The sequence below is a fragment of the Stegodyphus dumicola genome, chromosome 1, assembly GCF_044657685.1.
Source record: "Stegodyphus dumicola isolate Sdum_Otavi_A_Nest chromosome 1, ASM4465768v1".
Lineage (NCBI taxonomy): Eukaryota > Metazoa > Arthropoda > Arachnida > Araneae > Eresidae > Stegodyphus > Stegodyphus dumicola.
Window position 1 is genome coordinate 144,561,535 of NC_140768.1, and position 144,179 is coordinate 144,705,713.

The window sequence follows — 144,179 nt, forward strand, 5'->3', positions numbered from 1 at the left end:
TATTAGTCCGACGCAAAATGCCAAAACGAAACTAATAGTCCTTCGGGATTCAAATGCCTTTGGATTAAAAAAAAAAGTTATCTCTAGCGCACGAGACTGTGTATTGGAAATTCTAAAGATATGCTCTTTTAAAATTATTTCGTGATATTGCTGTTGAATTGAATTTTATGGTTTAAGTACGAAGAACATGATATTAAATAAATAAAGGTAACACACAAAACGTAAAAAAAAAAAAAAAAAAAAAAAAAAAAAAAAGGCACCTTTGGGCGCAATATAAAATCTGGAAACTTTCAGATTTATTTATTTTATTTGTTTACTTATTTTTGAAAGTACCGTCTGACTACTAACGGCCACAGTTCCCAACAATGATTCGTTATTTCTAACTTCGTTAATAAAAATTTAACAGTAATTTTAACTGTGACTGTAATATTCCGACATTAGCTTTTTCGTGTATGTGTGTAGCTTTTTTATTTACACACCACTGAAAGATTTAACAGAATTTTTTTGAAAATTCTTTTCTACGCAGTCATTCAAAATAATATTAGACTTGCACACGCACGCTCACTTTACGATCTAGGATAGAATAAGAGAAAAAAGAAGAAAATAATAATGATATGCGATAACAACGCTTTATTCGAGCCATTCATGGGACACTTTCATTGATCAGCAGCGGGTGGATGCGTAGGATGAGATTTCATCCTTCAGAAGCGCTTGCGCAAAACAGAGAGGAATGGCTGCCATTATTAGTTACTTATTCGCCTCAATTGGCGACTTATATGGAAACAAATCTGCAGTAAACGGAATGCATTACAGATGATTTCTATCAGAAAATTTCGTTAATTATTTGCCCACACATGTTCCCGATTCACCATTTTTCAGATCTATTTAATAAATAATTTATATCAATTTTTGAATGAATGGAATTGGACTTTTAAAGTAATTTTTGTTTTTATATGTTATTATTATTATTATTATTATTATTATTATTATTATTATTTGTAAATGCAGTGCTACGTCTATAAAACGCAAACGGTGATGAAAGAATTATATTGTGATATATATATATATATAAAATAAATAGAAACAAAAATTAAAGTCCGAGTGCTTACATAGAATATTTGTTTGCTTTATCAAAGCGCACGAATTTTACCTGTTTAATGAATGGAATTGTCTTCTTTGAGGCAATGGCATCAAAGAATTAGAGATTCTTTGGTGGCATGGCTAGAACTTATACTGTGGGGGGGGGGCAGTTTGCAGCCTCAGGCAGTTCCTGAATTTGCCTCACCTCTACATATATAAACAGAAAACTAAAAGAAAATGTCAAAATGTGTGTATTTAATTAATTATGGCAAAGCACACGAGGGCTATCTGCCTAAGGGGAGGGATGCCTTTCGTGGAGGACTTTCTAAGGGAAACTGGCTCGTATACACGTTACACATGGGGAAAACCACGAAAACGCCCATGCAGCCAGCCCGTTCGCGGGATTCGAACCTCGGACCGAACTACCAGTGTTCAGCGACTTTACCGCTCGGCCGCTGGTGGGCTAAAATGTCAAAATGACATATAAGTAACTAAATTTAAAGTCTGTGTTTATTTTTGAAGAAAATTTTTAATTCTATCTTTTTAAAATTACGTTATTATTTTGCTTGTTTTGTTCTTAAAACCATTGATCGTTGCTGTAGTTGCTGTAACGTCGAGAATAAATACAGCTTTCTTAAATGCAAATTAAACATATCTATAGTTTTAAAATACTTTGCTAATTATTTTTGTTTAGAAACTCTTCTCAAACAAAAAGCAGTGATAGAGGATGTGAGAACAGCTCGCAGCGTTATTACAGTATTTATTCTGAAAACTTTATTTTAGAATAAACAGTAGAAGTTCAAAAAGGACCGCCCTGTTTCATTTCCTCTACCAGTAACGGAAATAAAACTCTTTAAATGCTTCTTTCTTAAGAAGGATTTCTTCATTATTAATGTTTGTGATCATAATTTAGCTAACACTCGTAATTTTCGTTCAAAAAATGGGAAAAAATTGAATTTTATTTCACACTAAAATACCGAAATTACTTTCTTGCCAACCCAATATTTAAAATTTATAATTTTCTATTTAACTCTAAAATTAAAATTATATATGTAACATAAAAGCCTTTATAACTAAAATAAACGAACTAAATTAATTAACTAAATGTTAGGTTAAGTTATTTGGAAATGACAAAGCATATGGGGGATAACTCCTTAGACGGATGGATGCCTTCGTGAAGACTTTCTAACGAAAACTGGATATTATTTTCAGGCTGCACGTTAGGAAAGCCCAGAAAGCACATATATAACCCCGCCCATTCTCTAGGGGTTCGAACCCGTGCCTAACAGCCTGTATTCAGTGGTCTTAAGGACCGGAAATAATTAATTAAATGAAAGAAATTCAAATCATTAGGATTATCTATGTCTGTTAGTAAACAATGAAGAATTTGTATACATGTATGTACGCATGCATGTTTTTCTTCGCATTGCTGAAAAACTGCATCGTCTAGAGAAACCCAATTTTGAAAGCACGTTGTGCTTCACCCGAACATCGAAGGCCCAATTTCGATTTTTTTTTTTTTTTTTACTAGACCAAAAAGAGAGTTAGCCTGGAATGGGATATTAGTCTTGAAACGGCGTTTTGAGCTGAATTACTGTAAACTTTTCAAACTGTTGCCACCAAACATTTTCCCCTGTATTATATTCGAAGAAATTAAATAATGAAGACTCTCGTGAATGTAGGAATGCTTCTCTTATTGTGAAAAAACAACGGTACCTGAAACCATCCAGTTTAGAATAGCATTGTCCTCCACCCGAACATGGGCACCTGGGAGCCCGAAAATTCCGAATTTTTTTTTGTTATCTACTTCATATTTTGTGAAACTTAACCAATTTCTGGTAAACGAACTCAAGGATCTCAAAGCAAATAATAATAATAATAATAATAATAATAATAACAAAAGAATATTATCTCCAGCGCGCGAGTAATTCGTCTATTGGAAATTTTAAAGATACGCTGTTCTTTTTGTGATTTTGCTGTTGAATCGTGATATTTAATAAATAAAGTTAACGCATAAAATGTTAATAATAAAAAGACAAACATTTTCTAAAGCCATCTTAGTAAGAAAACTGAACATTGAGAAAAAGATTGGAAAAAAAAAAAAAAAAGTATGCCAACACTTATTCGGAATTCTGAACGTATACTGCTATACAGCATTTAAATTTTTTGTACTTCTGCTGTTAAACTCCATATGGCGTAAGTGCAAAGAAAATTGTGCTTAATAATAAAGCTAACCCCGCCCCCCCCCAAAAAAAAAAATCCGAAAGATTCCAGATTTTGTATTACGGCCAAAGGAATTTTTTGTATGTTACCTTTATTTATTAAATAACATGTTCTTCGCACTTAAACCATAAAATTCAATTTAGCAGCAACATCACAAAATAATTAAAAAGGAACATATCTTTGAAATTTCCGATACACAGTCTCGCGCGCTGCATATAATTTTTTTTTTTTTTTTTTCTCGTACTGTGTTGCCATACTCGCTTTGAAATCGTTGAGTTTCTTAATCAAAACCTCATAAATGCTTTACAAAATATAAAATAGATAATAAAACAAATTCCAAATTCCAGAGTACGGCTTTCAGGTGCCCATATTCGGGTGGAGGATTACGTTATTCAAATTTGATGGCTATAGATACAGTCGTATTCTCACAACGCGAGAAATATGCATACATTCATGAAGGTTCTTCATTATTTAATTTCTTTAAATAATAGTTGGTGGCAACAATTTAAAAAGTAATTCGCCGTTTGCAGTGAAACGCCACAAAATGCCGTTTTGAGACCAATAGCGTTTCTGGGCTACAGCCGTTTTGGGCTAAAAAAAAAAGTGGGGTTTAGGAAGAGTGAGGCAACAGCAGACTGGTAGACTGCGAGTTCAGTGGGAGCTAAGAAACCTCAACAAACCCTAACATGTATATATACTTTTGGTACATTCTATTTTAATAAAAAAGGGAGGTTCACAACTAGATGGTACAGCAGTCCCATATACAAAATTGCAACGTTATGCGGCTAATCGTTTAGAAGTTTTGGAAAATTTATAGATATTTGCGTGTCACGAAAAAAAATACCTTCTGAATTCACTCTAAATCCATTTTACGCTCTTTTTTTTTTAAAATTGTTTTTTATTGTGTCCCCCCGTGCGCAAAGATGTCACTAAAAAAATCGTCTAAATGGATTTAGAAGTGATTAAAATGAATATTTTCGTTGAAATATGATATCCTAAATTTAATTTTTTACGATTACAATACTGCCTTTACTTCATGCAAGGAAGGAGTGGATGGACAAAAATATGGAAACACCTTGTGAAATGCATGTTTGAAAAGAAAGATTGATTTTAATGAAATATGTAGGTGGCGCTGGCGTTTTTGACTACTGACGCCACCTATACAACTTCGTAAATGTGCCAAACAGTTCAGTTGTTGTCGGAGTACTGTTATGTGAGGTTGTCATTGCATTATGTCAGAGTTAACAGACTTCGAACGTGGGCAAATTGTTGGAACACGTATGATAGGTGCTTCCGTAAGCAAGGTAGCCTAGGTGTTTAGTGTTTCAAGAGGTACTGTATCGAAGATTTATTCCGCATATTTGAAAAGCGGAAAAACATCATCTGCTAAATCACAGCGCGGACGAAAGTGTGTCCTGAGTGATCGTGACAGACGATCATTAAGGGCAATTGTGACGAAAAATAAGAAGACCACAGCTGCAAAAGTTACTGCTGAAATGAATGTTTTGTTACCGAACCCTGTGAGTACCAAAACAATTAGAAGGGAGCTTCATAAACAGGGAATTGCTGGCCGTGCTGCAATTGAGAAGCCACTCATCAGTGATGCTAATGCCCGTAACAGGAAACGGTGGTGTTTAAGTCATAAAGCCTGGACTATAGAGCAGTGGAAGCGAGTAATATGGTCTGACGAGTCTTCTTTCACATTGTTTCCCACTTCTGGCCGAGTTTACGTCTGGAGAACGCCATCTCAAGCCTATAATACAGACTGCTTGTTGCCAAGAGTGAAACATGGCGGGGGTTCTGTTATTGTTTGGGCAGCCATATTGTGGTGGTTCTCTGCTAGCCCCATGATAACTGTGTCAGGGCACATGACTGCCAAGACTTATGTGAACATTTTGGTCGATCAAGTTCATTCCATGGTACAAACTTTGTTCCCCGATGGTGATGGTGATGGTGTCTTCCAAGACGACAAAGCCCCTGTTCACACAGCTCACATTGTCCAGGACTGGTTTTCTGAGCACGAGGATGAGTTGTCCCATTTCCCCTGGCCACCACAGTCACCAGACCTGAATATTATCGAACCTTTGTGGTCTACATTGGAACGGAAAGTGCGTTCTCGTTATCCACCGCCAACATGGTTATCTGAACTTGCCACCGTTTTGCAGGAAGAATGGTATAATATTCCCTTGGCAAACATAAAGGAACTGTATTTATCCATTCCGAGAAGACTGCAAGCTGTTTTGGATGCCAACGGATTTCCTACACCATATTAAGCAAAGAAACATGTTTTTTTAAAGGTGTTTTCTTATTTTTGTCCAACCCCTGTAAAAGGTATTTCAGAGTTTTATTTCCATCACTTCTAGCAAAATGGAAATAGGAGACGCGGAATCCTTTTGAATTTCTACAGTTTCTTCTAAAAAATAGTTTAGAAGTTTCTTCTAAACTGCTGTTTAGTGTTGCTGGTTGTGAGAATCGTTTCCTAGACAAAAATAATTTTAGGAAGTATTTAAAAGCTACAAATGTATATTATGCATTTAAGAAATCTTTCTATACGATCTATAAAGCATCAACAAGAGAAATGTAACAGACTATTACAATGACATGCATGGCTTCACGAAAGAAATAATAATATAATTTTAAATTGTTGGAATTAGAATTTTACTTCAAAAATAAACGTAACAGTTTTAATTTATTTTTCTACATGCCATTTTGACATTTTTAGCCCAAACGGCATTAGCCCAGAAGGGCTATTAAAATTTCTATTGGCATTTTGCGTCGAATCCCTATAAACGACGTATAACTTTTCAAATTTTTGCCACATATATTATCGCCCTATGTTATATTTAAATAAATTAAATAATTCTTTTTTCATAATTTGCATAAATGTATGTATGTTTCCCGCTTTGTGATAAAAAAAACGGTACCTAGAGCCATCCAAATTCGAATAACTTAATTCTCAACCCGAGTACCGAAATCTGGAAGCCCAACACTGCACGGGGGGGGGGGCAAAAAAAAAATCTCCAGAGCGAGACTACGTATCGGAAATTCTAAAAATGCGCTCTTTTTAAATTATTTTATGATATTGCTGTTGAATTTATTTTTATGGGTTAAGTGCGAAGAACATGATATTTAATATATAAAGGTAACACAAAAAACGTTAAAAAAAAAGCCCCTCTGTGCGTAATATAAAATCTAAACTTACAGATTTTTAAAAAAATTTTTAGTCTTCTAAGCAACTTTTAAATTATAACCAAAAAGATAAAAGAAAAATTTATACTGCATCGAATAATAACATTCATCGAATAACAACATCATTTGTTTGGAAATGTAGAAATTAAATTAAGATTTTTATAACTTTCGGAATGGCAACACTTAGCAAACTTCGGAAATGAATTCCGCAGTAAACTGATAAGAATCGCTTACAGAAATTTCAACAAAATAGGAAAATGTAAAGTGTAACAACAGATATTAAGCAAGAACTAAACCCTTACTACATATAAATCAAAACTCGATAAAAAATCTATGTTTCAGGAAATTTGCTAAGAAATTTTTTCAAAAGTTTCACCTATTTATAAATTTATTATTATTTTCCCCTGCAAAATTAAACTTTTGATTCCCAATATTTACACTGTTTCTATTCACATCACATTTTGAATTGTACGTTTGTAGAGACATTGAAGCAGGAAACATGAAAAATGAGCAATGCCGTCACCAGGACTCGAGCTTAGACCTCTCAAATACGTGCCGAGTGTGCTAACCATTACACCACGAAGGCATGCAGAAGGAGGGAGAACATATAAGTGGGTCGGGTGCACCTACTTTTATATACCTTATAACCCTTATATACTCCTCCTTTTAAAGGGCGACTGGGCATTAAGGGAGCCAATCGCTAAATCCTGGTATTGAGGAATCATCATCCACCACCTTTTCATTCGGGCGCCACTGTAGAATCATTAGGTTATTTTTTGAAGCTGGAGAAGTGAAAATTGACTGATGACCTCGCCTGGACTCCAACCTGGACCTCTCGAATACGCGCCGAGTGTGCTAACCGTTACACCAGAATGGCATGCAGAAAGGAAGAAGAAAATATCTTATAAGTTTTTATTTCAATATATTTTCACTTTTTGGAGTTCAAATATAGCTACCAATGTTTAGGTTGTTATGTTACGTTATGCTATAAAATTTATCATCCAGATTACCTGGCGTGTATTATTATTTCGCAAAATGTAAGGTCTTTAATTTACATTAGATCTGGTAAACAGCCAGTTTCCCTGGATGTTGCTATTCCATTTAATATAAGATCATTAATCTTTCAAATCATAATCATATTGCTTAACAAACTGAAAGATTGGAAACTAACCAAGGCACTTCTTACTAATTAAAAGCTTTGGTATATTCAATTGATATAATTTAAAACACGTTCAGCTGTTAGTATATTGAAAGAAAATTAAGAGTATTTACTGCATTACTCTAATTACTAAAAGATATTTTCTATTTAAAAAAATCCAATATTAAACTTTCTTAGAATCCTTTAGAATTATGATCTAATTTTCTGTAAACTAGGTTATAAATACTGTACAGTTCTATAAAATTTTAGGTAGAGCTCTTACGCAGTTACGTGTGGAAATTCTATAGAGATATACTATATGTTGCCGTGAAAGATAGAAATTAGAAAATGTCAGTATTCTCTACTGAATGTCAGCATATACCAAATATGTCCGTAAAAGACCGAATATTTCGCTATATTCTCATACATTCGACCCATCGTCGGTATAATGTCGACAAGTACCGATAAATGCTCGAGGCATTCGAAATAGAGCAAGAGATTTGTGCAATTCCACGTGTCATAACAGTTTAGGTTGTTGCAATAATAAGATTGTGTAATGTTAATTACATAATTTATATGTAAGTTTATTATTGGTATTTATTAGCCCAAAGAGCGTTATCCCAAAAGGGCTATTAATTTTGTTTGGCATTTTGTGGCTATAATTTGTGGCACTATAAACGGCGTTTCATTTTTCAGATTGTTGCCACTAAATATTACCACCCTGCATTGTATTTAAAGAAATTAAATAATGAAGAATCTGCATGAGTGTATGTTTGTTTCTCGCATTCTGATAAAACAACAAAATTAGAGACATCAAATTTTGAATAGCGTAATCCTTTATTCGAATATAGGCATCTGGAATCCCCGAATTTCTAATTTGTTTATTACCTATTTCCTATTTTGTAAAACTTTTTTGTAAAACTTTGATTAACAAAATCAACAATTTCAAAGCGAGAATGGCAGCGTTGTACAGAAAAAACATTTTAATCTCCAGCGCCCGTGATTGTCTATCGAAAATCGTAAAAAGATATGCTGTTAAATATTGTGTGGTATTGCTGTTGAATTGAATTTTATGTGGTTTAAGTTCGAAGGACATGATATTTAATAAATAAAGGTAACACACAAAATGTTAAAAAAAGCCCCTTTGGACGTAATTTAAAATCTGAAATCTTTCAAATTTATTTATTTATTTATTTATTTGATTTAGTTTACTGCTGGTTTTAGGTACAGGAGTTTGTTTACATGTTCTGTTACTTAAGCTTTCTTCTATTTTTAAAAGTTAAGTATGATTTAGAAAAAGGCATATCTATCTTAAAATAACAAAAATTTATTTTTCAGCATTCACCATCAGTGCATGCTGAATGTCGGCATTGGCCAATGTAAATGAGATATAATGATTTTTTGCAAACATTTCGGACATTCATCAAGCGACTATGTGAAGACATTCGATAGAAATATGTATACAGATTCAATTAAAATTTGGACGAGTTTCTAAAGATCCTATGTGTAAAATCTAATACAGCATATGTAGAATCAACTAGAAGAATTCTATTGAAAATATCATATAAATTTTGCAGAAAATTGAGCTATAAAGAATTCTAGACACCTTCCTTACTCTTTTAATGTCCTATAAAAGATCCTGTAGAAGCTTTTGAAGCATTTAAAAGCACTATGAAATCAACAAAATTATCTTTTGAAATTTAAAGGGATGAATTAAATTTTCACTTTTGAATGGAATTTTTTAACCTAAATTTTGAACTGATTTATGACATTGAGGGAGAGAGATAAAAACGTCGAACTGATTTTTTTTTCTAAGTAAAAAATTTCAATATTGTTTTTATTTTAAAAAATATTTAAATAAAAATAAAAATGTTTTAAATAATAATGAAGTTTAATTAAAATTAAGAATCCGTTTCACATGTCAGTAGTACGTGTATAATAATTAAAGACATTCATTTCAGGAATTAAAATTTTATAATTAACCGCATAAATTTAATCTTCTAATAAATTTCCTATTTTAAAGTGATTTTACGCTTTCACAAGATTTAATTTTTGTATTATACAAGCAATAATACTGTATGAAAAACTGAGCAAAATTTTATATAACTTGAAGCTAAAAACTATTCATCTATATAGTATATTAGGAGCTCAAAATTTGATTTGATTACAGTTCGAAACTGCAGATTTCCACAAAATACCATTTTATAAAATTTCTCTGTGATTTTTACAAAGCAACATTTCTGTAGAATTCTTTTCTATGAAAGCTCTATAAAATTTCATGCATAGAATTTTATAGGGAAGCATTTCAGCAAAGAATTACCTATAAAATGCTATACGAATTTCTCAAGAGTTCTATTAGCTTCTATGAAAAAATTTTGTGAGGGTTATTTTTTTACTAAGTGCATAAATTTAAATTTGCGTTATTTATATAAGGTTTTAAGAAATATGGACATAATATTCTAATCCCCGACATCTGTATTATAACCGGATAATACTGTATAACTAGTTTCTTTTTCTCTACATCTTCGTCAAATAAATAAAAACAATTAATAAAAATATCCAAATAAGTAAATTGAAAATCAACTTTGATGTTACTTAATAATTAAATTAAAAATAAAATTTTATAAATATATTTAAATTAATAATTAAATTAAATATTAAATATTTAAAGTCAAAATTATTTTAAGACTTTAAATTACGTATGTGAAATATAAATGAATTTGTTGATAAAAATAATGGAAGTAATCTGGAATATAGGAAAAATATATCTAGGTTTTATATTTGATAGAAATCGAAAAACCTGACATAATTCTTCCAAGTTCGCCCTAGAATCGTTTGTAAATTTGAAATTCTGAAAATCATTAATTATTCTAATAGTATAAAATTTAATAAAAATGGTGTCACCAAAAGTATCGAACTCTTTTTCAAAAATGCATACTTCTTATAAAAGGAGTGATTTATTTTATTGATAAATAATATGGTGATATAAAATGATAGACTATAAATTAGGTAAAGATCTTTTACATCATGGGCTGACAAAATATTTCTGTTTTTAGGAGGTTTTTATAAATATTAATGGAAAAAAGTATGCCTTGCACTCAGATTTTTAGATTCCAACTTGATATGCAATTACTGATATATTTCAACTTTATATTAGTTTTTATTTTAATATAAAGCGAGAAATAATAAAAAAAAACCGACGTAGACTTTTTAAATAAGAAGAATATACTTTGCGTAAATAAGCTATATTTAAAAAAATTAAATCTACTATTACGGCAATTATATCATCAGCTATTTTCATAAAATGATAAGATAATAGAAAGTTTTTTAATTCTTTTCTACTTCTGATAATTTTTTACGTGTGTATACAAAAATAGCATGCAAAATAATTACAGGATTTTTAAACTAAGAACTTAAGATTTAAAAAAAAAAAAAAAATGGGGGAGGGGGTAGAAAAAATTTTTGGCAAGACTGCTTTTTACTACAGTTTGACATCGATTTGTGAGTTTGGCGAAAAACGCGAATGATATTTCTCTTCTTCAGTTTTATGGCAACCTTCCTTCGTGCCGTCACAGATGTCTGCCAATAAACATGGCACCGTCAGTCAGGTGAGTATTTACAATTTCGTTTGCATTCATTTTATTGCCAGTATTTGTTTATTTCATTTGTATTCGTTGGTTCAGACCTTTCCATTTTCTTGCGACAAATTTTCATCTTTCTCTCCGATTCCCTGGCCTGCCATTTTTAAGAAGTGTGAAGTGCCTTTGCGTGACGTTCTATGGATATGAATGGAACCACTTTTGTCGGTAGTTGTACTGAATTGGCGGGATGGAAGCAAAACGGAGATGGATATGGTATGTGTACAGTGTCTGAAATTCCGTACCTTTACTACGGATGTCACGTTTTAAATGTGGATGTTTGATTTGTGGACGTTTGGTAGAATTCGTGGAATTGATTCTGTGGATTACAATCTCTGAAGTAATAAACGAAATTACTTCTATTGACACCTGACGTATTTATGTAAGTATATGTCATACGAATTATTAATTATACTATACGAAATTTACTAGCGAATTCCATTTAGGCAACTTAAAGAAAAAAAAAAAAAATTAAATAATAATAGGAAAACGATCTTGTATTTAATAATTAATTTTTTGAAACTTACGAAGCAAGTGAAATGCGAGTAAACGTTCTGGGATTACTTTCCTTATGATCCATTGAAACTCTGCTATAACTACGAAAAATATTCGATATAAGTGTAAAAGCTGCGTATATAAATGCTTGCGAAACATGAAGCAGTAGATATTAAAATCAAATTTTGTTATGTTAACTGAAGAAAGATAAAATTGTTTTCTCTAAGTATTATGATCTTTAAATTTTACCCTTTTCTGTGAGAAAGAAGCACTTTTCTTATATGTATTTTATACTTATTTTTTTTAGTGTTGTAATGCATAAGTGATTGTATCATCTTTTAGCTGTGTGTTAAGTTCTCTTGGATGTGATGTAGGTTTTCCTACACAAGGTCTCTTGTATGTGGTGTAGTGGATTAGTAACAATACATCTTTTAATTATTCCTTTATAATATAAAACATAAAGATTATATATTTGATCTAACTATGTACAGATGTAATAAAAAATGTTATGTAAAAACAGAATACATTTTAATAATTCATTGTGTGTATGTACTTTGAAATAAGTCTAGATCATGATAGATTACATGTTGTACAGTATGTTTCAAATGTATAGATAATTATCTTAATATGTCCAAGATGTTTTTAATCTACATTAAAATATATTTATTTAAATATAGATGTATTTAAAGAGATATACTTTAATAAACGTATATTGAAATAGGTATAAATTAAATAAAATTTTTAATATATATTGGTAATAGATGTTAAAATCCTAGTGTAAATATACATCCGAATTTCCGAGGTGAGGGTTATTACTCACGTGGAATATCGAAAAGCCAGGGAAGTGAAAAAATTAAGTTTCTCAAATAATAAATTCATGTTTTAAATAGCAACCTATTAAAAAATGTTGTTTTAAAAAGAAAGAAAATAGTTACTGTAGTAAGACACAATAACACGCCGAATAAATACTAATTCAGAAGTCAAACAACGAAAATCGGCATTATGTTTTCAAAATTTTCACAGGACTAGTTTCGATGATTTTACCGAACCACCATCCTCAGCTGCAAAACAGCAAATGAACAAGATAGGAAATAATGATTAGATAAGATAAGAGAGCCTGGACAGGAATAAGCAAGTGGCGCCATCTGTTGATGAAACCATAACTAAAACATAATTTCTTTAAAGGCCGAAGGCAAAGATGGATTGGAATTAGGATCGTTAACTAGAACAGAAAGATTTTTTTGAATGTGAAATGCTTCTAGAAAATCTAAATCTCCAATGGAAGATGTTTTTTGAATAATTTTGGCAGCAGAAAAATTGAAAGTGTGATTTTTGGACAACAATGTTGAGCAACAGAAGACTTCTGTGTTTCCTTTTTTCTAACATATGCCTCATGTTCCTTGATGCGAAATTTTAAGGCTCTCTTATTTTGGCCAATGTAAATTAAACCACACTGGCAAGGAATCCTATAAATACCCCCAGGAATTCATATCCGGAATAATGGGGTCCTTGAGTATGGAACTCGGAATTTTATTGATGGAAGAATACACAACCCGAAAGTTAAATTTCTGCAAAATATGTGCAACTTTATAGCTAAGTGATGGAAAGAAGGGAATGACAACAGAATTTTTATTGTCTCCTAAAAGAAGAGTGTTCCTTTTAGTGTGTTGAGATGATAATTTTTTTTCCCCCCGCTACGTAGACGATACTTTTACCCTGTTTGAAGGTAATAAAGATGATTTAAATAAAGTTCTTTCAACAAAGAATTCTATTGATCCTGCTATTCAGTTCACTTTTGAACTTGAGACTTGCAATTCTCTTCCGTTTCTCGACATTCTGGTCACACGTAACACATCCAACTTCAGTACTACGGTTTACCGTAAACCTTCATTGGTTTGCCTTCCACCACACTTTAAATCATGTCATCCGACTAAACAAAAGTTAGCTTCATTTTATTCCTATGTTTTCCGTGCTCTTCAAGTTTGCTCCTTAAAACTAGGATGAAGAACTAAATTATTTATGAAGAACTAAATTATGATGAAGAACTAAAGATGATTATGATGAAGAACCTTGATGAAGAACTAAATTATTTAAAAGCAATAGCTATTGACAGGGGCCTTTCACCCAACATTATTAATCAAGCAGTTAAAAAATTATCATCTCAACACACTAAAAGGCCCACTCTTGTTTTAGGAGATAATAAAAATTCTGTTGTCATCCCCTTCTTTCCATCAATTAGCTATAAAGTTGCACATATTTTGCAGAAATTTAACTTTCGGGTTGTGTATTCTTCGATCAATAAAATTCCGAGTTCCATATTCAAGGACCCCATTCCGGATATGAATTCCTGGGGTATTTATAGGATTCCTTGCCAGTATGGTTTAATTTACATTGGATAAACTAAAACTAAACTAAGCCTTAAAATTTCGCATCAAGGAACATGAGGCATATGTTAGAAAAAAGGAAACGCAGAAGTCTTCTGTTGCTCAACATTGTTGGTTCGACAATCACACTTTCAATTTTTCTGCTGCCAAAATTATTCAAAAAACATCTTCCATTGGAGAATTGGATTTTCTAGAAGCATTTCACATTCAAAAAAAATCTTTCTGTTCAAGTTAACGATCCTAATTCCAATCCATCCTTGCTTTTGGCCTTTAAAGAAATTATGTTTTATTTCTGGTTTCATCAACAGATGGTGCCACTTGCTTATTCTGTCCAGGCTTTCTTATGTTATCTAATCATTATTTCCTATCTTGTTCATTTGCAGTTTTGCAGCTGAGGATGGTGGCTCGGTAAAACCATCGAAACTAGTCCTGTGAAAATTTTGAAAATATAATGCTGATTTTTGTTGTTTGACTTCTGAATTAGTTACTGCAGTCATTAGTTTTCTCTCAAAACTGTTTTTCTTAGTTCATATCTGAAGCAATTTTTATCAGTCCATATCATTTTTCTATTTAGAAATATGCTTGTTCTGTCTCCCCTTTCTTCAGAAAGAGAATTTCTTTTCAGAAATGACTGACTTCCAAGTCATTACAATGAGTAGTTGTATATTATAGTAACTATATTAATGAAAAATGTATTCAATCCAGGTCAGTTTCTAACTGTTCAGTTATATTTTGAAAGAAATACCACATAAGTTACATTTATTATGAATGGTACAATGCTGTAGCTATACATGCATTTGTTTTTCAAAATGAACATTTTTTTTCCATAATTTATTTCTTTCAGGAGAAAAAAAAAGCCTATCTTTTTTCAATGATTTAGAGAGTAAAATAAATTATATTTTTATAATATAGTAATTTTGCTGTATTTTGCAGAGAATACTTAAAAGTATTCATTATTTGTGCTTCATTTTGTAATTAATTCATTATGCCTGCTTCAAAAAATTATTCTGTTTCATTGTGGAAAATTAGTAAAATTAAAAAATTGAATTTCTGGATCCTGGAATATGATCTAAATCTGTAACATATTTATTAATAATATCTATTAAAATTAAAATTAGGAATTAAATAGCTTTCTGATATTATCTATTATATTAGTACCACAATCATTTATACAGTAAGACCCCGCTTAACGCTGTTTCGTTTAGCTCTTGGATGTGGTGTAGTGGATTAGGAACAATACATCTTTTAATTATTGCTTTATAATATAAAACATAAAGATTATATATTTGATTTAACTATGTACAGATGTAATAAAAAATGTTATGTAAAAACAGAATACATTTTAATAATTCATTGTGTGTATGTACTTCGAAATAAATCTAGATCATGATAGATTACATGTTGTACAGTATGTTTCAAATGTATAGATAATTATCTTAATATGTCCAAGATGTTTTTAATCTACATTAAAATATATTTATTTAAATATAGATGTATTTAAAGAGATATACTTTAATAAACGTATATTGAAATAGGTATAAATTAAATAAAATTTTTAATATATGTTGGTAATACATGTTAAAATCCTAGTGTAAATATACATCCGAATTTCCAAGGTGAGGTTTAGTACTCACGTGGAATATCGAAAAGCCAGGGAAGTGAAAAAATTAAGTTTCACAAATAATAAATTCATGTTTTAAATAGCAACCTATTAAAAAATGTTGTTTTAAAAAGAAAGAAAATAGTTACTGTAGTAAGACACAATAACACGCCAAATAAATACTAATTCAGAAGCCAAACAACGAAAATCGGCATTATGTTTTCAAAATTTTCACAGGACTAGTTTCGATGATTTTACCGAACCACCATCCTCAGCTGCAAAACAGCAAATGAACAAGATAGGAAATAATGATTAGATAAGATAAGAGAGCCTGGACAGGAATAAGCAAGTGGCGCCATCTGTTGATGAAACCATAACTAAAACATAATTTCTTTAAAGGCCGAAGGCAAAGATGGATTGGAATTAGGATCGTTAACTAGAACAGAAAGATTTTTTTGAATGTGAAATGCTTCTAGAAAATCTAAATCTCCAATGGAAGATGTTTTTTGAATAATTTTGGCAGCAGAAAAATTGAAAGTGTGATTTTTGGACAACAATGTTGAGCAACAGAAGACTTCTGTGTTTCCTTTTTTCTAACATATGCCTCATGTTCCTTGACGCGAAATTTTAAGGCTCTCTTATTTTGGCCAATGTAAATTAAACCACACTGGCAAGGAATCCTATAAATACCCCCAGGAATTCATATCCAGAATGGGGTCCTTGAGTATGGAACTCGGAATTTTATTGATGGAAGAATACACAACCCGAAAGTTAAATTTCTGCAAAATATGTGCAACTTTATAGCTAAGTGATGGAAAGAAGGGAATGACAACAGAATTTTTATTGTCTCCTAAAAGAAGAGTGTTCCTTTTAGTGTGTTGAGATGATAATTTTTTTTTCCCCCCGCTACGTAGACGATACTTTTACCCTGTTTGAAGGTAATAAAGATGATTTAAATAAAGTTCTTTCAACAAAGAATTCTATTGATCCTGCTATTCAGTTCACTTTTGAACTTGAGACTTGCAATTCTCTTCCGTTTCTCGACATTCTGGTCACACGTAACACATCCAACTTCAGTACTACGGTTTACCGTAAACCTTCATTGGTTTGCCTTCCACCACACTTTAAATCATGTCATCCGACTAAACAAAAGTTAGCTTCATTTTATTCCTATGTTTTCCGTGCTCTTCAAGTTTGCTCCTTAAAACTAGGATGAAGAACTAAATTATTTATGAAGAACTAAATTATGATGAAGAACTAAAGATGATTATGATGAAGAACCTTGATGAAGAACTAAATTATTTAAAAGCAATAGCTATTGACAGGGGCCTTTCACCCAACATTATTAATCAAGCAGTTAAAAAATTATCATCTCAACACACTAAAAGGCCCACTCTTGTTTTAGGAGATAATAAAAATTCTGTTGTCATCCCCTTCTTTCCATCAATTAGCTATAAAGTTGCACATATTTTGCAGAAATTTAACTTTCGGGTTGTGTATTCTTCGATCAATAAAATTCCGAGTTCCATATTCAAGGACCCCATTCCGGATATGAATTCCTGGGGTATTTATAGGATTCCTTGCCAGTATGGTTTAATTTACATTGGATAAACTAAAACTAAACTAAGCCTTAAAATTTCGCATCAAGGAACATGAGGCATATGTTAGAAAAAAGGAAACGCAGAAGTCTTCTGTTGCTCAACATTGTTGGTTCGACAATCACACTTTCAATTTTTCTGCTGCCAAAATTATTCAAAAAACATCTTCCATTGGAGAATTGGATTTTCTAGAAGCATTTCACATTCAAAAAAATCTTTCTGTTCAAGTTAACGATCCTAATTCCAATCCATCCTTGCTTTTGGCCTTTAAAGAAATTATGTTTTATTTCTGGTTTCATCAACAGATGGTGCCACTTGCTTATTCTGTCCAGGCTTTCTTATGTTATCTAATCATTATTTCCTATCTTGTTCATTTGCAGTTTTGCAGCTGAGGATGGTGGCTCGGTAAAACCATCGAAACTAGTCCTGTGAAAATTTTGAAAATATAATGCTGATTTTTGTTGTTTGACTTCTGAATTAGTTACTGCAGTCATTAGTTTTCTCTCAAAACTGTTTTTCTTAGTTCATATCTGAAGCAATTTTTATCAGTCCATATCATTTTTCTATTTAGAAATATGCTTGTTCTGTCTCCCCTTTCTTCAGAAAGAGAATTTCTTTTCAGAAATGACTGACTTCCAAGTCATTACAATGAGTAGTTGTATATTATAGTAACTATATTAATGAAAAATGTATTCAATCCAGGTCAGTTTCTAACTGTTCAGTTATATTTTGAAAGAAATACCACATAAGTTACATTTATTATGAATGGTACAATGCTGTAGCTATACATGCATTTGTTTTTCAAAATGAACATTTTTTTTCCATAATTTATTTCTTTCAGGAGAAAAAAAAAGCCTATCTTTTTTCAATGATTTAGAGAGTAAAATAAATTATATTTTTATAATATAGTAATTTTGCTGTATTTTGCAGAGAATACTTAAAAGTATTCATTATTTGTGCTTCATTTTGTAATTAATTCATTATGCCTGCTTCAAAAAATTATTCTGTTTCATTGTGGAAAATTAGTAAAATTAAAAAATTGAATTTCTGGATCCTGGAATATGATCTAAATCTGTAACATATTTATTAATAATATCTATTAAAATTAAAATTAGGAATTAAATAGCTTTCTGATATTATCTATTATATTAGTACCACAATCATTTATACAGTAAGACCCCGCTTAACGCTGTTTCGTTTAGCTCTTGGATGTGGTGTAGTGGATTAGGAACAATACATCTTTTAATTATTGCTTTATAATATAAAACATAAAGATTATATATTTGATTTAACTATGTACAGATGTAATAAAAAATGTTATGTAAAAACAGAATACATTTTAATAATTCATTGTGTGTATGTACTTCGAAATAAATCTAGATCATGATAGATTACATGTTGTACAGTATGTTTCAAATGTATAGATAATTATCTTAATATGTCCAAGATGTTTTTAATCTACATTAAAATATATTTATTTAAATATAGATGTATTTAAAGAGATATACTTTAATAAACGTATATTGAAATAGGTATAAATTAAATAAAATTTTTAATATATGTTGGTAATACATGTTAAAATCCTAGTGTAAATATACATCCGAATTTCCAAGGTGAGGTTTAGTACTCACGTGGAATATCGAAAAGCCAGGGAAGTGAAAAAATTAAGTTTCACAAATAATAAATTCATGTTTTAAATAGCAACCTATTAAAAAATGTTGTTTTAAAAAGAAAGAAAATAGTTACTGTAGTAAGACACAATAACACGCCAAATAAATACTAATTCAGAAGCCAAACAACGAAAATCGGCATTATGTTTTCAAAATTTTCACAGGACTAGTTTCGATGATTTTACCGAACCACCATCCTCAGCTGCAAAACAGCAAATGAACAAGATAGGAAATAATGATTAGATAAGATAAGAGAGCCTGGACAGGAATAAGCAAGTGGCGCCATCTGTTGATGAAACCATAACTAAAACATAATTTCTTTAAAGGCCGAAGGCAAAGATGGATTGGAATTAGGATCGTTAACTAGAACAGAAAGATTTTTTTGAATGTGAAATGCTTCTAGAAAATCTAAATCTCCAATGGAAGATGTTTTTTGAATAATTTTGGCAGCAGAAAAATTGAAAGTGTGATTTTTGGACAACAATGTTGAGCAACAGAAGACTTCTGTGTTTCCTTTTTTCTAACATATGCCTCATGTTCCTTGACGCGAAATTTTAAGGCTCTCTTATTTTGGCCAATGTAAATTAAACCACACTGGCAAGGAATCCTATAAATACCCCCAGGAATTCATATCCAGAATGGGGTCCTTGAGTATGGAACTCGGAATTTTATTGATGGAAGAATACACAACCCGAAAGTTAAATTTCTGCAAAATATGTGCAACTTTATAGCTAAGTGATGGAAAGAAGGGAATGACAACAGAATTTTTATTGTCTCCTAAAAGAAGAGTGTTCCTTTTAGTGTGTTGAGATGATAATTTTTTTTTCCCCCCGCTACGTAGACGATACTTTTACCCTGTTTGAAGGTAATAAAGATGATTTAAATAAAGTTCTTTCAACAAAGAATTCTATTGATCCTGCTATTCAGTTCACTTTTGAACTTGAGACTTGCAATTCTCTTCCGTTTCTCGACATTCTGGTCACACGTAACACATCCAACTTCAGTACTACGGTTTACCGTAAACCTTCATTGGTTTGCCTTCCACCACACTTTAAATCATGTCATCCGACTAAACAAAAGTTAGCTTCATTTTATTCCTATGTTTTCCGTGCTCTTCAAGTTTGCTCCTTAAAACTAGGATGAAGAACTAAATTATTTATGAAGAACTAAATTATGATGAAGAACTAAAGATGATTATGATGAAGAACCTTGATGAAGAACTAAATTATTTAAAAGCAATAGCTATTGACAGGGGCCTTTCACCCAACATTATTAATCAAGCAGTTAAAAAATTATCATCTCAACACACTAAAAGGCCCACTCTTGTTTTAGGAGATAATAAAAATTCTGTTGTCATCCCCTTCTTTCCATCAATTAGCTATAAAGTTGCACATATTTTGCAGAAATTTAACTTTCGGGTTGTGTATTCTTCGATCAATAAAATTCCGAGTTCCATATTCAAGGACCCCATTCCGGATATGAATTCCTGGGGTATTTATAGGATTCCTTGCCAGTATGGTTTAATTTACATTGGATAAACTAAAACTAAACTAAGCCTTAAAATTTCGCATCAAGGAACATGAGGCATATGTTAGAAAAAAGGAAACGCAGAAGTCTTCTGTTGCTCAACATTGTTGGTTCGACAATCACACTTTCAATTTTTCTGCTGCCAAAATTATTCAAAAAACATCTTCCATTGGAGAATTGGATTTTCTAGAAGCATTTCACATTCAAAAAAATCTTTCTGTTCAAGTTAACGATCCTAATTCCAATCCATCCTTGCTTTTGGCCTTTAAAGAAATTATGTTTTATTTCTGGTTTCATCAACAGATGGTGCCACTTGCTTATTCTGTCCAGGCTTTCTTATGTTATCTAATCATTATTTCCTATCTTGTTCATTTGCAGTTTTGCAGCTGAGGATGGTGGCTCGGTAAAACCATCGAAACTAGTCCTGTGAAAATTTTGAAAATATAATGCTGATTTTTGTTGTTTGACTTCTGAATTAGTTACTGCAGTCATTAGTTTTCTCTCAAAACTGTTTTTCTTAGTTCATATCTGAAGCAATTTTTATCAGTCCATATCATTTTTCTATTTAGAAATATGCTTGTTCTGTCTCCCCTTTCTTCAGAAAGAGAATTTCTTTTCAGAAATGACTGACTTCCAAGTCATTACAATGAGTAGTTGTATATTATAGTAACTATATTAATGAAAAATGTATTCAATCCAGGTCAGTTTCTAACTGTTCAGTTATATTTTGAAAGAAATACCACATAAGTTACATTTATTATGAATGGTACAATGCTGTAGCTATACATGCATTTGTTTTTCAAAATGAACATTTTTTTTCCATAATTTATTTCTTTCAGGAGAAAAAAAAAGCCTATCTTTTTTCAATGATTTAGAGAGTAAAATAAATTATATTTTTATAATATAGTAATTTTGCTGTATTTTGCAGAGAATACTTAAAAGTATTCATTATTTGTGCTTCATTTTGTAATTAATTCATTATGCCTGCTTCAAAAAATTATTCTGTTTCATTGTGGAAAATTAGTAAAATTAAAAAATTGAATTTCTGGATCCTGGAATATGATCTAAATCTGTAACATATTTATTAATAATATCTATTAAAATTAAAATTAGGAATTAAATAGCTTTCTGATATTATCTATTATATTAGTACCACAATCATTTATACAGTAAGACCCCGCTTAACGCTGTTTCGTTTAGCTCTTGGATGTGGTGTAGTGGATTAGGAACAATACATCTTTTAATTATTGCTTTATAATATAAAACATAAAGATTATATATTTGATTTAACTATGTACAGATGTAATAAAAAATGTTATGTAAAAACAGAATACATTTTAATAATTCATTGTGTGTATGTACTTCGAAATAAATCTAGATCATGATAGATTACATGTTGTACAGTATGTTTCAAATGTATAGATAATTATCTTAATATGTCCAAGATGTTTTTAATCTACATTAAAATATATTTATTTAAATATAGATGTATTTAAAGAGATATACTTTAATAAACGTATATTGAAATAGGTATAAATTAAATAAAATTTTTAATATATGTTGGTAATACATGTTAAAATCCTAGTGTAAATATACATCCGAATTTCCAAGGTGAGGTTTAGTACTCACGTGGAATATCGAAAAGCCAGGGAAGTGAAAAAATTAAGTTTCACAAATAATAAATTCATGTTTTAAATAGCAACCTATTAAAAAATGTTGTTTTAAAAAGAAAGAAAATAGTTACTGTAGTAAGACACAATAACACGCCAAATAAATACTAATTCAGAAGCCAAACAACGAAAATCGGCATTATGTTTTCAAAATTTTCACAGGACTAGTTTCGATGATTTTACCGAACCACCATCCTCAGCTGCAAAACAGCAAATGAACAAGATAGGAAATAATGATTAGATAAGATAAGAGAGCCTGGACAGGAATAAGCAAGTGGCGCCATCTGTTGATGAAACCATAACTAAAACATAATTTCTTTAAAGGCCGAAGGCAAAGATGGATTGGAATTAGGATCGTTAACTAGAACAGAAAGATTTTTTTGAATGTGAAATGCTTCTAGAAAATCTAAATCTCCAATGGAAGATGTTTTTTGAATAATTTTGGCAGCAGAAAAATTGAAAGTGTGATTTTTGGACAACAATGTTGAGCAACAGAAGACTTCTGTGTTTCCTTTTTTCTAACATATGCCTCATGTTCCTTGACGCGAAATTTTAAGGCTCTCTTATTTTGGCCAATGTAAATTAAACCACACTGGCAAGGAATCCTATAAATACCCCCAGGAATTCATATCCAGAATGGGGTCCTTGAGTATGGAACTCGGAATTTTATTGATGGAAGAATACACAACCCGAAAGTTAAATTTCTGCAAAATATGTGCAACTTTATAGCTAAGTGATGGAAAGAAGGGAATGACAACAGAATTTTTATTGTCTCCTAAAAGAAGAGTGTTCCTTTTAGTGTGTTGAGATGATAATTTTTTTTTCCCCCCGCTACGTAGACGATACTTTTACCCTGTTTGAAGGTAATAAAGATGATTTAAATAAAGTTCTTTCAACAAAGAATTCTATTGATCCTGCTATTCAGTTCACTTTTGAACTTGAGACTTGCAATTCTCTTCCGTTTCTCGACATTCTGGTCACACGTAACACATCCAACTTCAGTACTACGGTTTACCGTAAACCTTCATTGGTTTGCCTTCCACCACACTTTAAATCATGTCATCCGACTAAACAAAAGTTAGCTTCATTTTATTCCTATGTTTTCCGTGCTCTTCAAGTTTGCTCCTTAAAACTAGGATGAAGAACTAAATTATTTATGAAGAACTAAATTATGATGAAGAACTAAAGATGATTATGATGAAGAACCTTGATGAAGAACTAAATTATTTAAAAGCAATAGCTATTGACAGGGGCCTTTCACCCAACATTATTAATCAAGCAGTTAAAAAATTATCATCTCAACACACTAAAAGGCCCACTCTTGTTTTAGGAGATAATAAAAATTCTGTTGTCATCCCCTTCTTTCCATCAATTAGCTATAAAGTTGCACATATTTTGCAGAAATTTAACTTTCGGGTTGTGTATTCTTCGATCAATAAAATTCCGAGTTCCATATTCAAGGACCCCATTCCGGATATGAATTCCTGGGGTATTTATAGGATTCCTTGCCAGTATGGTTTAATTTACATTGGATAAACTAAAACTAAACTAAGCCTTAAAATTTCGCATCAAGGAACATGAGGCATATGTTAGAAAAAAGGAAACGCAGAAGTCTTCTGTTGCTCAACATTGTTGGTTCGACAATCACACTTTCAATTTTTCTGCTGCCAAAATTATTCAAAAAACATCTTCCATTGGAGAATTGGATTTTCTAGAAGCATTTCACATTCAAAAAAATCTTTCTGTTCAAGTTAACGATCCTAATTCCAATCCATCCTTGCTTTTGGCCTTTAAAGAAATTATGTTTTATTTCTGGTTTCATCAACAGATGGTGCCACTTGCTTATTCTGTCCAGGCTTTCTTATGTTATCTAATCATTATTTCCTATCTTGTTCATTTGCAGTTTTGCAGCTGAGGATGGTGGCTCGGTAAAACCATCGAAACTAGTCCTGTGAAAATTTTGAAAATATAATGCTGATTTTTGTTGTTTGACTTCTGAATTAGTTACTGCAGTCATTAGTTTTCTCTCAAAACTGTTTTTCTTAGTTCATATCTGAAGCAATTTTTATCAGTCCATATCATTTTTCTATTTAGAAATATGCTTGTTCTGTCTCCCCTTTCTTCAGAAAGAGAATTTCTTTTCAGAAATGACTGACTTCCAAGTCATTACAATGAGTAGTTGTATATTATAGTAACTATATTAATGAAAAATGTATTCAATCCAGGTCAGTTTCTAACTGTTCAGTTATATTTTGAAAGAAATACCACATAAGTTACATTTATTATGAATGGTACAATGCTGTAGCTATACATGCATTTGTTTTTCAAAATGAACATTTTTTTTCCATAATTTATTTCTTTCAGGAGAAAAAAAAAGCCTATCTTTTTTCAATGATTTAGAGAGTAAAATAAATTATATTTTTATAATATAGTAATTTTGCTGTATTTTGCAGAGAATACTTAAAAGTATTCATTATTTGTGCTTCATTTTGTAATTAATTCATTATGCCTGCTTCAAAAAATTATTCTGTTTCATTGTGGAAAATTAGTAAAATTAAAAAATTGAATTTCTGGATCCTGGAATATGATCTAAATCTGTAACATATTTATTAATAATATCTATTAAAATTAAAATTAGGAATTAAATAGCTTTCTGATATTATCTATTATATTAGTACCACAATCATTTATACAGTAAGACCCCGCTTAACGCTGTTTCGTTTAGCTCTTGGATGTGGTGTAGTGGATTAGGAACAATACATCTTTTAATTATTGCTTTATAATATAAAACATAAAGATTATATATTTGATTTAACTATGTACAGATGTAATAAAAAATGTTATGTAAAAACAGAATACATTTTAATAATTCATTGTGTGTATGTACTTCGAAATAAATCTAGATCATGATAGATTACATGTTGTACAGTATGTTTCAAATGTATAGATAATTATCTTAATATGTCCAAGATGTTTTTAATCTACATTAAAATATATTTATTTAAATATAGATGTATTTAAAGAGATATACTTTAATAAACGTATATTGAAATAGGTATAAATTAAATAAAATTTTTAATATATGTTGGTAATACATGTTAAAATCCTAGTGTAAATATACATCCGAATTTCCAAGGTGAGGTTTAGTACTCACGTGGAATATCGAAAAGCCAGGGAAGTGAAAAAATTAAGTTTCACAAATAATAAATTCATGTTTTAAATAGCAACCTATTAAAAAATGTTGTTTTAAAAAGAAAGAAAATAGTTACTGTAGTAAGACACAATAACACGCCAAATAAATACTAATTCAGAAGCCAAACAACGAAAATCGGCATTATGTTTTCAAAATTTTCACAGGACTAGTTTCGATGATTTTACCGAACCACCATCCTCAGCTGCAAAACAGCAAATGAACAAGATAGGAAATAATGATTAGATAAGATAAGAGAGCCTGGACAGGAATAAGCAAGTGGCGCCATCTGTTGATGAAACCATAACTAAAACATAATTTCTTTAAAGGCCGAAGGCAAAGATGGATTGGAATTAGGATCGTTAACTAGAACAGAAAGATTTTTTTGAATGTGAAATGCTTCTAGAAAATCTAAATCTCCAATGGAAGATGTTTTTTGAATAATTTTGGCAGCAGAAAAATTGAAAGTGTGATTTTTGGACAACAATGTTGAGCAACAGAAGACTTCTGTGTTTCCTTTTTTCTAACATATGCCTCATGTTCCTTGACGCGAAATTTTAAGGCTCTCTTATTTTGGCCAATGTAAATTAAACCACACTGGCAAGGAATCCTATAAATACCCCCAGGAATTCATATCCAGAATGGGGTCCTTGAGTATGGAACTCGGAATTTTATTGATGGAAGAATACACAACCCGAAAGTTAAATTTCTGCAAAATATGTGCAACTTTATAGCTAAGTGATGGAAAGAAGGGAATGACAACAGAATTTTTATTGTCTCCTAAAAGAAGAGTGTGCCTTTTAGAGTGTTGAGATGATAATTTTTTTTCCCCCCCGCTAAGTAGACGATACTTTTACCCTGTTTGAAGGTAATAAAGATGATTTAAATAAAGTTCTTTCAACAAAGAATTCTATTGATCCTGCTATTCAGTTCACTTTTGAACTTGAGACTTGCAATTCTCTTCCGTTTCTCGACATTCTGGTCACACGTAACACATCCAACTTCAGTACTACGGTTTACCGTAAACTTTCATTGGTTTGCCTTCCACCACACTTTAAATCATGTCATCCGACTAAACAAAAGTTAGCTTCATTTTATTCCTATGTTTTCCGTGCTCTTCAAGTTTGCTCCTTAAAACTAGGATGAAGAACTAAATTATTTATGAAGAACTAAATTATGATGAAGAACTAAAGATGATTATGATGAAGAACCTTGATGAAGAACTAAATTATTTAAAAGCAATAGCTATTGACAGGGGCCTTTCACCCAACATTATTAATCAAGCAGTTAAAAAATTATCATCTCAACACACTAAAAGTCCCACTCTTGTTTTAGGAGATAATAAAAATTCTGTTGTCATCCCCTTCTTTCCATCAATTAGCTATAAAGTTGCACATATTTTGCAGAAATTTAACTTTCGGGTTGTGTATTCTTCGATCAATAAAATTCCGAGTTCCATATTCAAGGACCCCATTCCGGATATGAATTCCTGGGGTATTTATAGGATTCCTTGCCAGTGTGGTTTAATTTACATTGGCCAAACTAAAACTAAACTAAGGCTTAAAATTTCGCGTCAAGGAACATGAGGCATATGTTAGAAAAAAGGAAACACAGAAGTCTTCTGTTGCTCAACATTGTTGGTTCGACAATCACACTTTCAATTTTTCTGCTGCCAAAATTATTCAAAAAACATCTTCCATTGGAGAATTGGATTTTCTAGAAGCATTTCACATTCAAAAAAAAATCTTTCTGTTCAAGTTAACGATCCTAATTCCAATCCATCCTTGCTTTTGGCCTTTAAAGAAATTATGTTTTAGTTCTGGTTTCATCAACAGATGGCGCCACTTGCTTATTCTGTCCAGGCTTCCTTATGTTATCTAATTATTATTTCCTATCTTGTTCATTTGCAGTTTTGCAGCTGAGGATGGTGGCTCGGTAAAACCATCGAAACTAGTCTTGTGAAAATTTTGAAAATATAATGCTGATTTTTGTTGTTTGACTTCTGAATTAGTTACTGCAGTCATTAGTTTACTCTCAAAACTGTTTTTCTTAGTTCATATCTGAAGCAATTTTTATCAGTCCATATCATTTTTCTATTTAGAAATATGCTTGTTCTGTCTCCCCTTTCTTCAGAAAGAGAATTTCTTTTCAGAAATGACTGACTTACAAGTCATTACACTGAGTAGTTGTATATTATAGTAACTATATTAATGAAAAATGTTTTCAATCCAGGTCAGTTTCTAACTGCTCAGTTATATTTTGAAAGAAATACCACATAAGTTACATTTATTATGAATGGTACAATGCTGTAGCTATACATGCATTTGTTTTTCAAAATGAACATTTTTTTTCCATAATTTATTTCTTTCAGGAGAAAAAAAAAGCCTATCTTTTTTCAATGATTTAGAGAGTAAAATAAATTATATTTTTATAATATAGTAATTTTGCTGTATTTTGCAGAGAATACTTAAAAGTATTCATTATTTGTGCTTCATTTTGTAATTAATTCATTATGCCTGCTTCAAAAAATTATTCTGTTTCATTGTGGAAAATTAGTAAAATTAAAAAATTGAATTTCTGGATCCTGGATTATGATCTAAATCTGTAACATATTTATTAATAATATCTATTAAAATTAAAATTAGGAATTAAATAGCTTTCTGATATTATCTATTATATTAGTAGCACAATCATTTATACAGTAAGACCCCGCTTAACGCTGCTTCGTTTAGCGCTGTTTCGGTTTAGCGCTCTTTTATTTCAACCCGGGGATTCCACGAAATCGCTCGCAGCATACGGGGATTTCCCGAAATATTATGCAGCGATAGGTTTCAACTACATATCCGAAAGAGTGTACTTGTATTTCTTGTTTGGTGCGGTATTGTACAGACATATTTTGAAGGGGTAAGTGTGGAAGATGTTGAAGAAATAATTCAAGAAGCAGTGGCTAGTCTTTCTAATGATGAGCTCAAGGAATTAACTGAACAAGAAGAAAACAAAAATGTTGACAGCAGTGATTCAGAAGAAGAGCAAAAAGAACTTTCGATGGTGTTTGTAAAAAGGAGTTTGTCTACCATAACTGAAAAAATGGATCAATCCATTGAAAATTATCTGAATTTTGACAGGAGCTCAAAAGTAAGGCATGGTGTTAGAGATGCTCTGTCCGTTTATGAAGAACTTTTAAGAGAACAACGCAAACGAAAAAGGCAAACAACATTAGATGCTTTTGTCACAAAAAGGCAGAACATTGAAAACACGGAAGGCTAACTAAATATGACTGAGAATTTTGTTTGTTTTTTTTTAAGAATATTCGTTTTGTTATTTATATTTTGTTTTTATTTTTGCAAGAAATAATAATGTGGTATTAATTTGGGCTTTAAGAAATAAATGTTTGGTTTTATTTTTATTAAAAAAACATACTTTTTAAATTTAATACCTAACCAATTTCCTAGCCATCTTCCCCTAACCCCAATATTTACATGTAAAGATAGCCTCGTTTAGCGCTGTTTCGCATTACAAGCGGGGTCTTACTGTATATGTATCTGCATAGCCATATTCTGTTTTGAAATGATCTGTAGAAAGTAATGTTTTACATTTATATATAATTAGTTTTATTTAAAAATGGCTGTAGTAACTTTCTAAATATTATGTAAAGGAGTAAGTATATTGTAGCCTTACTCTTATAAAAAAAATAAGTTGTCAGAATAATATCATTATCGAACAATGAAGAAAGTAAAGTTACCATATTAAAATCATTATTACCTTACAATAAAATCATCAAAAACTGGCATGCATCTGATATTTCACTTTAGCCAATTACTGGTGAAGAGAAACTAAAGGGACCTGTAAAAAATGTTAACAAACAAGAGTTTTAGAGATATTTTAAAATGGAAAAATCTAGAATTTAATAACATGTATATTTAGATAGTATATTATTATTAATCTATTCAATATAATATCAGTAATGTTGTTCAAGTTAATGAAGAAAATTATTTCTATATATCTATTTGGAAGAAAAACAAGACAATATCAAATTTAAAATTAAGGGGAAAAAAAAGCAGTTTTAGATTGATACAGATTTTGGAGTCTTAACGAATTCTTTTGCACATAACATGAATGATGTGGTAGCTAGAAAAAGTAATTTTTTATTTTCCAATTTGGCCTAAAATTAGGTAAATTAAAAAGGTTTTTAAATATATATTTTATTTATATCTTTATTGCATAGGCTGATCATATGTACAGTTTTTTCAGCATTTTACAACTGACCAATTACTTAGGCCAGTTGGCTTAGTTATATTTAGAAATGTTAACTTCCAAAATGTTATGTAAAGGAGTAGTACATTATAGCCATACTCTTATTTTATTATCAGGTACTAATTTAAAGATGAGTAAAATGGGCTTGTGCTTTCAGAAAACCTCCCAGTTTTCCTGTTCTGTTTTAAAATGTAATAATATTCAGTTTTATGCTTTAAAAACTAAAATTAGAACTGAGAACAATTTTTAAACCTCTGTATTTTAATTTATGACTTTCTTCAAAACTAAGCCATTGTCTTGAACTTTACTAGCAAACAATAATATTAAGCTACTATATAATTTTAGATCTTTAAAGCTAAAGTAATGCGTTTTTCTTACATGGTGGTGGGGGGAATAGCAAAAGAAATTATTTCTCCACAGTGGGATTAACTTGATTGCATCACTTAGTCTTACCTTCGCAAGTTAATCAAGATTTGTAGCCAGTAAGAATTTTTTAGTTCTCCCCTCCCCAGTTTTATCCATTTAAAAAAAAAAGAAAAACTTGTGTTAGATGTTTGAAAACAAAATACTCAAACAACTTTGTTCAAACCTTTGGTTCAAACAACTTTAGATAACTCCAAACTAAAAATATTGAATTATTAGGTTATTTCCAGCAATATTTTATTTAATCATACCAATAATATCTGCTAAATTGGCAGGGGGGAAAAATAGGTAAGGCCTTCAGTTGATCAAGAGATGTATTATTAACCTACAGAAAAGACAAACACACAGGAATTGAATCCCAGCCTTTTTTTTTTTTTTTCCTTCGAAATTTATTGAATCCCTTTACTGAAGAGGATATCTTTGGTAAGAATTCATTGGTAGTAGTGCCATTTCTAAAGATATATCTGATTTCTGAAAGTTTATTTCATCCTTACACTTTTGTCACCATTCCCTTAGCAAAAAGAGACAGAAAAAATCATACTTTTTCCTTCATTTTTAATGTATATAAAATTAAAATAATTATATATAAATGAAAAAAATTATTAATGCTATGCAGCTATGTACAGATATGTAATTTCTCGTCTTTTAATTGTTTATCTCTTAAAAATTTGAAATATGTTTTCATTGTTTTCATAATTTTTTAAATGAGTTAGAAGTCTAATATCAGATTTAAAATTAAGTGAAAAAAGCAATTTCAGATTGGCATAGAAGTCTAATTCTTTGTCACGTAATGTGAATGATGTGGTAGCTAGAAAAAGTAATTTTTTACTTTTTTGCACTTAATTAACTTTTTTTACTAAAAGTATGTAAATTAAAAATGTTTTTAAATACAGTCAAAAGTTGTTAATTCGGACACCCATAATCCGGACCTCAAAGCTACAAACTTTCTGCGCGTGCATTGCGGCGTTTACGTGCATGCGTAAGACCTTTACGGCTGCGAATATGCTTGTGCGCATGCTCATAAAACATTTACACATGCGCGTTTAATGTATAACGGACGGTGTAAGCTAAAATTATCTAATTCAGTTAATGTTGCAGATTGTGTTGTTTCTAAATCTTCGAATTGGATCCGGATTATTATTTTTTGCAGACTGTTAGAGCAATTTTATAAAAGTAAGCTTGAACTTTCGATTATATCAAATAGAATTTCCGATATATATTTGTTAATATGTAAAGCATCTAAAGCGAAAGTATGTTTCGAAATCCGAAATCTGTTTATCAATTTCACACTGCTCGGTGGGGGGGGGGACGCCGCAGCCTGCAATTAATTAGAAGTTAATTTGTCAGTACTATCCTTATCTTCAGGGCAGATGTTTTTATTTTATTTGGCTTATAATTCCTTACCAAATGTAGTATTTCATCCTCAGTCTTTGATATGATTTAAAACAAGTTCCTGGTCATTATATTATTTCATAAATTACGGTTACGCCGCAGCCTGCAATTAATTAGAAGTTAATTTGTCAGCACTATCTTCAGGGCATATTATCTTCAGGCACTTATCTTCAGGGCAGATGTTTTTATTTTATTTGGCTTATAATTCCTTACCAAATGTAGTATTTCATCTCGATGTACTCCGTCTTTGATATGATTTAAAACAAGTTCCTCGTCATTATATTATTTCATAAATTACTGTTTCATATTTTTAATTTTGTAATTTCTGCATGCCATCTTACCAGATTTAAACCGATGATCTAAAATCCGGAAAAATCAATAATCCGGAATCGCCGAAGTCCCGACGAGTCCAGATTAACGACTTTTGACTGTATATATTTTATTTATATCTTTATTACATAGGCTTGCCATATTTACATTTTTTTCATCATTTTACGATTGGCCAGTTACTTTTATAAGAGTATCAGCTTTGTTCCATTTTTTATAAAAGCTATAAATGTGCTTTTACTAAGCTATCACAAGTTATTGTGCTCTATAAATGGCTATAGAAAGTAAGTAAATAAGAGAAACTTGCTGCGATTTTTAAAATTTGTTGCAGGATTTTAGAGCTGATATTTTCAAAAAGTAGAGTTCTTACTGAAAAAAAGATTTTCTGTTATGAACAGAATGTGGCCAATGGAGAAAGTTCAAAATATATGTTAAATTTTAATGCAAAAATCTGTTGCATAATTCCAATCAAAAAAATATCATGATGCTATTGTGATGAAATATAATTCATTTAACAGTGTATCTAAATTTGTATATGATAAGTTCTGTTACTGAAATGACAAGTTCTGTGTGTTTTTTGTTGTAAAATATTTTCTGTCTTCTTTCTTTCTCATGATTAACCCTCATCCTGTTTCTGTCGTAAAAAAAGTATTGTCATCCTGTTGTTGCATTTAAAAAAATTTAATATGTAATTTCTATGTGATGGCAACATAATTTTATTAGCAAAGAAGAACTGATGAGGAATACTGATTCTGTCATTTGGGGATTTAGTGGAGGGACGACTACGCCGGAATTGGATGAAACACAGAGGTAATAAAAATACTTAATGCATTTGTTATATCATTCTGAAGAATGCTTGCTTTTTTAATTATTTATGTAAGAAAGTAATAGAAGTTTTTTTTAAACATATCAGACATTATCTTTTAAATTTTATGAAAAAAGTTCAAATTTGCATTAGTTTTTTTTGTAGAAAAGTTATGTGCGTTTCAAAAGTATATGAAGAAATGTCTTTTCTTCGTGTAAAAGAAAAAAGGGCAAAATTGTTTTGCAACATTTTGCCTAAAACACAATGCTTACAGTAATGATGCAAAATCAGGTAAATAAAACAGGTTGCAGTGAAAGGAAATGGAAAGAAATTTAAATAAATAAATAAAATATGAAAGTTTTGAGATTTTGGAAATTGCTGAGAAGGATTTGTTAAGTCATTTTTGCTTTTGCTGAGCTCGCACTTTACCTTTCTGCTCTTGCATTCACTCCTGTTAACCCACCATTTTCTTTTTGTCTCTTTAGCTTTATTATTAGGCTTTGTTTTCTTCACACTTTATGCCACATAAAGTTAAACAACAAAACCACAAATTTTTAAAGCTGCATAGTAGCATATGTTTAGAATTTCCAATGCAGTGTTAAGCGTTAGCATAACATTTTTATATATTTTTCAGCCTTTTCTCAGTTCATCATAACAGTATTCAGTTTTCTTAAGATAAGTGACAAAAATTTTTTTGTCTTTTTATTATTAAATTTATATATATTAATTTTATTTATTAAATATTGCATTATTCACACTTATGCCAAGTAAAATTCAAATTGTGCAAAAAAAAAAAAAAAAAAAAAAAAAAAAAAAAACACAAAATATTTAAAAACAGCATATCTTTGGAATTCTCAGTGGAGTGTTAGAGGTTGCCATACATACTTTTATGTTTGCAATATTATTTTTTTTAACTGGCGGCCCACATAGGTGAGCTGCTTAAAATAGTTATCATAAAAAAAAGTACAGTACAAAATCTTTAATACGAACGTCCATAATCCGGAATGATCTATTATCCGGACCTCAAAACTACAAACTTTCTACTCATGTGCATAATATCTTTATGCATGCGCATAATACGTTTACGCATCCACGTTTAATGTATAACGGACGGTATAAGCTAGGCTAAAACTATCTAATTATCTATTTCAGTTAATGTTGCAGATTGCGTTGTTCCTTAATCTTCTAATTGTATCCGACTTATTATTTTTTTGCAGACTGTTAGAGCAATTTTATAAAAAATAAGCTTGAACTTTCGATTATGTCAAAAAGAGTTTCCGATTCTGGAGGTGCCAAAGGATCTACAAAGCGAAAGCATGTTTTGATGTACCGCTTCCGATAGTGAAGAAAGTGACAGAGAGGTTATTGAAAACGAAAACATTTTGATTGAGAAGTGAGTCGGTATTCTCGACACAGCAATTACAGGACTTGAACAGTGGAACTTTGTAACTGAAGAAGAAATTATGTCTGTTTATAGAATTAAAGAGAAAGTATTAGCACAAAAAATGAAGCAACTTAAACAACTTGCATTGAAAGAAATGTTTAATAAAGTAAACAAATAAATATTAAGCTTTTTTTTTTTTTTGTAAATTTTTATACCCTTTAGATCATAATTGCTCTTTATTTCATAAATTATGGTTTCATATTTTTAATTTTATAATTTCTGCATGCGATCTTACCAGATTTAAATTGATGATCTATAATCCAGAAAAATCCCTAATCCGGAATTGCCGAAGTCCCGACAAGTCTGGATTAAAGACTTTGTACTGTATATAATGATTTTAATGAATCGAGCTAGTGTAATTTAATAAAAATATTGAGTATTTCTAATTAGACATCTCATAATTTTAACACATGTTTATTTAAATCAATCCCATTAAAAAGTAGAAAAAATATTAAGAACTGTTTATCACTCAATAAACTTCCAGATTAAGTTTGAAAGTATCTTAGGCTTTACAGAATGACAACACACCAGGGCATGGAAGATAGGAGTATTTTATTTTTGGCCAGTGGCAACACAATGCTTTTTTAGAGCTGAGTTTGTTAATTAAAATTTACATTCTAATAAAATAAATTTCTTACATTTTTCTGAATGGCAACAGTCTTGCATGCTGGAGATAAAAATGTTTTATTTATAATGTTATTTTGTTGAAATGTTGCCACTGCTCACTTTCAAATTGTTGAGTTTGTTAATTAAGAATTTCTTAAAGTTTTACAAAATGGCAAATAAGTATTAAAACAAATTCAGAATTTATTTAAGTTTGGGCTTCCAGGTGCACGTGCATGAGTGGAGGACTACGTTATTCAAAATTCGATGGCAAAGCAAACATTAAGAGCATGAAAAACATAAAAATAGAAACTGTTATTTTCTTTAGTAAAGTAACAAGATTTGACATGAGAAGAAAGGAAAATAAAAAAAGGCGTTCTAATAAACTGCAATGCTGGAATTAATTGTATTATGCATTTTTAGAATATCAAAGGAAGAGAGAGAAAAACCATCAGATTTCCTTGTAATGCATCAGATACTTCTATAAAGTAACATCAATCATCTAAAGTTGAATTTTGTGTTGATTTGCTTCGAATTTTCTCCTAGCAACTCTGTCATTAATTTACAGTTCTTTAAATATAGCTAAATATGTAGTGCCTACGATTTGCCATTTGATGAAATATAAAATCTTCAGTTTACCTTTAAAAATTATACCTGGTTAATTAACTGAGCAACTGAGAAACAGCAAATAAACTTTTTAATGATTTAAATCTTTATTTTAATTTTAGCATATAGAGACTGGTAATTTTCATGAACATTTGCAGCATTATATAATTAATAAAGACACTTGTTGGTTATCCCCTATCTGCCAATATATTGTCAAAATTACTGCCTATGATTTTGATTCCTGCAGGCATTTGGTAATCCTAGAAGCTGTTCCAGATACATCTACAATAATATTTTTATTTATTTTTCGTTTCTTGTTAATATTTTCTTCCACTCTCCCTTTTTTGTAGGGGGGGGGAGATAATGAGGTAGGGTTAGTTAATTTATTTTTTTATTTTATCCTCAACTTCAATATTAGATTGACGTAAATATGCAAACATTGGAATGTATGGGGGGGGGGTTCAGAAAAATAGAGGAATAAGTGGCAGTGTTGTACAACTCATCATGAGTTAGTATTTTCTTACTTACTAGAGTTCATATGGAGACACGTACAAATTGTAGGAAATAACAATATGTTTGGTTCCATTTTGTGTGCAACTGATGAACAATACCATCAGGAAATCAAAAAACCAGATTTCATCACCAAAAGGCTCCAATTGATTGGTCTCAGTGTATCAGTTAGTATCAGATAACAAACAAGTGCCTTAATATAGATGTTTCTAATATATTATATTCATTTGTGATAGAGCCTTGTAACAAAATAGTTTGGATTTTTTATATTTAATTTTGGTATTTTTGAAGTATTAAATATGTTATTATATAATTGGTGTTAAATATTTTCAGAATATGTGAGAAAATATGGACAGCACTTAATAGCCGGGTCTGCAATGTTGTCATTGTGATATTCGTCTTCACCGAAGGAGTAGTAGTTCTGTCTGAATTACTAGTGGATCTGAATGTTGTGCAAGGTAATTTGTGCACAAGGTCTCTTTCATATTTTAATATTAAAAATATGCATTTCAAAATAAAGCCTGTCTCCAAGTATAGGTAAACAAGCAACTGCCTATTGTAACTATTTTTGGAAGTTAGTAATAAAATTGTTCTGAAGAGAAATGAAGATGCAGTGAAGTAGTGAGAATGAAATACTCAAATATGGAGCTGTATTATTAAGCATGGGGTGAATACTCTGATTGGAAATCTTATAGTCACTTTAAATTTTAAAATATGTGGAAAAGCTTTTGACTCACTAGAAAGATAATAGACTTAAAAACACTCTGGGTTGGGGTTGAGATTTTGCAAAAGTGTTTTTAACTTGTATTCAAACCCAGTAATATTCAATGAAAGTAATGAATGTTCAGTCATAAACATTCCATCAAAGTTCCTGTAGCTCCATGAAAGCTGTTAACAGCAAACTCTGTGTCTAAAAAGTCTGTTTAAGCAAACACTTTTGTCAGTGATGTGATGGTTTCAACAGATCAATGTGAAGAATGGTACACCGATTCATTTTTAATTTTGAAAAGATGGTTAGAAGCTGATTAGCAGCTAAAACATAAAAATTTGCAACTTTTTGTAACACAAATGACAGCTGAAGTTTTAGTAAGCAGACATCAGTTTGCTTTTAATATGGAAGAGATGACTTCACAAGATTCTGTTAAAAGCGGAAACAGAAAAAGTTGCTTTGTATATTCACAAGCTATTTATCCTAAGTCACAGTACAAATTTTTTGACAATTTCGTTGTTATTAATTTCAAGCAAAAAGGAGTTTTTCTATTTGTTTCAGGTTTTTGTGTGACTCAAGTTGAATTTTTTTGCACTCTTGTCTATCGAAAATATTTGTGAAAAGTACAATAATATCATTTGTGAGAAAGCCTTACAAAAGACACATAAATTTTTGAATTATTTAATTGTTACATGTATTTTGCATTTATCATACATTGAAAATGGTAAAAATATTGCAATATTAATTAAATAAGGATTTGGAATATTAATATATTTATTATGTAGGATGCTGAAAATGCTGTAGCTAAAACTCTGAATTAATGGAATGGTATTCAAAATTAATTTTCTTAGATCATTGTGTGATCTGGCGATAGTTGATTTTACGTTTTCTTGAAAATTCAGGCTTAAGAAAGCTTTGAGGACTAAGGTCATATAATCAGATCAATTTTGAAATCACTAATTGAAAATAAAATTATTGTTAGTACTAGTTTCAGCAATGGATCTGTCACCTGCAGAAATGCGTCGAAATTGGCAGCAGTTGTGCCGATTTTAAATTATTTCCATAAAATTAAACAAACTACCTGTTTGCTGTAAAGTAAAACTGATTTATTTATATGTTTAAGATTTGTGTTCTGAAAACTGGCTTATTTTCTTCTAGATCCCGAATGGAAGCCAAAGACTGTCAACTGTAGTCAAAATTCTTCTATTATGCCAAACGAAAATGTCAGCCCGAGAATCAAAAAAGCCAAAGAAGCTTTTTCATTCTGCAGTATTACTCTACTGACCATATTCATCATTGAGGTAAAAATTAAAACGAAACTTTAAATCTGTTTTGGTACTTTTTTGGTTAATGCAACATCACTTGGTAGTAGGTGCAAATTCTGCACAAAATATAAGAAAAGATGGCAGTGGTAATGCTAATGGTCTCCATGAGATCTGTAATACATCTCCATGAGAAATAATGATTATTTAATTACATCTGTTGCAGGTGCCATTCTTAAGTGGGTGACACAAATTCCTATTGTTTTGAAAGTGTTAAATAATATTAGGGATCAAACTGGAATCTATTGCATAGGATTCAACATTTCACTACCAAGCAAAAATACACTTCTAATAGTATACAGATATTTGGATCAGAATATGGTTACCCTGTCCATTTTACTTATTCCTGTTATCTTGTGGCAAATTTGAAAGATTAAATGTCCCTCAGTGCAAGCTTCTACTGTCCACTGGGTTGATGGCTTCTACTGAAGTTGGTGAACGACCTTAGAGGATCAAACTAAGATCTGCCAAATAAAATTCAAATATTTTACCATGAAGCAAAATCACATTTCTCCTCTAACCAAGAATTGTGCAGTGATTCCTAATTGTAATTATCAAAGTTCTATGGATTTGAGCTCTTTTTGATACCCAAAGTACATAAACCAAATCATTGTTGGAAAAGGGAATGTATTTCAGATAAGCTTTCTCTTTGTCAAGCTTTTTTCTTGTGATAGTGTGTTTTGTTTAAGCACCATTTCAGTTTCAGTAGGTATAAAATCTATTGCATTTTTAATGTTTTTGAGCAGTCTTTCAATATTTGTAGTATACATGTCCCAGAAGACAGTTCATCATTTGTCAATTGTCAATATATATTATCCATATTGATTCCTTCCTTTTGCCAAAAAGTTTGCACCTCCACAAAAAAGGAGTTAAAAAACCTTTGAGGGAGAATTATTGAATTATGTTCAGTCTTCTCACTGATTCATTATGAAGTCAGTGCATGGCTCCTTATATATTTAAATAAACAAATTACCATGTTCAGCACTTTGGGCACAGTTAGGGCTAGTTCCTCAGTGACTGAAAAGTGCTACTTCTTTATTTAGCTCATTTATCAATTAAATATATCCAAATAAAAAAAAAATAAGTATCTAAGGTTACAAAACTTATATTTATCAAATGCGTAAATTATAGGATTCGTTTCTAACAAAATAACTTAAAATGAGTATAACAGAGAAATCTCTCTCTTTTTTCTCCCCCCTTTTCTTAGCAATCCTTCAGTTCATTAATAATTATTTTGAGTTCTGTGCTAAAAAAATTAAGGCAAGAAATCATTGAGTGTTAAAATTCTTTAAAAATCTTTTTTTTTAAATTTTGTGCTGAAATATTATTTGAATATAAAAATTTCTTTTCTTGAAACTTTAGATAAAAAATATTATTACAACAAATGGTATTAATACTTTTGTGACCATCTCTGCATACTTCAAGAGTTGTTAAACTGAAAATTTTAAATTCTTTCTTAATCAAGCTTTTGTGTATCTTTGTTGTAAACTTTTCAAACTTTTATGAAACTGAAAAATCTCAGTACTTAACGGAAAATACCGTCAACCATTTTTGCCTATTAAAGAAAAGACGCCAAACTATGCGATTTTTCGCCAAACATGGAAAAGTCTTTTTCAAACGTGCTGGGTTTGGTGTAACGTTTATTAAACGTGTTAGTTTTTATTCTTGAGTAAAGACTCCATTTTAACCCTCTATCACGCATTAAAAAAAAAAAAAAAAAAAAAAAACCTTAAATTTGGGCCCTGCCTACTACAAAAAAGCATGCTGTTGAATATTTCCAAAGCTATCCCATAACTAATTCCATAAGATGAAATAATTGCTTTTACAGTATATCTCCTTAATAAAAAATAATGGAAATTTTTAATGAAAAATTAAATATAAAAAAAAATAAATTTAAAAAAAATCTGAAAGGTTTCATATTTTAAAGTACGTCCAAAGGGGTGTTTTTCTAACATTTTGTGTGTTACCTTTATTTATTAAATATCATGTTCTTTAAATCATAAAATTCAGTTCAATAGCAATGTAGCAAAATAATTTTAAAATGAGCATACCTTTAGAATTTCCGATACACAGTTCCGCATGGTGGAGATAAAAAAGTTCCCCCCATAGAGTATTGCCATTGCTCGCTTTTAAATCGTTGAGTTTGTTGCTCAAAAATTCGTTAAAGTTTTACAAAATATGAAATCGATAATAAAACAAATTTCAAATTTGGTCTTCCACATGCCCATATTCGTAGAAGAATTATGTCATTCAAAATTTGATGGCTATATGTACTGTCGTTTATCACAATGCGAGAAATATACATACATTTATGCAGATTTTTCATTATTTAATTTCTTCAAATATAATGCAGGACTGTAACATTTATTGGCAACAGTTTGAAAAGTGAAACGGACATTTATAGTGATTCAACACAAAATCGAAAAACGAAAACAATAGTCCTTCAGGAACAAAACTGCTTTGAACTAATAAATGATAATATAATATATTTGAAAGAAAAATAAGTACAGAAGGTTTTTTCTTGTATTTAGTAAATGTGTTTTTTTCGTTTGGCGCCGTTTCTTGTGGTCGACGGGATTTTCGGTGTACAAAAATCTCAAAGCAAATGATGTTTTGTTATCACAAAACAAAAAATCAAAATAAATCTAAGAACTAAAGTTAATACCAAAACTAACATACTTTAAGATGTTTATTAATTTTAAAATAAAATATTGGACATGCATTTAGCATTAAAAATGAAAATATTTATTAATTTAAAAATAATGTATTGAACAAGTGTTTACTAATACAACATAGACACATTACTTTAAAATCAAATATTAGGTAAATTTTTTTGCTGGAAAATAAAGACAATAATTAATTTTAAGATAAAATAAGGAACAAGTGTTTTATCACTACAAAATACATTTAGCTCTAAAAGAAAGTAAGGCTATTGATGTATTAGTGCAGCAACCTGGACACAATCGAGTGAATTCCCCCCTCCCCCGGCCTACCAGCTGCCAAGCGGTAAAGTCGCTGAACACTGGTAGCTCGGTCCGAGGTTCGAATCCCGTGAACAGGCTGGCTGCATGGGCATTTTTGTGGTTTTCCCCATGTGTAATATGTATACGAGACAGTTTTCCTTACAAAGTCATCCATGAAGGCATCACTCCCCTTATGCAGATAGCATTAGTGTGCTTTGCCATAATTAAATGTGCCACCATCCATCCCCCCAGAAGAAAAAAATGATGAATTGTAATTGCAAAAATTATTTATTATATACCAACGTATGATTACATATATATTTTGGGTTTTAATTAAATGTTTATTTTTAAGAGTCTATCAATAAAACTGCTTTTTCTAAAATTTTTAGTTTGGTAGAAATTTCATGGCAGTTACTTTAAAAATAGATTCAAAGCAGTTGTTCTGTTTTGTGTGATTTTGTAGCAAAATACTGCATTCAAAGAGAAATTTTACTCAGTTCCTTCCATAGTAAGCACATATTTTAAAATAGAGTTTAAGACAAATAATTTTTAAAAAAGTCTGTAAAAACTGTAAGAACTTGGAATGCCTCCCAAAAACAACTAAGCATGTGAAGGTAGTGGTGATACTTAGTCACAAACTGAAGAAAGTTTTGCATATGATTGGTGAAGAAATGATATTTATGTGATTGACACAGTATGACATATTGTGAAAATTTGGCAACTTTTACTTAAGGTGGTTGTGCCATGGAAGTACCAAAATAAGTGTTTGAATGAATTTTAAAATGAAATGTTGAGCAATTGTTTAGACCTAGAAAATAAAAACATATATTCCTTATAGAATAAAGCAAAAAATATTATAAATACAGTCAAAAGTCTTTAATCCGGACTCGTCGGGACTTCGGCGATTCCGGATTATCGATTTTTCCGGATTATAGATCATCAGTTTTAATCTGGTAAGATGGCATGCAGAAATTATAAAACTAAAAATATGAAACCGTAATTTATAAAATAATGAGCAATTATGATCTAAAGGGTATCCAAATTTACCAAAAAAGAAGCCTAATATTTATTTGTTTACTTTATTAAACATTTCTTTTAACGCGCGGATGCGTAAAGCATATCTTACTCATAGCCGAAATTAGAAAATTGCAACCAGAAAACTATGTGATTTGTATTCGTGATATTTATAATGACGAGGAATTTGATTTAAATCATATCAAAGACGAGTACATCGAAATTAAATACTACATTTAGTAAGGAATTATAAGCCGACTAAAATAAAAACATCTGCCCTGAAGATAACGATAGTGTTGACAGATCAACTTCCAGTTCATTGCGCGCAGCGACGTGCCCCCCCCCCCCCCGCGCAGAGCAGTGTGAAATTGATAAACAGATTTCGGAACGGTTAGATAAACAAAGGATATGCTTTTATTCATTTTTTGTAGCAATTCGTTTTTTGTTTGATGGACATCGAAACATACTTTCGTTTTCTAGATCCTTTGGGAGCTCCAGCATCGGAAATTCTATTTGACATAATCGAAAGTTCAAGCTTACTTTTAGAAAATTGCTCTTACAGTCTGCAAAAAATAATAAGCCGGATCCAATTTGAAGATTAAGGAACAACGCAATTATCAACATTAACTGAAATAGATAATTAGATAATTTTAGCTTATACCGTCCGTCATACATTAAACGCGCACGCGAAAACGTATTCTGCACTTGCGCAGATGCATATGCGCAGTCGTAAATGTCTTGTGCACACGAGTAAAACGCCTATGCGCATGCGTCACTGCGGCGCATGCGCAGAAAGATTTTAGCTTTGAGGTCCGGATTATAGATCATTCCGGATTACGGGTGTCCGAATTAACGACTTTTGACTGTATTTAGTACTACAAAATAAAGACACTCGTTAAATTTAAAAAGATCAATTGATATTTTATAGTATATATAAAGCAGTTGTTGGAGGGGGAGATATTTTATAGTATATAATTGCAAATTATGTAAATTTTTAACATATTTTAAACATATTTAAAAAAATTATTTTTAGAACATGAAAAATTAGTTTCATTACAATTTTTATTTCCTTCGTCGTATGAAGTATTGTAATCGCAAAAAATTTGAGATATCATATTTCAACAAAAATAACCATGTGATTTTTTCCCCCTGACATCTATAGGTATGGACAGAATGAAAGAGTCTTTTTTCCAAAACAGATTGTAAAATGGATTTAAAAAGGGGATTTTCCGTGATGTTTGTACGTGCGTATGTATCTCGCATAACTCAAAAAAGATTCCCCGTAGAATGTTGAAATTTTGTATATGGGACTGCTATGACAACTAGTTGTGCACCTTTCTTTTTATTGCAATCGACTGCACCAAACTTACACACACACATATATAGATATACATATGCACATATACATATATATATATGTAAGCTGCTAGAGTGTGTGTCGCCGATAGTTTATTGTTGCCACTCGGAAAAATAAGCATGCAAATTAACATTTCCGTAGTTTTTAATTAATATCTCGGCCGATTAAAGTCGTACGAAGATGAGAACAGTATCGATGGATTCGTAGAATTTTTTGGTATCCGAGGATACTCGTCTCGAATTTCAACTCAGTGTTGTTCCGTAGATATTTGATAAAAAAGAATTTTGCACGTAGCCAAATCCCTCTAATAGGGAAAACCCAAGAAAGAAAGTGGGAAAATTAGTTTTTAATTAATATCTCGGCTAATTAAAGTCCCAAGAAGACACGAATGGTCAAAACAGCGTGCCATGGACCTGCGAAATCCAATGGTGTGCTTCACTAAGCCTAGGAGCCAGCCGTTTCGGAGGAGATGATGTTACTTCATCCCATATATATATATATGTGGTTTAAGTGTCTGTTTGTTGCGGATAGTTTATTTGTTGCTTGTGTAACTGTACCAGCCAGTGGGGTGAAGTTGCCACGGCACAGGGTTGCCGTTTCAATTGAGATGTAGACAATTTCCTGTAAAACTTGCCTTTGCTATGACCATCCATAAGTCTCAGGACCAAACGCTTAAGCGTGTTGACATTTTTTTACCTGAGCCTGCATTTGGACACGGCCAACTTTATGTTGCCTGTTTAAGAGTTCGTGAAAAACGAACGTAAAATTAAAAATAATGGATGGTCCTTTGCAAGGCGAGCTTAAAAATGATGGAAAGATCTACACAAGAAATGTTGTGTACAAAGAGATCTTTGACATGTGAATTAACATTTCATTATTTAAATCACCTTTATTTATTGAACTAGCGGTGGCTCTTAAGAAATGTACCGCCAGTGGTTTTCTTCATTGCACTGTAATTTAAGCAATTAAGCAAGTAGAAGGCAGAAGCCCCATGGGGCAGTAAGCAAAGGGGTGTCCTCGCCACCTGCCCTGGGTAATTCAGTTTAAATTAGCAGACACCTTTGCACAAATAATTTTAATACTGCTACTGTCAGTCACTACTGTCAGTCAGTTATTTCTTAAATCTGCTACTGTCAGTCAGTTATTTCTTAAATGGTAGCACTAAAATTGGTTGTTGTTTTAATCATTTCTTTTCCTGCTATTTTATTGAATATCTGAATGAGTTTAGTGTTTTAATGACTTCATCTGAAGAATAAATAACTAACTTAAAGTGGTAATGCTTATTTCTATATTCTGTTTTCTAAATAGTAAATTTCAATGCTAAAGTTTTTGTATTATTTTAATAGCTGTAATATGTTTTTTAAATTTATATTTGGAAGGCTCCATGGAGGACTTTTTAAGTGAAACTGGCTTGTATCCATGTTACACATTGGGAAAACCATGAAAACGCCCATGCAGCCAGCCCACTCACTGGTACTTAAACCTTAGTACTGAACTATCATTGTTCAGCAGCTTTTACTGCTTGGCGGCTGGTGGAGTAATATTTCTGGTTTAAAATAAAATTTGGTGGTCCTTTGCCCTATTCAGAAAATTTATTCCTACCTGATGTGTTTTTGGCCACTGTCTTTAATTTTTGATTTTCAGAACAACTAAAGTTTTGCTAAACTGAAAGTGAAATGTGCAGGAAAAAATATTGAGTAATCAAAATTTTAACTTCTTGAATAAAATTTATATTAATTCAGCATTCACGTTGACGTGAATTGGCATGAGAGTATTTTTGATTTTTGAGGAGGCAAATATTCATGAGTGTCGAAAAAATCATTGGTCTTCTGCAGTTTGAAATGTGGTACTTTGCATGAAAAAAATCTGTTGTGGACAGCACATGGCTTCCTTATACAGCGTATTAAATTATACACATTCTTTGCTGCACTTACATTTTCTCCAATTACTATAACTCAATTAAATGATCCCTCAAGACAAGTTGAAAATGGCATAAAATATTGCAAATTTTGAAAATAAATATCCCAGGCAATTTTATTCATAATGAGTATGAAACTTTCCCAAATATAAGTGTAGAACTGGGAGACCACATTTAAAGGTTAATTTTTTAATTAGTCTAAAATATTTTTTTAAAAATTTGACTTTGTTGAATTTGATTTCCAAAATATAGACGACTTTTTAATTTGACTTTCGTAACATAAATATTTTCGTCATTTGAAACACTTCTGTAATTTCAAGTATACGACCACGACCAACAGTTGCAAAAATAAAGTCCAGGTGAGGACTTTTAAGCTGAGTAAGCGATTGTGTATATATATATGTATGTTTGGTACTGCTGATTGTAATAGAAAGGGAAATGTGAAGCTAGATGTTACAGCAGTCCTGTATCCAAAATTCCAATGTTCTGAGGTGTAACGAAAGTTCTAGATCAAAGTCGAATCACTCATAATCCAAAAGACGAGATGCATGGCCTGGAGGGTTTTCCATAAATTTTAATTAAGCTTAATATTTACATATATACAATGTAGGCTAAAATGCCTGAATCGAATATTTAATGCTCAAAAGGCAAGAATAGTTCCAGCTAAAATCTAAATCGAATTCTATTGCGTAGTGCATCGAAATTCTACCTTCAAGAAGAAAAAGAATATTTTTTCAAGTCACGTGTTCAGAAGGGGAAAGGTTAAGTAAGCCAATAGATGGACTCCTAACGCCATCTCTTGGTGATATCAAAGAATATTCCTTAACACACTCCCCACCTGATCTCTGACAAGAGTTCATCTAACTCAGTTATACATACAATCAAGTACATAAATCACTATTCTATAAAAATATTTAAAAATACTAATTAGTCAAACACAAGTATCCAATAGAAGTATCAAATAATAAATGTTATAACTAATAAATGAACTAAATTTTAAAATATTTTCCACTTAACTGAACAAACTTAACTAATGATATTCAATTTAATCATTAATAGACAAAAAAAAAAAAAAAAAAAAAAAATGTTGCTTCCATTTCCACCACAACTGTTTTAACAGCAATTCTTGATAACGCTTTCTTTTTAACAGCGTTTCTCTTCTCATTTCGCTACCGATGATTCTAGCAAAGGTCAAAGGATACTTCAAATCAGTTTGTCCAATGTTTAAGAAGTGCATTGGAGTCAACGGTTGCGGCTCATCATTGTCGTTGTAAACGTAACTTAGAGGTCGTGAATTAAGAACTGACTCCACTTCGACAAGTAGTGTAGACATTTCTTCGAAAGTCAACAATGCTTTTCCTACGATTTTTTCTTAAACATTCTTTAACAGATCTAACAAGTCTCTCATAAAACCCTCCCCACCATGGGGCTCGTTCGATTATAAATTTCCAATGGATTCTTTCTTTGGCAATGAAATTCTTGAATTTGTCATCTTTTAAAACTTTTGAAAAATTCTCAAGTTCTTTCTTTGTCCTCTTAAAGGTCTTGGCGTTGTCAGAGTAGATGATTACGCAGTTTCCTCTTCTGCTAAAAAGTCTGTGAAATGCAAGTAAAAAGGATTCTTTTGACATATCTGATACAAGTTCTAAGTGTACAGCTCGGGTTACTGCACAAACGAACAAAGCAATATAGTATTTTCGAGTGTCTTTAGAATTCTTTACGTAAACTGGTCCGGCGAAATCAATTCCACAGACTGCAAATGGAGGCGATTTTTGGATTCTATCCTTTGGTAAGGGTGCTGTCATCTGGTCTGCTGGTTTAGCTAAATATTTTTGGCAAATTATACAACCTTTTAATGCTTTTTTGACTAACTGTTGTCCTTTAGGAATCCAGAAGCGTGATCTCTGACTTTAGCTAAAGTTGCAGCAATTCCTCCATGCATTATCTTCTCATGTTCTTTGCATACAATCAGAATCGTTAGTCGAGAATTTTTAGGTAAGATTATTGGATGTTTATTATCTAGTGAGAAGTCAGAAAATTCCAGTCTTCCTCTCAACCTCGTGATTTCCTTTTCATCAATGTAAGGAAGAAAATTATACAAAGGAGAATTTTTTCCAACTGAATTACCTTCTTTGAGGGATTTATATTCTTCGGCAAGAAACTTCTTTTGCTCTGATCTTATCCAGAAATTTTCTGCTTCTTGTAACTCTTCAGCTGTGAGAGTTCCTTGAATGTCGCTGGTTTTTCTTAATTTTCTAATGAAACGTGTTGTCCAAGCAGTGACTCTTAACACCTTCTCTAATTTGCTATATTTTGATATGTCGAAAAGATCATCTGCACTTTTTTCGATTGTACATTCAAGTTGATGTATATCACCGGATCTCTTTCGGTATTCCAGCTTGTTTTCATCTATTGTTTCTTTAATATCTAATCTTGGCCAAAGTTCGTGAGGGAGTTGAAGCCATTGGGGACCTTGCATCCAAATGGTCTCATTTATTAACTTAGAAATCTTCGTTCCCCGAGATACGAGATCTGTAGGGTTGTCGACACCTGGGCAATAATGCCAATCTTAAGGTGAACTCAATTTTTGTATTTCTTCGACACGATTCCTGACAAAGGGTTTGAAGGCTTCAGGTTGTTTCTGGACCCAAAAATATGTAATTGTTGAGTCTGTCCAAAAATAGCACGGAATTCTCAATTTCAGTGCTTTCAGAATATTGCTGACTAACTTAACTGATAACAATGCCCCCATTAATTCTAACCTCAGTAAAGTAAGGGATTTTAGTGGGGCTACCCTATTTTTAGAAGAGACAAAGGCCGTTTTGATTTCTTTATTTTTGTTGTGAAACGTAAATATGCGACTGTACCATAGGCTTTGACACTTGCATCTGAAAAGCAATGTAGTTCGAGATTTTCGACATTAATGTTCGAGTGCATGAAAAGGTAACGAGAGATGGAGAATTCAGCCATTTGAGGTAGCTCTTCACACCACTTTCTCCATTCAGAGGACAAATCTTCAGGTAACGGTTCATCCCAATCTATTTGTGACAACCAAATCTTCTGTATTAAGCACTTTATTCTAACAGTGAAAGATCCTAAAATTCCAATCGGATCGAATATCCGACCCAACAAAATCGTTTTGTTTCTATTGGTTTAGATGTGAAAGACAATAAGTTCCGAACATCAAAATACAGTAAGTCCTTTGAATTATCCCATGCCATACCATTTAAGACTTTAAATGGGAAATTTTCTCTATTAAAATCTTCAGGATTTTCATCTGGAATGATACCCTTTTTTACCCACAATTCATGTAATTGTCTCGAGTTACTATGCCATTTGTGAAGCTGCATGCTTGCGTCCTTAAATATTTGGACCGATTCTAGACTCGTAGTTAATGCTTCATTGATCGTTGGTTGGCTTTCAATCACATCATCTACATATATGTTCTCATTCAAAAAGTTAACCGTTGTAGGATAAAGTTTATTATATTTTTTCAGATGATGTTTAATGGTAGTGGCTAATAGAAATGGACTACTATTTATTCCGAATAAAACTCTAGTGAACCTATGTATGTCAGGAGAAATGGTTTCATCATTAGGGAAATCGGAAAACAGAAACCTGGTTGCGTCTCGATCTTTTTCATGTATGAGAATCTGTAAAAAACTTGTTTTATATCTGCGGTGAAGGCTATTAGATTATACCGAAATCTTAACAATATTTCGAATATTTCAGGGTATAAATTTGGCCCAACATGTAAACAGTCATTTAAAGAAATGGATCCTAGGGCATGCGATGATGCATCATAAACAATACGTAATTTACTTGTAGCTCGATCCTCGCGTATAACTTCCCTATGTGGCAAGTAAAACACGACATCCTCTTCATTTGAAATTTCTGAAACTGGTTTGATAATATTTTGTTTTAACTGATCTTTTAATATGTTCCTGTACTCGGAAAATAGATTAGGATATTTTTTAAATCGTTTTCTAAGTCGATGAAATCTTTGTTCTGCGATTTCCCTATTATTATTTAGATTTGATGTGTCGTGTTTCCAAGGCAATCTAACTTTATAGCGAGAATTTTCATATGTTATATTTGATTCGAAATATTCAATGACTTCATTTTCAGTTGAATCGAAGTTTTCTCTCTTATCAATAAGTCCTGAGTTTTCCCAAGTCCCAAAATTTTGTTATTTGTTTGGAAATCAAATCTTTCCCTACAACTACATTGAAAGCTAAAGAGACATCCTCATCACCTTTTCGTCCATGTAGGCACCATCTGAAAATAGTTTCCACTGCAACAAGATTTTTGCTTAAGTATTGAACGTGTCCCATTACTATCTTGTAATAATAATCTGCACCAGTTAGAATGGCAATGGGTTTTTACAATCGGGAAAATCTGCGAGCATCAAATTTTTTAATTGTCTGTTTTGCTTAATTTCTTCTGATTTGGGAGGTGGAATATCTGTACCTGATATATGATCAGTTTCGAGGTTTAATCTGTCCGCTAACTCGCGAGCACAAAAACTTTTCATACTTCCACTATCCAAGAGAAGTCTGGTAAACACCTTTTCCTTAGCTGTTTTAACTTTTATCGTGCAAGTCTGTAAAAGAATTGCATTATTTGCATTATGTGAAACGGCCGAAACAATTTCTTCTTTCTGTTCCTTAGTTTGTGTATCATTTTTCGAAATTAATATACTATCCTTTTTATCACTTGGTGTATTTTTAACTATCGAACTGGATTTAAAACATGGCTTCTGAATGTTTACCTTTGCAAATTTTACAAACTTTAGTTTGGCGTTGTCGGCACTGTGAGATTTTGTGTTTAGGGGCCAAACAAAGAAAACAATGTGCTTGTTTTTTCAAAATATCTCTCTTCTCATTAACTGTAAGGCATAAACAGGACTCTGAGTCATGGTTTTGAAAACAAAAAATGCAGTTTCCATTTGATGACGCAGCTGCCATAAATTCATGTGTGGTGACAGTTTGTTTATGTTTCGGCGTCGGTGGATATCTGTTAATACCTTTCATTTCCGGGTTTGACTTGCGTGGAAAGGATAACGAATTAATCTTTTCTCGCGATTCTATTTCTAATCGGAGAAAGTCTAGAAATTTGTTTAAATCATAGGTTGAAGGATTTTCAGTATTTGTACGATGAAATTCTAAAGTTATATCGTTCGGGACAATTTTCATCAAAATTGGAGTAAACATGTTGGAATATGTTTCTGGTTTCACACCGAATGCTAAAAGGCTTCTGACTTGAACGTTAATTGTATCATAAAGTTTTCGCAATTTTGCCACTTCACTTGAACTTTGAATGGGATTTAAATTTAAGAGATTAGAAATGTGTGTATTGATAATAAGGTCACTTTGACCGAATCTATTTTTAAGAATGTCTATAGCAGAGGCATAATTAGCCTCTGAGATTGAGAGACCTTCTATGGCTGATGCCGCGTTTCCACATAAATAAGTTCTCAAATAATTAAATTTTTCTATCTTCGAAAGTGTAACATTATCATGAATAGTGACCTTGAATGAATTCCAAAAATTCATCCAATCGTTATAATCTCCGGAAAATTTGTGAATTAACAGTTTGGGCAATTTCACATTGCCTTCAATCTGTCTTTTGGTTTCAACTTCTGTAGATGAATTATTTAAATTCGTGTTGATATTTTGAGTATTGCATTTCCTTAAATAACGGTTGATTTCAGACTTCGCTATTATTATTTTATCATTATATTCCATAGAAGTGTTAATATATGAATCTAATTTTGATTCATCTTCAATCAAATTTTGTATTTTTTCATTTAAATCATTTAGTTCCGTTTCTTTACTATTTAAAAATTCCAAACAATTTTCTAACTCTTCTTGTTTTTCTTCTTTTAAATACTCATCTACATTTTTAATAATTTGAGTTACAGAAGCACGTATATGTGCTCGATTCTTAATTAGTGTCTTCTGTTCCATTTTAATAAATTATCAAAGGAGACTTCCCGTGAGAAGTCTTCACTTACAAAGCTAATCCAAAGGGCAAAAAACACAAATTTTCAAATTAATAAGATTCTTTTCTGGAGCCGATGCACCATTATGTAACGAAAGTTCTAGATCAAAGTCAAATCACTCATAATCCAAAAGATGAGATGCATGACCTGGAGGGTTTTCCATAAATTTTAATTAAGCTTAATATTTACATATATACAATGTAGGCTAAAATGCCTGAATCGAATATTTAATGCTCAAAAGGCAAGAATAGTTCCAACTAAAATCTAAATCGAATTCTGTTGCGTAGTGCATCAAAATTCTACCTTCAAGAAGAAAAAGAATATTTTTTCAAGTCACGTGTTCAGAAGGGGAAAGGTTAAGTAAGCCAATAGATGGACTCCTAACGCCATCTCTTGGCGATATCAAAGAATATTCCTTAACAGAGGCTAATCATTTTTGAAATATGCAATATACATACATACATATAGACATTGCAAAAACCTTTTTTTAATTCATTTTACAATTTGTATTGGAAAAACAGTCTTGTATTCAGTCAGATGTCATTAAAAAAAATCATTAGAATGGATATTTCTATTGAAATATGGTACCTGAAAATTTTCACTACTATGATACTTCCTTTGCTTTGTACAAGGAAGTAAAATTGTTTCCAAACAGAGCTTAACTTTTAAATATTCCTTATGTATGATATATACTGTTCAAGAAGCTATTGAAATGTTCTTAAATTTCTGTTTTATTTGGGGAAAAGGCATTAAAATTTCATTGGGGGAAAAGGCATTAAAATTTCAGTCTCATTTTATATTATGTTAAGGTATATTGTGCTAAATGGAAGTGTGCATAGAATTGTGTATGTTTTTACAATATTTGCTGACACAATGTTATTTATATCTTACTTTAATTAATTAATTGATGAGTCGTTTGTTAAGATTTAATATTTAAATATAACTCTTCTTTATATTGTGTTGCAATTTTTAGACATTTATTAAGTGCAGAGTTTCTTTCAGATAATATTAAGGATTGTCACCGGAAAGACAAGATTTATTGTGCAAGGTGTAGAAGTAAGCAGTATTCTTTTAATATACAACTAAATGATCTGAAAGCATTTATTGTAAATTGCAAACCTGACATGAATTGTTCATATTTGCTGTTCAGATATATTGGGCTTCCCATAAAAAATGCAGCTTTTGAAATGCCCATCATGTCTGCTCTAAGTTGGCAGCACTGAATGTCACATTATTTTCATCCTTAGGTTCTGTGGTCGGAACAACAGTTTCATCAAGAAAGTACAGTGATGAGGTGTACTTTCTGTCATGTGGCTTCATAAACAAACAGAATTGCAGGATTTGTGGCAGCACCTTCGAAGTAGTAAGCCCAATTATACTCTTAGCCCAGATTCCACACACTGTCACTTGTTGTGGATGTAATGAATTCTCTATAATTACTTGGAGGTTTTCTGAGCCCCAAATCGTGCAGTTCTGTTTATTCGCGAAGCCATTCAACAAGCTTTATCACTGAGCATTACTTTCTTGATGAAACTAATCCACTTCACTGCTAATCGCAAAGGCAGCAGATGAAAATTGTGTGATGTTCAGTGCTGCCAACTAACTAGAACAGAAATGGTGGGCGTTTGAAAAGTTGCTTTCTTTATGTTATATACTAGTATGTATCTTGCATAGTTACCCCTTTATGTTATATGGTATGTGTAATTTATGTAATAATTTACTTGAATAATATAAATATAATAGAATTCTAATTATTCTGATTAACTAGAATTCTAATTATTCTGAATAACTTGATGTATATACCATCTAGATCAGGCAATCCCAACTTTTATTATTATTATTATTATTATTGTTATTTTTTCATCAACTCCTTTTAAAAAAATGGTTTCTTCATATACCCTTTTACATTTTTCTCTATAACACACAGCATGCAATATAATCTTAATACAAACAATGTCTTGTAAGTAATATAAAGATAACACTGTTATGTAGAAAAATGTCTGAATTTTCTCTTATTAAGGTATCCGACTACGTTCCGATCATCAATTTTAAGGATTTAATTTAAAGCTTATATTTTTAGCTTTCAAAAACTATTTTTGTTTTGTCTCTCCAGTGATTAGAAGTAGAGTTATGGCTGTTTTTGTTCTACACCATGAACCGAAAATTGCTGTTTAAAAGGCCGGAAGTTGATGTTTAAGGGACACAGACTGCTCTAAACAAGAATATTTCATTTGAAAACTGTTGGCGATATTCAAAAGATGATTTTGAAGTATATGTATTATTATTATGTGCTTGGAAGCAAGATTACTTTCGAAATTTCAGTATCATATTTGGCAACATTTCCGTTTGTGTTTATATTCTGATTTGATTACACTCTGATTTAGCGTGCTTGCTGTTATTCAGTATTATTTTTTATCTCTTTCTGCTTTGTTATTTTAACATTGTGATACAAATATTTTCACTTTATTATTGTAAACGTTGTAATGGGTCGGCGGGGAACTTTTCGTTCTAAAAAACGGCGATTTGCTGGAAGCACATATACTGTGAAAGCTTCTACCAGTGAATCGAAACTAGAAACAATAAAACATTTTCTGAAAATTATAATGAAGCTCGTAATAGAATATTCGATGTTGAAATTCTAAAATCTGTATTTTCTGCATTGTCCTGTCCAGTGTGTTTCAAAACTCAAAACAGTAATGAAAGTTTTAATAATATATCATACCAAAAGTATCATACCAAAACAAGTGTTTGTTGAGTTGACAACATTGTGTCTTGGTTCCTATATAGGAGTAATGCAGTTTAATAATAGATTTTTGGGTATGTTAAAAATATTGGGAAACTTAATATGAAGCATGGACAAAGGGATATAACTGTATTGATAAAACTCGCATTGTCGATTCAAAACGCCATTCTTTACATTCCGCAAAAATAACAAGGAAAAAATTAAGAGCTTCTTTAAAGAAAAAATCTTCTAAAATAGAGTTAACAGAAGGTGCAATATACAAAACAGGGCACTTTTAGCAATGTAATATATCAATTTCTAATATATTTTCTAAAGATAAAACTTTAAATTTATTTTTGGAAAACTTGTTTTTGTCAATATTTCTAATACGAAAAACACCGTAACTTCAAATATTACTATAGCAATTTTATGATACTTCCCACATATATTCTATAGAATATTGGGAATTAATTGGACTAAAAGTTTAGTTTTATAAACATATTTAAGATTTTTGCAGACAATTTTGTAAATGAAGAGAGAAAAATTTCTCAAAAAATAGCCAGTGTATGTACTCAAACAGGTATATTTAATAGACATTTTGCTTTATGACTTAGATTTTAGACCATTTTATTCCTTATGCTTTAATAAATATAAGTGGAAAAAAATAAAAGTAAAATATTGATAAATAATTTTTAGGGAACTAATCTGGTGATACTGAAATTTGAATACATTTTTTATCCAAAATGTGACAAAAAAGTAAAAATTACATTTTAATAATATGTTCATGTTCTGTCATTTTAGGTAGCATTCTGCTAATTAACACCAAAAATGAATTTATTTGTACACTTTTTCAAAATTAGGTATCGAACATAGTCAGAAGGGTATGAAACGTAATTGTAATTATTTAAGAATACTGGAATTATCCTGATATATTTTGTTTCCTTAGTTTTTGGGTTAATAGTTTTATTTTATTGGTTTTTCACTAAATTATTGATCTGAAAACCAGTGCTTCAATGCTAATTTTGGTTTGTTAAATTTAATCGGAAAATTTGTGAAATAATTTTATGTGTAAAATCAGTAGAGCTAGTGAAGCAGATTTTTGCTGTGTCACTCTATTTTCAAAGTACAGGAAATGTCCAATATTCTCGAAGCTTTTTTTGTTGTTTTTTATCTTAGGAGGAGTAAGTGTACGTGATGTCTTTTAGTAAAGGTCAAGGTTTGGTGTGAGGTTATGCAAAAAGGTCAACAGGCTTTGGCATAGTACTGTTCATCGTTGGCTATTGTTTTTTCTGGTTGCAATTGCGCATAGGGTTGTTTTTGACAGACTTAATGAAATAGTGGAATTTTAGTCCTTAAGGGGGTGTAAATCTGGAAAATCGTGGTATCTTGGATTTTCTTTTATGATCTTGTGAGAACTTATGGTGTGCATGATTTTATAAGGGACAGCGATAGAGAACATATGTATGCAGTTTTGGTGAAGCGGATTTTCGATAGCCTTAGGGATAGGTGAAGATGAATTTATCTTATACAGGAATCCAGTGAGAGGTATATGAATAAAATTTTATTAGCTTGTCAACGCTATGACTGAATGTGTATATGAAGCTCGTTGGAAAATTACTATTGACTTTCTGCACATGTAGTCTGACCCCATGAGTTATGAAAGAGGTAATTTTGCACAGAGTTCCATATCCAGAATCATCCACCTGAAATGTGCTAACGCATGTGTAGTGTTTCTAAAGTATTTCCCATCAGCAGTGGTGATTAAATATTGCTCTAGTTATACCAGTGTGATAATAAGCACATATTCTTCATACCTGCGTTACTTACATTTTGTGTCTCAACATTGCTGATCTAGTGATGTTTTTTTGGCCCTTCCATGGACTAGATGTCTAAATCCAGAGTGATCTACTTCCAATGTTCCTGTCAGGGGCTTCTCGGAGACACCAGACTCTTGCAGGGAGACTTTCGTACTGCAGAACTACCGGTCTAGTTTTAGTTCCTGACCCATCAAATAAGTTATCCCAAAACTTTATAGAGAAAGAAGGGAATAGTTATTAGAATTAGATTTCCTTGAAGCTTCAAATATTCCTAAAAATCTACCTTAGTTATATGAATTGCAATCCAATTCATGAATAGATTCTAATCTATTATTTGTTAATATTTACTTCTGATTTTTCTTTTGCTGAATAAATATCCTCCAGCATACTGCATGCATTCTATTAATTTTGATGGTTTAGTTTTGGGATTCTTTCTTGTGTGAAATACGTTTAGCTCCTTGAAAAATGAGAAACAGCTTTGCCTGATTTTTTTTAAAGTCAATTATTTATGGATTTTCAGTGAAGTCAGTACCAATCCAAGACTGGATTTTTGTCCAGTTTTATAATTGGGCTGTGTATATAAAATTTACTATTTTAATGAAAAGACCATTGTGTGATTTTAATATCTAACTATATACTTATTTTTTTTACAAAAATAATCAAGCATTTTGTAATCTTTAGCCCTTTTTTGTAATATGTTTTTACCTGTACAGTTATAAAATTGTATTTTCGAGTAGAAAATTATTATCGACTTGAGGATTTGAGGATTATTAAAAATTCTTCAATACAATGTAGTTGGATAGTTAATTTCTTTCTCAGTAAATAAAAATTTAGAGCTTTAAAATAATGCCAATTTACTTTTGATATATTCTAAAGTAAGTTTATAAAATTTTTAATTTTTAGGTATTTGATGCTGTGGTAGTACTGGTTGCATTTGGACTCGATATTGCATTTTTTGTTGCCCCCACTGAAATTGCCGTTGGCAAGGAATCTGCAGTTTTAATAATTCTTTTACGATTGTGGCGTATTAATCGAATCCTTCAAAGTAAGTTGCATATTTTTTATATGGACTGTCAAAAATAAACTAAAAAAATCCCTGGCCATTTTATTTATTTGCTTATTAATTATTTTAGTTGTATATTGATATACATATATTAGTCAAAAAAGGTGGGAAAAGTATAGTAAGTAAATCTAGCAGTGTGTGTTTGACTGAAATAAAACACAAGTACACAATGAATTCTCTTTTTGAAAATAGAATCTGTTTTTGATTAGCAGTGTACAGATTTGAAATTTTGTAATGATTTGCAAAAGTTTGCTATAAAAGCATATGACATGTTGCAATAAACCTATGTTGAAGATGTTTTTCCATAATGAGCCACAGTTTGGTAATTTAATCTGTTAACTGAGTATGACGAAATTTTTCGTCATGCTGGGAAGACTATTTCAATGGGTATGATGAAATGTTTCGTCATGCTGGGAAGACTATTTCAGTGGGCATGACGAAATTTTTCGCCATGCTGGGAAGACTGTTTCAATGGGCATGACGAAATTTTTCTTACATTTTTTTTGCAATCTGTCACTTGACCGTTGTTCAAGAAAAATCGATCAATGGAAACACTTGTCCGCTCATAAATTGTGATAACACTCCTAATTTGCACAACTTAATTTCATTTTAGTCTGCATTTCCATATTTTACATATTAGTAATAACTTGTTTATTTGAGTAATCGTTAGTTTTTTATAAATATGACTAAAAATTATTGTGAAGTAGAAAATATTTTTGAATTGTCTGAAAGTGATGATGAAATATTGCCCAGGACGTTTGGTAAACGACGTCGAATTCTAAGAATAAGTACCAGTTCGGAAGAAAGCGATAACGACTTCTTTACTGATGGTCCGGACATTGAATCAAAGGATGATGATGTTATAGACCAAAATACTCAACCGACATCAGCTAAATGGAAATGTGAAAGAATATTGCGATCGCCTTTCCCATTTTTATCTCAATCTAGACTTACATTTGAAGGACCTGAAGAAAAGGATTGCCTTTTTTATTTCGAGAAATTTATCGATGAGAATTTTGTAGAACTTATTGTGGAACAATCAAACAAATACGATGGAAATTTTTTGAAAAAAATACTTCCATGAAACCGCGTTCAAGATGTCTCTCGTGGGTTGACACAGATGACCGAGAGATGAGAGTATTTATTTTTTTACTAATTTTGCAAGGAATAATGGGAAAACCTTCTTATCGGCTTTATTTCACAAAGCGAGAAAGTCTGGAGACTCCATTTTTTTATAAAATTATGTCAGAAAAAAGATTCCAACTGTTAGTAAAATTTTTACATTTTAGTGATAACAATGCTTTTGATCTAAAAGTGTGCAACAAAAAAACCTACAAAATTGATTCCATTTTGAACTATTTGAGAAACAAATTCAAGGTGTTATACGTACCAGATAAGGAAATATCTGTAGATGAGTCTCTTTTTCTATGGAAAGGAAGACTGTCTTGGAAACAGTACATTCCATCGAAAAGAAGTCAATTTGGTGTTAAATTGTATAAGATATGTGAATGTAAATTCGGATACATAAGTGATTTCATTATATATACAGGTAAAGACACGCAGTATGGTTCGAACTATCCAGAAGAACAGGGACCAAATCTTATTGTTCTTGAATTGTGCCACGATTTGTTGGATAAAAGATGTACGCTATACCTCGATAATTGGTGCACTAGTACTGATCTAGCTGAGAAGATGTGCAGAAGAAAAACCGATGTTGTAGGAACAATGCGAAAAAATAGAAAGGAAATGCCATCTGATATCAAAAATTGTGTTTTGAAAAAAGATGAACATATTGCTAGGTACAGAGACAAAATAATCATTATGAAGTGGAAAGACAAAAAGGATGTAATTAGATTGTGTACTATCCACGACAATAAATTTGTAGAAATAGAAAAACGAAGGAAAACGATATCAAAACTGAAAGTTATCGCTGACTGCAACAAAAATATGGGAGGAGTTGATCTTGCTGACGGACAAATGAAAACTTATGAAATCGCTAGAAACCAAGTAAAAAAGTATTACTATAAGATATTTTTACATGCACTAGACATGGTGGGTTTGAATGCATATCTTTTATGCAAGAAAGATGGCAGTCACCTAAATAGGCTTCATTTCATTATCGAAACTGTAGGAAAAGGTGTTGAAAAATTGAGACGGATCGCAGTTGCCATCTACTAGTACAGGACGATCATCTTTGACACCAAAACCATCTCGACTCTTTGAAAGACATTTTGCAGACTATATACCATCCAACTCTTCAAGAGTAAATGTAACGAGGAGGTGCAAATTATGCTATTCCAAAGGTTTTAGGAAAGAATCGAGATTTGGTGTCTCGACTGCAGTGTTGCTTTGTGTATGCCGCATTGCTTTGGGAGTATCATACGAAATAATTGTTTAAATTCGTTCAATTAATTTGTTTTTCCGGATTAAAAATGTTTAATTTTAATATTTAATATCATTAAATATTTTTAAACGATTTTCTTTTATTTATTCCTTGTGATGTGCTGAAATTACTGCAAAGAAAATTCCCCATTGTGAAACGATTTTACTGAAAGCTTATTCCCCAGTTAACAGGTTAAACAATGGATGGCTGCATTTCCTTTTCAAAATGAAGATGTTCGGGTATTCTTCAAGCACATTAAATGTCATGATAAGCATAGCTACTGTCATTGTTTGAGAAGACTGCCAAGTAACAATGGATAGAGTAGTGGAGAGCACTCTATCCATTGTGATAGTTTCTTGTAAAAGAGATGTGTCTGTGTGAGATAGGCAAGATTATTGTTTAATTCTGAATAGAAACAAGTATGAATAAATGTGTTTTGGAAACTTCAGAATTTGGTAGTATGGTGAGGTGTACTTAATCCATTATTATTACTGATAAGTTTGGTTACATCACTGTGATACAAAAAGCAAACAGAGAAGCATAGCATGAAAATCATTAAATTTTCCTTCTTCAGAAAAGGCCAAATTTGTAAATACAGTTCAAAAAGCAATATGTATACAGTACAAAATCCGTAATCTGGACGTCTATTATCCAGAATGATCTACAATCTGGACCTCAAAGCCACAAACTTTTTTTTAATGCTTTACGAATGCACATAATGTGTTTACACATGCGTGTTTAATGCATAACGGACGGTATAAGCAAGGTTAAAATTACCTTTACTGATTCTAAGGCATTTCAGTTAATGTTGCAGATTGCACTGTTCCTTAATCTTTTAATTGGATCCAGCTTATTATTTTTTGCAGATTGTTAGAGCAATTTTATAAAAATTAAGCTTGAACAGCTTAAGCTTTGATTATGTCAAAAAGAGTTTCCAATTCTGGAGCTGCCAAAGGATCTACAAAGCAAAAGCATGTTTCGATGTACTGCCTCTGATATACCGCTTCTGATAGTGAAGAAAGTGACAAAGAGATTATTGAAAACGGAAAAATTTTGATTGACAAGTTAGTCGGTATTCTCGACACAGATATTACAGAACTTGAACAGTGGAACTTTGTATCTGATTATGTCTGTTTATAGAATTAAAGAGAAAGTATTAGCACAAAAAATGAAACTTAAACAACTTGCATTGAAAGAAATGTTTGATTAAAGTAAACAAATAAATATTAAGCTTTTTTTTTTTTTTTTTGTTTGTTTGTTTTTGTTTTGGTGTGTGTAAATTTTGATACCCTTTAGTTCGTAATTGCTCTTTATTTTATAAATAACGGTTTCATATTTTTAATTGTATAATTTCTGCATGCCATCTTACCAGATGTAAATTCATGATCTATAATCTGGAAAAACCTGTAATCCGGAATCGCCGAAGTCCCGATCAGTCCGGATTATGGACTTTGTACTGTATATATTTTTAACTTGTCATTGAATGGCTTGTCTGGCATTTTGTGCCTTCCTGAGGAGATAACTGTTATTGAGCAGTATTATATGATAGTTTTGAATACATTTGGTGAAAGTGAGTTGAGCTGCGTGCATTTTTTTTTTTTTTTTTTGCTTACATCAGGATAATTGCATGGCCTCACATTTCGAAGGTTGTTGTTCAGTGTTTGGCTCAAAAGTAATTGAATATGTGCACATCCTCTTGAGGATCCAGGCTTGTTCTCTGCAGCTATTTCTTTCTTCTTCTTTTTTTTATTATTTTTATTTACTCATCTGAAGTCAGAGTTCTGAGGTTTGATATTATACAATGATAATTTTAATATCAAAAAGAGACAATCAGAAGTGATGTGAAAAGATAGCTTCAAGAATATTATTTTTAATAAAAGTCTATAATTTCATATTCCATATCATTATTTCAAAAAAAGAAGGGGGTACTTCGTCCAGACATCCTTTAATATATTTCAAGCTCAATCAGTAAGTAATCATTCTTTCTCTCTCTCTCTCTTTTTTTTTGGGGGGGGGGGCTAGCTTCTATATTTTGCTGAGAACTTATGTTTTAAAAATCAAATTAGTAACTTGATGATATTATTATACCAATTGAAAGAGAATTCCATTGGGGTTTAAAAACATAGTGTATTTTAATATTTTTTATTATTGTAGTACCTTTAATTAAAATATTAAAATTAAAAACTTCAGTTCTTTGAAAGGTACAGCTCGTAGCAAACCATAACATTAATATTTATGTAGAAATTATTTTAAAAGTTTGAGACTTTTGGATATTTTATGATTTGAAAAGGAAGTATTGTATTGTACTTTTATATTAGTTGAAGTTCCAGCATTGAATTGCAGTGTTATTTAGCAGATGTTTTGCATGTTTATTGCTTGAAATGATTTTTAACTATGGCATTTATCACAAAGAAGCAGGATTTTTAATGGCTGCACTGCACTGCTGCCTTATGTTTGATGTTTTGCTGAAATTTTTATACAGTCAATACCGAAAATCCGCGTTGCCTCTCAGAATATAACCATTCAGTTTATAGGTTCCGGAAACCGCAACATTGAGTACGAAATATCGAAGAAAACAATACTTACCGAATAATAATGAGTCAAAACGGAAATACCAAATTATTGATATAAAAAAGTTTTAAAAAATAAGATATAGTAAATAAGTTTTATTTTCCCTCTAATCTGCATCGAGGTAAAAAAGCAGCACAATTCACTCAACTCTTTGTTCAAGTTCATGATTCATGTTGTTGTATTTTCTGAGCTTTGTTATTTCATTTCACGAGATTGTTTAGTGCTGCCTTTTTTTTTATCTGGATATATTGTGGATAAATTAAGAATATTTTTTAATTTCACCTCTTTTTAATACAATGACAGATAAGAAATGCACTCGTGATTTTACTGCTTGCAACATTGAAAAATGTAAACACGTTGCATTGACGGTAACACAAAAAGGTGCAAATTCTGAAAAAGATGGAAGCAGGTGCTACTCCTTGATTTATAGCAGAATGGTTATGGAATTGTGACATGATTATGTATGATATATGGAAAAATAAAGAAAAGCTGTTGAAATTTTACAGCAACTGTGATTCTAACACCGAAATCCGAAACTGGAAATCTTTGCATGAGGCGAAATCGGCAAACCTCGATGCTGTGTACATATAATTCAATGAATAATATAATCAATTTATATATGTAATAATAATTTAATGCATATAATAAATTATTGCAATAATGTATATAATAATTTAATTAAATGTATCTAATACGCCTTATTCATTTTGCACTTTGAGTCTGAATATTATCTTTCCTGTCCTGAAATCCGCAAAATCCTAAAATCCGCACAACCTCTGGTCCCAAGCTTTGCGGATTTCTGGAATTCTACTGTATTTCAGTTTCACCTTTCAAATGATAAAATATGGAATAATAGTTTTACAAAGTGATAGCAATGGGTATTAGTTTAGAGAGAGAAGCTATTTTTTTAATAAGATAAAAAAGAGTATTTGTATGATTTTGTGTTTTTATTTCAATGCAGTTCAGTTAGTGGCATTTGGAATCTTAACAATTCCTGTTTAGTTTACATATATACAGCTTATTAGTGACCAGAAAATCCCTGAAAGCAAACAAATCTGACCCTTATGTCACTGGTGCACATTACAGGCGTATATAAGAAAAAGCATAACAGAGCTTGGGTTTTCAATAGAAATGTATATTAGCTACAATGATTGAAGTGGACAGACAAGAGTAGTCTTAAGTCTGAAAGAGAAGAGAATCAGATAAAATAACATGGCCCTTGTATCACTCATGTCATGGCAAACTTCAGATACCTTGTACAACAATAGCACATAATAATGAAATGAAATTGTGAGGGAGTAATAAAATGAAGTAAGGCAATGGAGATGTGAGGGGCCCTAGGCTTGAGCTGAGGAAGTCAGAATAAGAAATTTTGTTTGATGCTGTGACCACAGATTTCTCATTAGCATCTGGAAGTAATGCTGGTGCTCATCCCATGCAAACATAAATGAAACAATGGAAAAGCATCATGTGAAGTAATGAATCACATTACATGTTGCAGAATTCTGATGGGCATATATAGGGATCTGGTAGATACCAGATGAGTGTAAACAGTGTGCTGTGTTCTTACTGTGAAATTTGGTAAAAGAGGAACTATAGTGTGAGTCTATTTTTCTCAGTTTGGTTTTTAGTCCACTGTTATTTATGTCTTCAACCCTGAATGCCAAATTTATGAGGCAGTAGGGACAATTCTATTTTATCAATTTTGTTGAAACAATTTAGAACAAACTCTTATCATTGACAACAAAACGTGTATGTTAATGTGATTGCCATAACTGTGTAGCTTGCAAAAATAATAGTAATACACTCACCTCGCTAGCCCAAACCCTGATCTGAACACAGTCTAGCATTTTTTGGGACAAGTTAAAAGCACCAGTTGAGACCAAACCAAAACATCACAAAGTCACCACAAGACTGTTTGTCATGTTATAGGAGGGTAGAAGAAAGTACCCGTAGACATTTACCAAAACTTAGTGGAAAAAAAGTGTCTGTGATAATTCTAAGACAGACATATATTGTATTGATGTGATACCAATTTATGTTAAGTAGCTGCATGTGTGTGTCCATTTATTAATGACAATGTAGTGTATTTGAAATATGTTACTCACTATTTATTAAAAATGTTTCAGTTTAATTATAAATGATAAGTATTAAATATTTCTATTTACAAAAAATTGAATTTAGAGGTTTGATGGAATTGTTAGTTTGATGTGCAAAAATATTAGTTGCCATCTTTTAGGTACTAAACTGAAGTATATGCCTTTCTTTCCAATTTTGTCATTCTGTCCTCTTCAAGTCTAGCCCCACATTTTATAATCAATTAACTGTTTTTTCATATGCCATCACATCTTATGAGCATTTTTCCCCCCTCCTGTAGGTGTCATAGATTCTGCCAAACAGAAATTATCTAATACTATTAGTGTATATCAAAAGGAAAAAGTACATTCTGATCAAAAAGTTGATCTCTTGATTTTGAAAGTGGAAGATTTAGAGGTAATTTGTAACTTTTTTCATTAATTTTTTAGTACAGTATTTTATTTATCTGATAATCTTGTGAAGACCTAATTGAAAATTTTTATATTTCCTGATATTCATTGAAAAACTATCATATGCCTAAGCTAATGAGTATATTTATTATCTTTTATAGAAAGTTGATAACATTTTATAATAAGGAATTTGAAAATAAAAAGGATCTTGTTTAATATATATTTACAGGTTTTACTTTTTGTCCACGAACAGATCCGTTGCATGCTTCTGCATATTGGCAAAAATAGTTAGTTCTCTTATAAAAAAACCTTGAACTGTTTTTATCTATGTGTAGAAGAGATCAGACCATGCAAAGAGTATTGGAAAAATATGTAAATTTTTATGTTAAAAATGCGTATAAAAATTCTAAATGTCATACAAACTTGATTCATTATTATTAGTTAAGCCCTTACCAGTTGTCACTCAAATCCATTTCGGGTAGCCCAGTCTCGTCAAATTGTGAATGTTTGAACTGACCTTTGCAAGAGAATAATCATTGTTTCTATTCTGTGAAACCCAAAAAGAGCTCATTTTCTCTTATCAAATGCTTAATGCAATGTAATTCACTGTTTTGTCAAAAAATTACAATCATTGTTCCACATTTGGTTGGGTGGAATTAGCTGTAAAGCCACCCATCAAGAGTGAAAGAGTAAAAAAAATGCTTCCATTTTGGACACATATTCCTGTAGTATACATGTACAGGTAATGTAATAAAAAATGCATGCAGAAAATATTTCATGTGTGTCCACTTTGATGTATAATAAAACTTTATTATAGGCATCTTGTGCTGTATGTAAATTTGGTCTATGCCATTTTCCTTATGTGGTAAATGTGAATGAATAACTTTTTCAATTTGTGAATGAAAATAGGAGGATTTTTTGTGCTGTGATAATACCATTCAGTATTTCTTTTCTGCAAATTTCAAAGAAGGTTAATTATAATTCTGAAAAGGCAATAGATTTGTTTTGCAGAATGCTTTGAAGCATGCAAAGAATTCTGTGATTAAAAACAATTTATCAAGCAGATAATTATATAAGTTAATATAAGTTTAAGTAAAGAATGTTAGCATTGTGTTTGAAGACCTTTTTCACATCAGTCAAAAGTGAAGGACAGATCTTAACTTTTGCTTGTAGTGCAGGAAAACAAAGATATTACAGACTTAACCCTCTGGCTGATCATCCCGCGATTTCCACGGGCATGTTTTTCTTCCTGTATTGAGGAGCACATCCCGTTTTTTTCCTGTTTAACCATTGAAATAAATTATATACAGTATTAGGCGTTTAGTTTACGTTTTGGCCAACAAATATCATTAATTTTCCACTAAGTTGCAGCATTTGAAGGCACGTTGTATTAGCCCTCAAACTTCACTTTTTGCCACCTTTTTTTCTTTCAGAAATGGCTGCTTGGAAACGTTCAGTGATTATCTTGATTATTTAATTAAATTATTGGATTATTAATCATATTTATTGATTATATTAATAATTAGATTTATTGGATCAGGTGCAAAGAACTTGGACTTTGCCTTGAACCCTGTTTTGAACTCTATCATACTAAACTGCATTTCTAAGGTATTTTTCCCTAAGCGCTTTATATTTTCTTAAATTTTATACATTTTACTTTTTTATATTATGCAATAAATAGAAATAAACTGTAATTTGACTGAAATTTATTTTAAAAAAGTGTTTTTTTTTTTTTTTTTTTTTTTTTTTTTTTTTTTTTTTTTTTGTGATAACATCTGAAATTAGTTTTTCTGGCAACTTAGTTTCTCATGATAAAAATCTATGTAAAAAATATTTTCTAGAAAGAAAAAGTGCATTTTTCAATTCTCCAATATATATAGATTTAAAATATTAAAAAAAAAAAGTACACAATTTTGGAAGCGATTTTGGTCTACAAATTGAGCAGTCAGAGGGTTAAAAGAGTCTGAAAAATTACTAAATTGAACTGAGTTGTTAGGTAAACAAAAATACTGGAGACTAAAGTTTGGAAGGTAGTAGTCATCTTCTCTCTTCTAAAACCTAGTCCCCAGCATCTTTAACTGCCTGTAACTTAGCTAAGTTCATCTTCAGCACTGCCATTAGTAACAAGGTACATTAAGCCTTCCACTGAGTTTGCTATCTTCTCACTTTTGACATATGAAACTATGCTACATATTATTTCAGTATGTTCTGGACTGTGAATCTTATATGATGCAGTTCGGTAAATTTTGCTTGAAGGTTTTAAGAGTACTAAAAAAATTTAACTGTATAAATTATTCACAATTGCTTCTTTTCTTTTTATGCTTTAGGAAAGGTTTTAAGGAATTCCAACTTTTTAAAGCAGAAGAAAGTATGTAAACAGCAGGAGGTCCCCCACCAGTATAAAGAGCAGCTTTGAGATTTATTAACCCAACACATACTTATACTGGTTTCTATTATTTTTGTGGAAGCCATGGTGGACTAACATTCCTGGGCAACTAATAAGATATGCTGGATTTCAGTTTCTTGAATGTAGAGAAAAAGCTGCTGAAGAATTGCTTTATTTTTGCAGCACCATTATAACATGATCTGGCATTCCTGGATGTCTTACAAATATGCAGGGTATACCTCATATACTTGAAGAAACAACAAAAAAGTTATTTTTCAAAGGTCCTTTATAGGAGAATTCTTTCTGAACAAATGAGGAAGCAAGATGGAATTCTCTTTCACTTATGAGGCCAATGCCTTTGATGACCACTTCATTGAATGGATTTGGAGATAACCAACATTTACAGTATGGCTTCTTTATCATCAGATGTTTTACCAAGAGATTTCAAATGTATGGAGGCAGAAGAACGTAGAATAAGTTCTGGTAGAATAACCTGTAGATATATGTCATTGGAATTCAAGTTGAATTTTGAACTACAAACCTGAAAATATGTTGCTAGCATAGTAAAATAGTGCAGCAACTCAGACCCTCAGCAACTACATAGCTGCTTTCTTACTTTGGACTGATGTAACTAAATATGGAAGGAGCAGGATACAAATAGTTCTTATGCAACTTAGTATGCTTATCCCTCAAATGCTTTCCTTAGCGTACACCCATGCTATATGGGTATAAATGTAATGGTAAAGAGCTGCTGTTTAGCTTTTCAAGATCAGACAGATCTTTGACTATTAATTTCCATACTCCATTATGTTGGAAAAAAATTATTTGTTGCTACTATTCAGCACTGAAACAGTATATTATATTTTGCAGTATGCAATACCTGGAGAGCTGGATTAACCATGAAGCAAAATATACATATGCGTAGGGCATCAAGGAGAGAGGGTACCACAAAAATTTCTCATAACTGTTTTTACTATGGAATATGGCTTAACCAAGATATTTATTTTTAAAAAAGGGGGAGGAATTGGGGGATCTGCCATAAATGTATGTGGGGGCACCAAAATTTTGTAAGTGCTTAGGGCTTTTAAATGTCTTGATCCAGCATGACTAATTGGCTCAAAAGAAATGTTATGAACATTAATATTTCATTGAAACACCTTTAGCAAAGTTACAGCATGTTTCAATGAGTTAATGCATAAGTCCGCACACTGGCCAGTGTTGCATTTTCAATCTCGGAAGATTATTGATGAAGGAAAAATTAATCATGCTTTAGATGTTTCTGTGGTATAGCCTCCTACGCCGGATTGAGATCAGACTTTGTCATGACTAATTTAGGTGTATTAATAATGTTTTAAGCTCTTTGAACTAATCTTTTACAGTTTAAGCTTGAGGAATCTTGGATAATCTTAGGGTTATTGTCCTGAAATACACCATTGCTTTAAGGAAGAAATATGTGCTGAGGATTATTCAATGTGCTCAGATACTTAGCTGATTTCATTTTATTGTTGTGTGGTGCTGCTAAGAGTAGTCCAGCCAAATAAAAATACCCTAAATCATAACACATGCTCTTGAATATTGTATACTGTGTAGAAAATGTGTGTGTGTATAGATCGTCTCCTTCTCTTCTGATACATCTATCATGAAGAGTGTAAATATGTCAGTGTTCAGCATACTTTTTATAATTTTAATTTTTGATACAATGTATAATGCAGAATATAATATATTTTATTATTTTGTTGTTGTTAATGTATTACTCTACATAATTTGATTAATTAATGCATGCTGTAGTTATCGATACTGCACAAATACAATGCTCAGCATAGTATTCACTATTATTTCCTCCTGCACAAATCTGCATTAAGTGTTGGAATGTATTGTCCATTGGCCCAGCTATATCATCAGTATATATATTTAAGAAAACATTCTGAGTTTTTGCATCTAGATAATTATTTGTCATTAATAAATTGTGGTGAATTCTGACATATGTTAACTTTTGCTATTTAATAACTAAGTGGAAAATAGCCCATATATAATAACTCTTACTTTTATTGAACTAAAGCTGTAATGTACAGCTATTAACTTCTTGAATGGCTTGGACCACCTTTATCCTTGGTATTATTATGAGATTTTTTGTCATTTGTTTGTATATTGCGTTATTATATAAAATAATAAGTCTTCGTTTCTTTAATGATCTAAATATTAATTTATTGAATGGAAGATTTCAAAAACATAAGACTAAAATAATTAATTGCACAAATTTGCCAAACAAATGCTGTTTAAATAAGCAAATACAAAATGCTTGCCATTCAGAAGATTTAAGGCACAGGGGAGCATTACTCATTAAATATTGTTTTATTTTCAGCATGAAGTGGCATACCTAAAGGAGAAATTAAAGAAGACTGAAAAGGAGCCTTTGTTCATGAAACGTCGCAAAGCAAAGGAATCCTCATCTTTACCATTTCCTTTGCCATCTTCTATCGTTATTCCCCCTGAAACCTTTCGATTACCAACTTCTCAGTCCTTGAATGTTGATTGTCACAGCCCATTTCAAGTCAGAGGTATGTGCTTATGAATACATCTAGTATTAGATTCTTAATGCTGGTATAATATATGTGATAACAGTATAACAATATAAAAAATTCATATATGACTGAACTATTTTCTGTTACCTGTCACTTTAAAAACATTTAATAAAATATATATATATATGCTGATATGCCACTTATACTATGCTAATACTCCACTTATGCTATGCTGAAACTGAAAATTAGTAGACTTTTAAAGGTGGTAACACTCTTTTAATCTAGAAAGGAATTTGGGGCTCCCTTGAAACACAACGCTCCTTAGGATTGCAACTTGAGACCCCATAACTCCTCTTCAGGCTAAATTTTAGAATTTGAGAGTAAAATGTTCACTTTTAAGGGAGGAAAAAAAAATCGTAACTGAAGAATTCCATGAAAGTCTATAAAACACTTGGTTGAAAGAAAAGTCTTTAAGAGTTCATAAGCTAAAAATACATGAGTGTTTTAAGATCCTTAGAATAGGAATAGTCCATGAATGCCATAAGTTACTTAGTAGATATATATTCCATTAATGCATAACAGTTATATATTCCATTAAAACTTGGCAAGATAGTATGGCCTAGAATAATTGTGTAATATTCTGGAAGATTAGGATTATCCTTTTGAATGCTTTTAAGACAACTGAAAGATAAAAGGATCCATGAAATCCCACAATGCTTGGGAGTGAAAAAGTTGAGTGAAAACTTGTAAAGTACTTAGCAGACAAATGTGTAAAATCTGGGAAAGTACTCACTCATAAGAAAAGTTACCAGATATCTGAGATTGGCATGCTTGGTCCTAAAAGAAAAATGTTTGGGATTTTTGAATAAATAGTTTCAAAAGTTGAAGAAAGAACCTTCATAATGCTTTCACTAAAATCCAGGTAATCTGGAATAAAATCAGCTAATTTTTATGATCTTGCGGTGAGTAATTTTATTAATGCTTTTTTTTTTTTTTTTTCATCTTCACAATTCTTTCTGTACTTTATAGTATTCTGTTGAAGCTTCTTGCATTTTCCTTTCACTTCTTCATACCAAATTTTGTTTGACGTGCAGAGAGCAAGCTTATGCTAAGCTTGGAAGTCATAGGCAATTTTAACGTCAAATTTAACTTTTTTTATATTGTCCTGAATTCTCTTTTTTGAAATACAACAACTCTGCATAAGATGGAATTTTCTTTTATTCATTTTGCCATGTATGCAAGACATCTTTGAGTTCTTAAATCAAGATTGGTGCTTGTTATAATTCCTTTTTTTTACTGTCTTCGTCAATAACATTAAATTCAGAGTTTCAACAACGAAAATTATTCTGATATACTTATTAAATCTGACACTGTACTTACGATGAGCATATTATACTATGTGAGCGAGATGAAAAGGTTTATGAATGCATACAAGATAGATTGCCATTATCATGAGGAAAAAAACACCATGTAAATTTCTATCTGAGTGCACACATACAAGTAATTCAAATGGCTGCATTTGCAAGAAATCAGATGATTAACATGTAGAATATAAATATCCAGGTAATGTGAAGCCAACACTTTTGGCTTCATCTTGGCTATAATGTGCAAATTGTTCTGTTGTTCATGAGGCTATTATGTTAGACCTCCAGATCACTAGGTTATTCTTAAAGTGTATTGTGGGAGATCATGGAAGTTGTTGGCCCGATTTAGTGATTATGGACCCAGGAAGGAACTGTGCAACACCATAAGGATTGGAGTAAGAAGATGGACATTAGAGTGCATTACTTGTTGCATATGTAGTCATGCTGTATCTGAACCACAGTTTGCAACTGATGATAAAATACAAAGTGTACTGGATGACTGCACTGCTTCAGTATGGATATGTATGCTTTTGAGGTGATTAGCTGATGTAGATTTAGTGTCCAACTGTTCTTTTTGTATGCTTCCATTAACAGCAACTCATCATCATGAATATTTGCAATTGCGTTGCAGCAGAGTTGTTTATAGTGCCAAATGGGGCAGTGTAGTCTTCAATGATGAACTTCACTTCTGCTTCCCAAATGATGATCGGCATATGACAGCAGTGGTGTGCCTGTCAAGCAGATGCCTCAGTAATTTCTTAACTACATCCAGCCTGTGAACATGGAATAATGGTTTGGGATGTTAGTAATACTAACAGCCATTCTTCTCTAATGCATATTGATGAGATGCAGTTGTATTGATGGATATGGGGCAGCTCTATATCTTCAAAGCATCTGAAACGCCATTAACCTAACAATTCACAGTCTAGCTCACACCAACTGCCATACACAGTCTCACAGTGCCATACACTCACATCCACTCCTAGCCATACGCAGTCTAGCTCACATCCACTGCAAAGTGGGCAAGTGCTTCTTTGGTCAGCTGATCCCTCAGTCACTCACCAATTTGCATTTGTGTGATATGACTGGATATTGACTGAACACTTCTCCTCTTTTAAGAACGAGTGTAAACTGTGGGTCACAACAACAATGTGTAATGCACGATACCATTGGACATGATTTGAACACTCATTGGTTCGATGTAATAACATGTTCAAGAAGATATTGTCCAAAATGTCATTGCAACATTTTATTAATGCCAATATCTGTATATCTCATTATCGTACATGTTTGAAAACTAAAAGTTCATGATTATTTATTTTTATGAATAATATTAATAATAATAACCATTGCATGAAATAGAATGAAACTCAGTTACCTTTTCAATCTTATTAGGATTAAATTCCACGTGCCTTATTCTCTCTATCTCACATTTTTCATCCAAAATCTTCTTTACCTTGACATCCTGTAAATTTATGGCCTCAGTAGTAGAAGCCTCAGGGAAAAGGAAAACAGTTCCCACCAGCTTTGTGGTTCTGGAAAGTGGAGTTTTGTCTGATTCATCTGTTACTCCGGGACTCACACCATCAACATTGGGGTTATGGGCGGAGCCTCCGGAACCAATAGAAGCCTCATGGATATGTACCTAATCAATATTATTCATTATTTAGGTACAAAGTTTGCTCTGTTTTCAGTCGTTATTCCTTAGTGTGGCATTTTCTTTGTCATGCAGTGTATTTTAATATCAGTATATTGTTCATTATTGCTTCAGGGTACTTCTAAATATATATATATAAGCATTTATTTTTCATAGATATTCAGTATCATAAAATTTGAAAGTGTCAAAGAATTTATTTAATTAGAAATATTTTTGTACGTTTTTACTCATAGTAATGTCTTTTGTTGTGTGTCATGTTCTGTTTCATTTATTATTTGTTTATATTAATTATTTTACAATGTCAGAGCTGAAAGACAAAGTCACCCTATTTGCCGAAAATGCTGCCACGATAATCGTTGACGAAGCCTTGCTGTTGGCTTCGCACATACGTTCGCCTATCGATCTCCCACCTCCAAGAGTGAGCAGTCCAAAAAATAAAGTGGGCACAAAACTCCGTAGGCGGCCAGACGGTAGTCTAGAGAGTGGTTATGGATCGGCTTCAAGTTCCATTAACTGGAATAAAAATCGCCCACATACCAGGTAAGATTATCATAACTTACATTGTGAAAATTAACAATTTTTACTTTGTTTTATTTTTCTTGACTCATATTTGGTTGTGTGGATCAAATATTGAAATTCTGGAAGGCAAAGGGCAAAATAAAAAAATAAGAAATCATTAAAAAAGTGGAGACTACATTTGATGTAAATTTGTAGCTCTTCGTCAGAGAGCAGATTGCAACTTCTCATAGTCAAGTGTTTCTCTAAATTTATTTCTGGAAGAATTTAAAAATAAATAAAGTAAAGAATAATTTAGAATATATTTTAAAGCTAATACACAAAATTAAAAGCTAAGCTCATTTCAGAAAAACATCTCTTCAAAGTGAAACCAAATATAATTACAAATTCAAGAATGAAAAAAAGTTGGCAAAAGTATGGGCAACCAATTTTTTTTAAAATTTGTAACGAAATATATGCATTTGTTTAAAACTTATTTGAAATAGATTTAAAAGAAATTATTTACTACATTACTTTGAGTTTAAGCCGCAGTATGATATTTAAAATTTGAAAGCCAGGGAAAATAATAAAAAATATCCACAATCGTAGTACTTTATGCATGTCTCTAGAATAATTGGCAGAATTAAGATGATAAAATATTCACATTGAGTTCAAGCCACATCCGAGGTTTATACCTCAAAAATCTAAATAAGATGTAGCTTAAATTTGAAACTAGTAATTATAATAATTGTAAAATTTATTTTTAAAATGCCAAAAGCAAAACAATGACAGTATAAGCAGTTGAGAAAAGACTGGGATTTTGTTAAGTCAAAAGAACTTGTATTAATACAGTTAGGTACAAAAATTATAATACAGATTTAAATATACCTGTAAAAACTTAATTTAATCCAAGGTAAAATGTGGGAAACAAAAATTTTTCATATAAGAAAGTATGTTATTTTTTTTATCCAAACATCAATTTCATAAAAAAAAGGTACAGCAGCAAAAATCTGAACATTCAGAAGAATTGTAAAATCAGTGTTAAAGGGGGGGGGAGTTCAGATTTTAATGATTGCCCGAAAGGATATGTTAAGGTTTTTTACACTCTCACAGAACTCGCAGTCTGGTGTTGCACTCACTCTTGCTAATCCATTTCTATTTGCCTTTTTTAGCTTTATTATTAAGCACTTCAACAGCAAAATTACAAAAAATTTTAAAGCAGCATATGTTTAGAACTCCCTATCCAATGTTAAGTGTAGGCATGCTTTTATATGTTTTTTCAGTTTATTATATCAATATTAAGCTTTCTTAGCTAGATGACTAACAAATAATATTTTTGGTTGTTTCATGATTAACTTTATATGTGTTAACTTTATTTATTAAATATTATGTTCTTCACACTTACACCACATAAATTTTAATTCAACAGCTAAATTAGAAAATATGTAGAAACAGTATATTTTTAGAATTTGTGAAAGGCAGTTTCGTGAGCTGGTGGTAAAAAGTTTTATTCCATATGTATGGTGTTGCTAAAAATAAATTATCCAAAATTTTGATAGCTTTAGGTATTGTCATTTTTTTCAGTGCAAGGAACATACATATGCATAGATTCTTCATTATTTAATATCTTTAAAAATAATAGGGGATGATAATATATGATGGCAGCAATTTGAAAAATGATACCGCTATTTATAGTGGATGATATAAAATCCCATTTTAAGACTAATTAACAAAAATAAGCATAACATTTTGACTGTTTAACAAGTATAAGCATGATATTTTAATACTGTAAATAAGATTGTGAGTATTTATTCCAGTAAAATAAATGATGCTTTAATTCTAAGCTTGCATATCAGAATTTAATTTTCCTGTATATAATATAATATCTACACTAAAATAAAAAACTTCATATTAACACAAGGTTTTAACTTTGCTGTACATGTTGGCAAAAACTTCTGTAAACTTGTATTTCTCTAAACTAATTTTTTCATCAATTTCAAACTTATTTGAAATCGATGAAAAAAATTATTTACTGTATTGCTTAGAAGTAACAATACAGTTTTTAATTTGGAAATAATAGCATTTCAAATTTAATTGCTATCCTGTGCTTCATTATTTTCTGATTTTTTAGGTTTGGTTTTATGAGTTGGCATCTGTAGCCAGCACATTTATTTATTATTTATTTATTTATTGCATAATTACTATTGGTATTTAGTCTGTGCATCATGTGTGTAAGTAGATATTTCTGTCGTAAATGGAATTTGAATTCTCTGTTGGACTTGCATTTAAGCTACCTTTCAGGTTTTAAGCTGAAAAGTGAGAGATTAGTTTGAAAATTTTAATATCTTAAAAAGCATTAGCTGAATTTTTTCTTTTTTAGAAAGGTAATGTTCTCAGAAAAATTATTTTACAAAAGGATACTTAGATTCTTTTTCACTGGTGACTATTCACTTGTTTTTAACTTTTAATCTGTTTCATATATTATTTATTCTGTTATATATAAATCTTTAGTTAATGTTATGTTGTCATTCAATATTGTGAATAGTATTTCTCAATAAATCTGCATATATATTGTTCCTCTGTATAGTTATTGTTCTTATAATCAATTTTTTGTTTATTGTAAAAAATGTATATATAGGGTGTGTGAAGTAAATGTATATCCAAATCAGATTGAAAAGTCATGCCTGTTTGATTTCGTTAGTGATATTTGGCTTTTGTATTAGTGTTACATGTGCTACAATTCAGTATGTTAAATGTAAAAGCATGTTAGATATACATAATAAAAACAGCAGTATACTGAAATTGATGAAGGTTTATTTTTATCTGTATCCTATATATTCAAAGCAAATAATTGAGAATTTGACTACTCAGCTGAAGGATGTATGTGGTATATATTGTCTTCTTTACTTAGTATTAATATTTACAAAATTATGATTCGGAAAATTAGGCTTCCTTGGCAGGCATTTTAGTATTTTTTCCCTAGTTTGTTATAGAATATTAATGAATTTAACTTTGAAAAACCACAGGACTGAAGAAGAAAAACAATCAGTTCCCCTCGCTGCTATTAGGGATAGTCTAAAATGCCCAGAGAGCAGCCCTGAGAGTGGCTACGGTTCCGGAGGCTCTGCCCATAACCCCAATGTTGATGGTGTGAGTCCCGGAGTAACAGATGAATCAGGCAAAACTCCACTTTCCAGAACCACAAAGCTGGTGGGCACTGTTTTCCTTTTCCCTGAGGCTTCTACTACTGAGGCCATAAATTTACGGGATGTCAAGGTAAAGATTTTGGATGAAAAATCTGAGATAGAGAGAATAAGGCATGTGGAATTTAATCCTAATAAGATTGAAAAGGTAACTGAGTTTCATTCTATTTCGTGCAATGGTTATTATTATTAATATTATTCATAAAAATTTGTGGAAGAAAAAAGATACAAAATTATATATTTTAAGACATTTATATTTATTACATAGCTATTTCAGTAACTGTAACTGTGAAGGAGATTCAGTAAATTTTAAGTTTAACACAGTTACAAGTTATACATCTAAAATTGCTTCTTTTGTTTTCAACATAGTTCATTTGACCTAAGTGCATACAAAAAAAAAAAAAAAACAAGAGTTGGTTTTTTTGGTACTTGCTGGCTTTTGTGGCTTACATGGTTTTGGCAACAACTTTTTGGTATCAAGAATTCATTCTGTGACAGAATATTTTGAAAATTATGTGTATGACAGCACTGGTGACATTTGTTTGCATTTTTCCATCTGATCATTCTGTGTATCAATTTTACGTGCTCCATTTTCTTTATTATAGGAATGAACATTTAATTAATAAATGCAAACACAGTGCACAATATTTTCTTAGAAAGCTGTAGCCATCTTTTAAGAGTTTGGTGGAGTTACAAAATGTCACTAAAGATGATTTATGACCAAAAAACTCTTGGAACACATCAGGAAAAAAATTATCATCAAGAAAATTTAATGGTACTTACTTACCAAATTATCCTATTTCAAGTTTTCTTAGCAATAATTTATTAGCATCAAGAATTTTTTTGGCAATTAAATATCTTCTGTTGAATTTTGATTACGCTTAGCTGCTGTTGTCTTGTATACTTTGTTCAATGATTCAGTTATTGCTAAGCCCTCAGCAATGCTGTAACTTCAGCAATGCTGTAAAGTTTTTTAAATTGTGTTTTATTTCATTTATTTATTTAAAAATTTCACTCACAGATTTTGCAACAAATGTTTTCAACAGCCCATTGTTCAGGTAATAATTTTCAACATAGTTTTTCCTATTTTGTAGAATCGCATGCAAAAGTAAAAATGTCAAGTTTCATGAGCATTTTCCCCTTATATTTTATTTTTCTTACAGGATGGAGTTCTTTTTTACTAAATTCTAATTTCCAAATCTATATTGTTGTTTATTTTTACTTTTCTGCTTACTTTTAATGTTTGTTTTCATGGAGGGGACTGTCCTCAAGAAGGTGTAAGCCAGGAAACCAATAAGTATCATTATAATCCATCATAACTGATAAATATATATATATTTACTAATTTTATTTCTGCCCTTCTCAAAGTTCAATCATCATTGATACTTGAACATCATTATATACCAATGTTGTGTTTGATATTTCAATCAGTTTATCTGTTTATTTCTCTCTCTGCCTATCTTATGAATACCAAATTAATTTCTGTAGTTCAATTCTTTAAATATTAATGATCATTATTTCTGTAGGATGTGCCAATGACATCATTGTGATTCTACTAAAGGCGGAAACAAAGTTTGACATGACATACCTAACTGTGTTCACCTGCTCGAGGCAGCTATCTAACTGTTAAAGCAATTACTTGATGTTTTCTTGTACCCCCCTTTCTTTTTATAAAGCCTTTATTATTCTTACAGAATATTCTCCTCACACTGGAATGTGACATTTAAGTCCATAATTGCATATATCTGTGGGTAAATGATTAACAATTGTTGGATTACTTTGAAAGGTTATTTCTGTAATTATTAGAACTTTAAAAGTTCTATTCATGAACAGAAATGAGCTTATCCAGAATAGCAAGAGTAGGATTGGAATGACACATCAACGATAAGTACTTAACTGTTTTAGTCAGAAATCTTCTCAGTCTTCTCCACTGTTCTTTTTGGCATAATTTGCAAACTCTAACAAGAGTGTATTGATTTCATTTGCTTGCAAGGATTTTGATACATGATGTGAAGATCTACTTGTATGTGTTATTGTTTTTATGTATGTTGGAATCAGTGTTGCTACTTTATGTTGCACAGAAATTAGGTATAGCTTTTAGATTAGTTTGACTTTCACCGAATCTAGGTGCAACAGTACTGCACAAAATTTCAGATTCTTGCCAAAATTAAAAAAAAAAAAAAAAAAAAAAAGAAGTTGTAATAGACTTTGTGATGAAATTCAGCTTTGAATTAATATTGGTTTATATATATATATATTTTTTAACCAAATATATTTTGTGCCACTTTGCTAGAAATACATCATTTACAATGGTCAAAATTAAGATAAGTAAACAATAAAGAAGAAAGCAACAGTTTCATTTGTAGAATTAAACAAAAAGTGAAATAGTAAAAGAGTTAATTATGAGACAAGCTTTTGAAACTGCACAAATGTGATTATAGTTAATACTACAATATACACATCCCATTTTCTTTTATTGTAAGATGAAAAAAATCATTTTCAATTTCATTTATTACTTGCCAAAATTACTTCCGTTATAATTATTCCAAAATAAATAAAACTTCTGTGCCCTCGGGTGAATTTTAAATACCATTTTTTTTTATATTGTAATATTTCTTATTTTAATAAATTTAAAAATAAATACTTCAAACAGTGTGCCTCCCAATTTTTAGCCAATAAGTTTTTTGAATATAAAGGCTTGAGAAATCTGATTCATAAGTTAATGAAGTTTTCTACATGATTTTATGAAAGTTGAAACGAATAGGATGGTTAAAGGCCCCAGTAATTGATTCTGAACATCTGGTGATTTTCTTTGTGTGATTCAAGACTCGTGTTCTTAATGTAAAATTTTTAATTTCTTCTAAAATCAAAATTACACTAGGGCTTAAATAGATAACTGCAGTCTAACACTTTAAAATATCATTAAAATTGCAGTGATATTTTTGCTAATATGAGAATCACAGAAGCATTTATGTTCTAGGCCATAAAAAATAAGGAAGACCACCTTTATATGACCTTAATGTTCACCCAAATCTCCAGCAAAGTTTAATTTTTGGCACATGTACTTTGCTGGAAAATATTAAATTTCTGTTTGGTATAATTTTCATCGGCTGTTTGTAAAAAATGTGTTTTGTTGTTGTTGTGACTAATCCTTCTGATCGTAGCCTAAATAAGGTCAATAAATTCATTATGGCCAAGAGGGAAAGGATTCAGATTTTGTGGCGTAGGCCTTAGGCATGAATTTTCTCAGCTCTATACCGATTTTGATGGAGACACCACTCCCGCCAAGAGATAAATCTGATGGTCTCTTACCCCTCTTCTCTTCCACCTACCTCATGAGAAAACTTTTTGACTCAGTAGCATTTTAAATGGCCCTTTGCTATAGAGACACTATACATTTAACAAACATCCATATCTGCTTTGGGATTCAAACTCACATCCAAGGAATAACTAAAATCAGTTTCCCCTTTTTTGTGATACTTAAATGAAAATAAAACATATATTTTCCCCATTTCTGCATCAAATGTGTTATAATTCTTAAGCCTAGTATGTCTGCCAAACATTAGCACTTTGCCAAAATCAAAAATTACATCACATATTTTGCAGTGTATTGACCAGTTTGTCACTCCAATAAGTATGCAAGCCATGGTGTGAAACAGAAAATTTTTAATTTTGATACTTTGCATTCCCAGCAGGGTAAATATTCCTGCTGTTGGAGGTTTCTCTGAGAGGAAAGGGCAGCCGAGCAGTAAAGTCACTGAACACTGGTAGTTCGGTCCGAGGTTCGAATCCCACAAACGGGCTGGCTGCATGGGCGTTTTCGTGGTTTTCCCCATGTGTAACGTGTATACGAGCCAGTTTCCCTTTAAAAGTCCTCCACGAAGGCATCCCTTCCCTCAGTCTGATAGCCCTAGTGTGCCTTGCCTATATTAAATAAACCAAACCAAACCAAACCAAACCAAACCTGAGAGGAAAGGAGTGAGGCTCTTTGCCTACGTGTGGATTGGCAGTGCCAAGAGAAAGATGAAGTCTTGAGGAGGTGAGAAGGCTCATTTAACAATCTGGTCACATGATTCTTTTGAGCACATCTAAAAACAAGAGATTTGCAGCTAGCCAACTACTTTGGGCAAGTACAATAATATGAACTACAGAGTTCGCAGAAATTAAAATGTGGTAAAATATGATTTATATGCTATGTACAGATGCTTATTTGTTCTTTAGAAAGATAATTCTTAGTATTCTAAGTTTGCAGGCTTTAAAATATTTATAAATGACACTGAGAAAAACATTCCTCAAGTAGTAATGCCAATAAAAAAATTTCTCAGTGGTTACCTAGAGAAGGTGCATTTCTTATTCTGAAATTGAATTCCAGTATGCAATTACTGCACTATAATTGGCTGATGAAGGTCATGTGATGGTTGAGTTCTTTTACTGTCCAATTTACTTACTGTGTAGCATATGATCTTATTTTCCTGTCTATTTGGGGAGGGGAGATTTCATTTGCTAGAATGTCTGCAAAAGTGGCTGGATTTTTATTTGTAGCTTTTTCATGCAATATTTTGTTGATCATGGTGATAAATTCTTTAATCATTTCCATCCTAAGGTCTGAATGGATACTTTGATGTCTTAAGTAGTATGGGCTGCATAATGATATGCAGAATCTTTTTTCTGTATGCAGAATCTTTTTTCTGTGAAGTATGGAGTTTCGTAATGTTATTGCTGGCATTCACCCAGGCGGGAGAAGCGTAGGTAAATATCAACCTAGTGACCAATCTTCAGCATTGTTTCTTCTGTCCTCGAGTGACCTAAAGTGGTAACATTTCTTGGCCTAGAGGATATGGAACATGGAACTACAGATTTTGACATCTAGTATGACCAAATAAGCTGCTTTGACAAGTCTTATCTTACCTAATTTATGACTTTTTGTGCCACAAATCTTGTATCATGTTTGATGGCATGGGAAAGTATTATAACATGGCAGCAAAGTGTTGTTCATGTGTCACCTGTGAAAGCTTTCTTGGTTTGATTAGTCTAAATTAAACTGCACTAATTAGGAATTTTGTAAATTTTCTAAAAATTAAAGTCTAGTACAGTAATCAAAAATTGCTTAAATAATAATCTAATAAAATACAAGCCCCCCCCCCAAAAAATGTGAAAGGTTTCATATTTTAAATTAAATCCAAAGAGGCATTTTTGAACGTTTTGTGTGTTACCTTAATTTATTAAATATCATGTTCTTTGGACTTAAACCATAAAATTCAGTTCAATAGCAGTGTCTCAAAATAATTTTTAAATGAGCATATTTTTAGAATTTCCGATACACAGTTCTGCACCCACTGGAGATTAAAAGGTCCCCCCCCCGTCCCGCCATAGAGTGTTGCCATTGCTCACTTTTAAATTTTTGAGTTTGTTTCTCAAAAATTCGTTAAAGTTTTACAATGTATGAAATTGATAATAAAACAAATTTCAAATTTGGTCTTTCACATGCCATATTTGGAGGAGGATTACGTCATTCAAATTTCAATGGCTCTATGTACCTTTGTTTTATCACAATGCGAGAAATGGACATACTTTTATGCAGATTTTTCATTATTTAATTTCTTCAAATATAATGCAAGATTCTAACATTTGGTGGCAACAGTTTGAAAAGTGAACCCGACATTTATAGTGATTCAATGCAAAATCACAAAACGAAAACAATAGTACTTCAGGGGCAAAGCCCCTTTGGACTAAAAATCAGTTCTTTAACATTTTTTTTAAATTTGCTTCCCCCTTTTTTTTTTCCAGTCAGTGAATTAGGCTTCCTCAACATTTTTTTATTATTATTATTATTATTTGATAAAGTAAAATGAGAGGAATTGTAAAAAATGCTCTAAGAATTAAAACCTGAAACTGATCCATTGACATCCAATTTACTAACTGTAAAATCATTCTTAAGGCTTCAGATGGTGCATTAGGTTTCCTTAAAGCTTTCTTTAACCATTTAACAGCTTAAATTAATGATTTTAATATGGGTTCTCTTGCAGAAAATATTGAAAGCCTTATTCATAATTTTTTTTTTCTTTCATTTCTGTTTTGCTTAATGAAGGACTTTATAATCATAGCTTCTTCTTTTTTCCCTTGTTAAATAATATACTTCTGAAAAAAAGGTGGGGTTTTTTTTTTTTTTTTTTTTTTTTGGAAGGATGACTCACTTCAGTATCCTTTAAAATATATCCAAGATTTAAAAAAAAAAAAAAAAAAATCAGTCTGTCTTTATCACCTCTATGTTATTTGTTTCGAATCGATAATATTTTTCTTTGGGGAAAAATCTGTTTCAATAGTCTTTTAAATAAGTACTAAATCTAACACCGTATGTAACACACTTCTAGACAAAGTGCTAGCAGTCTAGGTGAAAAGTATATACATCTAGAGAAAGTGCATAAAGGTAGCAGCACTGATTTCATGCTAACTTTATTTCACATTTACTTGTGAGAGTTTCAGACATGTGAAATACATGTGCATGTAATCTTATCTTGACACTTTGCTTGACTTGATATATTTAATCAGTGTTGTTGTTTCTACTTGTTAAAAAATCTTGCTATCAGAGGTCTACAAATTTTTAAGTCCTAAAGGACTAAATTTTGCATTGTTATTATATATACATAAGAATAGTTTAAACATGCGTTTTATATTTTAAGCAAACAGATTACGTTTGAGCAATGCAAATTGTGTGAAAGTTATTTGACTAAGCAGAGATGTGCCTTCATGGAGGAATTTCTATAAAAAAGGTGGCCCATATTTATGTGAGGAAAACCATAAAAACTCATGCAGCTCATCATTTGCTAAGATGACATGCACTAACTAAATTTAGGATAAATAGCCAGTTTTTCTTGTTTTTAATCACTTGGATACTGGTAAGTTATTTTCAAAAAAATACCTTTTATGTTAAACAGTTTATTAGAATTATGATTTTCTTACAAAACATCGTAAAAACTCCCCCTCCCCCCGGGAAAAAAAGAATGCTAGGTATTGGTAGCTTTGCAGCACTTTCATTTGCAAAGAATTAGAGCTTAGAGCAAACCAGAAGTTTTCTTAAAATCATTTAGACATTAATAAATCATTTTGAAAATAAAAACCTTTTATCATGAAAATATCTGAAAAATCTTAAGTTTCTGACACTGTCGCAAATTTATCTGAAAAAAGTAGGCCATGAAAATTCCATGGATCACATTCAGTTAATAAAAATAGACCTTAGCCATTGTGTTACATAAAAGTATTAATATGGAATAGCTTCCAAATTATCATGAAATTAAAGCATAATTCTAACTCCTTTGACTATATGACTTAGGAGAGGTTAAATGCAAATAAAAAGAAAATATATTAATTTTAATTATATAAAAATATTTTTTATTAAATTTAATAGACTTGCATTTTTAAAATGAGGTTTACGTTTTGGTATGCAATATATAGATTTTATAACTCTGCAGATTTTTAATATCTGTATTTCTGAATATTTGTAGACCTCTGGTAGTGTTTTTATTAAATATAGTGATTTGGTAATATTGTATATGCTATTCTTCTACTCTTTCTCTTTCTGAGATAATCAATTATTATGCAAAGTTTAAACTTAATTAACAATTTTTTTATTAATATCATATCTGGTGAATTAAAAATTTATTTTAATTATTTGGTTTTGTGAATCATTCTCCATGTGTTTAATAGTATCATATTGAGCTTTTAGTTTAGGAAGAATTATTTGAATGAATTTGGACGTTTATGAGAATCAGCCATTTATGTAGCATATGTCAGAAATGTTATTAGAATATTTTTCTACGTGTTTTGAAAGAACAGCTCAGTGACATGTGGAATAGTTTCTTATTTTTGTAAAGAATATATGAAACTGCAAGGAGAGATGTTTAAAAAACAAATAATTGTTTCTAGTTCTAAATTTTTTGTTTCAGAATAAATTGTCTTGTTTTATGGTGAATTTTTAAAAACATAAATTTCTAAAATATGTGTAATACTGTTAGCTTAGGAGTGCTCATGCTTTTTAGATGCATCAAGTTTTCAAAAGTGAAAACACCATTAGTTGTATAAATACCTCATTATTTTTATTAAATTATTTAATTATTTTGTATTCTTTTTGCGGAAATATTGAGATTTTATTTTCAAATTAAATTAAAATGTTATTAATAATTGTATCCATTTTAGTAACCCAACAGCATCATTGTTTAATTTCTTCTAGTTTCCATCTTCCTCTTCTATTTTTTTTCTTCCCAGTTTCTTCCAGAAGGAATCTAATCCTTATTTAGACTAAAAAATTTGGAAAACCCACAAATGGTAGAGAGGATTTCAAAGGTGGGAAAAGTAAAAGCAAACAAGAAAAATCTATTTGTTTAGGTACACTGTACAAAAAAAAAAAAAAAAAAAAAAAAAAAAAAGGCACAGTTGTATATCTTCTGTTCTATTGGGCCAAATGACAAAATTTAAATTGCATTTTTCATATCTAGAAAGCACAACTTATAATATGTATTGGATTTATATATAGCATTGTTCTAATATAGGTATTTTTACACAAAATCGGACTTTATCTGAAATTGCATGTCGTTTTTTCTATATTTCGAGTCTATGACTCAAATTATTCCTAAATGTTAAATTTTGTCAAATTTGATGTGAAATTTACGGAGAAATTCAAAAATTTATCTTGCCGCATTAGTTTGTGCCAAGAATAAATTTACTTGGCAGAATTCTTAGTTTATAGTAGCCTACCAACTTTTCTTTTTTTCATTAATGCACGAGAAGAAAAAAGGTCCATCGTTCATTCTTTCAAATAATTTTAACAAAGTGCATAAACCACATTTTTGTTATTATCACTTATATTAAATACAGCAAATTTTAAAATGCAACAAAGTATAAATTCACATATATCTTAGAAAATATTGAAAACAAACTCTAATTTTTGCAAGTGTGCCTAGAAATACGTCTACTTTAATATAATATTAAACGTTTCATACGTTATAAAAATTTTTTTGAAAAATTTACAAAAAATATTTAAAAATACAAATTTAAAAAATAAATCATAAAAAATATTTGATTTAAGCCTAATTTCAAATTGTGAAAGAAGGAATGAAGTAAGTTTAATGAAAAAAATATTAAATATATATCAAAATCAATTAAAACTGAGGAGCTAAAATTTTGAGAGCTAATTTTTTAAAAACAACTCGTGCAGTTTTTACAAAAATTGGCATGTCATTTCAGAAAAAGTCTGATTTTGCGTCAAAATACCTATATTAGAACAGTGCTATATATAAATCTAATACATATCCTAAGTCATGCTTTCGAGACATAAAAAAGGCATGTTGAATTTCATTAATAGGCTCCATTATTTATTTTTTAAGACTTTTATTTATTTATTTTTAAGTCTTGTAAGATGTTTAAATTGCACAGCAAACATTTGAATGTCATTTCTAGATTTATTCTGCATTTTTTATGTGTCCTAGTTTCTTTTTATTTGCTTCCATTTTTGAAATGTGAATTTACTTTTTGTTTTTCTGTATTTTTCCTGCTTTCTTTTAGTATAAATTCCTGTGTCTTTCTTCCTTTTCTCAATAAATAGAGAACGGACATCTTGATGCACTCAAAACCTCGAAACTTTTCATGTTGTAACCAGTGTCACACATATTTCAGTGTATTATTCTTGACATGTGTCATCATTTTTGGAAATGCAACTTTTAACTAGAATTTAAGATGAGATTTAAAATTTAGGTCACACGGAAAGCCTGGTATATTTTCAGATTTCCTATCATTCTGGGCTTTCAAAACATTTCATAAGTTATAAGAAATAAATAAATGGTTTTCATTTTTGCCATTTCTAAATAAAGCCAGCAATTTTGTTCCTCTATTTTTTGGTGCATTGCTTCTTGATAAGCTGTTTGTATGATAATAATTCCATACTTTACTAGTCATTTTAAATTCTGTGAATAAATATTACAGTATATGTATTTATATCAAATTCAGTATACATGTTTTTATATTTTCTATCATTTCATATGTTTACCTGTATCAGTGTTATCTTCTACATTCCAAAAAGAAAAAATCTGATGTGTGCACCACATGACTTCCTTGTACGGAATATTAAATTATACGCATTTTTCTTGCATTTCATTTAAACTTATTGGACTGAATTAAATCTACTTCGCCAACAGCGCTTAAACCACAATAGAATAAATGCATTCTTTAAAATTCACTCTTGTATTTGTTTACCGTAGCGACACTCTGGCGCTAGATTCACTTAACAGTATTATGTTTCGTTCATATTATAACTCATAATGCACAAAATTTATATCATTTAAAAAATAGAATTATCTAATCGTTGCCACATGTTTTATTCAAATACTATAATAAAGCTAGAATGATGTATAAAAGAAATTAAGAAAACAAAGCAAAAAAGAAACAGTTTTTCACAGACGATTGAGTATTTCTCATTCAATTAATTCAGTTCTCACTTCGCGAGAAGGCAAAAATACATAAAAACTCAAAATATCTGTATTAAAAATTACAAAGTAAATCTTAAACACTTATTTCCTCAAAAAAATTCCAGAAAGGATTAAGCATGATTTAATTGGCAATAATAAATGAAGGCATTATCTTTGTTGTTGCAAAGCTAAGTTTCTCTAAATTGGCAACTCCACTAGTCTGCTGTTTCAAATGTAAACAATCAATGGCCACCATTAAAAAAAAAAAAAGGCTTAGCGGCACTTAAACAACTTTAAAATTGTCGATAATTCTAAAAATATTGCATACAGATTTACTAAAGGCATAAAAACCTTAACCAGAAGATAAAAAAAATATAATTCTATCATTTTTAAAGCAAAAAGTGTACAATTTATAAACATATAAGAATAAAGAAACTGAGATCACTGAGCCGGGTAACAGAGTGGATATATGTATATAAATATATTTATATATGTTTGGTGCGGCCGATTGTAACCAAAATACGAGATGCACATCTACATGTGATAGCAGTCCTATATACAAAATTTCAACGTTCTGAGGCTACTTGCTTTTGAGTTATGCGAGATACATACATTCGTATAGACACCATGAAAAATTCTCTTCAGAATTAATTTAAAGCAGTTTTATATTTTTTTTTGGAGGAAACGAGTCTTTTATTCTGTTCTTACGTTCAGATATCACGCAAAAACATCATTAAATTGCATTCGATAGCGGTCAAAATGGATATTTTCGTTGAAATAGCCTGAAACTTTTCGTGATTACAATACTTCCTTTTTACTTCGTACAAGGAAGTAAAAAAGGATCGATATTCTTATTATTCCATTATGCCCAAAATATTATTACCTTATTTTAATGTATATGTCACGTTTAAATTTATGTCATGTAAATAAAATTAACTGTTTTCTAAAGATACAGTATTAAAAGCACGCGCATTTATTTTGGTACATTTAATCTATTATCCTCATTAAAAGTTCTATCATTGTTACCAGTTTAACAAAAAGAACACAGAGAGGTGTCTTACCAGTTTGTTTGAGTATTTAAATTTAGAATATGAATTAAAACAGCAAAATATCAAATAGTATAATTAATTTTTATAAAAGTTAGTGTAAAATTAATTACGGTAAAAGTTTACAATTGCGTACCCCTTGTTTCTTGGCAACTCTTTTTTTACGCCAAGATCGGTGCCAGGAAGGCACAATTTCAAGATGGCCACTACACAAAACCAAAGTAAAAAGTCAAAGAATTGCACAAACTCTGTGTCCATGTACACATTGATGTGTTTTCACTTAAAAAAAGATCCTAGAATTGCACAAACTAGGCATTGTTCACTGCCTTAAATTTGTCCATGTACACATCAATCTATTTTCATTTAAATAAAATCAAGAAACTAAAACAAACTTAAAACTATAATGGTAGCCAGAAGTGAGGTTTCATCAGCAAAAATTTTTTTTAAATTGTCGCTAATCGAAGGGTCACCCAATTCTACACTAGAGCCAAGTAATGATGAAAATGTAACTTCAGAAATAAATGAATGCTATTTATATGTAAAACATAAATAATTCTTCTGATAGTAAGACGAATAATAATAAAAATATCTCAAATAATGTATTATATTTTGACGAATTTCTAGAATACTGAAATTTACAATAGAACCCTTTTGAATGAAATTTTAAATGTCCTGGTGCATGATCTAAGATATTTAAAATTTGTTCTAGCATTTTTATTATGTTAACCTATCATACTTTAGTTGCCTTATCTAACTGAAGTCAAAAATTAAAATGAGCTCCTTTTTGATCACAAGCTTTTCCCCTATATTTTGCTTTTCATAAAAAATAAACTTATATTTAGAATCTCCCATTTTTAATTAGAGTAAAAATTAGAAAATAAAAACCATAAATCTTTTTTAAATTGTCGCTAATCGAAGGGTCACCCAATTCTACACTAGATCTTTTGAAAGCAAATCTATTAATTTAACTATTTAAAACTATAACTATTTAAAAGAGTTGCATGTGTGCTTTAAAATAATGTGAAAGCATTTGAATTCATTTTGCTTGCCTAAGACGTATTAGTAGCAAAAATGAAAAGGTACTTCAAAGTATTTTATTGTTATTGATAAATAAATGCAGAATATCATCTCATTGTAATCTTTTTTAATATGAAATATATTTTTTGGTATTGGTTTAGTTATTGAACCAAAATAGTAGACAATTTCACTGATTAATTTAATATAGATTGTATTGTTTGTGCATGATATTCACATTTTGTATTTCATTGCATTCAATGTATACTAAAAACAGTTTGGATATTGTTGAATTCAGTGTATGAAATTACTTTTTCATAATGGTAAGCAGTTTGGTTAAAAGCTATTTTTTTAAGCATTATATATAAGAGTTATTTTAGCTGATTGCCGATTGTGTAATTATTTAAGCATTTAGATATATTTCCATGTGTAATATATTTTCATTAATTATAGTAAATTATTTCGTGCCAGTATTGATTTTAAATGTGTGTTTAAAATTTATGATTTAATTAATGCATTAAGCTTCAGATTCTATGAAGAAATATTGTTAATTTACAAAAATTAATTTTTTTTAAATCTGTTGTTACCATTTTATAAATTTTATTGTGATCGATATTATTTTCATAAAGATTTTATTAGTGTTTAGTAATTCATGCAATAATAAATCTAAACATATCAGTTTTTGGTCTTGTGATATGTATTCCTGTTCAGGTGTTGAAATTTCTGTGAAGTTAAATATTCACTATTTCATATCTGCTCTGGATCTGTTTTTCTCTTTGCTGTCTATTGGATTTCGTAATAAAATGCATGATTGGCAGACAGTAAAAATATAACAGAAGCTAAATAATTTAATAATAAAGCTAATACCTTATAATAAGTGTTTTTTTTAATCTGATTTCTCAACAAAACAGTATATTTTGCTTCATATTGTATAATTCATTTTAGAATGAGGGGAAATACATTAATATTTTATAATATATGATCCCCATTTTTATGTAATACTGAAAGATATATGTTTTAATATAATGCAATAAATGTGGTTGAAGGCTTGATTATATGTGCTGAATTTGTAAATTTAGCATAAATTTTATGAATGTGAAAAGCATTTAAATTTGATTGAGATAAGAAGTTGTGTCATACTTTAGTAATCAATTTTTATTCAAGAGATTTTTGAGATATATTTCTGTAAAAAAATTATATTAGTGTTATGAAACTATCATTATACTAAAATTACTATGATCCTAAAAATTGAAATTTAAGATTCGCATATATGTAACTAATTGATTTGAAGCGAAAAAATATTTATCAAAAAAGAGATTGGAAATTAAGTAGCCTGTAAATGCTTTGCTAAATGCAAACTTCCCCCCCCCCTTTTAAATTAATTTTCAAAAATGTTTTCTTGGAAATCATAGATCCGTGAAAAAATTCATAAAATAGTATGTCACGATTTCATGCACTTAATTAAGTACATGTTTGTTGATGATATGCAGCCTGTGCTCTCAAATAAAAAAATTTAGTTAAATTTGAAAAATGAAAGTAAAATAAATTACCACATTGCTTGGATGCAAAAGTTTTTGTTTTTAGCTGATACCAGTATTAATTTGCATCATGTCGAACATGCAAGTATTCATAACATCTATTTCGATTATTTTGAATGACAAGTGTATTAGTAAGATGTTTGCTGTTATGTGTAATATATTTTGCTTAGGTTAAAAAAAAAATGCTCAAAAATCTCTGAATTTCTTAACTACTTTCTATTAACTAGATACAAAATTATACCCTGATATGCTGAAGAACAAGGAATGTGATAAATCATTAAATGTGCAGTACCTTAGTATTATACTTGATATTAACTATTAAATTACTAATTATAATGTTATGAACTCTTAAATTACATAATTCTGCCTGATTACAATTACACTATAAAATTGTTAATTAATATCTGTAATGTAATTAATTCTTGAATTGTACTATATTTGTGTTAAATTACTAGTTATAGTTTAATTAGTTATTACATTATGCTATAATGTTGATAAATGACTAAATATAGTGCAGTTTTGTTAAAATATACTATTATTATCTTAAATTACAAGTTATGAAACAGGCACCATGCCTGTTCAGCAGCGAATTTTTGAACTTCTGAATTTACATTTATGATTGTATTATAGTTATTATGAAGTGATTAAAATCATTTATAATTCTGTTATGCAAATTTCAAACAAGTGCTACTTTTTATTAAATGTTAATCTTCTGTTTAAATTGAAATAGATTTTAATCTTTTCAATGAGAGTACAATTTTCTGAGTGGCTATTTCCGACTTTCTGTGCTTATCAGATTTATTTCTGCTTCTAATAATGCAATATTTTTTCCTTTAAGTTATTTTGATCTATTATTTCTCTGGATAGTCTAAAAATGAATTTCACAATCTACAAATTATAAAAATAAATAATAAAATAAATTATTATGCAAAAATTATTAAATACCATGTAAATGTCTGGCTATATGATGTTGTGATCAAAACAGTTTATTTAATGAAGTAAATTTTATGGTGTTTTTCCATGAACCCTATCCCAATAAACCTGAATTTCTTTTTCTTTTGAGAGTGGCATAAAATGCAAATTGGTCATAAAATTTAAAAAAGAAAAAGAGTAAATGCATCTTCTCCCTTTGAAGTCTTGTAATTGTACATTTTTGGATAAGGTTATACATTAGGGTTTAAAATCTGAATGAAAATAAGAAGTACAGCCAGTAGAGTAATAACAAATACAAACTTCTATGACAAAGTTATGGCTGGTTGATGTTTTGTTCAGGCTTTTTATTTTTAATTTAAAAAAATTCAAATTTTCTATTCAGATATTGCTGTATTTGTGTGAAGATGCTTGGTTACTATGAATAAAAAATGCATATTCAATAAGGGAGAGATATTATTCATATTTATCATAAAGAAATAAGAAATTGATTGCAACAGTTTAACAGATGTGAGAAGTAGATATTATTTCGAAAATTATCCAATCAGTTTCAGTTAATTTTTTTTTCCATAGCAATAAAAATTTGCTTTGTGATACTTTATTTGTTAATTTTTATAAATCCTCTTCCCTTGCGAAGCAACCAGGATATAAAAAAAAATTAATATTTTCTAGTTAGATTCAAGTGGGTTATTTACACTTTTGTACTGAAATTCCAAATATTTTTTAAAGGAGTAATTTATTTTTGTGAGAATACATAAAAGGAATGGGAAAATAAGTGTTAAATTCTATGAAATAAATAATATATTAAACTAAAAATTTATATACAAGAATATAAATAAAAATTACTATATTAATAATTATGTAATAATTATGCTTGTTATTTTTATAATAATTTTTAAGATATTTATCTAAACTTTTCAGTATTAAATTTTATTTTGCTTTTTTGAATCAAAGCAAGGTTGTGAGTAACAAATTTATGTAATTTTTTTCTGTGAAATTTTATTAAAATTATTATGATGATGATTTACAGTTGAGTGAGAATTATAAGAAGAAAGGAATCCCCTTAGTGTTGATGATTGTAACAAAATCGAAAATGTATGGCATTTAAAAGTATTATTTTTATGCTATATTACATTTGTTTCCTCCCAAAATCAAAGTCTTTTAGCCTGATTGGATACAAAATGCAAACAAATCAAATTAGTTTCGTAGATTATGTACTTGGATCAAGAAAAGTGTGTTCTGCTTTTCTGAATTCTGTATATCTATGCATTCCGTTGTAGCATTCCTAAAACTAGTCTATGCTGCATTGCTTTTTTTGTCTGTACTGTTTACCCTGTTAATGCACAGCAAAAGAACAAATGTATTGTAAAAAGTGCTCAACATGTGTCTAATGTTATAAAATCTGTAAATTTTGTTTTGTACATATCTTGTTTGTACCTGCGTCTTATTTATGATAAAATAAATTTATTTCTATTATCCATTTACTGTCTGCTATTGTTTTATACATAAGAGCTAGCTTTACATAGTATAAAACCATATACTATTAGTTGAAAGCTCTGAGTTATAAAGTACAGTCAAAAGTCATTAATATCCGGACCCATCAGGACTTCGGCCATTCCGGATTATAGATCATCAGTTTAAATCTGGTAAGATGGCATGCAGAAATTATAAAATTAAAAATATGAAACCGTAATTTATTAAATAAAGAACAACTATGATCTAAAGGGTATCAAAATTTACAAAAAAAAAAAAAAAAAAAAAAAAAAAAAAAAAAGAAAGAAAAGAAAGCTTAATATTTAGTTGTTTACTTTATTAAACATTTCTTTCAATGTAAGTTGTTTAAATTGCTTCGTTTTATGTGATAATACTTTCTCTTTAATTCTATAAACAGACATAATTTCTTCTTCAGTTACAAAGTTCCGCTGTTGAAGTCCTATAATTGCTGTGTCGAGAATACCGACTAATTTGTCAATCGAAATTTTTTCGTTTTCAATAACCTCTGTGTCACTTTCTTCACTATCGGAATCAAATTATAATGATGAGGAATTTGATTTAAATCATATCAAAGACGGAGTACATCGAGATGAAATACTACATTTAGTAAGGAATTATAAGCCAAATTAAAACAAATGCCCTGAAGATAAGAATAGTACTGCCAGATTAACTTCCAATTTATTATGCGCCGCGGCGTTTCCCCCCTTCCGCCGCAGAGCAGCGTGAAATTGATAAACAGATTTTGGAATGGTTAGATAAACAAAGAATTATGCCTTTATCCACTTTTTGTTTGATGGACTTTGAAACATACTTTCGCTTTGTAGATCCTTTACATATTAGTAAATACATATCGGAAATTCTATTTGACATAATCGAAAGTTCAAGCTTACTTTTATAAAATTGCTCTAACAGTCTGCAAAAAATAATAAGCCGGATACAATTTGAAGATTAAGGAACAACGCAATCTGCAACATTAACTGAATTAGATAGTTTTAGCTTAGCTTATACCGTCCGTTATACATTAAACGCGCATATTCGCAGCCGTAAAGGTCTTACGCGCAATGCAAGCGCAGAAAGTTTGTAGCTTTGAGGTCCGGAATGTGGGTGTCCGAATTAACAACTTTTGACTGTATATTATACAAAGTCCCACAAAAGTGATCGGTTCCTTTTTTTTTTTTTTTTTTTTGAGTAATTATATTCAAAAGCATCGAACTTTTCGAAACGCCTTGGTATTTCTGACAGCCAAATTCCCCTTCAAATTTTTGCTTACTTTTCTTCCTAATTCTCTCCTTTCCTTCTACATTTACTTTCAGTGCTGACAAGAAAATTAAGATTTTGTTACACTTTCATAAATTTTGCATTCTTGTCAATTTTTTTTTAAATATCAATTACATCAACTGCGTTTCAGTTGAAGACAGCTTTTCATTTTCTAAGCATTTTAACTATAAATAAAGTTAAAAAAAAAGTCTAAAGGATAAATATTTTAATTAAAAGATTTTTTGCTAAATGACAAAAATAAAACAGTCCAGCAGTGTTTATTCTGTACCACTTAGTGACCCTATTATTATATCAAAATCATATTAAAGATCATGTTTTTTTATACAATCTATAATACGAGAGAAAATTAGCTACTTAAAACATGCTTTCGAAGAGAATTGATGAAAAAATTTATACTTTTATATATATAATTTTTAAAGCTGGGACATGATCCAGTTTGGATCAACGTCCTGCTTTCTTAAAAACATTGTTAAAATAAACATCAAACGGACTTTCTGAGTTTTAGACAGTTCAATTTAAATGCAATCAAAGTAAAGTAGCAGACGATAACACGGTGAAGGTAAAAATTTACTCTTCCAGGTATTAAAAAAAAGGGGGGGGAAAGAAAGAAATTTTAAAAATTTGAATAATATCTATAGTTTAAAAAACATAGCTTTTCATGCAGTTTTAATAAATTTTTATGATGCATCACTGAGAGAAAAAATTTCATGTAATTAATAATCCGTAAAAATTTATTTGAAATTTAAGGTTAAAAATAGCTGTGGCAATTCACTGTAACAAAAGTCAATAAACCACATTTGGCGTTATTATTGCTAAAAAGTTTTGTGTGGTGCATTTAATTATGGCAAAGCATACTAGGGCTATCTGCCTAAGGGGAGGGATGCCTTCGGGGAGGACTTTCTAAGGGAAACTGGCTCGTATACATGTTACACATGAGGAAAACCATGAAAACAGCCATGCAGCCAGGCTGTTCGCGGGATTCGAACCTCGGACCGAACTACCAGTGTTCAGCGACTTTACCGCTTGGCCGCTATTATCGCTTAAAAAAAAAATGCCACATTTCAAAACGCGAAAATATGTAAATTCGTGTATATCTTAGAAAATTTTGAATGAAAAAGTCTACCAAGCAGGTATTCTTAGAACTGCACGTACTAAGATGATGGTAAAAATTTTATAGGTTATAATTCAAAATTTTTTTCGAAAAATTTATAAAAATTATTTAAAAATAGAAATTTTAGAAATTAAACACAAAAAATGGGTGAATTTTATTCGGAGTGAACCTAAATTTCGAAATGTGAAGGGAAAAATCAAAAAAGAGATGTTAATCAATATATGCCAAATTCAATTAACATTGAGGAGCTAAAATTTTGAAAGCTAAGCTTTCAAAAACTGCTCGTACGATTTTTACAAAACTTGACAGTCTAGCATAATTTGAATCGTAGAATCGAAATATGAAAAAAAAATTGGTATGTTATTTCAGAAAAAATCCGATTTTGTTTCAAAATACCTATGTTAGAATAGTGCTTTATATAAATCTAATATACATCCTAAGTCGCGCTTTCGAGACGTGAAAAATGCAATTTGAATTTTGTCAATCGGCGCAGTACAGCGAAAGATATAGAACTTCCACCCCCACTTTTTTTTTTTTTTTTTTCTTTCTCAGTATACACTGGTGTGCAAAAATTAAGGACGAGACGGTTTTTTCAATATAACTTTGTACAAAAGCTTTCCAAATCAACACATTTAATACCGTAAGATCCCCAATACGTAAGGACATGAGTAATGTAAGCAACACTTACTAAAAGAGAAATCAGAGGGATAAAAAGAAGCTCTATTGAAAAAGTAGCATGGAGCGCAATGCGACTGAAGGCCGAAACATCCCTGTGATGGGTGTCCAGCAAGAAACATCCGGTTTTTAATAGGGGATATGATCTTCCCTGACTGCTAGGCAGGTTTCACAGCATCTGCCCATGCTGAGAATGAGGGTGTCAATGAGTTGTTGAGGCATTGCTGCCCATTTGTCTTGCAGCGCGCCAATCGAAGCTCCGGAATCGTTACTGGTGGTAAGGTACGAGCTGCCAAGCGTCTGCCTAGAAAATCACATACATGCTCGATGGGATTGAGATCCGGAAATCGTGCCGGCCAATCCATACGTTCAATATCCTCACTCTCTAAGAGCTGCTCGGCAGCTACTGTGCGATGACATGGTGCATTGTCGTCCATGAAAAGGAACTTGCGGACCCATAGCGCCTCTAAAAAGACGCACATATGGAAGAAGAATCTCGTTACAATAACGGTTGACTGAACCTGCGTCGAAGATGTGAAGGTCTGTACGACTACCAAGCATGATGCCTTCCCAAACGAGAACACCGCCACCTCCATACCTGTCCCTTTCAATGATGTTCGAGGGATGATTGCGGCTTCCCCGCTGTCTCCGGATGAGTATGCGATGAGAATCGCTACCCAGACTGAATCTGCTATCATCTGTAAAGAGTACTCGTCCCCATTCATTGTCTCTCCAATTCCGGTGTTCCCGGCACCACAGAGAATGCCTTCTCCGATGGACAGGCGTTAGAGGTACGCACCGTACAGGGCGTCGTGCAAACAGACCACCACTGTGCAGTCTTCTGGCCACGGTAAAACGCGATATCGGTCGTCCAGTCGCCTGTGTCTAGCTATTTCTCCCGCTGTCAGCCGCCTGTTTCTTCTGGCTTGTAAGGCAATATACCGGTCATCTGCGGGTGTGGTTCCTCGTGGACGACCACTACTAAACCCCCGGATAGCTGTACCTGTAGTTTGAAATTGTCTCCAAAGTCGTGAAACGATGCTGTGAGCAATTCCGAACTCTGCAGCCACACTTGTCACACTGCGGCCTTCCTCCAACTTCCCAATGATTCGACCTCGGGTAAAAGCATCCAGATGTCGTCTAACAGATTGATTATTCGCCATTTCTCGCTGAGGCAGCAACTCGGTGTGATTTTAACTGCTATACGGCGTGCAATCTCTTTGCCAGAAATACTGATCTTACACCGACAACATGCTTTATACTACTCAGACACTCCCCCATTACGTCTACCTGCATATCTGCGCATGTGCTACCGTACATCACCTTAGTTAATTTCCTGATTGGTCTTTCTGTCCGCTCTGCCTCTTCGTTCAACTGATATGCTAATTTTTCGACTTCGTCCTTAATTTTTGCACACCAGTGTATATTATATGAGAGATGAAACATAAATGCAGTACATGATACATTTTGAAATACAGGGAGGAAAAAACATTGTCTGCAAATAGTAACTAAAATTCGAGTTTAATGTATGACTTCAATCGATAGGACAATCCTAAAAGTCCAGTTCCTTCTGGCATCTGTGAATTGCAAATGAGTACATCCATGGCCAGGCCATGGTACATCTCTGATCACGCATCGTGAAAGATGCGAGAGGCACCTCGGCTGAAGGGCAGTTTCGAAAAAATGTAGCTCATGTTCCTGCAATCGATTGCAGATCTCATCTAAAAACTTTGAATGAATATAGTGGGCCATCTCATCTTTGATTTCATCGTAGGTAAGGCAGGCATCCGGAATGGATCTCCAGATAATGCGTTGACTTTCCAGGTAAGGCATCACTTCTTGACGACTTCAGTGGGAAAACAAGTATTTGAAAATTGCAGCTTTTCTTTCCAGAGTATCAAAAAATCGCCTGAAAATAAAGTTGTTTTGGTTAAACAACGATACATAAACTTTCTTACAATCGCATTTAAAGCATTAGTGAGAAAATTGGGAAATATTAAAGCAAGAGTTTCGGTAGTATGTGTTTAATATAATGTTGCGTGCTTGCGGGTTCCCAATGAATTGAATGCATACAGAACTCATGATAGCTTGATCAGGGTTCGTACACATTTCCTTACATGAAAATTAAAAGGACCATCAAAGAAAAAATTAAGGACCTATCAGCAAACAAACAAACAAAAAAAAAAAAAAAAAAAACAAATAGAATAAAGCAATTATCCGTACAACCGACTTCATGCTTGTAATTTCACTTTAAGAAACTAACAGAAGTGTGTATTATGCACTATTATTAAATTCACTTTAATACTTACCATAAAACAATTTTGAAAATTAAACTAACTCCCTACAAGTTATGAAGTAGATAACATTAAATTAGAAACATAACTTTAAAAACATGTATAAGTGTATTTTACACTAATAACAGTCACTATTTTAGAGATTTACATGATTATTATTAACTTATTTGATAGTTATTTAAACACAGTCAACTACTATTATAATCACAATGTAAGAATATTTTGCAGATTAAAATAACTGATTTGTAAACATACAATTTATTTCCTTGGTTTTTCTGAAAGATACTATAATAATAAACTGTACAATAAAAGATACAAAACATTTGTGCTTTTTTTAAATCTGAAATTTTTTCAGCTATTTTAACATCTAATTTATTTATGTCTATTTCCTTTTCTTTAACTATTCTTCTAAGTTCATTTGCTTTGATAAACAAATCAATGTTCATGCTGGTCTCAGCTTCATCTGCTAAAGCATCTACTTCTTCATTAATATCTTTAATGTCCCTTTGAAGAAATCTGGGAAACCCTTTGAAAATTATCTGGGAGGTATGTATAGACTGCAGGTACGTAGAAATAAATAGGATAGTTATTGATAAACTCGATTAGGACTTCGCCATTATTGTTGGTTCTTTGACAGCCCCATTCAGTATGTTTTGAGTTCAGATCTCCAGCCAGGATGATATGTTTATTATTTGGGAGAAGCTCAGCTAATTCGTCAATATCAAGTAATTGTTCGGTGGATTATACATTGCGATAAAATAAACAACTCCATAATATGGGAGTAAAACTGAGGCAGTAACTGCTTCATATCCGTTATCACGATCTTCGCTGATGAGGCAAGATTGTAGGGTGTTTTTCACAAAAATCGTGACCCCACCACCTCTATGACTTAATCTGTCACATCTATAACATCTATAGTTTGCGATATTCATATTGTAACAGGGAGTCGCAAACGTTTCTGTGATGAGTGCAACGTCAATATCATACACAAGTAAAAAGTTATGAAGTTCCGTAATTCTATTCTGGACGCTATGTGCGTTCCAGGTCATGAACTGAATAGGGGCCCGACTATTTCTGTATTGACCCATGACCCATGATCAAGTCTGTGTTATGGCAGTTTCTGGACTGGTTTGAATAGTCTGTTTTGTTTGTTGTGTTAATTGCAAGAATGATTTTACTAGCTCTGCTAGATTAGCAAAAACTGTTTTTGCTTCATTGATTGTTTCCGAATATAGTCCTGATGATATGGCTTGTGCATAACTTTTACCTTCTATGATACGGTTTGAGAATGTTTTGTTTTTGACAGAATTACTTGTGCTATTATTGTTCTTGGGATACTTTTCACAACCCTTAAAGCTAGATGTGTGAGGTCCCCCGCAGTTCGCACAGACTAGGGGCTTATCAGGATTTTTTCTGTCAGGGCATTCTTTAATTGAATGGCCTCCGCCACATCGGACACATTTCGAAGCATAATTGCATCCGGCTTGGGTGTGGTTGAAGCCCTGACAGCGAAAACACTGTATGGGCCCCTGTCTGCCTTTATACTCCACTACTTTAATTTTCATGTCGCAGAGTTTGTATTCATTATAGATTCGTTTCGAATCGTCAGTTTTTGGCAGTGTAACAAGAAATAATGGGAGTGGAATGACTTCCCCCCCTCGTCGTCGTGACATTTGTTTAATTTCAATAATTTTGTAATTCAATTCCTCTAGTTCAGTTTTAATTTCCTCTATGTCTGAATAGTAGTGAGTCCATTTATGACCACTTTTAAGTTTTTATCTTGAGGCAGTATGTAGGAGTGGTGCTCAACTTTGAGCTCTTTGAATACTTTAACCATGCCTCTATAACTTTCAGCATCTCCTGCAATGACTTTTATGCCATCATTCCTCAAGTTTTGTCCAATAAATGAGAATTTTTTGGTATGAAATACTTTCTTGATATTTCCCCAAGTCATGACATTTTCTTTAAGAATTAGTGGTGGAAGTTTTCTTTGCGTGTTAGTCTCTGTATTTTGCGTATTGCTTTCAGTGCGTTTATTATTTGTTATCGTCTGATTATTTGTGTTATCCTGATTTTCTGTTTCGCTTACGTTGGTATCCATGTTATTGTCTGTTTCGTTATCCTGATTATGTTCTGCATGTGTTTGCACACTATTAATCGACGTATGATCATTCGTGCTATTACTAGCTTGATTAGCCGTAACGATCGGTGAGATTATTTGTGTGTGCGTACTGAGTTTCGCTTTTTTAGCAATTGGTTTGTGAATTTTTGTTCTAACGGTCTGGTCGCCTCTGCGGCGTTTAATTGGATCTTCATCCGAACTTGTATCTTGATCAAGTGCTTTTTCTTCGGTACTGTTAATTGGATCATCATGCAGGTTTATTGGACTTCTTGCCCTGCTGTTTTCATCAAAGTTTTTACCAGTGTTAGATGTAGATGTTTTATCAATGACGCTATTATTTTGTTCTTTCAAAGCATTTACAATCTCGAGGGAGCTAAGCAGAAAATTGTAAAATGTTTTTTCAATGTCTGATAATTTCCCATCATTTTTGTCTCTGATTTTATCTAACTCCTTAATCTGATTTGTGTAAATTTCCACGAGCCTCTCCATGGTCCGCTACGCAGAAATAAACGTAAAAAATCCAAAATCCAGCGCCCATAAAAATGGAGTTCTGCACCCCGGAATGGAGCCCTGGCTCGATAGCCTTTTCCACAGACGGATGTGCAGGCGAAGAACACACGAGGCCCCTGACAATCACCTGAAGTGAGAGCTTGGGGGTAACTATGTGTTATCCGATCCAAAATCAAACGCGCAAAATATTTAAATTTTATCCGATTAAATATTCAAACGCGCAATTAATCTTAATGATAAGCAATATGGCAGTATAAGTCGCAATACCAGCAATCAGGCAATTTTGGCAAGACACGTGGTGGTGAAAATCAAAATTTTGCGAAATAATCCTAAAATAAAATAAGATAGTAAAATAGTGAAAGCATATAAGCGTTTCACAATAAATACCAACTGCAAAATAGCATTGAAAAATGCTGATGCAATCAGATTCGTATGAGCACGTGGTCTCACAGGGAAACCACACGAGACGGACGTACTTGCTAACCGGATCTGAGAGGCAGGCACAATCTCCGACGGTGAACCCTTCATCCACCAAGTCCCCGCTCCGAATCGGGTTGGGATTGCTCTAATTTTGGCAAATATTTTCAGAATCCGCCCCCCTTTTTTTTTCTCGAGCACCTTCATCATCACTTTCGCCTCTTAAAGAACTTCCGGCTTCACGCTTTCGTCACAATTTGCCTAAATTTATGGATAACACCCGTTGTTTCGAAAGATTGGGTGAATAGCCAATCAGACACCGATACTTTCGTTCGGGTAGCTAATTTTTTTTTTTTTTTTTTTTTTTTTTTTTTATCGTTTGCAACGCAAATCCGCCAACAGATTGGTTAAGAGCCGTGCAATTTTAATTCCATATTCACGAGAAATCGCAATTCACACATAGAATGGCAATCATTAGAAATGATAAGAAATGTCAAATGAGCAAAATTAAGGACCGTTTATTCATTTTGGCCAAAATTAAGGACTTTTAAGGACCAAAAATCATTTTTGAAAAAATTAAGGACTTTTAAGGACCGTTCGAACCCTGTTAATAAAATCTGTTCTTCCAAGAGGAACATTTTACAGTTCTGGAATTTCCCACATAAATATTTGTACATCTCTTTTCAGTATCACAGAACACAATCAGTAGTTACTTCAAACTACTAAGAACGCTAAACACAACGCACTGCAAAGCGCATTTAAAAGGCGAAGCTCTCACGGATATCTAAATACTCCGAATTCAGGCTCTGAACTAATAACTGAGAGCAGATGCTGTCTCCGGTTTTATACAGTTGTCACTCGGCCGCCGAGAAATCTCTTGTAAATTCCATTCCTCGAAATGACTAAAAGGCATATACGGTTTAAGTTGTATCTAAGAACCGGATACGGTTACAGTTGCATATAGAGATCCATTACATTATTCAATCACAATACCAGCCACAGTTATACATGTACTGCACCGAAATTTCGGCAAATTTGGCGACTTTCGGGAACTATCGCCAAATTTCCCGACAAAAATTAGTTGTCGCAATCATCGCCAAGCTAGCGATATCTCAACAATTAAGAGAGATGGCCATGTACTTAGTGTTAAATAGACTTGCGCCACTGTATTCTTATTTTTTTGCGGCAAAGCTTCGCCTAGTCAGATTTTCATGTTACATTATGCATAAGATACTCCAATTTTACACTATTTTTCTGTAAAATTATTTATATGTATACAAAAATAATATCAATATCATTATGCAAAATATGCTAAATGTTTAGTTATGAAATGGGTTTTGAATATTCATTACTTAAATGGCTATAAGGATATTTCAGTATTCATAACTCAGATGTTATATAAACTCTAAGTACTCGCATCCATTCGCTTTCGGCAAACAACCTCATTCGAGCCATATGCTATTGGATTTGTTACAGAAAGAAAGATGCAAGACATTCTTCCTCTCCTCCACAAATACTCGTAATGTTCTTATTTCAATCAATCAGCCGTCGCAATCAAAACTCAGTCCTTCTGGAGTGACTGAATGAACGCCTGGGTGTGTAATGTTACATTTAATGGAGTACCTCTGTTCCTTTACTTCGTAATACTTTCAGTGATACCTTATTTTTTAATCATGCGCTAAAGTTCATGTGTTCATTTGCAAATATATTCATCAGTGATACCAGCTTTATATGCACTAAAAGATTAAGACTCGAATTAAAATGAAATCAAAATATTCCTCAATATACATAATTGAATCCTTTCACGACTTCAGTACTTCATTGTGCGAAGTAAAGGAAGTATTTTAATTGCTAAAAATACTTCCGTTACTTCGTGCAAGGAAGCAAAAAGATGCTTCCTACAATTTTAGATGTGCAGGGTGTTTCATATTGAATGGGACAAAAAGAAAGCCTATCTGTAATTTCTTTATTTTGATAAATCAAATTCACAGTGATACTACATCCAAGTTTATATAGATGTTAGTAGTATACCCCCCACTATATGCGGCAAAAGGATGCCGCCATGACGTAATAGAACAAAGGATGACACAACGGGGGCGTGGCCTCCGCCATATTGGATCACGTGACTTCCATCCGCCATGTTGGATCACGTGACGCCCGCCCGCCATATTGGATCACGTGGTATTCCTTTGGAATGACTCATCCTTTTCCCGCCATGCCGTGCGTACTGAATCGCCGAGGCATTCATTAATTTTATTCGGTAAGTATTTATGAAGGATTTAATTAATTATTATTTAACTTACCTAATTAATTTATTAATCACGTGGTCTTTGGAGAACATCGGCCATTTTGTTTTGTACGGTGATTTATGCTGCCCTTCATGACAGTTTTAAAAATTGCGTGGGCCCGAACCCACGATGTCGAGATCTCCAGCTACGCGCTTTAACCACCGAGCCACGCTTTTGTTACCACAGAACACTAAAAATTCGTTCTTAGAAAAAAAAAGGCAAAGCGTTCAACGAGTTTACCGATCGAAAAGTTTCTTTTAAACGATGAAAGAGGGGTAGAAGACATATATTTTAATTTCTTAATTTTTTTTCGGACATTGATTACCTTCTTTAAGATATTATAAAGATTATTTTGTGCTTAATTTTTAATTAATATTTTCAATTTATCAAATGAATTTTTTTTCTTCTAAGTGGGTGATATTATTTTCGAATGGAAGAAATTTTTTTAAATTATTTATTATCTGCAGGGAAAGAGTTAAAATGATATTTTTACATCTGTACTGATTTTCTTGAAGCTATGTTACTGCTGGCGCCATCTAGCGTCCAGAACATCATCTAAAAGTAACAGGATTGTAAAAAAAAATAATATGAAAATGTAATATATTTCCTTTTCACGGGGTACGAACTCGCTACCACCCAATAATTAATAAAAAGGGATTGAGGGGGACCGCATCCAAGTCTTTAAGCGATACCCCACATTTCCTTGGTTGATATGGTTCTTAATTATCTGCATAAGGTTTTTCCGTGCTCCGCCATCTTGGATTTCCTCTATAGCCGCCATTTTGAAGAATTTTCTTGGTGGGTAAATGACGTCACCCTTATCATGTTTGTGCATGATTTGGTTGGGAAATGGCGTCTGCCTTTTCACTCCCTTTGTGTAGACATCCGCGTAGGTGAACGAATACATTTCTGTGGACCAATCAGAAAGCAGAAAAATGATGTCATGCCCTCTTAACCAATCCGCGTATTCAGACAAAGTAAAAAGTTCGGAGCCGAGTTTCAACCGCTGGATTGCCTCCGAAATTCATTACTTGCTAAATTTTGGAAGTTGTTACCACGCGTTGCTTATTTAGTTTTGTGTTTGCTTTGTTGTACTGTTGTGCATAATGAAACGTCTAGCTGCAAATTCATGTTTATCATCAAAGAAGTTTTGCGGTGCTTCATATGACGAAACTTTGCTGAAGCTTGATTCTTTGCCAAAGAATATGTTTCATCTCGGAGGGGATATTTTTGTCACTGTATCGTGTTTTTTAGGTTTGACTCGTGTTCACGTTCGGAAATATGTGACTGATGACAACGATTTGCTACATCCTAGCAAAGATGGAGTTTCGCTTTCTCCTCTAGTATGGAAAGAATTGAGCGATCATACCAATACATTTGCTTCCTTTGAAGGTTCCGATAGTGTTTTTATTGTGAAGAAAGATGTGTGTGTTTCAAAACAAAATGTCAACGGTGAACTAATTATATCACTACAAAGATTGTTCCAAAGAAAAGATTTACGATTTGAATTTGTACCGGAACGTGTTCTGTTGAGGAAAGAACATTTACGCAAACTGGACTCCATATATAGCGAAATATGTGGTGTCGCGAAGGAAACACTTATTTCTAAAACTCTTAACTATTTTGTGAAAAAGCAGGTGGTTGGTGATACACATTTTGAATTGAATGAATATGCTGGTGATCCAGACCGTCCAAATGGATTTCATGAGCTGCAGGACTCTTTGTGTAAGTGTATTGAAAAATTTATTTCTAAAAAAATTTCAGAACTTTTTGTGTGTTTTGGTTGCAAACAAGGGATTAATAATCAGCTCGGACATGAATGCTTATCAACAAGCCGTGCTGAAAAATGTGAAACTTATTTTGACCAGGCTTTGTTTACAGTTAATTGGCCTGAGATAGCAAATGACTTCATTCGTGAAAATGAATGTAATATAAATTTTAGTAAACTAATTGTTACTGATGACTTTTTTGATGTTATTAATGTAAATGATGTACTGAATATTATTCAAAATTTATATGTATGTGAAGAAACTAATTTGTTTAAAGATTTACTGAATAGTTCTTTTTGAAAAAATAAAATAAAATATTAGTTTTTATTCACTTTTTTGTATTGCTTTCTTTTTTGTTTCAAAATATTGTTTTGTTTTTTTTAAAAAAAAATTGTATACTTTTTGAGTGACTCGGCATGAATTTTAATTTTCTAACTAAGAAAATAGTAAATAGTTAATATTTTTAAAAAAGATGTTATTAGGATTAGGTGAAGCGGGGTATAAAAAAGTATAAATAAATGTTCACTTTGATTTATCATTTTATTTGGGTAGTGCTTGCCCGAGGATGAACATAACTTTTTCTGTTGATAAAAATTCCTGTTGTAATGTCAGAAATTCTGAATCTGACATATCGGGATCCAGCGCAGCCGGCAAGCTTCGGTGGTATAAATGCTTTACAACGTGTTTCTGGAGTAAAAAGCAAAGAAATCAAAAGATGGTTGCAGGCGAAAGATTCTTATACGCTTCACAGACCTCTGCGGCACAGATTCCAACGCAACCGAGTCATTGTAGGGGGCATCGTCGAACAATTTCAGTCTGATTTAGTGGATATGCAATCGCTGGTATCTTTTAATAGTGGTTATAAATATTTACTGACGTGCATAGATATTTTTTCCAAATACGCTTGGGCTATCCCTCTCAAAGATAAAACAGCTGTGTCCATTAAATCTGCTTTCAAAAAGATATTTTCGGAACGTACACCCGAGTCTTTACAGACAGATGCAGGAAAAGAGTTTACCAATAAGCAAGTTCAAAATTTTTTGAAAAAGAAAAATATCCACTTTTTTACGACACACAATAATACAAAAGCTTCTGTCGTGGAACGGTTTAATAGGACCCTTAAAACTAAAATGTGGAAATACTTTACCGAAATGAATACACGAAGGTACATCGATGTTATAGATAAATTGATATCCAGTTATAACAACACATGGCATCGAAGTATTAAGACAGAACCTGCATCGGTTACGCTACAAAATCAAGAAAAAATTTGGAAAACTTTGTACGGTCAGCAATCAGCACAAAAACCTGTTCCTTCAGATTTAAAGATTGGAGACACGGTACGCATCAGCCGCGAAAAAATGCTCTTCGAGAAAGGATACGAACAAAATTGGACAAGAGAAATTTTTACAATCCATAAAATAATTCGTCGAAATCCTATCGTCTATAAATTAAGAGATTTAGCGGGAGAAGATATACAAGGAACCTTCTATAAACAAGAATTACAAAAAGTAGCGGACTGTGGGTACTATCCTGTCGAAAAGGTACTGAAGACAAGAAAGCATTGGGGAAAATCAGAATACTTTGTTAAATTTCAGGGTTACCCTGAAAAATTTAATACCTGGGTTTCAAATTTGAAAATGATATAAAAACATGCGTACTGTATTTTACTTTTCATTTGAGCGAAAATGTCCTTCTACGTAACACTCATAAGCGATAGCTCTAGGAGATTTTTTCCAGACAATAAAATTTCTCGATTTATTACCCAACTACCGTCTCCTATTGATCTTAGTAATGGGGACTGGGAACTAGCTCTCCTAAATATTATTTACCCTCATTCATGGTATAATGTCGGAAAAGATAATAATTTGTTTGGGTTTGCTGTTCACAATGGAGAACTGGAAGGACGGCATATTCCTCCTGGTTATTATGAAACGATACCGGACATATTAAAAGCTATGACTTTAGTTTCTCATAAAAACAAAATTGAATTTTCTTATCATAACATTACGAAAAGAGTAATGATAAAGACGGATGAACAATCAAAAGTGGTTCTTCACGGAGGACTAGCTGAGCTCTTAGGATTTGAACCGGGTGTTTACGAAGGAAGTGTCCAAAGTCTTTTCGTAGCGAATCCGAATGGTTTTTTCCCCGTTATGTATGTATACTGTGATTTAGTTGAACCACAAATCGTAGGTGACGTACAAGCCCCCCTTCTGAAAATTGTAACAGTGGAAGGGAAAGACGGAGAGATTATTGACAAACATTACTCTCGACCTTTTTATTTACCAGTGATTCGTCAACATTTTCAAACGATTGAAATCGAAATAAGGTCTCATTCGGGGAGTCTGGTGCCGTTTGAAAGAGGTAAAGTTTTCATAGTGCTCCACTTTCGTTTGAGACAAATTCTATAAAAAGCATTACCAAAAGAAAAAATTATTCATTCATAGTGTAAACGTTCTAAAAGCTGTATCAAAAATGCTCATTCCATATGCTTGTTGCACCAAACACTTTGAGGATTATTATGTGGGACAAACTGGAAAAGGTCTGCCGTATTATCAGGGAATGGTTTTACAGAAAGGATACGGAATAGGTGGATTTTTTGCGAAACTTTTCCGTAGTGCCATGCCATTTTTAATTAAGGGAGCAAAAACTGTTGGAAAAGAAGCTCTACGTGCAGGAACGCAAATTGCAAACGATGTGATATCAGGAGAAAATTTTAAATCAGCCTTTAAAACCAGATCTAAAGAAAGTGGAAAAAAATTAGCAAGGAAAGCAGTTCAAAAAGCAGATGAGATGATTGGTCACGGAAAGTTTAAAAGGAAACGCGAATCTCCCAAACGCTTCATTTCGTCTAAAGCCAGGAAAGTGCAAAGACGTGACATTTTCAACTCATAATGGCTTTCCTCTTAAAAGATTCTCCAGAATGCGCCAAATCTGAACTCGATTTATTTACATTACCTCCAACCCAAACAGTTATAGAAAGAGGACAATGGATAGAATTTCATCCCCTTGCGAATGTGTCGGATGGAAGTCCTGTCGAATTCAATGTCGCGGGTAGTGGCGATGACTATTTGGATTTATCTCAAACTCAGTTATACGTCAAAGTTAAAATTTTGAAAAGCAATGGCGGCTTTCTCGGAAAAGATGATAAAGTGGGACCCGTGAATTTGTTTCTGCACTCCCTCTTTTCTCAAGTTGATATAAGCTTAAATGAAAGACTTATTTCCTCCAGCAATAACACGTACCCTTACAGAGCCATCATAGAAAAATTACTTAATCATGGTTTTGATACGAAAACTTCTCAATTATCATCAGAATTATATTTTAAAGATACAGCAGGCCGTATGAATGTTTTTGATACTGCGGATAAGCAACATAATGAGGGATTCAATAAAAGAGCAGAAGAATTTAAACTTAGTGCTACAGTGGATATGATTGGACGGCTACATCTAGATATGTTTCATCAAGAAAGACTTTTGTTGAACATTGTCGATATGAAAATTAAACTTATCCGCAGCAAACCGGAATTTTGTTTACTGGGGGAGGGGAATTTTAAAGTGTCATTGGAACATGCCTCATTATTTGTACGCAAAGTTCGAGTCAGTCCAGGTGTAATTTTAGGGCATGCAAAAAGTTTAGAAAAAGCGACAGCGAAATATCCTATCAACCGAGTGCTTTGCAAAGTGTATTCCATTCCATCAGGAAATATGAGTTTTGTTCAAGATAGTATTTTTACGGGCCAGATGCCTAAACGCTTAATTGTTGCTTGTGTCGATAATGATGCTTTCAACGGAAACTATAAAAAATCTCCCTTCGAATTTAAGCACAATCATATCAATTTTATTGGCATTTACGTAGATGGGCAACCTATGCCTCACAATCCTCTTCAACCTGATTTCATGAATAAAACCTTTATTCGTGCTTATCAGAATTTATTTGCCAATGCAGAAAACCGAGGATTGTATCTTTCGAGATCAGAGTATCCAGAAGGATACTGCTTTTCGATCTATCACCTGACTTGTGTGATGGTTCTCACTTGAATTTAGTCCGTCATAGTAATTTGAGACTGGAGGTAAAATTCGGTTTCCCTCTGCCAATAACAACATCGTTAATAGTCTATGCAGAATTTGAAAACTTAATAGAAATCAATAAATCTAGAAATATTATCTACGATTTTGGTAACTAATGAATTCTTCAGAAATTCATAGAATACTCTCTCATGACAAATGGACAGCAAAGTACTACACTGGAGTTTTCCCTTCAGATAAAATCCCAGATGTTCATCGTTTCCCAGCAGCTATTGTAGTCAACACTGATAAACACAACGAGAAAGGGACGCACTGGCTGGCTTTCTTCATTGAAAATAATCAGACTTTAGAATTTTTCGATTCTTATGGACTTCCTCCCATGACTTATGGTGATGACATAGCAAAATTTACTAGCAAGTTTAACTGTGTGACATGGAATCAAGTTTCTCTTCAGAGTGTAACATCAAATGTTTGTGGACAATATTGTACATATTATTTGTTAAAACGATGTCAAGGATTATGTTTGGAATCAATTGTGTCTAATCTTTCTGTAAGAAATAGCGATTTTCATGTATTTCATTTTGTGAAGAAAAGGTATGGTGTAAGAATGATTTTTAAGAAATAAAATATTAATTTGCTTGGAATTTTAGTTTTGTCTTTCTTATTAATAAAGTGCAATTTACAATTTTCTTAAATAACTTTTCTTTTACCTTTTAGTTATAGAATAAATTTTAAAGGTTTCATTTAAGCTTAAAAATTATTTTCCATTGTAAATTACTGAAAAAAAAAAGATTTATTTTACTCATGACATCTGCACATTTTTTAAGGAAAAAAAACTTACCTTTAAAAAAAAAATCTGGATCATTTTTTTTCAACCTGAAATTAAAAAATATTTTTCACACATAAAAACACACCAAATTTAACTAATATCTTTCTTTTTATTTAATATTTTATCCAAGAAGTTGAATACAATTTTCTTTTCTTTTTTACACATTTAGGTTTAGCATACATTGTAAACAGATACTTGTTTTTTACAAACTCCCTGGGAAAATCTACAACATCTAAGAATTTTTTAAACTCTTCATAACCTACAGGCTTGGTCTGTTGATTTCTTAACAAATAATTCACCAAGTCTTGAACATTAGAATTATTAATTTTAACTTGGTTCATGATTAATTTTTTAGATGGAGTCCATGTAATAATATCATTGTGAAGTTTTAAAAAGTCTATAATTCTTTTGGCAATGTTCTTAAATTTCACTGGAGCGGAATTCACAATTTCTTCTTCCATGGTAAACTTTTTCTCTTCTTCTTTGCTAAGCTGAACACTTTCTTGTGTTTCTGATTTTAATTGGGGAAATGTTACATATTTTTGAAGTATTTGAAGGTATTGCTTGGCTTTTTCATCTTCGGATAACTTCTCGTTTAAAATGGTGCTCATTTGCTGATCTAAATCTGATAAATGGTTTTCAGCAAATTCTAATTCTCGATCCGAGGGTACAAGGATAAATTTACGAGCGAACTCCATTAATTAATGTGCTCAGTACAGAAACTGCGGCAGGAATGAGCAACGAAAGAAATCCATCACCTTTTTGTACCAATAGTCTCCGTTTTTTAAATAAGGGTATCTTTTTATCACCTAATGTACGCAAAATCCGTTTATATACGGCCAGTTTACGTTTCTGTCTTTTAGACAAAGGAACGTTACCCTGTAATACATTTAAAGCACATTCACATACACTTTTAATAACACTATTGGGACATTTTCTTAGAAGAGTTTTTTTTACTTTACTTTTGCCTAGGAGTTTAAGATGTTCCAGGCTCGACATCTGGACCTCAAATGATTGGTACTTTAACAATTCCTTCTCTTTTATAAAGGTCGCATAAGCAACCGCTTTTTGTGCAGATCTTATATTTTAGGACATTTTTTAAATAATCTAATTTAAAAAAAAAAAAAAAAAAAAAAATTCGGTGTGGCAAATTTTATTCTTTTACAATGTAAAAGAGAGTTTTAAATTTTAAAAAACCTACAAATTAAATCACTGAAGGAGAAAACTTGTTGAGTGCAACAGCAACTAACGGAGTTCATAAACAAAATGCTTATCTGAAGGGAAAATGCCTGTACGTAACCTTAACATTTCTTGGGTTTCTGGTCTTAAATCTATTAGTAAATAACTGTAAGGGTTTGAAGTTGCATCCTGGAAGACTTCCTGAAAAGCCTTTGTTTTCCCGGGGAACATCTGCCTTGCCAAATGTACGACTTGACATTTATCTCTAGGATTTTTGAACAGTATCATGTAATGACAATTCAAATGAATGGTTCGCATCTCTTTACCCTGCTGAAATAAATTTTGAACGATAAATATTATAGAAAGATTTCGGTGATGGCTTCCTTTCGTAAAAAGTTTACTTAAACGAGTATCGCTCGCTAACTCAGACATTAAATCATCAATGATAATTAGTGCATTTTGCAGGGAATTGAGGTTCGATGGTAGTCCTTCTTCAAACTGCACATTTTTCATTTTACTAAAAATAGGTTGATATGCTCCATAGCAATAAATTATACGCTAAGGCATAGGAGAAAGCAGACTTTCTTCGATGACTCGTTTCACAAAATATGTCTTACCGGATCCTGTCGGACCGCTGATGAGAGATGTGGAAGGGTGTTTCAACACAGGCCACTCCATTTTGTGGGGTACTGATGATCTTCAGAAATGTGTGAAGCTTTATATACTCCTCTCGTTTAAGAAAAGGCTAAGAAAAAAAAAGTCAACTACACAATTTTAAAATTTTACTGCAAAATATAATTTTTTTTAACATTAATCCAACAATAACCCTGCAATGAAATAACATAAATGAGATGCATACCACTTAAAATCCATAGGGAACAGTAGTTAGATCTTCTTTTAGGACCCTTTTGTTGTAAACAATTTTGTACAGTTTTGTTTCTGCCTTAGTTAAAACTTTCCTCTTTTTGGCATCTCTCATGATTTTATGTTCATCGTACATGGCGATTGTTGTTTTTCGATCCATCGAGCACACTAAATTCTTAATCTCCAAAAAATTTAAAATCTGTTGATTTTTGAAGTTGAGGGAGAAACCTCGAACTTTACAGCAAGTCATTCCTCGGGCTGTTACATAAGCGTAATTTTTAGGGCCTCCTGAATGGGGGAAAAATATGCTACAGAAACTACAAGAATAAAAGATCAACCTAATAAAAAATAAAAATAAAAATGAAGCTCACCAGAGACAAATGTAGTAATAGTATCTCCATTGAGTTCATCTGTAAAATCCCCCAAAAAATTACCAAGAGGCGGATCGTTGGTAAAATCGCTTGCGTATATAATTGAATCCGTGTCATGATACAACACAGCACGGCCCAACTTCTCCATTTCACTGTAAAGCTTTAACCGTGCCCATGCAGTAGTAAAAGCTGCCAAGAACACATTTGTGGATGTGTCCTGTGGAACAATATAATGTTTATAGTCCCATTGCACAGCAGCTACTTCAGGAGTCGGAAAATATAAGTCTTTGATCTGGAGGAAAAGTAGCAGGTTGCAAGATTAATCATTTAAAAATATACATCTTAATTTACATTAGAAAATAAAATTACAAAACTTACATTTTTTGTTGGATCTGCTAATAATTTATTGAAATCAGGTAATGTATGAACATAAGTCAAACGTATCTTGTTCAGGTTCATTCCCCATCTTTAAAGAAAAAAAATATATAAGAAAAGAATGAGCATTTTTTTTAAGAAATAATAAATGATATAAAGATGTGAAACAACTCTTTCTATTAAAAACATTATAATAATTATTTACCGCCCCCAGAAGCTGTTCAAAGCCAATTTGGCTACTTGCCGTCTTCCAGGATTCTTCTTAATATTAAATTCATCAAGCTGCACACCCTCTCGCTCAAAATAGGCTTCAATGTAGCGTTTTCGTTCGGTCGAGCTTACACAATCGGCTGGCCAGCAGCTGCTTTCTTGTTTTATTTTTAAAAACAAGTTGATATAAGATTGAAATAGAGTATCCGTAAATTGAGAAAAATGGTACACTTCATAAATCTGAAAAAAAAAAAAGATAGTGGGAATATGAATATAATAATATACAATAAAAATACATGCTGTGACATTTATAACACATTCAATAATACTAATAATTACCCAAAATACTTACCTTTGTTATACAGTAACCTTTTTTCACTGCTAATTTGACTTCTTCACTCACCCATGTGCCAATGATGGCTCTCTCATCATCTGAGTGCTGGCAAATGCCTTGATACATTAATTCAGCACAAGTCTTGCAGAGGGGAAACATCAGTTTATTTTGTGCTCTGTACGGCAATACGGGGAGGTATAAACCTCGAGGAGGCAGTATTCGGCACTTTATAATACCGAAATAGTTTTCCAAGGCATCAAAATTTTCAGTTAATAATATTAGGGTGTCCGACGGGGTACAAACAGTATTTATTGACCTAGGAAAAATTGAAAAAATATGAATAATCGGAAAAGCGATTTTCTTTTTAAATAAGACATGCGCGTTTAATAAAATTATTTTATGCCAAAACACAGAAAAAAAAGTATTTACCCATGGATACAGTGAAGTGAAATCCACATACTTTGCATCACCCTCATAATACAGCTGAATGGCATTTGTCCGCCCGCCGAAGAAAGCATCTTTAGGATTCAATCGATCCTGAAGCTCGTGACTTAGAAGAAAATATTTTACTTTTTCATCTGTTTTCTTTTTCATCTCAAACTCATGCTCCCACATTTCAATTACATTATACCCTCGAGCACGTAGCTGGTAAGTCTTGTCTACCGTTTGTTGTCGCAATGTCGACATGGGTAATTTTGTTATAGGGTGGAGTGCATCTCCGTCAAAACAGGTGGAGCAACCGTGAAAGAAACATCCCTGCGATAGTTAAAAATTTTTTCGTATAATACCAATAAATAAATAAATTAAATAATATATTTATAAATAAATAAATATTGAACTCTTACGTAGTATTGATAAACAGTATTTGTTTCTTTGCAATATCCGTCTACAGATATACCATCCAATCGTCTTTCTCCTTTTCCGTTCAAAGCGTGTTCGATTTCAATGCTCTCTTTTTGGGCAATAAAATCAAGCCAACGAATACAGTCAGGACTATGATTCGTGCGATTGATATAACCTCCTACAGGTATCATTGCGATGGTATTAGGTATTATGTGTCGGGATCTGTAAACCGCCATACACGCTGATGCAATGGTTATGTAACTGAAAATAAAACGGACAAGAAAAGTGTAAATCATATATACATAAAGTATACATGCACGTATACAATACGTTGTTACAAAATGACAAAACCATGTAAAAGAAAAGGTTTGTAAAATACCAAAAGGGGTCTACTCCTGTAATTTCTAAAAACTGATTTCTAAATTCAACGCAACATCTACGAAGGATATCAACATCTGATCTGAAAACGAAAAGAGTAAATAAATAAATAAAACATGGTACCAAAAAAAAATACACCTAAAAGACGGATCATAATGAAGGATTAGAAATAGATTGTTGATACAAACCGGCAATACGTGAGAATTTCTTCTTGGAAATTAAATATATCCTTCTCGTGTTCTTTATGCCATTCCAAAAAGGAGGTTCGCACCGCACTAGTCATACAATCAGGATTGTAGTACTTAGGCTCAGGTAAAAATCCCACATAATTTTGATTTTCTTTCTTGTTGAAAAGGTGCGGAAAATATCCTTTTTTTAGTTCTGTAAGGCCGAAACAAGCAGGCAGCTTTGAGAGAGCCATCGGCAGGAAATTAAAAGAATCAATAAGTTTTATGTTGAGGGCGGTATGGGTGATTACCATCACTTTAGAGCCATTAGGGATTACTTCAGGTGCCGTACCCTGTTCTAAAAGCCATGCCATTATAAACTGACCGTCAAATCTGTAAAGAAAAAAAAATTATTATATTTTAAAAAATGTATTATATTTAAAACAATAGCCCTATAATATATATATGCAGATTAAAAATAATAAGAATACATTTACCCCTTCATATTGTGTGCAATAACAGTGTAATTTTTGTGCACTGTTGTAAACAGCCAAGAGCAGAATTCATGACATGCTTCGTATCCTTTAAATATTTTCTCTTGGCCATCTTTGTACTGCGCTACAGCAAAGTTTACGATGTGTTCCCCTGATGATTGGTCAGTTTCGAAATCAAAGAAAATTAATTTATCGGATGGACTTTTCGCAGAAATGAGTTGTAAGAAACAATGATGTTCTGACGCTATAACATACTCTTTACACGAAGGGCATTTGATAGTCCCGCAACGATGTAAAATTTTAGGACACTGCCGTCGCATGATAACTTTTGTGCATTGTCTGCACTGATACATCTGTAATTAGGAAAAAAAAAAGTAGAACAAAGATTTTTTAAAAATATATTTAGAAAAAAAAAAAAAACGTTTTAAAAATGTAAGTATTAAAAACTTTTTTTTTCCCCCTAGTTGAGTAATACTTACCCTATCGCATACTGAATGCTCTTGTCTACCTGTGACGGCTTTATGCACTGCAAAGCAGTCCTCAGATTGACAGAGGCGATCACAATCTTTACATCTTTTAGGCAATGCTGGAACGCATTGAAATCTTAGGCAGACATGGCACATATTGTCACACCTGTGATCTTCTGGACGGTCATATGGCTTTTCACAATTTTCGCAATAGTTTTTCGAACCATAAAAACCGTGTAAATTTGTAATGACATCAAAATGGCCATTGTGTTGCCACAAATTAATGCGACGAGTTCGATATCTTCCTTTATACGAGACCTAGAAATAAACAGTTTATAAATATAATTTCATTTTACATTTTTTTTTCAATTTAATTAATTTTTTTTTGTTTAAAATCTTTGGCTTACTTTATTTAAATTTTCACTGCTTATTACTACGATTTGTATATTTAGATGATTTTCAAATGTGCAGATTTCAGTGTATGTACAAGGACCAAGAGGAACTCCAGCACACTTGTGTAATTCTTGAGCTCGTAGCATTAGAACAGATCGTCTCCGATCCCGTAGAGAATTAAGCGCTGACTTGTCTTGCTCAAGATAAGCTAGGGCATATACGATTGCTTTTGCGCAACACAACCCTTCATCATCTGACGGGATGGAAAGGACAGAGCGTTTTTTAAGACGATCTACTTGAATGTTGATTATCTTTGCTCTACCTGCACCGATATCCCTGCGAATCGTGATCACATCTACTAGGAAGCCTGAATCCAGCCGAATTTCATCTTTTGACTGCAGAACTTTCATAATAACCGATAATACGGTCTCCACCGTCATGGAAGATACGGCAATAATTTTCATAGACATGGGTTTATCCAATCCATCGGCTTGGATACACATTCGTATCCAATCTGTCGGCCTTAGATTTTCTGTTGACCGTTGAATTAATATTTCAAACAGCTGTCTAACAGATTCAGTTACGGCTAGAAGAGGCCTGTTGCGAATATTTTGAGGCAGACGATTCATATCAACACGTGCCTGGAAGGTTATTTCCTCGCCTTGATACTTTCGGTTACGACGCCGTGCCTTCTCTTTGAGTATAATAGCATTTTCCATCTGGAAAGAAAAGAACATAATTCAGTGTAAATGAAAATAAGCATACACGCAAACACACCATAAGCCCTAAAACAGGAGAAAAACTCACATTTACTGAAATGTCATGTTCCACATATGCAGGTCCTTTAGATGGAGCAGAAGGTTGAGTCTAAAAGATGTATAGACATCACAGTGATATGAAAAACATAACAAACATAGAAAAAAATAATTCTCATATATATTTATATATATATTAAAAACTGATATTACCTCATATCCCGAGCCTACTTGATAGTAAAGAGGCAAAACCAAAGGATTCTCCAAAAATATCTGCGAAGTTTCACTTAAGAGCTAAAGAAAAGTAACAGTTGTGTTTAAAGAAATTTAGGTTCAGCTTATATAAAAAGAATACAAAAAAAAAAAAAAAAACTACGTACTTCATCTCCTGAATCACTAAAATAATTTTCAATGCCGTCAATAGGATTTGAGATGAATATTTGAGATGTTTCACTCAGGCACTAAATAAATTAAAAATAGTGAATAGTCTTTTTCTAGGTGGGGCAAAAAACTATACATTGTAAAAATAAGCCACAGAAGGAAATAAATAAAACTAGCTTACCTCATCATCAGAATCTCTTAAAAGCGCATGGAGATCCTCACACTACAAAATAATAGTATTTTTAATCATGTAAGTATTACAAACACGTGGTCAAAGAACAATTGAAAATAATATGGCGATATAACTGTTTTGAAACGTTAATATTACAAACACGTGTTTCAACAAAACAGGGTAAAATATAATAAAAAATCTAAGCCGTGTAAATAAAACACATAAATAAAATTTAGCTTACTTGATCATTAGAATCTCTTACAGATACATCGGAATCCTCACACTACAAAAAATTTTAATTGCGTGTCAGTATTACAGGCACGTGGTCAAAGAAAAAAAAAAAAAACAAAACACTAAAATAATAAAATTAAACACATAATAACCTTAATACATTTTATATATGAATAAAATAAAAATAAATAAAATAAATTTTAAATATGAATATTTACTTGATCAAAATAGGGTTCCAAAGAACGTTTACTGTTTCTTGAAGCCATTTTCGCAGATACGAAGAGAATTTCTTGTTTTTTCAAAAAGCGTGGTAACAAAATTCTAGAATTTAGCAAGTAATGAATTTCGGAGGCACTCCAGCGGTTGAAACTCGGCTCCGAACTTTTTACTTTGTCTGAATACGCGGATTGGTTAAGAGAGCATGACATCATTTTTCTGCTTTCTGATTGGTCCACAGAAATGTATTCGTTCACCTACGCGGATGTCTACACAAAGGGAGTGAAAAGGCAGACGCCATTTCCCAACCAAATCATGCACAAACATGATAAGGGTGACGTCATTTACCCACCAAGAAAATTCTTCAAAATGGCGGCTATAGAGGAAATCCAAGATGGCGGAGCACGGAAAAACCTTATGCAGATAATTAAGAACCATATCAACCAAGGAATTGTGGGGTATCGCTTAAAGACTTGGATGCGGTCCCCCTCAATCCCTTTTTATTAATTATTGGGTGGTAGCGAGTTCGTACCCCGTGAAAAGGAAATATATTACATTTTCATATTATTTTTTTTTACAATCCTGTTACTTTTAGATGATGTTCTGGACGCTAGATGGCGCCAGCAGTAACATAGCTTCAAGAAAATCAGTACAGATGTAAAAATATCATTTTAACTCTTTCCCTGCAGATAATAAATAATTTAAAAAAATTTCTTCCATTCGAAAATAATATCACCCACTTAGAAGAAAAAAAATTCATTTGATAAATTGAAAATATTAATTAAAAATTAAGCACAAAATAATCTTTATAATATCTTAAAGAAGGTAATCAATGTTCGAAAAAAAATTAAGAAATTAAAATATATGTCTTCTACCCCTCTTTCATCGTTTAAAAGAAACTTTTCGATCGGTAAACTCGTTGAACGCTTTGCCTTTTTTTTTCTAAGAACGAATTTTTAGTGTTCTGTGGTAACAAAAGCGTGGCTCGGTGGTTAAAGCGCGTAGCTGGAGATCTCGACATCGTGGGTTCGGGCCCACGCAATTTTTAAAACTGTCATGAAGGGCAGCATAAATCACCGTACAAAACAAAATGGCCGATGTTCTCCAAAGACCACGTGATTAATAAATTAATTAGGTAAGTTAAATAATAATTAATTAAATCCTTCATAAATACTTACCGAATAAAATTAATGAATGCCTCGGCGATTCAGCACGCACGGCATGGCGGGAAAAGGATGAGTCATTCCAAAGGAACACCACGTGATCCAATATGGCGGGCGGGCGTCACGTGATCCAACATGGCGGATGGAAGTCACGTGATCCAATATGGCGGAGGCCACGCCCCCGTTGTGTCATCCTTTGTTCTATTACGTCATGGCGGCATCCTTTTGCCGCATATAGTGGGGGGTATACTACTGATGTTCTATGTGTGCCTTTCGGGTGACACGGCAATGTACACTGCTCAAAAAAAGGGGGGACAGTTCTATATCTCTCGTTCTACTCGGCCGATTGACGAAATTCAAATTGCGTTCTTCATGTCTCGAAATCGCGACTTAGGATATATATTAGATTTTTATATAGCTCTACTCTAACATAGTTATTTTGACACCAAATCGGACTTTTTCTGAAATAACATACCAATTTTTTTCCATATTTCGCTTCTACGACTCAAATTATGCCTAAATATTAAATTTTGGTGCGAAATTTACGGAGAAATTCAACAATTTATGTTGGCGCTTTATATTCAAGTTTGCGCCAAAATTAGTTAACTTGGCGAACTTCTTAATATGTGGCAACCTATTTTCATTTCCATTATTTTTACATAGTGCGTGAGAGGAAAAAAAGACCGAATCGTTCCTTCTTTCAAATAATGTTCTTTATATTATATTTTTAATTATAATTGTTATTAATTTTAAGCAATTTTTTTCTTTTCGAATTTCACTTTAATTGTTTATTGAGCATCTTAAATATATTTATTAATATACATTTCCCAGAATTTGATTTTATTTATTTTAATTGCGTTTCTTTCGGAAGAAATACTTTGTAACCCAGACTACGATGCGTTTTGAAAACTGCATATATTAAAAGAGAAAATACAGTAAAGCACAGTTAACACGCCTTTCAATGTTCCGTTCAAAAAAGATATATATAAATAAGAGAGATGTATAACCGACATTTTAACTTAGGATTACTTGCATACACTGCTTTAAAGAGTTTTATTATTGTGACCATTGCTTTACACAATTTTATCCTACATTTGGTTTCTTAAAATGTTATTCATATTTTAGTCAAATATTTTATTTTTGAAATGGCAAGAATCAAATATCATAAGATTAAAAAGTTTTAAATTAAAAAAAAAAAAAAAATACAAATACCAAATTTTACGCAAAAATTTATTTTTTCTTCAGGCATTCTACTTTATTCTTGCTCTTTTTCTTTAGGCACTCTACAAGTATATTAAAAAGCATCCAACATCCATCTTTAGAGGCTGAACATTTTGAAGGTATGAGATGAAAGGAAACTGGTTTCATCAAGAGGTTTTTGATTATTTAATTATGACAAAGCACACTAGGACTAACTGCCTAACGGGAGGGATGCCTTCGTGGAGGACTTTCTAAGGAAAACTGGCTCCTATACACGTTACACATGGAGAAAACCACGAAAACGCCCATGCAGCCAGCCCGTTCGCATGATTCGAACCTCGCACCGAAATACCAGTGTTCAGCGACTTTACCGCTCGGCCGCTGTTTCATCAGGAGGGGGAAAAACGTCTTTAGGTGACATCCACATACATCACTGGATAAACCCCTGAATCTTCAAATAATTCAACTGAGAAATCATGGGATTCTCCGTTTATGATACGATATGATGTTCTATAACGTAATTTAATTTTATACAACCATATAGTTTAAAACCAATCGCTCTTCACTTTAATCTGCAATGATATCGTTTTTGTCTTTTCTGTTAACACAAGATCAATTGATGGTATTTTCTGGTGTACACGTTCAAGTGTTTTCTCTTTGAAAACCTAGATTCTTTGAAGTATCCTGAAAGTATATTCAAAAGCGACCAACTTTTTGAAATATCTTAGTATGTGTGACAGCCAAATTTCCCTGCAAATTTTTGCTTACTTTTCTCTCTAATTTTCTTCTTTCCTTCTACAGTTATTTTCAGTTCTCACACAAGAAAATTAAGATTTTTCGATTGCGAGACTTCCATAAATTTTTCATTCTTGTCAATTTTTTAAAAATATCAATTACATGAATTGCGTTTCAGCTGAAGACAGCTTTTCATTTTCTAGTCATTTTAACTATAAATAAAGTTTAAAGCGAAGTCCAAAGGATAAATATCTTAATTACAAGATTTTTTGCTAAATGACAAAAGAAATAAAACTGTCCAGCAGAGTTTATTCTGTATCACCGAGTGACCCGATTCTTATATCGGCTGAAACAATCTAAATCATATTAAAGATCATGTTTTTTATACAATCTATAACGCGAGAGAAAAATTAGCTTCTTAAAACATTCTCTAAGAGGATTAATAGCAAAATTTATATATATATATTTTTTTTCAGCGCCGGATCTTTGATTTTTCTGATGTGGGGCAAAAACTAAACCTCCCGCCGTCACTCATCATCCTTTAAGTTTCTCTAAAAAGTTTTAATTTCTTTAATAAATACAGATATAGGTAAGGTTTGAGGTAAAAACCTAAGCTCTAAAAAGTTTTAATTTCTTTAATAAATATAGAAATAGGTAGGGTTTGAGGTAAAAACCTAAGCTCCATTTTATACTAAATTCTTTATGTGCCCCCCCTTTTTTTTTGCTATAAAGGAAAAATACATACCGAAGTTAAGTAGAGAAAAATAAGAGTTCTGGATCGGGAGTTGAGGGAGCTCCTGAGAAGGAAAGGTCAGCCGTGGAAGGGAGGCTTATCAGGAGGTGGATGGGAATAGAGTAGTTGCTACGTCACAGAAAAACAACGTGTGCTTAGGTTTTTGAATTCTTGAAAGCATATATCAAGTAGGTGTTTTAAGTGATTGATACAGTTCATTTCCTTAAACAGATATATAATAAAATGTTTTCTTCACAGTCTTTGGAAAATAATTATTTTGTTACTCGCCTAAGGTGGAATGTCTATAATACTGCTCCATGTAATGGGTTTCATACAGACATTCTAAACCAAATTATAAGTTTATTCAAATACAAATCATAGTGAGTACTATGTTTTAATTTAGGCATTTAGTATTTATATGGTAATGTGTGAACTTATATTGAATTCTTAAAAACATATGTCAAGTAGGTGTTTTAAGTGACTGATACAGTTCATTTCCTTAAACACATATATAATAAAATGTTTCTTTCACAGTCTTTGGAAAATAATTATTTTGTTACTTTCCTAAGGTTGAATGTCTATAATATTGCTACCTATAATGGGTTTCATACAGACATTTAAAACCAAATCATAAGTTTATTAAAATACAAATCATAGTGAGTACTATTTTTTAATTTGATGATTTAGACATTTATTAGACATGTGATACTGTGATCACTTTCTTACTTATATTGACTTCTTAAAAACATATATCATGTACGTGTGTTAAGTGACTGATGCAGTTATTTTCTTTAAATAGAAATGGCTATACAATAAAATGTTTCCTTCTATAACCTTTCAGATAATTATGTTCTTACTTGTATTTGTCCTATGACTGAATATCTACAAAACTGCTACATACAATAAGTTTGATGTAGACAATAAAGACAACTTTTAAATCAAATAATTAATTTATTAAAATATAAGCAATATTCAGTATCATAAAAGACATTTGATAAATGATATAAAATAATATCAGGTATAAAATAAAGATGACATGAAATGATTATAAAAGGACACTGAAGATGAACTATATACAAATAATAAAAATATTATCAAATTTGATCTATACCATAATGTCCATATGCTAGACTATTCACCCCGTCATGTAGCAAAAATCGTTTATCATCTAATGGGGATAAACTTACTTTTCGCAATAAAATTGTGCTAAGGTGATGCTTACGACTTTCAATTTTGATCATATTGTGCCTATGCAGCTTTTTTCCGAAAAGACAGTTTCTGTAATCTTCATGTTTTAAGTCACGCTGAATTACAGGTTTTAAAACCCCTTTCGCAGTCTTCTTTTCGAATAATTCAGTTTTCAGAGAGTACATTTTGCTCTTTAACCCAATAAATTCAATGGCAATGTTACCGTTTAGTTCATCTTTCATCTTTCCGATGACCTTTTTATTTGCCTGGCTGTGTAAAGGGTGCTCTGTAGGGTAATCGGACGTATCATACATATGCAAATCTTTTAGCATATCATGGTAGAAATCTTGACATGAGATTTCATAACACAGAGAATCAGTATCTGTAAAAAGAAGATGGACATTTTTTCCATACTTCATCTTCATGAAATCATAGTGAAATTGATACATAAGTGTTTTAGAAATATCTAAAATGGAGAATTTAGCATATACAGGCCGATTCAAAGTTAATGTCTTGATTTGCATTTTTACAGCTACTAAATCGTTGTCAAAAATGGAAAATGATTGAAATGCAGGAGAAGCGATGCATTTCTTAGCTATTTTTTCATCATTTACAAGTCTAACATCGATACGAGCTCTTAAGTTCTCCATAGTCTTACCAAAAACAGCATTGTTCATCAACTTGAAAAAGTCTTTTTCAAAAGCTGAGTTGCAATTCTTCCTTTGATTGGTATTAAATTCTATATATGGTTTTAACCAAGGTGACTGCTGAAACATGAGAATTTTATGCACCTTTCTTAACTTTAAACCTAATTTAAGATAGAGTATTAAGTTTCTGTAATGCACTATATAATGTTCCTTATCATTTAAATTAGGTATAAGCTTTGTACCCCCCATTAATGATTGATTTATAGCATTCATATTTTTTTTCAAATAAGGCGAAAATAATGTCTCATTTAATGTTACCTTTTCAGGAGCTAGAGGGAATTCGTTGTGCAGATCATGTAAATTTTTAGGATAAGCTAGATCACACTCGAAAATGCATCCCACAGAGCCCTCATCTTCTATTTCTAATATGGCCTTTTCATCCATACTGTTAGGATCTTGCCATTTAAAGTTCATCAAAGGTAGAGGCTGAACCACTGCCCACCCATATAAATTATTTTTATCAAAGTACATTATGTACTTACTCGGAAGGGTAGGATCATAATCACTTAAATATTTGTTATTGGCTCTACTATACCTCTTTGATATCATTGATACCCCATTTCTGATACCTTTCTCTAGAAACAAATGCATCGTTGGATCTGTCAGAAGTTCCATCTTCACCTGTGTCATACGTAAGCAAGCCTGCCAAGCTAGACCAGGTGCCGTAAACATATGACACGGATCTAATTTGTAAAAGTCCATGCAGAGCTCTCGGAAATTTTCAAACACATCAGCAAGAAGTAAACAGTCCGTTTTTAAATAAAGATCGTGATATTCACCGAGATTCTGAAGTTTAAACACTTTCCACACCATCTGAGCATGCTGGTAGTCAGACTCGGATAATTCTTCTTTGGTGATATTTGAGAAAAAGGCTTCTCTAGGGGGTAAATGAGTTTCATTAAACTTTTTAAAGCTATCCATATATTCATATGGATAAACACCTTTTCTGAGAAGCAATGGGATTTTGTCGTTTTGAAAATGTTCTCGTATTATTACAATTTTTGTGGAGACAAATTTTCAAAAAGTTTCTGCAACAATGTGGGCAGGAACTGGAGGGAATCTAAAAACTGTAGCTGTCCTATAGAAAAAGAAATGTATTTCTCCATGTTGTTTGCAATGCAATTAATACGTTTTCCTTTTAATTTTCCTAGTTCTTGAACTATTAAATGACTATCATAACCACGAAGATTATGAAATATAACAGGAATCTTTCAACTTAATTGATAATTTAAATTACAAGCAGAGTGTGCTGCACCCCTGTAATTATTTGTTTTTTGTAGATGGTCGTGATCTCTTACACGATCCCTACCTAGAATGTTAACACAAATGTGGCAGTTAACAGCGTTTTGAAATTCTTGCTCCTGTTCCTTACTCATATCTATTTTTTCTACTTTTCTCAAAGTTTCCGAAATTGTTTCCGCTTCAGCTAATAAAGACTCTAGAAAATTACTGACAGCATTTTCTCCCCGATATATTTTTGGAGATTGAATACTTTTACCGTTTGGACCTACGATAAGATAACTATACCCACAGGGGACATGTTTTGAAATAATATTCGTACTCGATGCTTCTGGATTATTTAAGCAACCACTAACTTTGAGTAGTATACATTCGAAATCAGCATATATAACATACGGTATCCAAAGCTGAAATTTAAAATTGTCAAAAGTTAACCACTTATTTTTCCCAACAGGCATTTTAATTTTTTGAGGACCAAAATCTGAACAATATTGTACGTGATCTTTTAGTAAATCTTCCCTCGTATACCTGTGCAGGCAATAATTACAATAAAAACTCTTCCCATTATGTTTTGATAAACTGCTGAGCAATCTACTGACATTTTTTATTAAACAGTAATGAGATTTTTCACCTTCTGTTATATATAAAAGATTAACATAGGTAGTATACCTTTGCTTTGTAATGTAAAGCGGAAATATTTCTCTATCATACCCGAAAACGTTAATTGAAATTTCATTCAATGTTTCAAACTTTGGAATTTTGTCCACTGCTACGGGAAAAGAAAGAGTGTCACAATTCAGTTCATGCTCATACGGTAAGTATTTCCCAACCCTTGACACATTCTCCTTCTGAGGATAAGAGCGGCAAGGATACACCAAAGGAAACATTTGTTATCTTCATTTACAATATTTAGAATAGACTTTGTATTTTCTAGTCTCTGAGGCAAATGCAGAAATGATGAACCACTAAGGGGAACATAACTTGCTACTTTTAACTCGAGTCTTTTTACTTTGTCTAAGATCCACCCACTTCCCCTTTCCAAGAATTCGTCATAAGACGACATAATTTTTCTTACGGCTATGGAAAGATTATCATCAAAGTTGTCATCCAGATTTAACATACACGCACTTCTAAAATGGGCTGTATTGTTTCTATTTCTTGTTCGGTTACAAACCTTATGAATTTCGCACTAACAACGTAGTACCATTTAATACCTCTATTAAGTGTTAAATATTCCCGTAACCGTTCGCGTACTTTATCTTGAACAGTTGAAAGAAAAACGGTGAGATCTTCATCGGATCCATCCTCGGGTAAAATGATATATTGTTTGAAGGAGTTAAGAGCTTCCTCACAATCAGGAAAAGTTTTCTTTAATTTCTTGGCTGGGGGTAGAGAAGTTGACGGTCTTTTCAGGCACTTTGTTTCATGGTGCTTGGCAGCATACCGACGAGCAAATCCCTTTCCGCAATGGCCACATTTAATATCTTTTGCATTCTCGGAGTGTAGCCTCTCATGTCTCAACATGTTCTTTCGAGCCGAAAAGGAGTTTGAGCAAGTTTTACATTTCCACTACAAAAGGAAACAAAATTTCCAAAATTAGTCTTATTAACCTCTAAAGTGTTTGTGAAAAAATTACTAAATCATAAAAATATGTTCTACGACCCCCCCTTTTTTTTAACAAAACTAATAGTAACTGAATTTGTTGTTATACTTTATATTATGAGATGTACTTTATATTATCATTTATTTTAAACATTTTATTTTTAGATATTTTTGTTCATCTCATAATATAAAGTACCTGGAAATGTAGTTCTGAAAATTTAGTTTTAGTAAAATTTAATTCAGAAATTTAGGGAAGAAGACTCTGGAAATTTAGTATTTAAAGACAACCTCAATTGAGATTTTTTTTAACACAGAACTTTAACCACATAATAACACAAAAATTATGTTCTAATAAGAATATATATACATATAAATACATCAATAAGCAATCGCCGATTGACTCATAAACACACTTTCATAAGTTTATCTTTTTAAAATGTAATGAATGAAAAAGCTATTTTGTTACACAATAAAAACAAGAAACAAGCATAAAAGCTCTCATTGTTTTAATTGGTTTCCTTATAATTACACAATTACTTAATGGGATGTGTCACATTCTTGCCACTAGGTGGCGGGCATCTCTTCCTTTACTTTTGCTGTAATTAAGTTCCGAGAAGCAGTAGAGATTGGAACCGCTCAGAGGAGCGTAAAGACTCAGAACTAAAAATGTAGTGTCTTAAAATAGTTATCACCTACCTTGTAAATAGTGTATATTAGCTTTTTATTTCAATAAATAATTAAAAGACAAGATGGCTTGTTAGCAGTAATAGAAACTCTTACTGAAAACGTGATTATTAGAAGCCTGGCGTCGAGAACACTGAAGATGCAGCAGGTAAGGAATTTTACATTAATTTTATTGTAAATAGAAGAACCTGATGCAACATTTTTATGGCACCCGAACAGGGACACCATGTTTTTTGAAAAGTTCTAATAAAGTGAATTCAAAAGCTGAATATTAAAATTGAAGATTTTAATACTTGTTCTTGAAGTATTCAGCAAAAGAATAATTTTGTTTTCTAAGTAAGAGTTAAATATTTGTTTTTCATGAGACGTATATTTTTTGTGTAAGTGTTTGAATCTAAGAAAGATAATGGCTGAAGTAGATAAATTAAAAAAGAAAAGAAGTATCTTAAGAACTGCCGTTACAAAACTATTTAAGAAAATCGAAAGTGAATTAAATAAATCTGAAGGTAGTATTAATGAGCTCGAAGAATTGTTAGAACAGCTTAATGCTAAAGCCGAAACGCTATCTAATGCCGATGTGGAAGTTGAACCAATTCTGAGTGTAGATGAATTCGAAAATGAATTCGAAATTACAGAACAATATCGCGAGAAGATAACGTTATGGAAATTCAGGCTTAAGAAACGGATTGAGGAACTTAATCATGACTTGAATGCACCGAACACACAGCAAAATATAAAAGATACACCTAATGTTAAATTACCAAAACTTTCGATTCCCGTATTTTATGGGAACAGTAGTCAATGGCTTATTTTTTGGAATAGTTTTGAGTCCTCAATACATAATAACGAATCATTGAACAAAGCAGACAAATTTAATTACCTGAAAGCATATTTAGGAGGAACAGCTGCTAGCTGCGTTCAAGGACTTCCGTTATCGCCAAAGCATTATCATTCAGCAATTCAAATCTTACACGACCGTTTTGGAAGGAGAGACATTCTTATTAATGCGCACATGAATAATTTGCTGAATATTGAATCATTAAAAAATGCAAATGACATAAAAACATTTCGTAACTTGTATGATAAAGTACAAACGCAGATTAGATGTCTCGAAGCGTTAGATGTTGTATCGGAATCTTACAGCGCTTTGCTGTGTCCGATGATTTTGAAGTTATTGCCTTCAGAATTAACGTTTGAATTTCATAGAACACAAAATGTTGGCACCGATTATAACATAAAAGATTTAATGTCATTTTTACACGCAGAACTTTCATCCCGCGAACGCACAAGGTCAACGGTTTCGCAACAGCAAAAAGTATCCGATCGGCGACAGTCTTCTTTCCCCCCTGCAACGAAAAGCGCATATGGTCTCTCAAATAGACATAATAAACCAAAGATTCCGACCGCTACAGATTTGTTTACAAAATCCGAATGCAGAGAGGAAAATATGAACTGCGTCTTCTGTAATCAATTTCACAAGACTTATGACTTATCATTACAAGAAAAAGGGACATTTTAAAAAGAAAATGTGCTTGCTATAAATGCCTAAAATTACACCATTTGGCTCAAAACTGCAGAACAAAAATAACTTGTTCTATTTGTAAAAAACAACATGCAACTATTATGTGTAATAAACAAAATCCTTCTGTCGAGGTTTCGGAAATTAAAAACGACGAACAGATAGAAAATAAAGTACTTTCAAATCAAGCAGGATGTTCAGAAGTATATTTGCAAACTTTAATTGTTCGCATATATGGAAGAGGGAATAACCAATTTGTTCGAGCGATAATTGACACCGGAAGTCAAAACTCATACACAAGCAGGTATGCAGCAGAAAGGTTACAATTAAGAAGCTTAGGTGAACAAAGTGTAACCCACGGACTTTTCGGTGGCATAGAAGTTTCGGAAAAACATAAACGTTATAGAATAAAATTGGGTAGCGTAGATAAACGGTATAATTGCGAAATCAATGTATTGGATGAAAGAAAAATATGTTCTTCGGTCCCTAAAATCAAAAATATACACTGGATTAGGGAACTTAGAAGAAGAGGAATTTACGTCAGTGATGTTTTTGAAAATTGCAGATTATTTCAGGAGAACCCCCAAGAGATTCATTTGTTGTTAGGGGCAGATGTTGCTGCAAATTTATTTACAGGTAAAATCGAAGTTCTTCCTTGGGGAAGATTAGTTGCTGTAAGTACAAGACTTGGGTGGACAGTCATGGGGAAAGCGAACACTGACAATTATGAAATAGAAAATTCCTTTTCCACGCTTTCGTTATCCTTACATATTTCTGATGCCACGTTGTCAGAACTGTGGAGGCTTGATGTTATCGGAATAACAGATCCAGTTACAAAAAAGGCTAGAGAGGAAAGGGATTTGCAAGCAAAATTGCAATTCGAAAATTCTGTATCTCTAAACGAAGAAGGGCGTTATGAAGTCGCACTTCCGTGGGCGGAGAATCATGTACCACTCTCCACCCACAAGGATTTAGCGTTGAAACGTCTACAATTTACCACCCAGAAACTTTTATCTCAAAATTTATTTTCTTCATACAATGCAGTTTTTAATGACTGGTGTAACTTAGGAGTGATCGAAGAAGTTAAAGAAAATATAGCGGTTGATTATGGACATTATTTGCCACATAGGCCGGTGATCAAAGAAAATAGCTCAACACCAATTCGACCGGTGTTTGATGCGTCTGCGAGGAAACAATCGTCTCCTTCTCTAAATCAGTGTTTGGAGTGTGGACCAAATTTGATAGAACTAATTCCATCTCTTTTGTTGAGATTTCGGGAAGGCAAGTTTGCTGCTATAGCAGACATTGAAAAGGCTTTCTTACAGATCAGTGTAAGGCCTCAAGATAGAGACTGGCTTCGGTTTTTCTGATGGAATGATGTGGAAGAAAGGAAAACGAAAATATTTCGTCATACTAGAGTAGTATTTGGGGTTAAGAGTAGTCCTTTCCTTTTGGCAGCTGTTATAGAATTCCATCTACAAAAGTACATGAAAAATTCTTCATATGATACGGAGATAATAGCTAAACTCTTGCGTAGCTTCTACGTAGATAACGTTGTTGCCAGCTTTGACAAAAAATCCGAGATGATCCAGTTCATCGAAAAATCTCGAGAAATAATGTATGAAGGAAAGTTTAATCTTCGAGGTTGGTTACATAACGGAGATAACTTGAAACATGAAACTATTTTACCCGTATTGGGTCTGTTATGGAACTCTCAGAAAGATAATTTAACTTTGAATCTGAATTGGCTAGAAGATTTTGAAATGGGTATAATAACGAAGAGAACAATTCTCGCTGTAACACACAAAATATTTGATCCTATTGGTATTGTGAGTCCTGTTCTCTTGTATCCTAAAGTATTGTTGCAGAACCTATGGAAAACAGGAATTTCTTGGGATACTGAAGTCGACAAGAGTACAAAACAAAATTTTGTGAATTGGCATAAAAGCCTTTTTCTCTTAAAAGAAATATCCCTCCTACGTTGGATACATTCCAGCAAGGACAATAGGAAGTTCTGCAGCATTCACACATTCTGTGATGCCAGTAGTAATGCGTATGCTGCTGCAGTTTTCTTGAGAACTGTGACGAATTCTGGAGTTAAAGTTCATCTGTTGGCATCGAAGTCTAGGGTAGCTCCCGTGAAATCTATTACGATCCCTCGTCTGGAATTGATAGCTGCCACGATAGGTGCCAGACTATGCTCTTCTGTTTTAAATGGTTTACAATGGCAAAATGTGGAAACGCATTTTTGGACGGATTCTACAACAGTTTTGACATGGATTCAAAGGGAAGAGATTGTCTGGGCTGTCTTTGTGGAAAACAGAGTCAGGGAGATTAGGAAACTGATGGATCCAAAAACGTGGAAACATATCGCTGGAACAAAAAATCCAGCTGACCTTCCATCAAGAGGTTGCACCGCCAAACAACTTTTAGCAGTTAGATGGTGGGAGGGCCCCGACTGGCTGAAGAAAAATCAGGAAGAATGGCCTATACAAAGGGAAATACCGGACATGGAAATAGTGAATTCAGAAAAAAGGAAATCAGTCATTTCTGCACTAAATACGCAAAGGGTAGAACATTTTTTTGAGAAATATTCATCTTACCATAAAATGTTAAGAATAACTGCTTGGATATGCAGATTTATCAACAACTGCAGAAGACCAGATTCTAAACAATCAGGAGAACTCACGGTCCCTGAAATAGAAACTGTAGAAAAGAAAATATGCAAGATAATACAAATAGAAGCATTTGGCAAAGAACTTAAAGTTAGCAACCTTTGTACCTTTTTTGACTCAGATGGCCTTATTCGGTTAAAGACCAAGATTACTAGAAGAGAGGAAGAAGAAAATTTTCTCTGTCCAATTGTATTGCCCTCAAATCATGACTTAGTTCATAGGTTAATTTTAGATTACCATTTGCGACTATCCCACGCTGGTGTGCAATTCGTACTAGCCAATATTCGACAGAAATTCTGGGTCCTGAGAGGAAGAAAAACAGTACGTAAAGTTCTTATGAAGTGTGTTCGCTGTAGAAGACATAGCGCAAAGAATATAGAGACTGTTCCAGCACCTCTTCCTGAAGATCGAGTTAGAGATGCTCTGGTGTTTGAAGTGACCGGAGTCGATGTAGCCGGTCCTCTTTATTTACGAAAAGGAAAAAAGGCATGGATCTTGCTCTTTACTTGCGCGGTCTATCGCGCGATACATCTTGAACTGATAGAAAGTTTATCAACAAATGCGTTCATCTTGGGATTAAGGAGATTTATTGCCAGAAGAGGTCGTCCAAGTATTATTTACAGCGACAATGGCACTAATTTCGTTGGAACTGAAAATCTTTTAAGATCGATAGATTGGAAAGAAATAGAATGTAATTCAACTAGTATGAGAATACAGTGGAAGTTTAATCCCCCAACTGCTTCATGGTGGGGCGGTTGGTGGGAGAGGTTGGTACAAACAGTGAAGAAGATGTTGAGAAATGTTCTCGGCAAGTCCTGTGTCTCTTATGAGGAAATGTTGACTATACTTTGTGATATCGAATCAGTAATCAACTCAAGACCCCTTACGTACCTTTCAGAAGATCCAAATGATCTTACGGCACTAACTCCTTCAATGTTTCTACAAGATGTGCACGACATCGGAGTACCAGACTTAGACTATCTGGATACCATCAATCTGACAAAAAGATACAAGTTCTTGCAGAACGTAAGAGAACATTTTCGCAAAAGATTTCGTGATGAATATTTAGCTATCCTAGTGCAAAAACCATCTAAACGATCTACTTGGACTATCAACAAAAATGACTTGGTGTTTGTCGGCAGCGACAACAAGAAGAGAATAGATTGGTCAATAGGTCGTGTTGTAGAACTATATCCTGGGAAAGACAACGAAGTACGTGTTGTCAAAGTGAAAACTGCAACAGGTGAACTCCTAAGACCTGTGAAACGTATTTATCCTCTCGAACTTGATAGACCTAACTTGTTTAGTGACTTCACCATGAACATAAAAAACTCTGCGGATAAGTGTTACAGTGATATGAACTATCAAACTAGATATGGACGTAAAACTGTAAAACCTCTTACATATTTTTAAATTGCTATACTAATTTTTGTTTCTTTTCAGTATTTTAGAAATTTAATTGTCCTAACAGTTGTCAATTGGAACATGTTATCTGGATATGGTATGAATGTAATGCAGAAAATGTTTAGATGTGTAATCCTTCTTTGTAAGTATTAATTTTAGAGCATTAGTTACTTTTCATATTTGTGAAAGTTGTACTTGATTTTTTGTTTGATTATTGATAAATTTTGTTTTGATTTTCCCATCTTATCGAGGTAAAATCAAAAGGTGGGAGGATGTCACATTCTTGCCACTAGGTGGCGGGCATCTCTTCCTTTACTTTTGCTGTAATTAAGTTCCGAGAAGCAGTAGAGATTGGAACCGCTCAGAGGAGCGTAAAGACTCAGAACTAAAAACGTACTGTCTTAAAATAGTTATCACCTACCTTGTAAATAGTGTATATTAGCTTTTTATTTCAATAAATAATTAAAAGACAAGATGGCTTGTTAGCAGTAATAGAAACTCTTACTGAAAACGTGATTATTAGAAGCCTGGCGTCGAGAACACTGAAGATGCAGCAGGTAAGGAATTTTACATTAATTTTATTGTAAATAGAAGAACCTGATGCAACAGGATGTTAGCATTCCTAATCACTGTCTATTTTTCACATAAATCAATATAAATGCTAAAGAGAAAGATACATAGACGTTCATTCAGCGCAGAAAACAGTTCTCGAAGTTATCAATATTAAACATGATCATAGAAAAAGCAGAAGTATCACCCCAAAAGATAGTATTTTGCTTTTTAATTCTTTCCCATCCCTAAAATTACATTCTACTTCTTCATTAAAGACAAACATCAACAATAATTTAAAAAGGGACTTACGATTCCATTCCTTGCTTGATTTAAAGAAGAAGAAACGCTTCCGTTGATTTCATCATTTTTAACTTCGTCGTCAAAGTCAGAGACATCTGGTCTTGAAAAATAATTTGCCACTTCAGCGAATTCCATCATGTTTTCTGTTTCCTCCTCCGTTAATGGCCATGGTTCAGCATCAAACTATTAATTACCCAAATACAAACATTTTATTAAACCTGGATGTTAAGTTGCTACATTAATTTTTTTAATCGTTCATTCTAAAAATACAATAGAATTTTAGATAATGAAACTTTTTATTTAGAGATAATTAATTACTTAATACGATTCCATTAAAGAATTTTGATTATTTAATTGAATTACCCTTTCTAAAGTTAGAGAATTAAATAAAGAATTATAAAATTACTTACTTCTTTTATCGGATCCATCTTTCAACATCACTGCTCCCAACTATGACGCTATTCCAGATGATAATAAAGTCCTTCGCATGGCCTATATATTGCTATATGCTGCTTTTATCGCAAACGGTAGACTAAGATAATAAATATTGGCATTATGATTACGCGTACTTTCTTAGACAGTAGTAATCAATGTGATGCAGGACGTGTTATCTTTTGTAAGCTTTGAAATGTACATATTAAACAGTTTTAGACCTTTATCTCAACTTTAACTTCTAATGGTGTGATCTCGTTTTTGTTCAGTATCTTACTTATTTAATATTAGTCTTATGATTACGCGTCCTCTCCTGAACAACCTTAATCAATGGGGTACGGGACGTGTTATCTTTTCCAAACTTTGAAATGTACATATAAACAATTTCAACCCTTTATCTTAACTTTGACTTCTAGTGGAGGAATCTCATTCTTGGCTAGTATCTTACTTATCTAATATTAGTCTTATGATTACGCGTACTTTCTTAGACGGTAGTAATCAATGGGGTACAGGACATGTATCTTTCCCAAACTTTGGAATGTACATATAAACAATTTCAACCCTTTATCTCAACTTTGACGTGTAGTGGGGGGAATCTCGTTCTTGGTCAGTATCTTACTATCTAATAATAGTATTATGATTATTCGTACTATCTTGAATAATATTATTTATGGTAATTAACGTCATGTACTGAGTTATCTTCTGAAAGAGCTTTGAAATATATATTAATTACTTTCGATGCTTTATTTCAGCATTGATTTGTAGTAGAGTGATCTTGTTCTTGATCACGAAGTTTTATTTTAATTCTTCGAAAAACTTCTGTATTTTGCTATGAAAAGAACGCATGATGTTTGGGCACACAGTAGTGAACCCTGTCGCGAAGCATTTCGATGTATCGATGATACAGACACATCTAATACTTCTAATGAAGTTTTTCCTCCAGCGCAAGATCCAGTTTGGAATTATGTGTTCGAATTTAAAGAACAATGCCCTGAATTAGAAACTATTTCAACTCCTCCACAGCCTGATCTTCCTGATGGATATATACTGTTGGGTGATAACTTGTTACTCGGTGTAGCTGAATTCTGTGAACGTTTGAAAATTCATCTTCGACATTATATTGTGAAGGACGAGAAATACATCCCTACGAAAGCGGGAATAACAATGTCGCCGTATGCGTAATGGCAGACCGCACATTGAGTTGAACAGTGTTAAGCGAATTTCGCTTACTGCGCATGCTTGATGGTGTACCTTTGGCGCGGGAAGAAATATTGGCGACTAAAAGCAACCCTACGCTAGCTCATTCGTGATCTCCATGGCTGTCGAGTGTGGTCGAGTGATGTGTACAACTGCAATGTTGTGGAACTTTGTTTATTAGTTATTTTAACGTTCATACCGATTGCACTTGCTTATTTTTCTAATATATGTTTCATTTTAATTTGTCTAACAGTGCATTTAATAATTGTTACCATATATTGTGCTTAATAATTCGTTATTTAGATGTAATTTGTTTACATGTTGTAATTCTCAGTAATGTAAACTGGATTTTCCCGCTTAGTTTGTTAACGTATATTCGCGCTTTTATTTCTTATTTAAAAGAATTAAATAAACAGCATTAAGGAATTGTAAAATTTCTTCAATGTTATTTGCAAACACTTGCTATATTTTTTACGTATGTCCGTGTTTCTTTGCGTATGTACGAATGTAACGTATGGTAAATTCTGAATTGTTTTTATTCCTTAAAAGTGTAACTAATATATCCTGAATTTCAGTCTTTTTCTGAGCGAAAATTCGTACAGTTCCAAAGTGAAGTGCAGAATTTCATAAGTATAACATCTTACATTTTGAATGCAAACACTGCTTCACATTATTTCGCAATAATTATTTACATCTCCTCCATCTATGCCTGTATCAATTTTTTCATCGGGTTATTTATCAATAATTCCTGGTAGAATTAGAAATATATTATTAGAAAAGGTTTTTCCTGTATCATCTGCAAGGAACAGAAATTTAAAGCAATGAATTATTGGAATGAATTTTAGCCAGCATTTGAAGTTATTTAGATTTCTGTTGCATTAAAAATTATTTAAAAGCTGCATAGAAATATTATTTTGAAATGCAAACATTTTAAGTGCCAAAATTAAAAGTATTTAAAAGGTAGCTATTGTCATTGATGATAGATTGACTTGTCAAGGGAAACAAACCAAGACTTCAGTACATAAACAATATATTTTTTATTCTGGGGGGGGTGAACATTGTTATTAATGGTGATATAATCAAATAAATAACAAAGAATCTGCAAGTGAAACTTATTTTACCATTTCTTTGAATTTAGATATTTTTCCGAATATTCCAAGCATTTAAAAGAAATATATTTTACATATTTTGTAACTGTGAATGTATTCGTAGTTCCGGAAGTTCTGAATATCTGCAGAAACACATATTTCGGTCTATGACTTAGCTGGCTTAGTTAAGTTAAGAAATAAATTTTTCTTTTATATTAACAAATGATTATATATTAATAAGAAATTGGTACATTTGTAATTCCCCCCAAAAATTCTTTAAGAGTGGCAAATACGTACATAAATTTGATTCCCCCAGTATGTGTGACGAGTACGTTCCTTTAGACTTCATGATTATTTTGTAACAGCTCTGCTTATTGCCAAAATTGGGTCTTTATGCATATATATATGTATAATGCATACAACATACATGCAAAGTTATGATAGCTGTTAATATATCATAATTGACTAAACACTACGAATACTGTTTCTCTTTCAAGACATGTACTCTCAAATGTTTTCATAACAACTTCTGTATTTATTTAGGAAAAATTCTACTGATAAAATACTACACACAGAAATATTTTTAAAATGGTGTTTAAGAATGCAGTTGATTTTTTAGAGACACAGTAACAATTTAACTGGTAACAGAGTAGAGAGGTAACTTAACAGAGCAGAGATGTCAAACAGAAAAAGAAATGCCATTAGAAATGCTCAAATGCCAAATTAAAATATTTGATCATAAAACAAATGCAATTACAGTTAACTTAATTTCGAACTTGAAGATTGATTATCAAGTATAAGTTAATGTGTAATAAAAGAATTTCATGAAAACAACCTAAATTTGAAGTACAATGAAAATAGTAGATTTTATTTTACCAAAATAGCTTAGTACAATGATTTTGTCAATGTATTCTTTATGTTTATTTATGGGAAATTAACAGAATGTAACCTATGTTATGAATATAAAGGTAATTTTTATTTTTAACTCTTGCTAATTATATATAAAACAGTTACAAAAGTCTGAATATTTGGTGTAAAATTCAATTTTTCATTATTAAGATTAAATGCCTTTTCCACCGATTACTTTTCTTGATTTAATAAATCTCCTTTTGGTCTTTCTTACACCTTATACGAGTTTCACCCACTTTGGTAATATATACTGTGTGAGAACTCTGGAAAACTTAAGCGACTTCTCGTCATGTTTTGGAAATTACAACAGAGGTTTGGAATAGGTGTAAAAAAACCCTTTTATAGACTCGAACAAATTAACAGAGTGCACAGCTTGTTCATACAGAATTAGCCAGCATTTATGGCGTAAATCAAAAGTAACGAAATGAATTCACCTCATTTCAATACACTCAAAATTAGCATTCTGGCAGGAAAATGGAAAGGAAGAAAGAAAAGCTAATTATCATAAAATAGCTCATTAATAAAAATAAATGAGAACTCTACAACCTCAATTCATTATTTTAATTTAGCCATTTTCATTTTTATGCAGCCTTTATATCGAAGTATGCATTTGTTTTGGTGTCAATAAACTTAATTCTTTCATTTTTTACCCAATTACATAACATCACATGCAACAGCTGTAAATATGAAAAACACATGCATATATCCAGCAGCATGTTAATTTCTTTTGAATATATGGTGTCTGTCATCTACAAAAGAAAACTGTAAATTTAAAATATAAGATGTGAACATAGGTCTTCTGTTGGATAATATAAGAAAGTCACACTTTCTGGTATTACTATTATTTTTTATTATTTGTAGGACCACCTAAGGTCCTACAAATAATAAAAAATAATAATTAAAAATTAAACATTGTGTAGAGAGTAAAAAGCATAACGCAGAAACTTGTTGAAAAATTAACATGTATATCACTTTGCCCGAGTGTTATGGTCAGAATCCCATTCTGTATAATAATATATGCATTTGACATTAAGGTATTGCTAATTAAATTAACATTTAAATGCTTCAATGAAATATTAAGAAAATGAGAAAAATTATGAATACTACTTACTATATGATATGAATTTTTTAAAAGTGAGCTAATTAATAAACAAAGAGCAAAATATATAGTTCCATATTCCTTACGCTGAAGTCTACTTCATGCTTATTGTATCATCATTAGTTATGAGGGCAGAACATTTGTGGTCTTCACCTTGCAAAATCATGAGGAACATTTTAATAATATAGGAAAATTTCATATAATGGCCAGTAGCTGAAGTGAATGAAATGAGTATTTTAAATTCACTAGAAATTTAGCATCGTGTAATGTTTAAATATTTCAAGTTTTGGAAGAAACTATTTAAAATGTCTTCTTTTTTTGGGGTGGGTTGCTTTAACTGCTTTTGGGCTACAGATTTCAGCCATATAATCTCATAAATAGGATTTAAAGATTAATTTTTTAACCCAGGCAGATCATATTTCTTCATATGAAATTATTGTTCAAAATTTATTCACTGCCTTACTTATTCATTACATACAATATATTCATACACTAATTAATCATATATTAATACAATATTCAAATACTAATAATTAAATACTTAAAAAATGTTCCTCTATTAAAAGGAAAAACATTTTAAAATGTCCAATTGAGCAGCATTTATTTTACCTCAAAATATGTCACTATTGTATTATTTTTCAAATTCGTTATTAATACATGAATTAAGTAAACTCAAGTATTATTTAGAATTGAGGATTAGTAATATGGGATGTTTAGAATGTTCAGGGTTTTATGGAAAAGTACTACTGAATGGTAAAAAGGTTTATTAAAATTCAAATACAGTAATTCAATGATGTAATATACACATATAATTAATATGCACAACAAACGATTAGTATGAAATGCATGACAGAGCAAGAATGAAAACATACATGAATTTACAATAACATAAGTTGCAAAATAAACAGAATACAGGAAAACTCGCATAAATTTATTACTCATAATATGAAACAATTAAGTGTTATGAGTAATAATATTAGTCAGATTTTTCTTTATAGTTAAATCTTCATTTTCATTGCTCTTTTAATATCTTGTGTTGGTGGTTAGCCTGCACGCATTCTTTAAGCGATAATCTCTGTGGCACTTCATCAAACCCTAAATTGTTGAAACAAACATTATCAAATGCTAACTTGTAATGACATTAATACATGCATCATAACAAATACACAATGAATATTAAGAAAATGTTAATGTACCAATATTTCTTGTTTCAGTAGTATCAATTATTGAAATACGTATCATAAAAGAGGAATTAGACATTTTTGATTAAACATTCAATTATACATCTATCAATTTCAGTGTTATAGTGTGGCACCAGGGTAACTATGCGAGACACACTAATCCCCTCGAAGATTTCTGATTTACAAAATAATTTTGGCAGTAACTTGTAAAGGCTAAATAATATTATGAAAAAGATACAATTCTTAAGTAATTACGTATATTTTGCAGAAATACTTTGGAACTGTTTGAGCTGGTATTCGTGAGAATCCTTGAGTAATTTTTTGAATGCAGAATAGTTTAACTGAGAAACAACAGAATGCAGCCAAATGATATCCCTAAGTATTATTTCATTTCACTTTCTAATGCATGCATAATAGCATTAATTAAGAATTTAATAAAAACATTAAAAATAATTACATGAAGCAAGATCTCTAAAATTTCAAAATTGCATATAAAAATCTAGTTTAATATCTGCAATACATTTTTAACTCATCATATTTTCATAAATTTAACTTTACAATCTAAGACTAATTACAATAAAGCATACTTTATGACACAAGAATATGAACTTCCAGATAATGTGTATCATTTAGTCTGAGATTAAAATCTATGCTAGGAAACATTCTGGAAAACCATATTTAATACGTTTTAAACTATTTTACTTTCCTAGATAATCTCATCAAAATTATTAAATATTCATCAATCTTTTGATCGTCAGTTTCTCTTACCTGCCAGCGAGGTAGAATGTATTCACCAAGACACAAAGAATATGTATTATATACATGTAAAATATAGAAAATACAGTGGCTTTGCTCTGTGCGAGCATGCAACCTATAATTAACTTACTGCAGTTTCAGGATCTTATCCTAGACCAGTACTTTCGAGAACATTCTGGCATGTTATATAACCGCTAGTACACATACTGAATATGTGCCATTTTTCATCAGACTGCTTTCTTCTACCGCTGCTACAAGACCTTGCAGCTGCTCCTCCCATCTTGTTCTTTCCTTTGTTAAAGCAGATATGATGTAAAGTCTAAATTTAATCTTACTTAGTTTAAATCAATATTGAATATATAATTTTGAGAATTTCATCTAAAGGCAAAATGATCTGCTGGAGAGAATTGAATAAAGATGTGGGATCTAAAAAGCTAAATCCTTCTTTGTCGTCATTTTGCAACCTTCTATTCAGCCATTACAATGCCTGGCCTATGATGTAGTTATATTGTCAAGCTTTGGTCATTCCTGTGCCTGCCAAAATATTACATATACACGTATGAAAATTATTAATATAAGCTACATAATGTAATATTAATAATTTTCTAATGATTGTTTTGTCACAGTAATTAGAATAAAAGTCTGAAATATTGCCATGTCTTGCAAAATATCAACTAAATCTGTACACAAGATACAAAATATCAACTAAATCTATGCACAAGAATTTTCCATTAAAAATTTCTGTACAGACCTGATAATCATTATATATACTGCTCTTTGTATAATGTACTGAACTGTAAAGCTCTAGGTATACAAAACATTTCAAGACACTCGATATTTATTCTGTTGCAGAAGCAAACTGTTTATTTTCAATATATATAATAATAAGCAAAGATGATACGTGACAAATCTTTCAGTTCTATAATTTTTATATCTAATATTCAGTGCACTATTATGCTAATAAGCAATCTTTATTCTCAAATCCTTGCATTATATGTTGGTGATTATGGGTGGTCTATTATTCATCTGTTTTCTTATCCGTCATGGCGACTACACTAAGTCTGTTAATCAAAGCTCAAATGTATGCCTGTCTCGTGTAATTTTAAAGAAATATTTGAAGGAAAGATAGGTTAAATTACATAATAATTATACATACTTTGCCTGTGTGTTTACAGTCAGACATAATATTCAACAACTAATATGCTTGAAAATGCCCAAGTGGAATTTGAATGGCTTCAATAACATATACTGGAAAATTAAATAAAAGTATTATAAAAATATTGCGCCCATTTGGATGGCTTAAATAATAGTTGTGTAATAAAAGAACATTTTAGATTTGATATTAACTAATTAATTTTTTTTTTTTTTATTTTATTTTATCTCTTTGACCTCTAAAATGAAGAGGTAATGTTTCTAGTTGATATTATGTGAAAACCTGAAAAGCAAACAAACACTACACTAAATCTAAAAATGTTTCCAAAGTTCACACATCTGCAAGAAACTAATAAAGTCAACAATGCCTGATTAACTGAATTTGTTGGTAGATGATGATTCAAATCTGAATATAGAAGACATGTAAACAGTATAAAAGCATATCAAATTTATATCAGTGTACGAATCATCATATGTGTGAATGAGTGCGTACTATAAATTAAGTACAAGTCTTACTCTGAACTATTTAGTATGCTTATACACCAATTTTTGCATTTTCTTAATTCATATTTTTAATTAGCATTATTACAAAATTAAATAATATCTGTAATAATTACTAATTCAGAAGTCAAACAACAAAAATCAGCGTTATATTTAACTATCTGGTTCATTTGCGGTTTTGCAGCTGAGGATGGTGGTTCGGTAAAACCATCGAAACTAGTCCTGTGAAAATTTTGTAAATATAACGCTGATTTTTGTTGTTTGACTTCTGAATTAGTATTTATTCGGCGTGTTATTGTGTCTTAATCTGTAATAATTGTAACTGAAACAATTGTATTTGAAATTTCACCTCTTTCATAATAACCACAATTGCCTAGTACATATTCATTAGCAAAGCATACAATTAAGCGCTTCACAGTATTATTAACAGTAAGGATATTATCACACGTCAGTTTGTTTCGGAAGAATAACTGTTTGGCACAATTTTTCTGCTTTGTCATAACAGCCAATTATCATAGATCACTTTGGGGTTAACATGGGAAACTGGTTCCCTATTACAAACAAGCTGATAGCTGATTGATTGAAAACGAACAATTTGCAATTTTTTTAGAAAGGAAGGAAAACGTTGCATGTCTTTCTTTCAATAGTAAACCAGGCAGAAAAATTGTCCGAAACAAGTTGTTCATGTGAAACAAATGCCGTGTGATAAGGGTCTCAGACATCATTACTTACATCTAACATTTCACTTCCAGAAACAAGGGTAAAAATTTTTCAGCTGCCATTCACTGAAATTAAAAAAAAATCATTTTATAAAAATCTTTAAAAGGATGATTCAAGTATTGAAAAATCTTAGATCATAACTTGGTCATACACACAAAATATATTATTTTTATACCAATAAAATAATATGTTGTTCAGTGCTGAATGAATTATTTAACAATAGGAGAGGGTCAATGGTTGTGAAATCACATCATAATAATAAGAGAATTTATAAAAAATGAAATAAGGGGTTTTATTTAAATTTTATTATTTAGTTAAGAATAATTATCCTACTAACTTTAATTCATATATTCAACTCTGAAACACACTTTCTACAACTTATCTTTGGCTACTATAGTCTGTGTAGTCAGCTTGACAGATACAGTCAGCAAATGATGATTGGCAGTCATAATTGTTATCTTGTCTTCCTGGTACATGTGCAGTACACGTACATGTTTTCCTACAACTTGCATGATTGCATACATACTTTTTCACAGCAGAAATATACAATTTTATGAAGAACTAATTTGCAATAATACATGAAAACAATCCAAGCATACTTTATATTAAAGTGCAATGTTATGTAATCATTGATGAAAATTACATACATCAAAATATACTTTATTGTTGACTTTATTATTACTTTAGGATTATTAAAAATCATCATCAATTCCTACATGCTGTACAATCATCTGCCTTTTAAAAATAAAACTTGTTACATTTAATATTTCAACAGGTTTTTCTATTCAATAGATATTTGATAATATAAGGAGTTAAGAAAATTTGAGCTAATTATATTTTATTTTTACCAATTTTTTACAGTTATACCACAATTCATTACATTACGAGTTCATTACATTATTTTATATTAACTTCAACCAAAACATTTCAGCACATTTTGAGATAAAAGACTCAAGTACCTTGCATCAGTTTTAGCTGTAATAAAATTACGCTAATAACTTTCTTCTTGAAGTTTCTCGAAAATGATGTTTCTTTTCGAAAAAATTAAAACAGTAAGGAAACAAATTTCTTAAAACATCTTAATGCTACATTATATAGAAATTTAGGAAATGTTAAAGAACTGTATATGTGTCAAAATACAATATATCACATATTGCACATATAACATATCAAATTTACTGAAATGGGAAAATATATACATACCTGAAAGCAATCTCGCAATAGCATTTGGTTTGAAGCTCGCGCTATCCACTGGAGCATCTGCATTTACGCTGACTTCCTTTACCCATTTTGTGCACTCTTCAATTTAAACTTGATCGTATCGTTCAACTTTCCAGTTGTTGGAGCAGTACAGGAAAAAAAATCTAATTTTACACAGTAATTACTTTACATTGCACATATACTCTACGAAGACTTAAACGCCGGATTTGTTTACAATCAGATGGCGGTACATCTACCACATACCGTATTTATCCTCTTTTCAAATCGCGCCAACATAATAATTACGCCAAATTTGTTTCTGGGCATGCGCAGTATGCGACATTCGTTTAACACTGTTCAACTCAATGTGCGGTTTGCCATTACGCTCCCCGTATCGCTGGCAATTACTTTCCGAGAGAATCCATGAATTTGAATTCCGATCTCCAAGCGCAACCCTTATGGTGGACAAAGAACTATGTCTTTCAACAATATGTGTTCGCGATCGTGTGATGGATGTGAATTTCCAATATGTTTTCGTAAATTCAAACGGAAACCTACAGTTAAGCAATACTTCATTAAAAATATCAACTGAACAGTTTCGTGAGCTGCTAAAAAATAAAGAAAAAATATCTATGTGTTTACGAGAAAGAATTTTTGGAACTCCCTTTATAAAAGCAATACGTGAACAATTGGTGATTGGCGGAGAAACTGACATCAGAGAAAACGTCGCGGAAATAGAAATAAATTTAAAGAAATCTCTTCTAAAATTGCTTGAGGAAAATGTGTCACGGCAAATGAATAAAATTCCAGTGTTTTGTGATGCATGTGAGAGTGAAGAATTAGTGGATAATCAACTTGGCCACACGTGTGGAGAACAAAAACTGAAAA

The 144,179-nt window shown here is 31.8% G+C and overlaps 4 protein-coding genes and 1 long non-coding RNA gene across 6 annotated transcripts; 2 read left to right on the forward strand and 3 right to left on the reverse strand.

The window, feature by feature from the left end:
• Positions 1–11,180: 11,180 nt before the first annotated feature.
• Positions 11,181–92,187, forward strand: LOC118192301 (uncharacterized). Of its 2 annotated transcripts, none has more exons than XM_085821537.1 (11): positions 11,181–11,238; positions 32,522–32,608; positions 36,100–36,224; positions 37,634–37,776; positions 52,056–52,109; positions 56,496–56,637; positions 63,987–64,102; positions 68,844–69,039; positions 72,330–72,564; positions 75,546–75,870; positions 77,249–92,187. In XM_085821537.1, exons 1-11 carry the CDS (start codon positions 11,222–11,224, stop codon positions 77,270–77,272), a joined length of 1,464 nt encoding a protein of 487 aa, XP_085677663.1. In that variant the 5' UTR covers positions 11,181–11,221; the 3' UTR covers positions 77,273–92,187. The 2 variants fall into 2 exon arrangements, with proteins under 2 accessions (XP_085677663.1, XP_085677669.1); XM_085821543.1 differs by lacking the exon at positions 11,181–11,238 and adding an exon at positions 11,285–11,650.
• A 15,375-nt stretch (positions 92,188–107,562) lies between these two features.
• Positions 107,563–108,708, forward strand: LOC146999290 (uncharacterized protein F54H12.2-like). The gene has a single exon (XM_085817887.1). The coding sequence runs from the start codon at positions 107,563–107,565 to the stop codon at positions 108,706–108,708; it is 1,146 nt and encodes a 381-aa protein (XP_085674013.1).
• A 2,589-nt stretch (positions 108,709–111,297) lies between these two features.
• LOC146999291 (uncharacterized) lies at positions 111,298–112,663 on the reverse strand. The gene is made up of 5 exons (XM_085821545.1): positions 112,520–112,663; positions 112,318–112,405; positions 111,940–112,231; positions 111,564–111,856; positions 111,298–111,449 (listed from the first exon to the last, which is right to left on the reverse strand). Exons 2-4 carry the CDS (start codon positions 112,396–112,398, stop codon positions 111,567–111,569), a joined length of 663 nt encoding a protein of 220 aa, XP_085677671.1. The 5' UTR covers positions 112,399–112,405; positions 112,520–112,663; the 3' UTR covers positions 111,298–111,449; positions 111,564–111,566.
• A 976-nt stretch (positions 112,664–113,639) lies between these two features.
• LOC146999292 (uncharacterized) lies at positions 113,640–116,718 on the reverse strand. Its single transcript, XM_085817926.1, has 6 exons — positions 116,569–116,718; positions 116,408–116,467; positions 115,615–116,319; positions 115,220–115,525; positions 114,744–115,093; positions 113,640–114,639 (listed from the first exon to the last, which is right to left on the reverse strand). Exons 3-6 carry the CDS (start codon positions 116,317–116,319, stop codon positions 114,243–114,245), a joined length of 1,758 nt encoding a protein of 585 aa, XP_085674052.1. The 5' UTR covers positions 116,408–116,467; positions 116,569–116,718; the 3' UTR covers positions 113,640–114,242.
• Positions 116,719–138,083: 21,365 nt separating this feature from the next.
• LOC146999293 (uncharacterized) lies at positions 138,084–143,521 on the reverse strand. The gene is made up of 3 exons (XR_015042478.1): positions 143,295–143,521; positions 142,104–142,156; positions 138,084–138,876 (listed from the first exon to the last, which is right to left on the reverse strand). It is a non-coding gene; the product is annotated as an uncharacterized LOC146999293 (long non-coding RNA).
• Positions 143,522–144,179: the final 658 nt, after the last annotated feature.

Bases quoted from the DNA above. Each gene is read 5' to 3' on its own strand.
- LOC118192301 (XM_085821537.1), top strand. The intron at 69,040-72,329 runs GTATGTGCTTAT...TTACAATGTCAG, and splicing joins CAGCCCATTTCAAGTCAGAG to AGCTGAAAGACAAAGTCACC. The intron at 72,565-75,545 runs GTAAGATTATCA...GAAAAACCACAG, and splicing joins AAAAATCGCCCACATACCAG to GACTGAAGAAGAAAAACAAT.
- LOC146999291 (XM_085821545.1), bottom strand. From the start codon at position 112,398: ATGAACCTGAACAAGATACGTTTGACTTATGTTCATACATTACCTGAT. The intron at 112,232-112,317 runs GTAAGTTTTGTA...CTTTTCCTCCAG, and splicing joins TAGCAGATCCAACAAAAAAT to ATCAAAGACTTATATTTTCC. The intron at 111,857-111,939 runs GTGAGCTTCATT...TCCCCCATTCAG, and splicing joins TATTACTACATTTGTCTCTG to GAGGCCCTAAAAATTACGCT.
- LOC146999292 (XM_085817926.1), bottom strand. From the start codon at position 116,319: ATGGAAAATGCTATTATACTCAAAGAGAAGGCACGGCGTCGTAACCGA. The intron at 115,094-115,219 runs GTAAGTATTACT...TCCTAATTACAG, and splicing joins AGCATTCAGTATGCGATAGG to ATGTATCAGTGCAGACAATG. The intron at 114,640-114,743 runs GTAAATGTATTC...TTTTCTTTACAG, and splicing joins ATTGCACACAATATGAAGGG to ATTTGACGGTCAGTTTATAA.
- LOC146999290 (XM_085817887.1), top strand. From the start codon at position 107,563: ATGGCTTTCCTCTTAAAAGATTCTCCAGAATGCGCCAAATCTGAACTC.